The 144,179-nt window shown below is 44.6% G+C and overlaps 9 protein-coding genes across 13 annotated transcripts in view; 5 read left to right on the top strand and 4 right to left on the bottom strand.

Moving 5' to 3' along the window:
* LOC124634165 overlaps nt 1–1,071 on the bottom strand; it is a 2,124-nt gene extending 1,053 nt beyond the window's left edge. Inside the window, exon 1 of the mRNA XM_047169588.1 lies at nt 1–1,071. This exon is cut by the window's left edge and continues 1,053 nt beyond it. Within this exon, the coding sequence (XP_047025544.1) occupies nt 1–1,071 (1,071 nt within the window).
* A 34,428-nt stretch (nt 1,072–35,499) lies between these two features.
* Nucleotides 35,500–37,261, top strand: LOC124634164 (metabotropic glutamate receptor 5-like). The gene is made up of 3 exons (XM_047169587.1): nt 35,500–35,791; nt 35,984–36,889; nt 37,257–37,261. The coding sequence occupies exons 1-3, from the start codon at nt 35,500–35,502 to the stop codon at nt 37,259–37,261; spliced, it is 1,203 nt and encodes a 400-aa protein (XP_047025543.1).
* On the top strand, nt 36,950–46,646 carry LOC124633631 (glutamate receptor ionotropic, kainate 2-like). 2 transcript variants are annotated; one of them, XM_047168915.1, is made up of 17 exons: nt 36,950–37,184; nt 37,306–37,504; nt 37,660–37,967; nt 39,322–39,476; nt 39,547–39,743; nt 39,815–40,116; nt 40,185–40,427; nt 41,243–41,306; nt 42,585–42,730; nt 42,798–42,959; nt 43,430–43,629; nt 43,697–43,898; nt 44,215–44,300; nt 44,681–44,762; nt 44,833–44,881; nt 45,851–45,966; nt 46,035–46,646. In XM_047168915.1, the coding sequence occupies exons 2-17, from the start codon at nt 37,441–37,443 to the stop codon at nt 46,476–46,478; spliced, it is 2,820 nt and encodes a 939-aa protein (XP_047024871.1). In that variant the 5' UTR covers nt 36,950–37,184; nt 37,306–37,440; the 3' UTR covers nt 46,479–46,646. The 2 variants fall into 2 exon arrangements, with proteins under 2 accessions (XP_047024871.1, XP_047024870.1); XM_047168914.1 differs by having other exon boundaries at nt 36,950–37,504.
* A 102-nt stretch (nt 46,647–46,748) lies between these two features.
* On the top strand, nt 46,749–60,224 carry LOC124633632 (major facilitator superfamily domain-containing protein 6-A). The gene is made up of 8 exons (XM_047168916.1): nt 46,749–47,382; nt 51,674–52,372; nt 52,448–52,640; nt 52,974–53,141; nt 54,451–54,600; nt 54,668–54,781; nt 57,298–57,798; nt 59,588–60,224. Exons 1-8 carry the CDS (start codon nt 47,162–47,164, stop codon nt 59,693–59,695), a joined length of 2,154 nt encoding a protein of 717 aa, XP_047024872.1. The 5' UTR covers nt 46,749–47,161; the 3' UTR covers nt 59,696–60,224.
* A 4,354-nt stretch (nt 60,225–64,578) lies between these two features.
* On the bottom strand, nt 64,579–77,487 carry LOC124634066. Of its 2 annotated transcripts, none has more exons than XM_047169473.1 (5): nt 77,231–77,487; nt 67,896–68,102; nt 67,251–67,451; nt 65,280–65,455; nt 64,579–65,093 (listed from the first exon to the last, which is right to left on the bottom strand). In XM_047169473.1, exons 1-5 carry the CDS (start codon nt 77,282–77,284, stop codon nt 64,994–64,996), a joined length of 738 nt encoding a protein of 245 aa, XP_047025429.1. In that variant the 5' UTR covers nt 77,285–77,487; the 3' UTR covers nt 64,579–64,993. The 2 variants fall into 2 exon arrangements, with proteins under 2 accessions (XP_047025429.1, XP_047025430.1); XM_047169474.1 differs by having other exon boundaries at nt 64,579–64,979; nt 77,231–77,481.
* A 2,153-nt stretch (nt 77,488–79,640) lies between these two features.
* LOC124634083 lies at nt 79,641–102,552 on the bottom strand. 2 transcript variants are annotated; one of them, XM_047169498.1, is made up of 6 exons: nt 102,349–102,487; nt 86,285–86,385; nt 81,647–82,045; nt 80,596–80,667; nt 79,942–80,148; nt 79,641–79,706 (listed from the first exon to the last, which is right to left on the bottom strand). In XM_047169498.1, exons 3-5 carry the CDS (start codon nt 82,043–82,045, stop codon nt 79,945–79,947), a joined length of 675 nt encoding a protein of 224 aa, XP_047025454.1. In that variant the 5' UTR covers nt 86,285–86,385; nt 102,349–102,487; the 3' UTR covers nt 79,641–79,706; nt 79,942–79,944. The 2 variants fall into 2 exon arrangements, with proteins under 2 accessions (XP_047025454.1, XP_047025453.1); XM_047169497.1 differs by lacking the exon at nt 86,285–86,385 and having other exon boundaries at nt 102,349–102,552.
* Nucleotides 102,553–113,143: 10,591 nt separating this feature from the next.
* LOC124633972 (tetraspanin-11-like) lies at nt 113,144–121,576 on the bottom strand. Its single transcript, XM_047169364.1, has 4 exons — nt 121,139–121,576; nt 119,663–120,016; nt 114,999–116,142; nt 113,144–113,534 (listed from the first exon to the last, which is right to left on the bottom strand). The coding sequence occupies exons 1-3, from the start codon at nt 121,202–121,204 to the stop codon at nt 115,774–115,776; spliced, it is 789 nt and encodes a 262-aa protein (XP_047025320.1). The 5' UTR covers nt 121,205–121,576; the 3' UTR covers nt 113,144–113,534; nt 114,999–115,773.
* A 6,765-nt stretch (nt 121,577–128,341) lies between these two features.
* LOC124634007 lies at nt 128,342–135,584 on the top strand. Its single transcript, XM_047169401.1, has 7 exons — nt 128,342–128,493; nt 128,686–128,812; nt 132,924–133,415; nt 133,834–134,191; nt 134,269–134,406; nt 134,553–134,848; nt 135,199–135,584. The coding sequence occupies exons 1-7, from the start codon at nt 128,411–128,413 to the stop codon at nt 135,319–135,321; spliced, it is 1,617 nt and encodes a 538-aa protein (XP_047025357.1). The 5' UTR covers nt 128,342–128,410; the 3' UTR covers nt 135,322–135,584.
* A 5,804-nt stretch (nt 135,585–141,388) lies between these two features.
* Nucleotides 141,389–144,179, top strand: part of LOC124633928 (lysosomal aspartic protease) — a 5,523-nt gene continuing 2,732 nt past the window's right edge. The window contains exons 1-3 of one of the 2 annotated variants that reach the window (XM_047169308.1): nt 141,389–141,449; nt 141,702–141,787; nt 142,039–142,165. In XM_047169308.1, the coding sequence (XP_047025264.1) occupies nt 141,726–141,787; nt 142,039–142,165 (189 nt within the window). In that variant the 5' untranslated portion in view covers nt 141,389–141,449; nt 141,702–141,725. The other variant, XM_047169306.1, reaches the window with a different exon arrangement.

The following is a 144,179-nucleotide window of genomic DNA, read 5'->3' as shown; positions in this document are numbered from 1 at the left end:
CTTTCCAGTGTCCTCCACGGGCTTACCCACAGGTCTCGGCGGCCCTTCAGCCCTTCGAGAGTCGGCTGCTAGGGGTGGACGGAGGATTTCCGCAGGAAGACGCTGGGAAATTGCCTCCAGTCGAGCATTGACCATGCTCCCGCACTGGAGCATGCAGAGTCGGACAATACGTTCGACTTCCTCAACCCTTTGAGGGTTTGCCGGTTGCGCTGGGGGAGACGGTGCTACTGCGTCTGTGCTTTCGACGGACTTGTGTCGCTGGTGCTGCTCGCTCAGCAAGGCGACTTGCTGCCGCAGGTCTTCCAGGTCTCTTCGGAGACGGCCGTTCTCCTCCTGCAATTTCGTGACTTCGTCAGAGGCCGTCCTATTGAGAAGGAGGCCAATAGCCTCCTTGATGTCACCTGCGGCCTCTTTCAAGCCACGGGTGAAAGTACCTTTCAGGCTGCCAGATTTGGTAGCAACCTTCAGTACTAAGTCCACCCCGTCCAAGGCCAGTTGGCTCAGAACTAACGCCGATGGCTCACCCCCTTCTGCTGCCAGAGCAGCACGTCGCTCACGTGCGCGACTAGACATGAGCGACACTTCGTCGGCTGCGACGACCTTCCGCTGCTCCCTTTTGGCGGCGTTAAGTTCCGCTTTGGTGCTCCCTAGTGAGGTGCAACTCTCGACCCCGGGGTCCTCACTAGAGACCCCCATTTCGTAGTCTGTCCCGCTGGCCACTGAGTTCTTGGAGCGCAGGAACCTTCCATGCGCATCCCTCTGCGGCTGCGAACCAGTTGCCTTTCTCGAGGCCGCCGTTGCCGACGTCCTCTTGGGGGCTGGCAGGCCTTCCTCATCGGAGGACAAGCCTGCTGACCCAGCCTCCAGAGCAGGGTCGCGTGGGCGTTTCTCACGCGTCCTCCCGCCTCCACTTTTCTTTTTACCGCTGCCAGTAACATTATCGGCAACAGGGGCCTGGTCGCCTACCCCTGCTCGTCCATCGGTAACCAATTTAACACTCGCAGGCCCGGATACCTGCGAGCGCCGGGCGTCAGCCGGGTCGCATGACAAAACACATTCAATATCGGACATTTTCATATTACGATTTGGGTGGTTACGCACATCACTTCCCCAAGGTGATGCGGCCGTTCTTTTCGGGAGGGTATTTGGTCCTCCCGAGGCCAACGTGTGCCCCTGGTGCAAGATATACCGCCCGCTGTTCGGTGAAACTAAAAGCTACTTAAACCTATTTTGTTTTTTTTTTTTTTTTTTTTTTTGTAATTTTTTTTTTTTTTTTTTTTTTTTTTTTTTTTTTTTTTTTTTTTTTTTTCCTCAATCTACCTTATGTCTACCTTATACCTAACTTAACCTAAGCACCCCCTCGGGCACTACTGCCCCCATAGACAGCAAGTTGAGGAGCAACTTGCTGTCTTACCACCTCGGACTACGTGGCGTAGCAACACGCCACGGCGTCCCCTAGACCGCGGATTGTAAGACGCTCCGCGGCCTACACCTCCTCGCTCCCTATGTGCACTCTGCGGCTGCAGAGCGTCTATAGGGAGCCCTCGGGAGCGACTCCTCCGCTCCTGCCGAAATTAGCCACGGACAACAATCTCCTCTATCCCACCCCCCGCGAAGAGATTATTGTCCGTGCCCAGGGTGCACCGGCCCGGTGACTGCTCTTCCCCTAGGACGTATCCACAGGGACCAGCAGTTGCCGAGCACACGGGGAGGTTTTCTGGCAGGCACCCCAACCTAACCTTTTTTTTTTTTTTTTTTTTTTTTCTCGGGGGGAAATCCTCATGGACTTCCTCCGCCTGGGGAGAGGCGGAGGGGTGTGCCGGACTCTTACCGGCTAAAACCCCCCTGTGTCCTCCTTACACGTGGGCGCGGGGCCGCGGGATTCCAAATTCTTCCGCAGCCCCGCACTGGTGCTGGCCCGCCTTGCGGGCCTCGCCTCGGGCACGGGGGAGTGAGGTGTTAAACTCCCCCGTGCAACGCCTCAGAGGCGCGCGTCGACACCCGCGCGCGCCTCCGCCTCGGGTCCGTTGAATAGGGGGCGGGGACTTCCCCAAGTCCTTCGCCCCTGGACCCGTTCATGGGGGGCGGAAAAGGGCGTTGTCTGCCCTCCTCCGGCGCCCGGAGCGCCTGCTGCGGGCGGGATCGGCAGTTGAAATCTCCCTCTCCCGTTCCGCAGCTTCCTTCTGCGACATCACGTCCTCGCAGAAGGACACCACTGCGTCCCACGACTCTGCGCTGCCGACCATCTTCCGTACCACGGCCGGCAGCGACAGATCGCCTCCTACTTCATTTGTGAGGACACGGCGCTGCTCCTCCCAAGCAACACACTGAACGAACGTGTGTTGCGCCGTGTCCTCCCCGCCATGGACGCAGTGGTGGCACCGAGCGTCCGGCTCCCTGCCTATGCGACACAGGTACTTGCCGAAGCAGCCGTGCCCCGACAGCACCTGCGTCACCCTGAACGACAGGGAGCCGTGCCTTCTCCCGAGCCAACCCCAACCTAACCTTTTTTTTTTTTTTTTTTTTTTTCCTCGGGGGGAAATCCTCATGGACTTCCTCCGCCTGGGGAGAGGCGGAGGGGTGTGCCGGACTCTTACCGGCTAAAACCCCCCTGTGTCCTCCTTACACGTGGGCGCGGGGCCGCGGGAATCCAAATTCTTCCGCAGCCCCGCACTGGTGCTGGCCCGCCTTGCGGGCCTCGCCTCGGGCACGGGGGAGTGAGGTGTTAAACTCCCCCGTGCAACGCCTCAGAGGCGCGCGTCGACACCCGCGCGCGCCTCCGCCTCGGGTCCGTTGAATAGGGGGCGGGGACTTCCCCAAGTCCTTCGCCCCTGGACCCGTTCATGGGGGGCGGAAGAGGGCGTTGTCTGCCCTCCTCCGGCGCCCGGAGCGCCTGCTGCGGGCGGGATCGGCAGTTGAAATCTCCCTCTCCCGTTCCGCAGCTTCCTTCTGCGACATCACGTCCTCGCAGAAGGACACCACTGCGTCCCACGACTCTGCGCTGCCGACCATCTTCCGTACCACGGCCGGCAGCGACAGATCGCCTCCTACTTCATTTGTGAGGACACGGCGCTGCTCCTCCCAAGCAACACACTGAACGAACGTGTGTTGCGCCGTGTCCTCCCCGCCATGGACGCAGTGGTGGCACCGAGCGTCCGGCTCCCTGCCTATGCGACACAGGTACTTGCCGAAGCAGCCGTGCCCCGACAGCACCTGCGTCACCCTGAACGACAGGGAGCCGTGCCTTCTCCCGAGCCAGTCGTCGAGCACTGGCCGGATCGCCTCGACGGTGGCGAGGCCGGCGGTAGGGCGCAGAAGCCTCTGCCGCCATTCCGCCACCAAGACCTGACGGAGCTCTGCTCGGCGCTGCGCTATCTGCCGCTGCACCGGCCTCGAGTCCCGTGCCCGCTCTTCCTCGCGCCACCGATACAGCGACGCGAGTACTTTAGCCTCTAGGTCCCAGGGCGGGGATCCGGCCAGGACGCAAGCCGCCTCGTAGGAAATCGTGCGATACCCGCGGACGACTCTGACGGCCATCGCCCTCTGCGGTCTGCGCAGAATGGCTAGAGTGCTGGCCGCCAGGTCCATCGCCCACACAGGGGCCCCATATAGGGCCATGGACCGCACGATTCCCACGTACAACCGCCTACAGGCGGCGCTCGGGCCCCCCATGTTAGGAACCAACGTTGACAGCGCGCCCGCTGCACCCATCAGCTTGGGCACCAGCCGCCGGAAGTGGGGGCCGAATTCCCATCGGCTGTCGAGCACCAATCCCAGATACTTCATGGTGGACTCGACAGCTATCCGGGCTCCACCGACCACGATGTGTGATCCCGACGGCGGCGCGCGTCGGGGGCCATGAAACACCATGGCCTCCGACTTGTTGAGGGCCACCTCCAGGCCCAGGCGCCGGATGCGGTTCACCACCTGTGACACCGCAGCCGTGGCTATCAACGCTGCTTCCCTGTGCGAGCTCCCCCGGGCAGTGACAAGCGTGTCGTCCGCATAACACGTCAAGTCGGCGCCCGACGGGAGTTCGCCTCTCAGCACCCAATCGTAACCGATGTTCCACAGGAGCGGCCCCAGCACCGATCCCTGTGGAACACCGCACGTCATGAGGTGCCGACCGGCACCGTCATGTCCCCGATATGTGACGCATCTACCTTCTAGGTAGGCCCCTACTGTGCGACGGAGGTAGGGAGGCACGCGGTGATATCTCAGTGCCTCCCGAATACAGCTCCAGGGCAGGGTGTTGAACGCGTTGGAGATGTCTAAAGACACCGCCAACACCACCCCACCCTGGGACACCGTCTCCTCCGCCAGGGCTCTCACGCGCATTATGGCGTCTACGGTGGAGCGCCCGCGACGAAAACCAAACTGGTTGTCGTCCAGGTCCGGCCCCTCTCTGCACAAGTGGCTGACGAGGCGATCTGCGATGACACGCTCAAAGAGTTTGCCCGCCTCGTCGAGCAGCACTATGGGCCGGTACGCGGACGGCGAGTCCGCGGGGCGCCCCTCCTTCCTGAGCAGGACCAGCCTCCCCTCCTTCCACACACTGGGAAACTGACCCTGCTCGAGACATGCCGTGAAGAGCCCTCTCAGCTGGGGCTCTAGCTCCTTCAGAGCCAGGACGAGAGCTCGGCCAGGAACTCCGTCGGGTCCGGGCGCCGTGTTCTTAGCCCGGAGCCGCGACACGGCCGCTCTCGTCTCTGCTTGCGTCACCTCGGGGACATCGGTGCTCTCCTCTTCGGGAGAGTCTGTGGCCGAGGGTGAAGCCATCGTCGGGGGAACGTGTCCCGCTCGCTCAGGGAAGAGCGCCAATACGACCGCCCCTAGCAGCTGGGGCTGCATGCTCTGCACCAGTGGAGGCGCCCATGCACGCAGCTTGCCCCGTACCCAACGGTAGGGGCGGCCCCACGGATCCCGATCCAGGGACCCCAGCAGCTCCTCCCTGGCACGCGACTTAGAATCGCCGATGGCCAGCCACAGAGTCTCCTTGGACGCGCTGTACACCTCATACAGCGCGTCCTCCTCGGCGGAAACCCGTCGACGTCGTCTCCGGTATCGTGTGTACTGGCGGCGAGCCGCAACGCACGCGATGCGCAACTGCGCAATCTCGGCGGTCCACCAGTACACCTGGCGCCTTGCGGACTGTTGGCGGACGCGGGGCATGGACGCGTCGCAGATCTGCGTCATCGCCCCGCGAAACCGCAGCGCCACCGCTTCGACGTCGACGGGGCCGTCCGTCGCCGACTCCCAAATCCAGGACTGGACTAAGGCAGCTTCCTCGAGCAGTTCCTTGTCGATGCACTTAAGCGCCCAGCGCGGGCCGTCGTTGATCGGGGCTGTTGGATGGCGGCCGCTCGCGGTCTGGGCAGAGACGTCGAACCGGATATACCTGTGGTCCGACAGCGTCTCCACCTCCACGGCGACACGCCAGTCGCGGACTCGGCTGGCGACAGAGGGGCTAGCGAACGAGACGTCCACTATCGACCCGCCCCGCTGCCGCACGCACGTGTATTCCGAGCCCCGATTCAGGACGACCAGACCGGTCGTCACCGCCCACTCTTCCAGCACCTCGCCCCGAGGGTCAGTGACCGGAGATCCCCACGCCGATGACTTGGCGTTGAGATCCCCGAGCACCAGAACGGGGCGAGGGTGATGGCGGCCTACGACGGCGCCCAACTCGACAAGGAAACCCTCGAAGTCGGCGAGACTCTTGTTGGGGGAGAAATACGCCCCCACAATGACGATGCCGCCCGAGACCGCAGCAACCCAGCCACGGCCCCGAGACGGGTCGGTCAGAGTCCCGCCAATAATGGCCACCAAACCGTCAGCGCACCCCAGCCAGTTGTCACGGGCGGGGATGAAGTACGGCTCGGCGACCACAGCCACGTCAATCGACCACTCTGCCATGCTCTGGAGGAGAAGATCCTGAGCTCTGGCACAGTGGTTGATGTTGCCCTGGAGGAAATGGAGGTGCCCTATTATTGACACTCCATTCCCTCGGCAACGGTCCTGGGCCGGGAGTCGGCCGCGGAGCTACTGGCCTGCGGGGGTGGCGAGGTTTCCCCGGCAGGCTTAGAGCTCCTCTTCTTTTTCTTGGCCTTGCTGGCAGGCGCGCCACAGGCCCCTCCGCCCACTTTGTGTCCCGCTGGCTTCCCCACAGCCGAACACAAGCAGCAGTTTGGCGCCGCGGAACACTGGGCCGCCTTGTGGCCGGGCTGACCGCAACGATAACAGAGGTCGCTGCGGTCAATCTCGGCGGTGCATTTTGCCCGGACGTGCCCCTTCTCCAGGCACCGGAAGCACCGCAAAGCCCGGGGCTGCAGGAGTTTCACCCTCGCTGCAACCCAGCCAACCAGCAATCTGCCACTATCGGCGATCTTTTTCGCCGACGCTACAGGGCACCGAACCCAGACTACGCCGAGTCCGGTAGCGTCAACGCGTATGTCGCCGGCCCGCACCTTGTCCGGCGGACACTCTCCGCCACGAGCAACGGCCGCCGCCACCTCCTCAGAGGTCACGGAGTCGTCCAGGCCAGCAATCCGCACTTCTGCGGTTTTCATTGGCCTGGAGACCCGGACGTCCTCTGGGTTGAGGACCTCCTTCATTTTGGCGGCCAGAGCGTCCGCCTTCTCGACGCTGTCGCTCGCAGCACCAGCCACCTCAAACAGCCGCGCACCCGTGGCAGCCTGCCTGAGGGTGACGGACTGGAGGCCAAGATCTGCCAATTTTATCTTGGCCTTGGCCTCGGCAATCACCGACTGGTACGTAACGCCGCGCTCCGCAGCTCCGGGCTGGAGCGTTAGCGTAACAGCCTCAGAACGAGGCGCACGTATCGCCGGCGCATTGCGACCGCCGGTCTTTTTGGCAGTCCGTCGCGCAGGCTGCGCAACTGCGGCGCGCGCTGCTGCTGGTGCCGCGGCCTTTTTGGCGGCTTTGCGGGCCTTCTTGCGGCCCACGACTTTCGCCCAGGTCTCACCCTTGGACCCGGCAGTCGTGGGCTGAACACTCGACGGGGTTCCCTCCACGGGCTTTTCAACACCCTCCGCGGGCTTCCCCTTTTGAGGCGCAGGTCTCGGCGGCTCCTCCGTCCTCCGTTTGTCCGCCGCTAATGTCGGCCGGAGGATTGGCTCCTGCGGAAGGCGCCGAGAGATGGCCTCGATGCGAGCGTTCATCATGCTCCCGCACTGGAGCATGCAGAGCCGAACAATGCGCTCGACCTCATCGTCGGTGTGCGCGCTTGTCGGTCCCGGTGCGGGAGTGGGAGTCGCCATGGGCGGAGTGGCGACGGCGGCAGATTGTGGCTGCTGCTGCTCGCTCAGCGCAGCCACTTGCCGCCGGAGATCCTCCAGATCTCTTCGGAGGCGGCTGTTCTCCTCCTGCAACTTAGTGACCTCGTCTGAGGCCGTTCGGTTGAGGAGGTCTCCAACCGCCTCCTTGATGTCGGCGGCTGCCTCCTTGAGGGCGCGGGTGAATGTGCCCTTCAGGTTGCCGGACTGCGTGGCAACCTTCAGGACGACATCCACGCCGCCCAACACTTGTTGGCTTAACGCCACCGCCGACATCTCCCCTGAAGCCGCCAAAGCGGCACGTCGCTCGCGGGCGCGTCGGGCCATCTCTGTCACCTCATCGACCGCGACCGCCCTCCGCTGCTCTCTTTTGGCGGCGTTGAGCTCTGCTTTCGTGCTTCCTAGGGAAACACAGCTCACGCCGCCAGGGTCCTCGCTCCTGACCCCAACATCACTCTCTTCGCTGGCCGCCGGAGTAGCGGAGCGCAGAAACCGCCCCCGCGAATCCCTCGGCGGCCGCAAAGAGGCCCCCCCTCCTGTTGGTGCCGGTTTTCGGCCCCGCCGAGCTGGAGGAGGAGCAACCTGCGGCCTTCCCCACCTCGGTCACCACGACGAGCACGCCGCGGAGACCCGTAGACCGCGGACTGTACAACGGCCCGCGATCTACCCCACCTCGCTCCCTAGTCGTGCACTCTGCTGCTGCAGAGTGCAGATAGGGAGCCCTCGGGAGCGACTCCTCCGCTCCTGTCGAAATTAGCCACGGACAACAATCTCCTCTATCCCACCCCCCGCGAAGAGATTATTGTCCGTGCCCAGGGTGCACCGGCCCGGTGACTGCTCTTCCCTTAGGACGTGTCCACAGGGACCAGCAGTTGCCGAGCACACGGGGAGGTTTTCTGACAGGCACCCCAACCTAACCTAACCTAACCTAACCTTTTTTTTTTTTTTTTTTTTCCTCGGGGGGAAATCCTCATGGACTTCCTCCGCCTGGGGAGAGGCGGAGGGGTGTGCCGGACTCTTACCGGCTAAAACCCCCCTGTGTCCTCCTTACACGTGGGCGCGGGGCCGCGGGAATCCAAATTCTTCCGCAGCCCCGCACTGGTGCTGGCCCGCCTTGCGGGCCTCGCCTCGGGCACGGGGGAGTGAGGTGTTAAACTCCCCCGTGCAACGCCTCAGAGGCGCGCGTCGACACCCGCGCGCGCCTCCGCCTCGGGTCCGTTGAATAGGGGGCGGGGACTTCCCCAAGTCCTTCGCCCCTGGACCCGTTCATGGGGGGCGGAAGAGGGCGTTGTCTGCCCTCCTCCGGCGCCCGGAGCGCCTGCTGCGGGCGGGATCGGCAGTTGAAATCTCCCTCTCCCGTTCCGCAGCTTCCTTCTGCGACATCACGTCCTCGCAGAAGGACACCACTGCGTCCCACGACTCTGCGCTGCCGACCATCTTCCGTACCACGGCCGGCAGCGACAGATCGCCTCCTACTTCATTTGTGAGGACACGGCGCTGCTCCTCCCAAGCAACACACTGAACGAACGTGTGTTGCGCCGTGTCCTCCCCGCCATGGACGCAGTGGTGGCACCGAGCGTCCGGCTCCCTGCCTATGCGACACAGGTACTTGCCGAAGCAGCCGTGCCCCGACAGCACCTGCGTCACCCTGAACGACAGGGAGCCGTGCCTTCTCCCGAGCCAGTCGTCGAGCACTGGCCGGATCGCCTCGACGGTGGCGAGGCCGGCGGTAGGGCGCAGAAGCCTCTGCCGCCATTCCGCCACCAAGACCTGACGGAGCTCTGCTCGGCGCTGCGCTATCTGCCGCTGCACCGGCCTCGAGTCCCGTGCCCGCTCTTCCTCGCGCCACCGATACAGCGACGCGAGTACTTTAGCCTCTAGGTCCCAGGGCGGGGATCCGGCCAGGACGCAAGCCGCCTCGTAGGAAATCGTGCGATACCCGCGGACGACTCTGACGGCCATCGCCCTCTGCGGTCTGCGCAGAATGGCTAGAGTGCTGGCCGCCAGGTCCATCGCCCACACAGGGGCCCCATATAGGGCCATGGACCGCACGATTCCCACGTACAACCGCCTACAGGCGGCGCTCGGGCCCCCCATGTTAGGAAGCAACGTTGACAGCGCGCCCGCTGCACCCATCAGCTTGGGCACCAGCCGCCGGAAGTGGGGGCCGAATTCCCATCGGCTGTCGAGCACCAATCCCAGATACTTCATGGTGGACTCGACAGCTATCCGGGCTCCACCGACCACGATGTGTGATCCCGACGGCGGCGCGCGTCGGGGGCCATGAAACACCATGGCCTCCGACTTGTTGAGGGCCACCTCCAGGCCCAGGCGCCGGATGCGGTTCACCACCTGTGACACCGCAGCCGTGGCTATCAACGCTGCTTCCCTGTGCGAGCTCCCCCGGGCAGTGACAAGCGTGTCGTCCGCATAACACGTCAAGTCGGCGCCCGACGGGAGTTCGCCTCTCAGCACCCAATCGTAACCGATGTTCCACAGGAGCGGCCCCAGCACCGATCCCTGTGGAACACCGCACGTCATGAGGTGCCGACCGGCACCGTCATGTCCCCGATATGTGACGCATCTACCTTCTAGGTAGGCCCCTACTGTGCGACGGAGGTAGGGAGGCACGCGGTGATATCTCAGTGCCTCCCGAATACAGCTCCAGGGCAGGGTGTTGAACGCGTTGGAGATGTCTAAAGACACCGCCAACACCACCCCACCCTGGGACACCGTCTCCTCCGCCAGGGCTCTCACGCGCATTATGGCGTCTACGGTGGAGCGCCCGCGACGAAAACCAAACTGGTTGTCGTCCAGGTCCGGCCCCTCTCTGCACAAGTGGCTGACGAGGCGATCTGCGATGACACGCTCAAAGAGTTTGCCCGCCTCGTCGAGCAGCACTATGGGCCGGTACGCGGACGGCGAGTCCGCGGGGCGCCCCTCCTTCCTGAGCAGGACCAGCCTCCCCTCCTTCCACACACTGGGAAACTGACCCTGCTCGAGACATGCCGTGAAGAGCCCTCTCAGCTGGGGCTCTAGCTCCTTCAGAGCCAGGACGAGAGCTCGGCCAGGAACTCCGTCGGGTCCGGGCGCCGTGTTCTTAGCCCGGAGCCGCGACACGGCCGCTCTCGTCTCTGCTTGCGTCACCTCGGGGACATCGGTGCTCTCCTCTTCGGGAGAGTCTGTGGCCGAGGGTGAAGCCATCGTCGGGGGAACGTGTCCCGCTCGCTCAGGGAAGAGCGCCAATACGACCGCCCCTAGCAGCTGGGGCAACCTAACCTAACCTAACCTAACCTAAATAAAATACGCTTCAATCTGGGCTCTTTTACTCAAATTAAGCGGTATTTAGCTTAGGTTGAAGTACTGTTTCCTACAAGAAAAGTTATCAAAAAGTTTTGACCACTCAGTTGACCGGGGCACGATCCCCGACATAAGTTATCATTTTTTTCACGCAGTGTAACGTGTCTATTGACCGCTTCACCTAGATTTTATATTAAAAAATTTGAACCCACAGCTTTTTTGGCTGCCGACTTATCTATTCAAGTCAACTGTGACCGAAATTTTAATTTATTCTATACTTATCTATGCCCTTTTATTTAATTATTTTATTTTTTACTATTATATTTGACTGTTTCACTAAACTATTTTAAAACCTATACAATCAGCACAAAACATTATTAGATCTTTTGATCCGTTCTGATTTTACTTTTGAAACTGTTGACAGCACCTTCCAGCCCTATACACTGGACGGTGCATTGCACAAGGACGAGCACGCGACGGCAATTAGCTTCGTGAAGTATCCACAGGCTAACCAGGGCCCTTTGGACCCTTCTTCCTAGCAAGAAGAGTAGCCCTGCTAAGGTGCCCACACAGCTAGCTGCTCGGACGCCGCCATCCATCTCAAAAAATTTTCTTTTTGTCCTTCGCCAGCAAACAAAACTCGAATAATGTTTGGAATCCGAACGCCCGTTAACAGGAAGACTGCTCCTCCAGCCCAAGATGCTTCTCCTGGCATTTCTTCAAATGTGAGTCCGGCTCAGCCGACAAACACAAACGTCAGGAGGAGCATCGAGGTGTTGGAGTCCAGCCAAACCCCCTTGCCCAGCTCGGCACCTGCCGCCCCAGTGAAACCTAAAAAGATCACAACACTAAAGAGCGTGTCACCAGCTCCAGAGAAGCCCGCTGGGGCGGCAGAGGCCCCAAAACCCCCAGCCTCCGTCAGCAGGGTGCAAGAAGCCAGAAACTTGGTGACTAAGGCCAAGATTGCTCTTGGCCAAAGCCGGAACCTCCGGACCGACATCAAGGAGGATGTCACCCTGGCTATTGACACCCTCTATCGCATGGTGAGGGATGGGGAAGCGGACAAGGGGAGGGGCCTTATATCCTCAAAAAAGGAGCAGCCAGCCACTGTCGATGCGGTGCCACCGGAACGTTGCAGTCAAGAGTACTCCCAGCTGCTCTCCTCACTGGCGGACCACAGTAGGCTTGTGAAGGAGAACGCCGAAAAAATTGGAGGAACTCCAACAAAGTCTGTCCAAACACACGACAGCGTTGGACGCGACCACATACGCGGGAGTGTTGGCGGCACCAAAGCCGCTCGCAGCATCACCGCGACCAACACTACACTCGGTTGTGGTCGCCTCCAACGATAAACAAGAAACTGGCGAGCAGGTGCTGGATAAAATCCGCACTGCTATTAACGCCAAAGAAGGTGGTTACCGCATTGACAGGGTCAGGAAGGCCAAGGACAGCAAGGTCGTCATCAGCTGCAGGGACGAGGAGGAGCGGAGCAGGGTCCGGGAAAAGCTTAGGTCGGCCGGTCAACAGCTGACCGTCCAGGACGCAGCAAACCTAGACCCGCTCATTATCCTCAGGGACGTCCTCAGCTACAACACCGACGAGGACGTCACGAAAGCCCTGAGGACGCAGAACACCAAGCTCTTCGCCGACCTTGCGGCTGAGGATGACCGCGTCATAATAAAATATAGAAAAAGGGCTCGGAACCAGCTGATGTGCCACATTGTTGCGAGAGTCTCCCCCACCCTCTGGAGCAGATTGACGGGGGCGTCTGCCGTGTATATAGACATGCAGCGGATCAGGGTGGAAGACCAATCTCCCCTGGTTCAATGCTCCCTATGCTTAGGATATGGGCACGGCAGACGCCTTTGCACAGAAAAAGAAGAAGCCTGCAGCCACTGCGGTGGCCCTCACTGACGCAATTCTTGCCCAGAAGCAAAAGCCAATGCGCCCCCATCCTGTTGTAACTGCACTAGAGCCGGGCTGGAGGGAACGACGCATAATGCGTTCAGCCCGGACTGCCCGGTGAGACGCAGATGGGACGCATTGGCCAGGTCAAAAATCAGATACTGCTGAGGGCGCCGCAGTGGACACCAGGTCATACAAAGTTCTGCAGGCCAACCTTCGGAGAAAGCAGCTGGCGACCGCCGAGCTGCTTGAGGCCGCTTCACGGACGAAGGCGTCTTTCGCTCTCATCCAAGAGCCTTACGTGGGCTCTGTCCGGAGAATGCGGAGCTACCGGGGGGCGCGGATCTACCAGGCTTCGGAGGAGGGAGAGGGCACTGTAAAAGCTGCCATTGTAGTGTTCGACCACGACCTCGACGTCATACAGTGCCCAGAACTCACCACCCATAACATCGTCGTGGTGAGGATCCGGACCCAAGCCTGGGAAATCGCAGCAGCAACGGTGTACTTCGAACCGGACAAGCCCATGGACTCGTACCTGGAGCACCTCAGAGCGGTCAGGCGGAAGCTGGGAAGTCGCCACCTTCTCATCGGAGGCGACTTTGATGCGAAAAGCTCATGGTGGGGGAGCCTTACGGAGGACAGCAGGGGGGAGGAGCTATGCTCCACACTGGACGAGCTGGAGTTGCAGGTACTCGTACTAAGAGTAATGGGAGAACCTATAGATCGTGTTTATGAGGCACGTAATCTGGGTCTGATTATGGACGCGGACCTTCGTTTTGAGAAACATGTCACTGAGGCAATCCAAAATTGTTTCTACAGGCTAAAAGTGATTTACAAAGCGCGTCCCTATCTGTCTGAAGATTTGCGTATTTTACTTGTTGAGTCTTTGATTTTATCTAAGCTCAATTATGTTGATTCTGTGTATGGCCCGCGCTTACTATCCAAAACGGAACGTATGATACAGAGACTTCAAAATGCATGTGCGCGATTTTGTTTCAACATACCATTTAGAAGTCACGTTACTCCATTTTTTAATAAACGCAACTTGTTAAAAATGAATGCACGACGAAAACTGCACTTAGCCAGCTTAATGTTTAGTGTCATACATTCACGCACACCCCTATATCTGTATGATAAGCTTGAATGGACACATGGTTACACTGGCAGAGTACGAAGGAATTGTGTTCCACAACTTTCTATCCCGAGACACAGGACCGCAGCATTCAGGGGGAGTTTTCGCTATGCAGCAACAAAGTGTTGGAATAATATTCCACCCCCCATTAAAAAAGCAAAAAGCAGTGTGACTTTTAAGGTGAAATTAAAAGAATTTCTACTACTGCATCAAAAACGATATGAAAATGTCTGTATAACCTCTTCTCCCATATAACCTTTACAGGCTTCGTATGGCTGCTGTTTGTTGTGGCTTATATTGTCTTATTTTTGTCCTTTCTGCACGTGTAAAACTATAAAACACTAGGTACACTCACACTCACTGACACACACACTAATCATTATATAATAATATCTATAATATGTATTTACTAACTATTATTAATCTTGGAATAAGGAGTGAATTTTAAGACGGTATCGGTAGCAGTAGATTTTAATAATTTCGAGCGTACGACACTCGTGGGTTGCAGCTGAAAACCAGCGTCGGGTGGCCAGTACTGTTGTACAGTGTGGTCACTTGACAATATGCTGAGCTGTGACCTTGTTGGCACAATTTTTATTATTATATTTTTAAATGTTGAGCCTATTTTATTATTATTTTTTATTTATTTTTTATCTGAATTGTTTTCGGTGATACTTTTATTTTACTGTTAATTTATGTTATATACTGTGTATGTATTGTGCCAATAAAAATATTTTTCTTTCTTTCTTTCTTTCTACTCAACAGCGGCACCCTGCCCACTTTTGACACCATCCGAGGGGGCAGGAGATACTGCAGTCACGTCGACGTGACGGCATGCTCGGCGGATCTTCTCTGCCTGGTTGAAGGCTGGGAGGTAGACGAGGGACTGACGAGCTCGGACCATAACGGCATAAAATTTAGAATAAACTTGCAAAAATCTTTAGGCACAGCAATAAAATCAACTACTAGGACGTTTAATACCAAAAAAGCAAACTGGGTCCAGTTTCGTGAGAAACTGGCCCAGTTTAAAATAGAAGAAAACATAAATAAGTCAAAATTCGAAGAAATTGAAAATAGTCAAAATTTAGAAATAATCATAAACAAATATTTAGAATTAATACAAAAGTCATGTCAAGAAACTATACCGAAGAAGGAAAACTCGGAAAAAATGACCTTGCCGTGGTGGTCCCAGGAGCTCGAAAGCCTGAAGAAGGAGGTCGCCACCAGGAAGAGAAGAGTCCGCTGCGCCGCTCCAGTCCGAAGGCAGATCGTCGTCGAAGAGTACCTGCAACACAAAGAAAACTATGAAACCAAAGACATGATAGCCCAAACGAGGAGCTGGACGGAGTTCTGCACCAAGCAGGACAGGGAGGGGATGTGGGAGGGCATTTACAGGGTGATAGGGCGTACCGCAACACGGCACGAAGACGCAACTCTAATTAGAAGTGGTGTATATCTGACTCCGGCAGAATCCGCATCACACCTGGCTGAGACCTTCTATCCGCAAGACCTGGAAGAAGAGGACACTGAAGAACAAAAGGACATCCGACGTTTAGCCATGCGGGTAAACGACCCGGATCATGATGAAGAACATGACCCGCCTTTTACTCCGCATGAGCTCGTAACAGCAGTGTCCTCCTTTAACCCTAAAAAGGCGCCAGGCGCGGACGGTCTCACCGCGGACATCTGTCGCCAGGCAATTCTCCAGGACCCCGAGGCGTTCCTTGCCCTGGCCAACAAATGCCTCAGTCTGGGCCACTTCCCCAAGAAGTGGAAAGAAGCCACAATTGTGGTACTGAGGAAGCCGGGCAAGGACAACTACACAAACGCCAAATCGTATAGACCGATCGGGCTCCTGCCCGTGTTAGGAAAGGTCCTGGAGAAGATGGCAGTCTCGAGGCTCCAGTGGCACCTAGTACCGAGGCTGAGTACCCGCCAGTACGGCTTCATGCCCCAGAGGAGCACCGAGGACGCCCTCTATAATCTAGTGAACCAAATAAAGGTTGAAATAAAAAACAAAAAGTTGGTCACCATCGTCTCGCTGGATATAGAGGGCGCCTTCGACAGCGCCTGGTGGCCAGCCATAAAGGTCAGACTGGCGGAGGAAAAGTGTCCGATCAACATTAGGCGGCTACTTGACAGCTACCTTGGCGACAGATGTGTGCGACTAAGGTACGCCGGAGTCGAACATTTTAGAAACACACAAAAGGGTTGCGTCCAAGGCTCGATCAGCGGGCCGATACTGTGGAATGTCCTCCTAGATCCCCTTCTCAAGAACCTACACGACCGCGGGGTTGTGTGCCAGGCGTTCGCAGATGACGTGGTTCTGCTGTTTGCCGGGGATACTGCGCTGGAGGTGCAGCGACATGCCAATGCCGCCCTCGAATTCGTTCGGGAGTGGGGTGTCAGGAACAAACTCAAGTTCGCGCCAAACAAGACTTGCGCAATGCTGCTGACGAACAAGCTAAAGCATGACACCCCACTTCTGCGCATGGGCGGGGTCGACATTGGCATGTCTCGCGAAATTAAGATCTTGGGCCTGACTATAGACGATAAGCTGACCTTTAACACCCACGTCGCCAACGTCTGTAGGAAGGCCCTAAATATCGCGAAGCAACTCCAACGAGCTGCAAAAATAAGCTGGGGACTGCACCCCGACGTCATCCGCACAATCTATACGGCAACAGTGGAGCCCGTCATCCTATACGCCGCAGCTGCGTGGTCGCCCGCCGAAAAGATCTGTGTCCGCAAGCTACTCAATACCGTCCAGAGGGGCTTCGCACAAAAAATCTGCAAGTCCTACCGCACCGTCTCCCTAAACTCGGCCCTACTACTCGCCGGGTTACTACCCTTGGACCTGCGTGTAAAGGAAGCAGCCGGCCTATACGAGGCACGCAAGGGGTCGACCCGGCTAGTGCTGGGAGACCGGGAGGTTGAGCGGGTGGTTGGATTTGCAGAGCTACCACACCCCGCCTTGCGTATGGACCTGAACTTCAGGTGTCTAGATGACCGAAGCCTGGTAGACCAACACAACGTGCAGTCGCTCAGAATCTACACAGACGGCAGCAAGCTCCAGGGCAAAGTCGGTGCTGCGTTGTCCATATGGGACAACCAGACCGAACTGCGGAGCCGAAAACTGAGCTTGCCAGCGTACTGCACAGTCTACCAGGCTGAACTTCTGGCCATATGCAGTGCCACTAGCGAAGCCCTGAACAGCGGAGCGGAGAGCTGCGGCATATACAGCGACTCACGGGCGGCCTTGCAGACTGTGACCAATCCCGGGTCTATGCACTCCCTCGCAATCGAGGCGCGCCGAAACCTCAGCGTGGCCTTGACCCGTGGCAAAGCTGTGACCTTGTTCTGGATCAAGGCCCACGCCGGCATCGATGGCAACGAGCGCGCCGACGAGCTAGCAAAAGAAGCAGCACTCTCGAGCCGGAGGAAGCCTGACTATGACCGGTGCCCGGTCTCATTCGTCAGGAGTGAACTTCGTGGAGACTCTCTTGACGAATGGAACCGGAGATATAAAACGGGTGAGACGGCCTCCGTCACGAGAGTGTTCTTCCCGGACGCGAGGGAGGCATATCGTCTGGTGCGAAAAATACAACCGCAGGGAATCTTAACTAACATCTTTACAGGCCATGGGGGGTTCTCCCAATATCTGCACCGCTTCAAGTGTCGGGAGAGCCCGTCATGCGTCTGCGACCCTGCGGTTGAGGAATCCGTCCAGCACATTCTATTTCAGTGCCCCATATTCGAAAGAAAACGTTTTGACCTCGCCCAAAGACTCGAAACAGATGTGGCAGCCAGTAGAGCCTTCGAGCTCATCGCAAATAAAAAATTAAGAGGCGATTTCCTTATGTTTGCTGAACAAATTTGTAAAATTGTCGTGGACAGAAACGCTTTGGATTAATCCGGAGCGTCTTTGTCCACAGCAAAGAAAATCAAAAATCAAAAAGACAAACAAAGTCTCTGATTCCGTCAGAGGAAACTTGAGCGGTACCCACGATGGCGGGTGCAATTTTTTTTTTTTAAAAAAAAAAAAAACCTAACCTAACCTAACCTAACCGTGGTCTCTCACTATCGGTCTCATCTCAAAGCTCAAAGTCGCTCAACGAGCTATGGAGAGGGCTATGCTCGGTGTTTCTCTACGTGATCGAATCCGAAATGAGGAGATCCGTAGACGAACTAAAGTCACCGCAGTGGCGGATTTACCAATAGGCCAAGTAGGCCAGTGCCTAGAGCGGCAGATTTAGAGGGGCGGCAAATTTTGCGAATTTTTTTACAGTTTTTTTTTATAATTATACGAGTACACAATCCATATATAAATAAACGATTAATAAACTCACTGTAATATATGCTTAGGTTTATGTGATCATGAATTTTAAAATATTCCAATAGCGTTTCAATAAAAATAAATTGAAAAATCCGCTCGCTTCGCTCGCGGTTTCTTCATCTTTTCTGGTTTATTCTGCGCTCTTTGAGTCCAATCTAACAAAAAGTTAAAGCACCGAAGTAGCAAAAACAACTGACGCTCTACGCTGACGATTTCTAAGCTGTTCAGGAGGTGGAGGACTTTTGTGTCCCAAATAATTTCGCTTTTGTGTCCTCAAAACTCAACAAATTAAATATTAAAATTCCTCCAAAACAGGAAATATGGTCTATAGTGCAAGCTTACTCACCAACAGAGCAGTCATCTACTTTAGAAATCGATGCATTTTACTCAACTCTCAACATCGCCCTAAAAAAGTACACATACAAACACTGCATAGTAATGGGAGATTTCAATGCTCAGATTGGAAGTCCACGAAATGGAGAAGATATTGTACTTGGCCCTTACATCAGAGGGAAAAGAACAAGGAACGGACAAAAACTAATAGAAATGGCGATGGGAAATAACATGAGGATAATGAACAGCCTATTCAAGAAAAGAACTTCAAAAAGATGGACTTGGGAATCGCCTGGTGGCAGTTTCAAAAACGAAATTGATTACATCTTAACAAATAGACCAAAATTAATTGACGACTGCGGCACCATTTATCTAAATTTTAATAGCGACCACCGAGTCCTCAGAGCACGTCTGAGCAGGTCAATGGGCACTATTAAAAGTCGACCCTTCAAAGTCAGAAGACCAACACCAAATAACAAACAAATGTTAAACACCATCAAAGACAAACTGAAATTAGTGACAGAATCATCCTTTGAGGGTATAAATACTCAGCAGAAGTACAACATACTACATGAAATATTGACATTGAGACCAGAACCTGATACTAAATATAATACGAAGGATAAGAAAAACTTGTCAGAGAAAGTAATTACACTCCTAGAAGCAAGATCAAAACTGTTAAATACTACAAAGAAAACAAAAATTATCAGAAACAAAATAAGCGAAATAAGTAAAGAAATCAAAAACCAAATAAGAAAAGACAGAGAACGCACTAGGCGTGAAACTTTTGAAAAATACATAAGCAAAACCGGAGGTATTAAAAAGCTCTAAAAACTTTAAAAGAAAAGAAAAACTGGATACCCAATATGAAAGACCGACTTTCGAAAACGAAAACAAAAAGATATGATATACTGTCAATAGCAACTACATTCTACGAAAACCTTTACTCCAGCAAGAACCAAATAGTAAACACCGACTTAAATAACACCGACGCGGTTCCACCTATACTAATAGAAGAAATATACAAGGCAATAGAAACACAGAAGAAGGATAAAGCTCCCGGCCCTGATAATATCAGCAACGAATTACTTACAGATTGTAAAAACGAGCTAGTACCACTACTTAAACACATTTTCAACGACATATTGCACACCGAGGAAATTCCTGCACAGTGGACTACATCAACAATAATCCTACTCCATAAAAAGGGGGACAAAGGAGAAATTAACAACTACAGACCAATAAGCCTAATGTCGAACATTACAAAATTTTTGCAAAAATTGTCCTAAGGCGAATAACCAAAACTCTTGATGAAAACCAGCCCAAGGAACAGGCTGGCTTCCGGTCAGGCTATTCAACATTGGACCATATACTAACGGTAAGACAACTTTTTGAAAAAGCCAAAGAATTTAAAGTGCCCTTCTACTGTTGCTTCATCGATTTCAACAAGGCATTTGACTCAATAGAACACAACAGTATCTGGCAATGTCTGAAGAAACAAGAAGTCGACCAGAAATACATTAGGATTTTAAAAAAACCATATACACTAACAGTACAGCAAGAATAAAACTAGAGAAACAAGGGAAACAAATAAACATAAACAGAGGCGTACGCCAGGGAGATCCACTGTCACCTAAATTATTCACAGCTGTACTGGAAGATATCTTTCGGAGACTGGAATGGGACCACTACGGACTTAACATAAATGGCGAAAATCTTACACACTTGAGGTTCGCTGATGACATAATAATACTGGCAAGGAGCAAAGACCAACTACAATACATGATCACTGATCTGGATAGAGAAAGCCGCAAGGTAGGTCTGACGATGAACACTTCAAAAACCAAAGCAAAACAAACGCATTGGAAGACAATATTCTTTTAAACGGCGAACCAGTAGAGTTTGTAAAAGAATACACTTACTTGGGCCAACAAATCTCGGTCACTGATATAATGACAAAAGAAATCGACACAAGGATTGGAAATGCATGAAAACGCTACTGGGGGTTTAAGGAAATAATGAAGAATACAGAAATCAAAACGTACGTGAAAACAAAACTGTATAACACTTGTATACTCCCAGTCTTGACATATGGCTGCGAGACATGGGCTCTCACCAAAGCGCAATATAAGAAACTTGAAACGTGTCAGACGGCAATGCAAAGAAGCATGCTAAATTTAAGAAAATCTGATAGAATAAGAAACACCACTATCCGAAGGCGCATGAAAATTGAGAATGTCACAACTAGAATAAGGAAACTAAAGTGGAAATGGTCCGGCCACATAGTCAGAGGCAATGACAAGTGGAACAAAAACATAATATCTTGGTACCCTAGGGACAAGAAAAGAAATCGAGGAAGACAGTACCGAAGATGGGATGACGAAATTAAAAGCATAGCAGGGAATATATGGACTAGAAGAGCCCAATACAGAGCAGAGTGGAAGGAAATGGAGGAGGCCTTTGCCAAAGTTGGGCAAACAGACCTGGGTCGTTGGTGTCATCAACTCGTCAGAGTTGTTAGATTAAGATTGTATACTGTAAACAAGGTCTGAATAAAGGCTATTTTTATTTTTATTTTATTTAATATATGCTTAGGTTTATGTGATCATGAATTTTAAAATATTCCAATAGCGTTTCAATAAAAATAAATTGAAAAATCCGCTCGCTTCGCTCGCGGTTTCTTCATCTTTTCTGGTTTATTCTGCGCTCTTTGAGTCCAATCTAACAAAAAGTTAAAGCACCGAAGTAGCAAAAACAACTGACGCTCTACGCTGACGATTTCTAAGCTGTTCAGGAGGTGGAGGACTTTTGTGTCCCAAATAATTTCGCTTTTGTGTCCTCAAAACTCAAAAAATTTGGCGCTCGCTACGCTCGCGACTTTTTCACTTTAGGCCGGTTTTATAAACTCGTTTTGGTACTTTACTGTTCTAAATCTTAAAAATTTTGCGCTCGCTGCGTTCGCGGCTTTTTTACTTGACACTGGTTTCTATAAAACTAGTTAGCGCTTTATAACTTTGCAGTGGTATGACTCCGGTTTCTTTATGTTAAACCTAGCAAAAAGCACCATGAATGATTTCTACACAATGTTTAAGTACTTCAATTACAATTTTAGTCCGTGATTATATTGTGTCGTTTTTTTGGGGGGGTGCCACCCGATGGGTGCGCCTCTGATATAGTACCTACCCGAACGAATGAACCGATTTTAATTTAGTATTTTTTTTGTATTACAGGTGTTTTACGGGCGAGTTTTATGAAAATCAATTGAGCCGTTTAAAAGTTACAGAGGTTTTACGCTTTAAAGTCGCTGTCAGATAAACTTGTTAGGTCAACATTAAACTCTTCGGTATATAGCGGGTTGCAAAAATAATCTAGTAACTGACAGAAATATCATTAAGTTCACAATCATTAGGGGCGGCAAAAATTGAATGGCCTACTAGCGGCAAATTTGTAAATCCGCCACTGAGTCACCGATATAGCCCACCGGATTAGCAAGTTGAAGTGGCAATGGGCTGGCCATATTGCTCGCAGAGCGGATTGCCGTTGGGGTCGTAAAGTGCTGGAGTGGAGACCACGGACTAGCAAGCGCAGCATAGGACGTCCACTAACAAGGTGGACAGACGACCTTATAAAGGTCGCCGGAAGACGCTGGATGCAGGTCACCCCCAACAGGTATCTGTGGAGATCTAAGGGGGAGGCCTATGTTCAACAGTGGACGTCCTATGCCCGAGATGATGAAATATCAAACCACTTAAATAATCAGCCTCATGATTTGGATTAATTATAAAGGACTTCGGCCTTAAAAATTTACTAGTTTTTGCATTTTAAAGTTAAGGAAAGTCATTAAAAATATAACAAAAAATATTATTAAAAAACAAAAATTTTACAACAAATCTTATATGATGCCCACCGATATCGGGCACAGGGTCCAAGGTACCGGTGGTTAGGGTCCCAGAGACATGATGACATTATGGACCATGTGATTAATTCGGGCATTATAAATAATGCCCGAGCATTATGAATAATGTCTAGCTTTATCGGGCCAAATGATTAATAACTATCTTAACTTCATTATTTATCACATTGCACGGGCATTATTATATTGCTACATGACAGTTGGGCAATTTGATAAAAAAGCTATATTTTACGCGGTGATATTTTCATTTGACTTTTATTAAGAGAAGATGTTAATTATGCCAAATAATAAGTCTAACCTCCCCACTCAGAGACATTTAATGATTACTTTACAAATCCTTCACTAAAGAATGGCTTAAGTAACCATTAAATGTCTCTGAGTGGGGAGGTAATTGCTTAAACTTTAGTTTATTTTGTTTTGTAATAATAAGTAATTTATATATATTTTATTTCTATAACAAATAAAATGTCTTGACTTAGCGCACGAGGTTGTCGCCATGTGGGATGTCGACACGGCTGTTATTGTGCCGATTGTCATTACGACCAATGGTCTAAAAGCCAAGAGCCTCGACCAACACCTCAGGAGGCTTTCGTTGGGCGGCTGGATCAAGGGATTGATTCACAAGGCAGTACTCCTTGATACGGCGCGTATTGTGAGGAGGTTTCTGTCTCTGGGACCCTAACCACCGGTACCTTGGACCCTGTGCCCGATATCGGTGGGCATCATATAAGATTTGTTGTAAAATTTTTGTTTTTTAATAATATTTTTTGTTATATTTTTAATGACTTTCCTTAACTTTAAAATGCAAAAACTAGTAAATTTTTAAGGCCGAAGTCCTTCATAATTAATCCAAATCATGAGGCTGATTATTTAAGTGGTTTGATATTTCATCATCTCGGGCATAGGACGTCCACTGCTGAACATAGGCCTCCCCCTTAGATCTCCACAGATACCTGTTGGGGGTGACCTGCATCCAGCGTCTTCCGGCGACCTTTATAAGGTCGTCTGTCCACCTTGTTAGTGGACGTCCTATGCTGCGCTTGCTAGCCCGTGGTCTCCACTCCAGCACTTTACGACCCCAACGGCCATCCGCTCTGCGAGCAATATGGCCAGCCCATTGCCACTTCAACTTGCTAATCCGGTGGGCTATCGGTGACTTTAGTTCGTCTACGGATCTCCTCATTTCGGATTCGATCACGTAGAGAAACACCGAGCATAGCCCTCTCCATAGCTCGTTGAGCGACTTTGAGCTTTGAGATGAGGCCGATAGTGAGAGACCACGTTTCGGTGCCGTAAGTCATCACTAGCACACATTGGTTGAAGACTTTCGTCTTGAGGCACATACCTCATGTCGGACGAAAAGACATTGCGTAGTTTCCCGAACTCTGTCCATCCGAGTTGGATTCGGCGGTTGACCTCTTTCTCGAAGTTGGACCTGCCTAATTGGGCTCTTGTCCTAGCATAGCGTTTGATACTTAGTTTATTTTAAATTAAATGGCAATAACCATAAAAAAAATTGAAATTAGATATGTTTGTATTACTTTGCCCAAAAGGTCACGGGCAATATGTATAGTGCCCGGTCAATTTGATTATTTAAATAATTATTATCAAATAGCACTCTCATATTGGGCATTTTTCATAATGACTGGGCATTATGTATACTGCCCAATTTATCACTTGGTCCATAACATATACATGTTATAATACCCAGACCACGGCCAACAAGCATGCTCATCACACACAAATGTCGACCGAACCGGGAATCGAACCCGGGACCTCAGGTTCGGTCTTAAAATACAATTATGTTTGTTCATATCTCGCCTCATATTCAGCATTCTTTAATATGAAAGGGCATAATTATTAATATCTACCATACAAAAAATTTTCGATGTCAATAAATTAGAAATTATTTCAAAAAATTAAGAAAAACTAAAACATTCAATAAATCAAACAAAACAAATAAACTGTCAAGAACTAAAAAGAATATAAGAATATAAAAACTAAAATTAAATAATACTAGACGTTTACAAAATGTTAACAAAAACAAAATGTTAATTAAAACAATTCTACATGTCAAAAACAAAAACAAAATAAAATGTTACGTTTATTTGAATTAAGTATAGCAATTATATAACATCAATTAACATCGTCGTATATTAACATACATATAGTGGGGAAGCCTCAGATCAAAGAAATAAGAAGCACTGTTATCCCGTGTGAAGCCGGGCGGGTCGCTAGTTTATAATAAGGCTGTCCGCCCACGTGCGATATCGGTGACCGATTTTTTGTGGAAGAAAAATAGAGCACACTGATAGAAAATCCAAGTCACAATGGCCTACAAAACATCGGCCCTATTTATTTGTCCTACAAAAGCCTGACGTGGGCGGGCGGGCAGCCTCAAGCATATGTACCTATAGGTACACAAATAAAAAATAACCATAAGAAATCTGATAAACATTATTTGTATAATAATGGGGTTATAAGTGGATAGCTAAAATATTTTAACAAAAAAAAATATTTTCTTCTTTTTAGAGCGTTTAAATAAAGGTTTTTTTTTAAATATTGAAGTGCATTCATATTTGACTAAGTTCATAACTGAACACACACACAAGCGAACTGAGGATGGCGCGACGTGCGCGGCGCTCGCGGCAGAGCGGAGCGGCATGCGCGCTTTGGCGGCGGCGTGCGTGCTGGCGCTGGCGGCGCGGCTGGCGCTGGCGGGCGGGCGGCGCGCCGTGGTGCCGGGCGGCGTGCGCTTCGGCGCGCTGTTCGCGGTGCACGGCGCGCCGGCGGCGGCGGGCGCGGCGTGCGGCCCGGTGCGCGAGCACTACGGCATCCAGCGCGTGGAGGCGACGCTGCTGGCGCTGCGGAGCATCAACGCGGACGCGGCGCTGCTGCCGCGCCTGCAGCTGGGCGCCGAGCTGCGCGACTCGTGCTGGGCACCCGCCACTGCGCTGCGCCAGACGATCCACCTGCTCCGCGAGGCCATCGCGCCGCCCGACGCGCCCGCCGCGCCCTCCGCTTGCTCTCCGGTCAGTAGCGCCTGCAGGAACACATCACAATGCAGGCCTGTGGACAAGGTATAACCGTCCGTCTCAGCTGTAATGCTTCCTCACGTTGCAGGACAGGAAGGGTACTGAAATCTGTTTCCTGAACTACATCTATCGTGTGGCCATACGTTTCCAAAACGTTATGACTTTTCCTGATAGGTACTTATTTTTAACTTAACTAATGTTATTAAGCAATTACTGTTTTAATAATATTTTTTTTATTTATTCAGATAACTGAGATCCATGCAGTAGTTAGGTACACAAACAATATAATGAATATAATTATAATTAATACACAATAGTAAGCAGGGACTTAGTCCTCTGCACTAATTTCCACATAAGCGGGCAGTCGTGTCTACTGGTATACTTAGCACTCAAGATGCTGTGGCGACTTCCACGCAACCGACTGATGAAGGATGCGGTCTTCTTACGCCATATTACTGCAAAGCCATCTGTGTGCGCAACAGCAAACAATGCTGATGCGCTACAGAAACGTGGAAGCCGCAACAGCGCCCTGAACGCGTTATTAAATTGGACCCGCAGAGCATTGTATGTTCTCCGAGTATAGTTAGCCCACAGAGCTCCCGTGTACAGTGATGTACAATAAGTACGCTTTAAATAATGTAATTTTAACTGCGTCTGTACAACGGGACAATCTGCGGGCCAACATATTCGCCCGAACTGACAATGATCTGCGTTCCCTCTCCATATCAGCATCATCTTTTAAATCATCGGTGACCCAATTTCCAAGGTATTTAAATTGGTACACTCTATAGTCTGTTTTTTAATCTCGTAGACTAAACTGACATTACGAGTGTTGTCAGTTTATTGCAAATTCTTAAATAGTGATGTGGCACGACCGAAAATTTGCGTAAATAAAATCAAGTACCTATCGTTTTTTTACAATAAGTCATCCTGAAATAATGGGCTTATTCTTGATGATTACGCATGGCGTTGCGTGGTCAGATATCCCTGGCAGTTTTTAGCACGTCGTGCAGCCGTGTGTACGTACGTGAATTGTAAATATAAAACTTTGAATGAATATTAAATTCGTCTATTATAGATAAAAAGTTACGATTCACAAACCGGTATCGTAAGTACAACACTGCACCAAAGAGCTAGCAACATTATTTGTAAGTTTGACATTTTGCAAGTGTCAATTTAGTCTACGAGATTAAAAAACAGACTATAGATACCTAACGCTTCACCGTTCAGATGTCAGGTTGTACTGGTGGACTATATAACACATTAGCGATCGCATGCGACTTCGTACGCGGAGAGCCGTTATTATTTGCACAGATTTTTTAATTATAAGTCATAAAAGGAAGAAATAAAAATAATAAATAAGTATCTAGGCAAATTTTCAATCAATGGATTATTAACTCATTCTCCCCTATTTTCAATCAATGGTAGCACCGAAGTAACAAAAAATTAAACCGACTTCCAAAAACACTAAAAAGCAAAAAAATAAAATAATTTTAGGTGCATCGGCCTAGAAGTCGGTGTCTAATGGATGTTACTAAGTTAATTTTGCCACCGACTTCTAGGCCGATGCACCTAAAATTATTTTTTTTTTTGCTTTTTAGTGTTTTTGGAAGTCGGTTTAATTTTTTTTGTAAAAAAGTTTTTTATTTACAGCTTTTTAGTGATACGAATAGTTGTCACTATCCATATAAGTGGAAAGTTCTTATCAATACAAAGAATATAAGCCCAAATACGAGGTATTTTGCGCTAAGTCGTGTCAGAAGTATAGAAGGTATAGTTTAGTCAGATTTGGATGCCAACAAGTTACTTAATCGACCACACGACGGCAGCGCGTTGGCAGAAATAACGAGGTAAAGAAATCTTCCTTCCAATACTTAAACGTCGGTAAACATTTCCATTTAGGATATCCTTAAACTGTTTTTCGTCTTCACTGTCAAATCTGCTTTATTACCCATCTCAGCTTAAAGTTCTTGTCACCACGAATAAAATAAACCCAAACATTATGTAGCTGCTATCAACCATTAAAGAGCCCTAAACTGTACTGCACCTGCATCACTGACCTTGCTGTGGCAGCCATAACCCATCTCAGCTTAAAGTTCTTGTCACCACGAATAAAATAAACCCAAACATTATGTAGCTGCTATCAACCATTAAGGAGTTCCCTAAACTGTACTGCACCTGCATCACTGACCTTGCTGTGGCAGCCATAACCCATCTCAGCTTAAAGTTCTTGTCACCACGAATAAAATAAACCCAAACATTATGTAGCTGCTATCAACCATTAAGGAGTTCCCTAAACTGTACTGCACCTGCATCACTGACCTTGCTGTGGCAGCCATAACCCATCTCAGCTTAAAGTTCTTGTCACCACGAATAAAATAAGCCCAAACATTATGTAGCTGCTATCAACCATTAAGGAGTTCCCTAAACTGTACTGCACCTGCATCACTGACCTTGCTGTGGCAGCCATAACCCATCTCAGCTTAAAGTTCTTGTCACCACGAATAAAATAAACCCAAACATTATGTAGCTGCTATCAACCATTAAGGAGTTCCCTAAACTGTACTGCATCTGCATCTCGGACCTTGCAGTGGCAGTCATTACTCATTTCGGTGTAAAGATCTTGTCAACACTAATAAAATAAGCCCAAACACGAGGTAGTTAAGATGTGCCGTTTAGGAGTTCCCTCGATCCTCTGTCGTCTCCATCATCAGATCTGCCCTAAACCTCCACAGTATTGTAGTCTCATCAGATAAACACATAAATATAAAGTTTGTACCCCATGTTTGCCTACAATTTTCAAGAGATGCCCTCGATTTCTCAGGGTTTCCACCATCAGATCCTGATCTGATGACAATGGGACCAAATGACAAGCATACCCTTTCAAATAAAAAAAGAATTTTTGACATCGGTCCAGGCGTCTTTGAGAAATCAAGTAACAAACATTAAAAAAAAAAAAAAAATACAGCCGAATTGAGAACCTCCTCCTTTTTTTTGAAGTCGGTTGAAAAACAACTGGCGGGCGTTCGCTTTAGTCACAGTTAATTTTATTTGTGCTTTACTGAGTTTGATGTGAGATTCCTGAAAAAGATTCACATTACGGTGATTTTTTACAAGCTGTTTCTTTAGGCACTTCTATCAAAACTCAAAAATTTTCGCGCTTTCTACGCTCGCAGCTTCTTCACTTCACAGTAGGTAGTTTTTTGTTACAAGTTTTATATTAATGTGTCCCAAAATCTTAAAATGTTCGGGCTCGCTTCACCCGCGCAAAATAAGTTTGCAGTGATCTGTCACAGGTTACAGGCTCTCAATAGGTAAACAAGGGACGCTGGTGGAGTGCCCAGCATGGGCAACGCAGCGCCGTGACCTTGCGGAGGTGGTGGATGCTGCGGGTAATTTTTCGCTGCCGGCCGTCGTGTCCTGCATGATCGGCAGCGAAGAAGGGTGTAACGCCGCTGCTCCTATTGCGAGGATGTGATGGTTGCAAAGGAGACGGCGGAAAGCAAGAGGGAAGCTATTACCACTCTACCCGCCTGCAGTAGACGTAGTGGGCGTCGCAGGGAGGCCGATCTCTGGCCACTATAGGGCGCGGCTTGCGGGTGACAGACGAGGGGCCTCGAGACGGTGGCGTGGTGTCGCACGCGCCTCTCTTAGTTGTGTTCACGGTGGCCGCTGGGTGACGGCCACAGAGGGTGACGGGGCCCGCCTTCAAACATCCGGCGGGCCAATACCTGCCGGGGGTGCGGAAGAATTTTCTCCGACTTTAACCGAGCACCACATGAGGTGGGGAATCCAGGAGTGTTATATCGTAAAACATAATTTAAAAAAATTAGTCAAATATCTTTAAAAACGCGTTTTTAGCTTTACAAGATAGGTCCGTGATTTGACCCCGGGCGCCACCCGATGCTGCGCCGCCACTGATTCGTTATTTATTATTATCTACTGATCTTTGTGTTTGTTGTTTACGGAGAGGTAATGAAAAATCTTCCTTTCGTGATTTATGTTAAGAAAACTAAATGCAAATAATAATATAAAAAGTGTAGGTATTTCCCAGAACACACGAATATAATGTTCAAAAATCACTCCCCACTTTAAGTTTACATTACAGAGTTACAGTAATACATTAAGTTCCATCAGGGTCCATCAGGCAGGTTCCAGTGATTGATAAGCATGTGCATATACCAAACTTCAGCTTTCTAGTGCAAACGGTCATTGAGATTAACCGCGACCACACGGATGGAGACTATACGGGCTCCTATAGTTGTATACAGAACCCTAAAAATTAATAATTGAAAAGTGTTTCACCGTGTAGTCGCCAAGAGTGAGGTGACAGACAGCGAGAGCGCTCAGCGCCTCAGCCGGCATGCTTGCGGCTGTCAGCACTCGAGCACGTCGCCTGTCACGCGCCCTCACGGCTCGTCACGAGACGCGCGCTGTAGTGTGCGCTCTGTTGCAGCCGCCGCCGCGCAGGCGGGCGGAGGCGCGGCCGGCGGACGACGCGCCGCTGCTGGCCGTGCTGGGCCCGGGCGCCAGCGCCGCCGCCGTGCAGGTGCAGAACTTGCTGCAGCTGTTCTCCATTCCGCAGGTACCTGCCTACAATCAAATGCTGCGGTAAATCTAATGATTCCCACCTAATCACAACATTCCGCTATTAAATAAAAACACCTATCTAAACAAAATTATACATATTTATAACTAGCTTCTGCCAGCGGTTTCACCCGCATCCCGTGGGAACTTCTTCCCGTACCGGGATAAAAAGTAGCCTATAGCCTTCCTCGATAAATGGGCTATCTAACACTGAAAGAAATTTTCAAATCGGACCAGTAGTTCCTGAGATTAGCGCGTTCAAACAAACAAACAAACTCTTCAGCTTTATATATTAGTATAGATTACTTGTAGCGTTAGGCTAACAAATTAGAGCGGTTCACCGCCGTATGGTATGTCATTTTTGCTCATTTTTCCATAATCCGTGGTACTTATTGACCGCTTCACGTAGTTACAAGGTGCCGGGCTGTGCAGGTGTCGTACTCGGCGACGGCACGCGAGCTGTCGGACCGGGCGCGCTTCGCGACGTTCTTCCGCGTGGTGCCGTCCGACCGGCACCAGGCGCGCCTGCTGGTGGCGCTGCTGCGCGCGCACAACTGGACCTACGTGCACGCGCTGCACACGGACGGTGCGTGCGCGCGCTCGCGGCTCGCTGCGTCGCGCCTCCCGTGCCAGCCAGCTCGTCCTCTGCGCAGAGAGCTACGGCCAGAGCGGCATGGCGGCCTTCCGCGAGGAGGCGGCGCGCGGCGGCGTGTGCGTGGCGCGCGAGGAGGCGCTGCGGGCGGCGCCGGCACGGGCCGCGGTGCTGGCGGCGCTGGCGCGGCTGGCGCGCGGGCCGCGCGTGGCCGTGTGCTGGTGCGAGGGCCGCACGGCGCGCGCGCTGCTGGCGGGGCTGGCGGCGCGCCCGGCGCTGCGGCTGCGGCTGCTGGCCAGCGACGGCTGGGCGGACCGGCGCGACGTGGTGGCGGGGCTGGAGGAGGCGGCTCGGGGCGCGCTCACACTGCGCATCCGCTCGCCCTACCTGAAGGAGTTCGACGCGCACTACCTCGCGCTCAAACCTCACAACAACTCCAGGAATCCCTGGTTTAAGGTGGCCTTATGATGTATTTTGGTTTTTGTTGCATTTACAATTATATTAAAATAATTAAGTATATAATAGGTAATCCGTCAGAGAACCAAGGTCATCGACATAGCCCACCGAATCAGCAAGCTGAAGTGGCAGTGGGCTGGCCATATTAGCCGAAGAACCGATAACCGTTGGGGTAAACGAGTTCTAAAGTGGAGACCACGCCTCGGCAAACGTAGTGTAGGACGTCCTCAGGCACGGTGGAGTGATGACTTGCGCAAGACGGCTGGCAGGAGCTGGATGCGAGAAGCTGAAAATCGATCTCAGTGGCGTGCACTTGGAGAGGCCTATGTCCAGCAGTGGACTGCGATAGGCTGATGATGATGAATTAAGTATATAATTATTATCTTGTATGTCTCTACCCGACCACGGGACTACAGAGTCCCGGATTTTTGGAAGGCGAACGTGGGGCCGAAGCCAACACTCTGAAGCCCTTTTGAGACAACTTTAATGAAATGGCGACACAAAACCGACGATTATCCCTGTATATGTTACAGCGAAAGTAATATCTATATCTGGATAATATATATGTATGTAAAGAAAATAGGTTTTAATTTAGTTTATTTTTTTCTTTTTATTTGACGTGCTTACACGATGGTTTTTGAATGTCATAATTTGGCATTGGGTTTTGACTTGAGATTTTTATTTAAGAAAATGTGATTAAAAAATTGTAAAGGGCTTATTACACTTGACTGAATTCAGTCGACTAAATTCAGTCGTCTAATTAGGTTTCTAAATTCGTTTGTTGCCCGTGGTACTACCAATAGTACTACCAGTAGTACGTACCACGGGCAAATTTTTCTTCCCGTAGTACTACCAAGCGGTCTGGTAGTACCACAGGCAAGAAAAAACTGCCCGTGGTACTACTGTCAATATTTTAGTTTTTTTTCAACCCTTTTGTTGTCACAGTTGATATTGTCATCCTAGAAAGAGAATTGAAATATATTTATTTTTTAATGTGGATGTATTTTGGTACTATTTCCTAAATAGATCTGGTAGTTGTGAAATTTTTCATTGCTCAAAATCGACAAGAGTCAAAAACACTTAGTTTTTTTTTTCACAAATCAGAATTGAATACCTTGATCTCGTGGGATTTACTTGATGTATTTTATGCTATCCTGGTACTTGGTCAGCATTTCCGTCTGGACATTGGAATACTCAGGTAAGTTATGCTGTCTTGGTACACGGGGAGAGCAGTTGCATCGAAATTCCGAGATTGGTAGGTTTACTAAAACTAAGTGTTTTTGACTCTTGTCGATTTTGAGCAATGAAAAATTTCACAACTACCAGACCTATTTACGAAACAGTACCAAAATATATCCACATTAAAAAAACATATATTTCAATTCTCTTTCTAGGATGTCAATATCAACTGTGACAACAAAAGGGTTGAAAAAAAACTAAAATATTGACAGTAGTACCACGGGTAGTTTTTTCTTGCCTGTGGTACTACCAGACTGCTTGGTTGTACTACGGGAAGAAAAATTTGCCCGTGATACTACTGGTAGTACTATTGGTAGTACCACGGCCAACAAACGTCTAAATTATTTAATGAAATCTACCTTCCTAAATGCTATTACATTTGACTGAATTTAGTGATTCTTTATTCAAGGGATTTTTGTACACAATAAGCGACGATGTCAATCCCATCGTACTTCTATAAACATATGGACTTACTTCCTAAACTAATAAGAAACCTAAATAACACAAAAAAGGAAAATGGGCAATTCCGGTCCAAATGTCCACCACGAACGAGACGTATATGGCTAGATAGCCCATTAAATATAGAACATTTTTTGTTATGAAAGTAAAAAAAAATATAATGCCAGAAAAAAGTTATAGCAAAATCAAATAAAACATTTTATAGATTTTTTCAATTTCATTTTTTCAATTACTTTTCGTGATGTTTGATTTTCATACTTCTGTAACTTCTGACAAATAGAATTGTTCATTATTAGAGAGAAGACACCACCAGTTACATCGAACTTTCTTAGATCCAGGAACCGCTGAGTATATTCAAGCACTTCTGGCGCCTCTATTGGTTAGTGATTCGTACATCCATCGGGCAAAAAAATATGGGCTGTTTATATGTAAATGTGTCTTACTCATCTTAGTTTTAGATAAAATGCGGAAATGGAAGTGGAATAAAATAAAAAATAATAATGATAACATAAAAAACTACCGAAAATGAAGAATACATTTTTGGCTATAACTTTTTTTTGGCATTGTTTTTTTTTACTTTCTTAGTAAAAGTTACTCTAAATTAAGTGGACTATTTAATTATATAGGTCTCGTTCGTGGTGGACATTTGGACCAAACTTCATACATTCTTGCCCAATCTCCTTTGTATGTATCAAAAAAAAAATTGTTCGCCGGCCTGGGGACTAATAGAAACGTACCCAAGGACAATCCCCGGTTCTGTGCTAAACTATTGCTAAATCTTCTTCTTCTTATAAATAAAAATGAATTGTTGTTCGTTAGTCTGACTAAAACTCGAGAATGGCTGGACCGATGTAGCTTATTTTGGTTTTAAAATGTTTGTAGAGGTCTAGGGAAGGGTTAAACGATACGAAGTTCGCGGGATCAGCTAGTCTTCTATATAAATAAAAATGAATTGTTGTTCGTTAGTCTGATTAAAACTCGAGAACGGCTGGGCCGATTGAGCTGATTTTGGTTTTAAAATGTTTGTCGTAGTGCAGGGTAGGTCTAAACGGTGAGCAAATAAAGAAAAAAAAATTAAAAAGTATTGTGTCGTGTGTTTGTGACTTACTAAATATGCCAATAATTAGGCGGTACGAAGTTCGCCGGGTCAGCTAGTATGGAATAAAACTACTAGGGCTATTGGGATGGGATGCTAACGGGCTGGGGATGGGGATAACTTTGGGAACTGTGGCACCTGCCGATAACAATTTTTGCACACGTAAAACTGGCAGGTGGAGACTCGCCAGCTCACTTACTGGGCCCCTGGGAATCAGTCACTGAATAGCAACATGAGGGTAACAGGTACATGAGCGGCTGAAGGGTGAGGATACCTCGGCGGACTTTAAACGCAGATCACGCGCTTCCTGTGGGTCCAGCATCACCGGCCCACTCGCCACTTACCACGAGGCACCTACCCTCTGAGCAGGGCTACTAACCGTGCTCTAGCGACTCCACTAATTATTATATTAATTTATTAAAATATTATTTAATTATATTAAAATATTCTCAGGAGTTTTGGGAGCAGAAGTTCCATTGCTCGCTTTCTGCGGCTGCGCCGGCGGGAACTCCACGCTGCACAGGTTCAGCCTTGCCTTGTCAATTCTATAATTTATTTTGTCGAGTAGGTTTATGTGTATGCATGAGAGCAGAGTACATGCCATATGTATGACTCTATTAATTATCCGAGTATGAAGGTGCGGAGACATAGCTTATTATGGCAAAGCTCACGATGAAAATCCATTCTTTAGCGACGAATGAAAGCCAACTGCATGCGGCAGAGATAACAATGTTAAGAAGAATAACTTTTATTGGAACTTAATTACTATTAAAATAATAAAGGGGAAATATTAAAACTTAGTATCAAACAATTCATCCGCATCGCTGTCAGCGGGGATCGTGCCCAAAAGACTGGCTGCATTGCCACGCTGGATGGCAATGCCTCTTCTCCTTAATCCTTAATAATTTGGCCGAAGTATAGGCCAGCCTTTTGGTCACGAGTGGACTCCACTAATCACTTACTGATTTCTCGAAAGAGTCTGGGCACTTGGGCCCCATGGTCCCAAGGTTTCAACCCCAAACGGCTCAAAAATGCAATTGCCGGTGAGGTTTACATATTTGTGCCGTTTGAGGTTTTCCGCGGCTGCAGCAGCTGCACCGACACAGCTCGCGGTACTGGGAAGGTGGGAAGGTGCAAGGGTGGCGACGCAAGTTGCGTCCCACACCAAAGACCTTCCCATCTTCCAAGGCATTATTAAAAAGAATGTGAGGTGTTACGCAAATAGATACAGTAAGGAATGAGAATATTAGAATAAGTTACCCGAAAAGCTATTTGGACACCGGCTATCACGGCACGAGATGCGGAGGAATGTGGATCATGTTGTGAGAAAAGAATGTCATGAAAGTGGATGGATATAGTGGTTCCTTCCTTCTTCCTCCCTGTTCCCAATTTTATCAGAGTCGTCTCGTCAAAGTCGTCATGGCTACACGCTACACAGTCACCACAGTCACGGTTTTTTGAGAAAACTCTGACGCACTAGGTATGGAGTCCCTGGCGACCAACTACACGCAGGAGCCGAAGCTGGCGCTGGTGGTGCGCGGCGTGTACTCGCTGGCGCACGCGCTGCACAGCATGCGGCGAGCGGCGTGCGGCGAGCGGCCCGCACGCGGCCTGTGCGCCGCCATGCTGCCCTTCAACGTGTCGCGCTACCGGCAGCACTTGGCGCGCGTGCGGTTCCGCGCGCCCGACGGCGGCCGCGTCGCCTTCGACGACAACGGCGACCCGCCGCCCGAGTCAGTAGCCGCCCCCCACCCCTAACCCCGCGCGCCACCGCCCCCGCTCACCCCGCTCGTGTTCCGCAGGCTGAGCGAGTACGACGTGATGAGCTTCGAGCGCGCGGGCGCCGGCTGGCGCTACGTGCGCGTGGGGCGCTGGCGCCACGGGGAGCTGCAGCTGCGCGGGGGCGCGGACGCGGCGTACCGGCGCGCGCGCGGCGTGCCGGCGGCGTGCTCGGCGCCGTGCGGCGCGGGGCAGTGGGCGCGCGCGGGGGAGGGGCGCGCGCGCTGCTGCTGGACGTGCGAATCGTGCGCGCCGCTCGCCGTCACCGTGCCGCCACCGACGCCCGGCTGCCGGCTGTGTCCGACGGGGCACCGGCCCGACCAAGATCGCACCAGTAAGAGTCTTGTACCTACAGAGCTTTCAGAATAGCATTGATTAGTCGAAAACCAGGATAGCATAACAATACTCAAGTATCGACGCTTTTGTTCAAAGTGCACGGACAGCATATAATACAGGGAGTAAATTCCTCGGGACTCGGGACGCTAACTTAAGATTTCTGTGTCCAGACATGTATGTGTTAGTGCAGGATGTTTGCCGTCGGAGGTGGAGTGGGGCGGCGGGGGCCGCGGGCCGCGCACCGTAGCCGCTGTGGCAGGCGTCTCCGGGCTGGCCGCGGTCGCCACGTGTGCGGTGACGTTCTGGCGCTACCGAGCGACGCCGGTCGTCAAGTCGGCGTCCCGCGAGCTGTGCGCGTTGCTGCTGTGCGCGGCGGCGGTGTGCCACGGCGCGGCGCTCGCTGCGGTCATGCGCCCAGCTCCGCTGCCGTGCGCACTGGTGCGTCTGGCGGCTCCTGCTCTCGCAGGCGTGTACGCGGCTGTGCTGGCGAGGACAGTGCGAGTGGCCCGGCTGGTGGCGGCCTGCGAGCGGCGGCCAGCATCTCGGCCGCGACTGCTGTCGTCGCGCGCACAGGTGTGCGCCTGGATAGCACTAAGCGCGCCGGGTGCATGCACCGCGGTGTGGAGCGCGGTGCACTGGCCGGCCTCACCGCGCCTGCTGCACCCGGGGCGCGCGCGCTCCGTGCTCGCGTGCGGCGGTGAGCACGCTGTGGCGCAACTGTCGCCGTTGGTGCCGGCGCTGGTGCTGCTGGCCACGTGCGTGGTGCTGGCTGTGCACACGCGCCACCTGCCGCACAACTTGAACGAGACTCGGTTCGTGGGCGCGGCAGCGTACGCGACGTGCGTCATGTGGGTGGCGTTCGTGCCGCTGTACGCGGCGAGCGCGGCGCGCACGGCCACGCTGTGCGCGTGCGTGTCGCTGTCGGCGGGCGCGTGCGTGGCGCTGGCGCTGGGCCCGCGCGCCTGGGTGTGCGCGTGCCGGCCGGCGCGCAACACGCGCGCGCACTTCCTCACCGCCACCTCCATCCGCTGCCACGTGGGCAAGTACCGCGCGGCGCGGGGGTCGGAGCGCAGGGAGGCGCGGCGCGACGCGGCCTGCCAGACGGCGGCGGCGCGCGGGGCGGGGCGGACGTGCGCGGCGGCGGGCGCGTGCGCGCGGGTGGTGCGCACCACGCACGCCGACGCCACCGACGTGCTGATCGTGCTGCTGCAGCACCAGCACGCGCTGCCCGACGCGCTCGCACACGAGGCCCCAGACCTCCAGCTCGAATGACCCGTACTCGGGGTGCCCGAAAGTTCAATGATATTGAAGCACCTAGTAAACACGAGCCCTTACTTAGAAAGTTCAATGTACGCAGTTGATCATCTCACTTACGCGATAGCTATCTCACGGTACAACTACTTTTAGATTTCTGTGAACTTGTGCATTTTATACAAAAGCTTGAATACGAGCATTTTATGCAGACTAGGTAATATTATGTATGTAGAGTTATTTATTTCATGAAACCGTCAGGCTAGTCAGCTAGCGTCGCGACGCGTAAACTATGATGCGTGCTTACAAAAATAACCCGTGAACCGGGTCAGCGTCGCGGCGCGCCAGTGCGAGCACGCGCGTCCCCGGGCGCGCTCACGTGCTCCGTGCGACACCATGCTGCCGGGCCGGGCGCTGCTGCTGCTGCTGGCGACTGCCGCCGCACAGGACCTGATCATCGGTCAGTTGTTGTCTGTTGCCGGTGCATGCCCGCACCTCAACACATGACTCTCCACCTCCACCAACGAAATACCAAAACCAAACAGGCAACCTACGTGTTGTTGTTGTCAAAACAACAATAGGTGTGTGGTTTGTGAAGACGCGTGGTGTGCGCAGGCGTGGTGGAGCAGCCGGCGCGCGCGCTGCAGCTGGCGGCGGCGAGCGAGGCGGCGCGGGTGGGGGGAGGCGGCGTGCGCGTGGCGGCGCTGGAGCCGGGCGAGGCGCTGGCGCCGCCGGGCGCGGCGTGCGCGCAGGCGGGCGCGGGCGCGGGCGCGGCGCTGGCGGGCGGCGGCGCGCGCGCGCTGCGGCTGGCGGCGGCGGGCGCGGCGCGCGCGGCGCTGCCGCTGTTGCTGGTGGACGCGGCGCCCGCCGACGCCGCCTGGGAGGCGCTCGAGCTCTACCCGCATCCGCAAGTGCTGGCGCAGGTGCTTTTTGACTCCTTCTTTGTTTTTTGGCCAAATGTATACAGTTTTCGACGGCGAAAAAAATTTAGGTAAGTTCTTATATTTATCTTGAACATATTTCTAAGAACCCTGTTAATTTCAAAACATGTTTTCGAAAAGTTTTCTCGATACAAAAAAAAATTAAACTTATCTACCTCTAAAATGATCTTCTAACAAAAATATCTGTATTACTTATTAAGGTATTGATAAAATTAATAAAATGTTTCGCAATCAACTCTTAAATACCCCGTAAAATAATTTAATTTATATTTGACTGCATGTTTAGAATAAATAGTGGGTAGGTACTTAAATAAAAATATTATTATTTAAAAAAATATACTTTATTCAATAGTTTTACAAATGACCTTATATTAAATCTAATTAATTTAAAAAAATATTATATATGTATGTCTCTTCTTGACCTCGGGACTACAGAGTCCCGGATTTTTGGGAGGCGAACGTGGGGCCGCCGAAGCCAACACGCTGAAGCCCTTTTGAGACAACTTTAATGAAATGGTGACACAAAACCGACGATTATCCCTGTATACACTATGGAAATGTACCCAAGGACAATCTCCGGTTCTGTGCTAAACTATTGCTAACTATGGATGAAAACTACTTGGGTGGGCTATTGTGATGGGATGCTAATGGACTAGGAATGGGGAAACTACGGGAACTATGGCACCTGCCCATGACAATGTATTAAATACATGTAAAAATGGCAGGTGGAGACTCGGCACCTCACTTACTGGGCCCCCGGGAATCAGTCACTGAATAGCAACATGAGGGTAACAGGTACATGAGCGGCTGAAGGGTGAGGATACCTCGGCGGACTTTAAACGGATCACGCGCTCCCTGTGGGTCCAGCAACACCGGCCCACTCGCCACTTACCACGAGGCACCTACCCTCCGAGCGGGCTGCTAACCCTGCTCTAGCGACTCCCCTCTGACCGGCCGATGAAGGCAAGCCAAGAGGGGGGAGACCTATCCCCCGTCACGCTTCGGGGTCGCTACTCCCCGTCATCCGCCTCAGATGCCCTGCGGGGCTTATTATTATATTATTACTTATAAGTACTATATAACACTACTTATTTAAAATTGTATGGAACTCTAAAGTCTGTTTGAATCTATTGTTTTCTTATGTACTTATGTGTTATTTGTACGTGAGTGTTTGGTTCCTGAATAAAATAAAACAAAGTGTGACAGCTGATAGTTATATTCAACTCTCAGATTGATGAATAGGTACCTAGTTCACATCAATCTTGACTGTAACATTTTTTTTGTATTAAGGAGTATAGTAGTAAAGTGTAACTCGGAGACAATGTGGTGTGCGCAGGCGTGCGCGGAGCTGTGCGAGGCGAAGGGCTGGACGCGCGCCGTGCTGCTGCACTGTGGCGACGCGCGCGCCGCCGCCCTGCTCACCGCGCGCGCGCGCCCGCTCGCGCTGCTGGCGCGCCGCCTGCCGCCCGCCGCCGACGACGCGCTGCTGCGGTGCGTGTACCCCGCTCCGAGCGCGCCACCCCGCTACACCCCTCTCATGCCAAGTCCATGCGCTTCACAGGAACCTACTGCTCGTCTTGAAGAAGTCTGGCCTGACCAACTTCATCGTATGGTGCGATGCGGCGTGCGCCGTGCGCGTGCTGGACGCGGCGCAGCGCGTGGGGCTGCTGGCGGAGCGCCACTCCTACATCGTGCTGTCGCTGGACCTGCACACGCAGCCGCTGCACGACTACAGCCACGGCGGCGCCAACGTCACCGGTGAGCAGACCAGCGCCGCCCCGCGCCCCTCGCCCCTCACCCCGCGTCGCCTCACGCCCCTACCTCCGCAGGGTTACGTCTGTTCGACCCCGAGGCGCCCGAAGTGGTGGAGGTTATGGAGCAATGGCGCAAGATGTACGCGGAGCGACTCGGAGTCGCGGCCGACGACGAAGGCGACGGGGACTCCCCGGAAGCAGAAGAAGCGGCGGCCATAGCAGCCGCGCCGCCGACCGCCTTGCTGCTGGCGCACCTGGGCACCGAGCTGGTGGCGGAGGCGTGGCGCCGGCTGCAGCTGCCACCGGCCGCGCCCGCCGACTGCGCGATGGGCTCGGGCGCGTTCCACGCGGACACGCTGCTCAACTACCTGCGATCGGCAAGTAGACAGCTAGAGGCGAGGGGCCGCGCTCGGGTTAATGGCGCGGCTGACGGCGCTGTGCGCAGGAGGAGTGGAGCAGCGAGGACGGCGCCGGGCGGCTGGTGGGCGGCGCCGTGGCGTGGGAGGTGGACGGCGCGCGGCGCGAGGTGCAGCTGCAGGTGGTGGAGCTGGCGCGCGGCGGGCGGCTGGCGCGCGCGGGGCTGTGGGCGCCGCGCGCCGGCCTGTCCTGGCAGCGCCGCGACCCGCCCGCCTCCGACCCGCCGCCCGACTCCATGACCAACCGCACCTTCACCGTGCTCATTGCCAAGGTGCGTCGACATCGTAACGACTCAACTGTACTTACATGTGATAAAAGTCCCGACCACAACTAAAACGTAATAGTCAATACTGGGCACGCTTTGACGTCTAGGACCTTTCAGAAAGTACCCGGTTTAAATACATAAAACAGCATAAAACTGACTGTTCATACAATGGCAGAGTTTGATTTATTTATTAGCGGTGAACCAATTCAAAAAAATATTTATTCCCGTTGAACTCCATAGAAAAAATGAAAAGAAATCTTGTTGAATCCGAATATAATGTACACGTGAATCCATTTATTATGATTCCGCCTACCTATATTGACCAACCGTTTACTGTGACGTAATACACTACGAAGTTTGGTTTTCTTATGAAATTCTTTATTAAAAAGTCGGATAAGTAGGTACATGACTTCGTCTTTAGTGACATTTCGCTTATTGTAACATCTATATAATCTGCATCCTACCTTTAACAATAAACGGGAGAGTCATGCGATATCCGACGACGCGCGACGTGTTTTATTCAGAGAAAACTGTACAAACATGTGTACTCATTGCATATTATTTCTATTTTATCTCTCTTATGTTTTTGCCTGGTAATAAATACATTTGTAGAAGTGCAGTGCATGCTGGCAAAATGAAGAGATTTTTTATTTTTCTACGAAATGCTTTGTATGAGTAACGTCCGCTTAGTACCTACGAAGTCCCTTCGATATCACTTTAAACGGCGCGGCGTAAAACGTAATAATAATGCACTCTCTACTGATGCGATGCGATGGGAATAGCTGAATAGCAAATGGGATCCATGAGTGAGTCTGTTTCAGAGCGACCCGTACGTGATGATGCAAGAGTCTACCGAGCGCCTCACTGGGAATGATCGCTACGAAGGTAAACCGACTGCAATCACTGACCATCCTCATCCGTCCTATTCGTGGATATCATCATCATGCCATGATCAGGTCTTGTCTCATTATAACGGACAAAACAAAATGAAATCCGCATGTATAAGTATAACCAAAGTTATAACCTGTACCTAATGGGACATTTCACGTGAAGCGGACAAGGAAAATTGTTAATATATCATTAATTTGTATTTGACACAAGAAAGAAACAAACAAGAAAAAACGTTTTTGGAGCAGTAGAAAAGTTTTATTATTTGCGAAACGTGACTGGGGCTATTAGTCACGTTTCGCAAATAATAAAACTTTTCTACTGCTCCAAAAACGTTTTTTCTTGTTTCTTTCATGTTTCTTCGAAACATGTTATATAGCAATGTCGTATAACATGTTATGTTACATAGTCTGCACCCACCTTTATGTAGTTATATTTTTATATTATATTAATAAAACTTATTTCATATCATTAAATGAGGTTAAATATACGCTAAAACGATATAGAATATTAATAAAGTTGCAATATCTCGCAAACTGCTCAACCTTGCAAGTGCTACATATGACGCCCCTTGCGACGCGGGTGTATATTATTCAACGTACCGCCTAAACTAATAGAGATCCCATTTTAAATTTTCTAGTGTACTTTCATTATCGTTTAAGCTATATTTTGAAAAATTTTTTTTTTTTTTTAATTGGTCGAAGTGACTGTAATTCTGGTTTGAAAAGTTTACTTCCGGTTTTGGCCATCAATTTTTTTTTAATTTTTGAAGTTTTTTTTACTGTCGAAAAGAACAGTATATTTTTAATATGTATCGCTATGTAAAATATTTTTTAGTAGATTTGTTATATTCGAAAAATTACTTTCGAAAAATTGTAGTACCAATCAACGACAATTCTTTTGAAACCTATAACTTGGTAAATATACACTATACAAAAAAAATATTTTGCGTACACATTCATACCTACTAGAAGTACAAATGGGCCGAATGTGGTCGATTTTCAGAACCTCACTTTTTTTTCCTTGTCCGCTTCACGTGAAATGTCCCTAATGGTAGATTATGGTGTAAATAAATAAACAATCGCTATCACATTTAATGAAACTGACTTAAAAAAACTGTTAACCCAAAAATAATTAATTACAATTTTTTTTTTTTTTCTTTTTTTATCCAATGGCTTATTTAAAGATACTTATGGTGTTTTGCATGATACGCGTGTATGTTTTGAAGCCGGCGAAATGTAATACTTAGATATGCATGGTTGTGACTTGTGTCAGGGTTCTGCATCGAGCTGATCGACCAGCTGGCGAGGCTGCTGCAGTTCAACTACACGTTCGTGCAGCAGGAGGACGGCGACTACGGCAGCAAGGACAACGTGACGGGCAAGTGGTCCGGCATGCTGGGCCGCCTCATGGAGGACAAGGTCCGCCCACCCCTCCCCGTCGCCCCGCCACCCCGCCAACCGCCTCACTGAGCCTCTGTGTGTGCAGAACATCGACTTCGCAGTGACGGACCTGACCATCACGGCGGAGCGCGAGCAAGCGGTCGACTTCACAACGCCCTTCATGAACCTCGGCATCAGCATACTGTTCCGCACGCCGAAGCAGCCCGAGCCCAAGATATTCGCCTTCCTGCTGCCTTTCTCAAACGGCGTAACACCATTATAAAATTCATTAATTCCTTAGCAACATATCGGAGCCAATTTGGCCGGCATTCATCGTCATCAATTTTACAAGGAGCGAATGGCTATTTGACCTCCTCAACCCAGTTACCTGTACAACAAAATACCTCTAGGTAAGACTGGTTGTCAGACTCACTGGTTTCTGATTACCCGTAACGACTGCTAATGATGTCCAATGACAGCCGGGACCTACAGTTTATCGTACTCTCCGAAACACGGTCATTGTATCCAAGATATACTTAGAAAGAACATATTATAACCTTTGAAAACTTGCATTGCTACTTGCCTGACGTGGAATCGAACCCATAGAGGTTGGTTCTTTACCCACTGGGCCACCACGACTTTATTTTTGGCAACCACGGCAACAATTTGGCCGGCATTATTCTGTACAAAATAATAGCAAGCAATGGGTATATCAGAGCTCAACGACTGGACCGTCAGGTGTGGCTGTGCCTGGGCTTCGCGTACTTGGGGACTTCGTTGCTACTGTACGTGGTGGGCAGGCTTAGCCACGAGGAGTGGCAGAACCCGTACCCCTGCATCGAGGAGCCTCCCGCGCTCGAGAACCAGTTCACGCTAGCGAACGCGCTGTGGTTCAACCTGGGCGCCGTGCTGCTGCAGGGCTCCGAGATCGCGCCCGTGTGAGTACCCGCGGTCACGCGACCCTGTGTGAGACTGTGCTCGCGCTCACCGGCCGCGCTGTTGCAGGGCGTACAGCACGCGCGCCGTGGCCAGCGTGTGGTGGCTGTTCGCGCTCGTCATCACCAGCTCGTACACCGCCAACCTGGCCACGCTGCTAGCCAAGAAGTCCTCGGACCAGGTGATCACCAACGTACAGGAGCTGGCCGACAACCAGCTCGGCATCGACTACGGCGCTAAGCACGGCGGCTCCACCTACACATTCTTTAAGGTGCGTGATACCACAGCGACACCAGCCTGTATTACTTGCCTATAGACTATAGTGACAGTCAATGTTAGAATTTATTTATAAAAAACAAACATTAAAAATTTTGTGTCATTTAAAGTACAAAGCACTTTATTCAAACCAAGAGCGCCTACAATTTCGAGTTGCCGTTGATTTCTCTGCCATTGGTTTCCATTATCAGACAATGACCTGATGACAATGGGACCAAACGACAACTATCTATTTCATATAATGAAAGATTTTATCTTTTTCGATCATGTCATAAAAGAGACATTGCAGATGGTGTATGTTATGCTTGCAGCACTCGCAGAGCGAGCTGTACCAGCGGATGTTCGAGCACATGCGCACGCGCAAGATGCCCGCCTCCAACGTCGAAGGCATTGCCAAGTAACGCACCTTAACGTATTTATTTATTTATTTAGGACAACCAACAAATCTTACACTAGTTACAATGAGTGTTATTACGAAATTTTCAATCTTATGCTAAGTGTAGACTTAATTATAGGTTGCCACAGCATGCATGTATTATTGAGTTTGAGCGTCCGACATTCAGGAGCAGCTAAAAACGTTGCAATCGACTTGCGTAGTGTACCCTCAGATGAAGCTTATTGTACTGGCTTTAACAGCCGCGACACGCGACCTTGTGCCACACTATGGCACACACAGGAAACACGGTTCCTCGTTTGCTCCGATATTCATGATCAGTTATTGGTTCCGTGCAAACACTTATCGACACATATGTGTTGTAACTGTTGCCATGGTTACAGAGTGGAGAGCGGCAAGTACGCGTTCTTGATGGAGTCCACTTCTATCGACTACTTGACCGAGCGGAACTGCGGCGTCACGAAGGTAAGCGGCACCGCCATCACCCGCTCACTCAGCCACTCACGCACTCTCACCCGCCCCGTATGCTCCGCAGGTGGGCTCGCTACTGGACAGCAAAGGCTACGGCATCGCGATGAAGAAGAGTAAGATTCTCCTTAAATTGTTCAAAAGATAAACGTCAAAGGCATAAGAAACTGGCAAATAACGTAGCTTTCTATTGGTAAAATAACTTGCGAATCGGTTTAGTAGGGAAAGTGTGTTGTTTAGTATGTAGGTGAACAATGTACATAATAATAATAATAAACAACTGTGCGTACCATGCGTTTTTATATAATACATACAACGTGTGTCGGAAACCGTCAGCAAACTGGTTTCGCGTTGCGACTGTGACCGTACTTATTTAACTATAAGTTGACAAAGTTTTTGCACTGAATAAAATTCATTCGTGTACTTATATTAACCAGTATAAGAAGTCGTGGTGGCCTAGTGGGTAAAGAACCAACCTCTCAAGTATGAGGGCGCGGGTTCGATTCCAGGTCAGGCAAGTACCAATGCAACTTTTCCAAGTTTGTATGTAGGTACTTTCTAACTGTATCTTAGACACCAATGACTGTGTTTCGGATGGCACGTTAAACTGTATGAACAATGAACATCCTTGACAGTCGTTACGGGTAGTCAGAAGCCAGTAAGTCTGACACCAGTCTAACCAAGGAGTATTGGGTTTCCCGGGTAACTCGGTTGAGGAGGTCAGATAGGCAGTCGCTTCTTGTAAAGCACTGGTACTCAGCTCAATCCGGTTAGACTGGAAGCCGACCCCGACATAGTAGGGAACAAGGCTCGGAGGATGATGACTTATAATAACCAGTATATCAACGTAGGTTATTTAATGTGATCAGGAACGACACTCTGTATATTCTTTGAAACCCGCCCATTTTTTGGAAGACCAAAAATTATATACAGATGTCTCAAAAACCTTGAAGCCCTTGTTAGTTCACTCGTAAATCATGGAGTTGTTCACAGCCGCCGCGTACGTATTTGACCTAGAAGGCGCCTGACTACCTGCCTCCGGGCATGCTTCCTTCCTCCGTGGTACTGACCTAGCTGTGTTGCAGACTCGCCGTTCCGCCAGGCCATGAACCTGGGCCTGCTGAACCTGCAGGAGGCGGGCACACTGCGCGAGATGCAGCACACGTGGTGGAAAGAGAAGCACGGTGGCGGCGCCTGCAAGGTCAGTCCCGACAGTCCCCCCCTCACACACCTTCCCAGGAGCCAGTGCTAATGTTGTTGTGTGTGTAGGTGGACGAGGAGCACGAGAGCGAGGAGCTCAACATGTCCAACTTCCTGGGGCTGTGGCTGGTGCTGGTGGTGGGCAGCGCGCTGGGCATCGTGCTGTCGTGCTGCGACCTGGCGTGGGCAGCGGCGCGGCGCGCGCGCGCCTCCGGCCGCCGCTTCCACACGCACTTCTGGGAGGAGCTACGCTTCGTGTTCCGCTTCGAGCAGTCCGTGAAGCCGCTGCAGGGCCCGCTCAGCGGGACGCCCAGCTCCTCGGCACACTCCGAGGCGGCGGAGGCCGAGGCGGAGGCGGAGGCCGAGGCCGAGCCTGAGGAGACGCCGGAGCCGCGCGCGCGCTCGGGCTCGGGCGCGGCGGGCGCCCGCCGGCGCCGCTCGTCCATGCACGCGGCCAGCCTGCGCCTGGCGCGGCACACCAACAGGGACTCGGCCACGCCGGCGCGCCGCTGACGCCTGCCGCAGCACGGGGCTGCCCGGCTTTGTGCTTCGCTAGTTCGACTGGTTGAATATGTTGAGTGGGTGCTGTCGGCAGCCACTACGAATTGCTTTGGATTAGTTTGTAAATATAATGTATTCTGTTAGTTTGTAACGATACATTACATGGTTGATGCGAGTCTACATGGTGTAAGTGTTTGAAATTGGAAACAACCCTACTGTGTTACACTAATCGGTCGGTCGTTAAACCCTCAGTTCACAGCTGCCACACCTGAGCTTATAGTGTAACGACCAGTCTTACCTGCGGGGAGTACCTACTGGCTTGAGGCTGACCTGAGACAGGTAGTCAGTCCACCGAAAACACTGCTACTGAGCTGTTCCGGTTACATGTAATGGAAGCCGGCCCTAACATAGTTGGGAAGGAATAGGCCAGGCAGGCATGCTCTAGAAGTCAGATAAAAAAAGATAAAGCTTGTAGTGCCTATTACATTGGAGAAGTACCTAAATACTCTAAGAATTATGGTAAATTCGCGCGGAATTATAGCAGGTAGACCAGGTAGCTATCTAGCTATAACTAGAGGTAAGACTATTAAGTAATCTGTGCTATAACATAATAATGTATTAGGTGGGGAAGTACTCATGCTTCATGAATATTAGCTACGTAAAATCCATTTGGGATCTAGAGGAACGTTAGGATTATGAGGCGGAATGAGTCGTATATCTGGGTCGGAGCGGGATATCGAGTGGCGCAGCGCGGCGCGCAGGCGGGAGCGCGTGCGCGGCGGCATCGAGCGGCGGCCGGCGGCGCCCGGCTCAGTCCGCCGCCCGCCATGGAGCCGCCCGCCGCGCCCGCCGCGCCCGCTCCGCCCGCGCGCCCGCTCGTGCACCCCGACGAGTACGGCGAGGTCGACACCTCCAGGTGCGCCCGTGCCGAGCCAAGCTCACGCTACTGCTCATTTCATTGCTCGCTTTCTGGATACCAATCATTTTACACCGACCTTATCTTTGTGCTTTAGGATTGTCCTTCAATTTCAACCCATCGGCCATAAAGTAGGTACTCATGCCATATACACGTAGACGTAACTACATAAAAGCAGGGACACCCTGTCCTGGCAGTGTGCGTCCGCGGTCCGAGCTCATCCAATGCGACCAACTCGTGCAATGGAGACCACTTCATGTTCTGAACTATTTATCCAATCGTAGGAACGTAGTAGGAATCTCAGGAGACCTTGCAATCAGTTACAGCTAGTAATACTTTAGAGTTCATAGGAATGAATATGATTAGGAAAACCTGTGTTCCAAATATTTACCGCGGGAGCCACCCAATCAAACTACGTAATTGTTAGTCGAATAACTGACGAGATCTTAAAACTTACATTCCAAAAGGCCGCGCCCTCCTTCTTTAAATACGATTTATCTTAATGACATCTCCACACGCCCACTGATGGTTGTTGGCTGCTCTCAGGGAAGCTGCCTGTAATTGTCGATGTAGATAACTGCCAACCAATCGATATAAAACTCAGAGTGTGGAATGAAAACGAGATGTCGATAGGTAGGTATGTCAAATTGTACACGAATCCAGCTTTATATGAGAAGAACACAGTCGTGAAGCAGACGCGACACATTCGCTCGCGGGGAATATAGGAACTATATCGATGATGGAAGTTATAAATCCAGCTTTATATGAGAAGAACACAGTCGTGAAGCAGACGCGACACATTCGCTCGCGGGGAATATAGGAACTATATCGATGATGGAAGTTATAAATCCAGCTTTATATGAGAAGAACACAGTCGTGAAGCAGACGCGACACATTCGCTCGCGGGGAATATAGGAACTATATCGATGATGGAAGTTATAAATCCAGCTTTATATGAGAAGAACACAGTCGTGAAGCAGACGCGACACATTCGCTCGCGGGGAATATAGGAACTATATCGATGATGGAAGTTATAAATCGGCCAGCTCGATTCTTAGTAATTTGGTCTCATTTTACCCTTTACGTGCGGATTATCTAAAAGTCGTTTTTAAATATTCAGGAATACCTTGACGCGTAATCGTATTTATCTTTTTTAGTTTATTGTTAGTTTGGTTAAGGTACATAGTTACTGTAAATAAACAAAAAAACGGCCAAGTGCGAGTCAGACTCGCGCACGAAGGGTTCCGTACCATTATTTAAAAAAAACACGTTTGTTGTATGGGAGCCCCCCTAAATATTTATTTTATTTTAGTCATCATCTGTAACAATTTCAACTCTCTAACTATCACGGTTCATGAGATACAGCCTAGTGACAGACAGAGGGACAGACGGACGGACGGACGTACAGAGGAGCGAAAACAATAGGGTCCCGTTTTATCCTTTGGGTACGGAACCCTAAAAATCATCCTACAAGACAATTAATAATAATTGTATTCTTAAAAAGAACTAATACCTACTTACCGATACCTACCTAATTGAAGTTATTACTGAACAAATTGCTGCAACAAATATTGTAACAAATATTGCTGTTGCCAACTTCGGCAACGCCTAAGAACGTCTTTATTGTCTCTTAAATGTTAGAGCCTGCCTGGCTCCTGTCTGTGCAAATGTTTCCATATCAGTATGTCGCATCCTCACACTCGTGAACTTCACTTTACTTACTCGGGAACTACTTCTCGAACACGAAGAAACTATAGTATTTAACCCTATCTTAAAAACCAGAAGCAGGTTTGTTTAACGTGGAAATAACAAGAAGTGCTTCGTTTTAACATGAAAACCAACTAAGATTAATCAAGAACGCGGCAAAATCGCATCCCGTCAAACTATAACATGTCTTGTCACAATGACGTTCGAAAAAAGAATCCTCCAAGCATACATGCACGACTGAATGGCAAGGTGTCTATGGTCGCTCGTCTCTGCTGCCCTCTTTGTAACTTCTAGCAGCTAACACCTGTTTAATAAATGGGCTAGCACTGCAATAACTTTTCAAATCAGGCTAACAGGGGCCCGATTCTCCTAAGTTAATTATGTTAAAATCGAATAGAAATTAAATTGCAATATTATCGCAATAGCAGTTTTAACCATATCGACCATTCTGCTACTATATAATATGAGACCAATCGTATTCCGACGACATTCGATTGGTTTGCGATTGGTCTGCTATTTTACAATCATATTGCAATCGTAAATTATTTGCAGACAAATTGATTCATTATTGAATGACAGAAAAGGATAGAAACGTTTATTTTAAAGAAAAAAATTCCACATACGCTTCAATCGTAATTGAGTCGGGATTGGATCTCAATCGAACGTGAATCGTATGTCGCTTGAGTAAAATTAGGAGAATTGGGCCCCTGTTCTTCAGAGTAGCGCGTTGAAGCAAACAGTAATGTTTCTTAAGGACAAACAATAAGTCATTCTATGAGTCACAGAGATGGAAGATGACATCAAAGCACACGCAGGTCGAGATGGGATGTAGGCGACTCAACACCGTCAGAAGTAGAAGAGTATGGACAAGGCCTACCTCTAAAATTGAAAAATGTTGATATTGATGAGTCGGTGTGGCAATAGCGCCTACTATACAGGGTGGCCCATCCATAGGCGTCCAAAAGAAAAATTTAGAAGCTCTAGGCTATGGGGTATCTGAATCACCCCCATGTATGTTCAGCGATTTTTTGTACTTTAGGAGCTAGAATTATTATTATTTTTTTCCGTAATTTTCATTTAACATTGTTTTTTCTATTTTACCTTTCTTCCCTAACGTTTACAGATGTTTTTTTTTGTGTAATTAATCATCATGATAGTTAATCGTTAAAAATGCATTAATTGGCCTCAAGACCAGTTCCAGGAGAAAAACCACTATGAAGGTCTGATTTTTATGAATGATATTTGGAAAATGCTTAGAAACCTTTGGCACTCCTTATTAATTTTTTTTTAAGCTCTTAACATTTTTGGCTACTGAACTCCAACAGTAATTTTGAACTTCAGATAAAATTTTATGTAAGTTCTAGAATGTTTAGCCAAACTGCTTTTTTTCAGGTGTTAGCTACTATCATGATGATTAATTGCATAAAAAAACGTTAAGAAAGAAAGATAAAATAGAAAAAACAATGTTGAAATGAAAATTACGGAAAATAAATAAAAATAATTCTAGCTCCTAAAGTACAAAAAAATCGGTAAAAAAACTTTTAAGTTAAACGGTTTTATCTTGTGTGCACTGAAAACTAGAAAATAAAAAAAAACTGTTACTTACCTTAAACCTACGTAGGTGGTCCCGGTCATATTAGACTAAAATAAAAACGTGGGGCCCTCTGAAATCCTACCTGAAAGCATATCTTTATACTTTGGTAGATCGTGAGCTCGGCGTTCGCTGGTGAAGCCGCTACGGCTGATTATTGATTGTCAAAATCTCCAGTTACGATTATAGTAAGTCGATGCAATCCACACCTATTATACCTCTAGAAGAAAGTATTACAGCAATAGTTAGGTAATAGGCCCCACGTTTTTATTTTAGTCTAATATGACCGGGACCACCTACGTAGGTTTAAGGTAAGTAACAGTTTTTTTTTTATTTTCTAGTTTTCAGTGCACACAAGATAAAACCGTTTAACTTAAAAGTTTTTTTACCGATTTTTTATTTTCTAGTTTTTGGTATTTAATGAAAATACCGAATATTCCTCATTCTATATATGGGTCAGCAGCGGTGAGGGAGTGCCAAACTCTTACTGACTAAAAAACCGTTGTGTTTCGTCGTAGGCCTTTTACATACCAAGACCACAGTAACTCTTTCGAACAATCCCCCAGCCCAGGCAGGCCTTGGCCTTGTTGGGCCCCGCTGGGGTTGCTGACAGTATTCTACTTGACTAGCCCTTTCATTTGATACCCATATTGAGGGGGTTGTGGAAAAAATATGTAATCCGCCATTTTGTACCGGCGGCCATCTTGGATTTACAATGTTATTGATATTACTATATTGTATTGTCATCGGAATTCAAGGTGTGTACCAAATTTCAGATCAATCTGACAACAGGAAGATACTTAAATTTGAATTACTAAATTTGACCCAAGAAAGAATAAAACAAACAGGGTGAGCTAAATAAAACCGTTTAAAAATCGCTGAACATACATGGGGGTGATTCCGATACCCCATAGCATAGAGCTTCTAAATTTTTCTTTTGGACGCCTATGGATGGTCCACCCTGTATATACCTACGTATGTACACGTCCGCAGATACCCAGCGCCGAAGGATGCGACGCACAAGGTGCGCGGGCGCAGCGATGTGCTGGAGCTGGTGTGCGGCGCGGGCGCCGTGGACCCCGAGCTGCTCACTGTCAAGACGTTCTACTTCTTCTTCTACTCAGCGTTCGGCTCGCTGTTCCCGCTGATGGGCGTGTACTTCAAGCAGATGGGCATGAATGCAGGCCAGTGCGGGCTGCTCATCGGCACGCGCCCCTTCGTGGAGTTCCTCTCGGCACCGTTCTGGGGCGGCCTCGCCGACCGCTGGCAGAAAGGGCGCACGCTGCTGCTGGCGTCGCTGGGCGCGTGGATCGTGTTCACGCTGCCGCTGAGCTGGGTGCAGCCGGGCGCGGTGTCCTGCGTGCATCCGCTGAACGCGAGCGCGTACAACCTGACGGAGCCGCGCTACGACGAGGACTGGCCCAGCAGCACCACGCGCGCCTTCCGGGGCCCGCCGGGCGCCGGCCGCGAGGGCTCGCCGCTGCCCGTCAGCGACGCGCTCAACTACGACCCCAAGGCCAACGGCGACTGGGTGACGCCGCTGCACTCCTTCATCGTGTACCGCACGCCCGACATCCAGAAGACGTTCTTCCTGCTGCTGCTGCTCGTGGTCATCGGGGAGTTCTTCAGCGCGCCGGCCATCACGCTCGCCGACTCCGCCGTCATCACGCTGCTGGGCGAGGACGCCGACAGGTGATCGACGCAGCGCCCGGCACCGTCCACTGGGATGGCGTTACATATGTACATGTTTCGGTGTATTGGCGGCAGGTACGGGCACCAGCGCATGTTCGGCTCGCTGGGCTGGGGGCTGGCCATGTTCTTCGTGGGCATCGCGCTGGACCACAGCACGGCGTTCAGCTCGCACCCGTGCGGCGGCCCGCAACGCTTCGAGAAGAACTACACCATCTGCTTCGCGACCTTCTCCGTGCTCATGGGAGCCGCCCTCATTACTGCCACTCAGGTTTGCTTCATAATATCAAAACGTACAAAATTTCTTTAGGTAATTCATATAATTTTATTGTAACTACCTTCTAGGTTTTGTGCCTAGTGCACATTCCAATGTCTCTGTGGGGACGGATTGACGGTCGGATCAGTATTTTGTAAGGTGTCAGGCATGGTACCTCGCTATTGGCCAGTGTGGTAGGTAACATTTTCTTGGTCAATTTCTCAAAACCATCGATGGAGGATAGAAAGGCCGATAAACTTACCAGACTATTATAGATTTATTTTGAAATAGTATATAGAAGTTAAATGTGTGACTAGCTATAACTGTGTTGTAAATGTCGGGGCACAGATCCGGTTCAAGTACGAGTTCACGGCGGCGGAGCCGGTGGCGCCGGCCGCGCCCGCCGAGCCCACGCACGAGGAGAAGCTGCAGCAGCAGCTGGCCGAGCAGCTGCAGCTGCCGGGGCTGGACACCAGCGCGCCCGCGCCGCGCCAGCCCGTGCTCGAACAGGCCAAGGTACAAGCGCACCTACACCTACTATTCCTATCATCATCATTCATCATCAGCCTATCGCAGTCCACTGGACATAGGCCTCTCCAAGTGCACGCCACTGAGATCGATTTTCGGCTTCCTATACTATTCCTATGCTTTACATCTATTAAAACATCATCTGCCCAACTTTTACCTAAATTGAGGGTTCTTTGATAAAAAATACGAGCACACTTTATAATTATATAGCACTCATTTCTTTATTATTTAGCAAAAACTAAAATTTACAGATTTTAATGAAATTTTTGTTGCTGCATTCTCTTAACTAACTTCTGAATTCTTGGTTCAGTACTACTCAAAACTAAACGCATGTCGGCAGTGGCATCCAACAGATTTCTATGCTTGTTTTTAAAAATCAGAAGCTTCGAAAACCCACGTACGTATTTAAATAGCTTTAACTAAATTCTTAATTTACAAACTAAACATTGCGTTTACAAAACGTAAGTACTTACTGTCATACTTATGCATTCAGTTTCCAAATTTTTTTTCGGATTCAAACCAAACATTACGTAAAATGTGGCCCAAACGTACTTTACTTTTTGTTTGTTGACAAATTCAAAAACAAAGGCACACAGTTTTTTAATGCGCGAGCGAAGCGAGCGCGAAATTTTCATTATTTTTTAAGACTCAAAGCCAAAATTACGTAAAATGTAGCCCAAACATATTTTTTTTTCTGTTAGGCAAGTAAGATGGACAAGTAAGATGGATCTTTTATACGTCCATGCGAAAACCCCTGTTCGCAAAGATAAGTCGTTAAAAATAAAGTTAAATTAGCAACGTCGCGAAGCAATGCTTCGCGGACCACTTGGAATGCCTCCAGGGGCCACCAGTGGTCCGCGGACCACCGGTTAAGAACCACTGGTCTAAACGGATGTAGTTAAGTACCGGTGTTTTACAAGGAGCTACTGCCTATCTGACCTTCTCAAACCTGTTAACCGGCCATCCCAATACCTTTAGGTGAGACTGGTTGTTACTGGCTTCTAAATGTCCGTAATCTGTATAGATGATAACGTAATTTATACATATATAACTTCCAAAGATTTTCAAATGACAGCCGGCACCTACAGCTTCTGGTGCCTTCTGAAACACAGAAGAACTAGATGGTGACCCATCGACGGACCGACCGTGCCAAGTGTTGCTTAACCTTAGGATCGATCGATGCGCAGACTATAAACTGCAGATATTGACTTATTAGTTATTAGTTCATTCATACCATATGTACAGCTAGGTAATGAATACAGCATTCGGCATCTGTAGCGCGGTGTGATGTGCGCAGGTGTTCGCGCAGACGACGCGCGAGATGCCGGAGTGGGTGACGGTGCTGCGCCAGTTCCAGAACGTGAAGGCGGCCTCGTTCCTGTTCGTGGCCTGGTTCATGGGCTTCGGCATCGGCCTCATCTTCACCTTCCTGTTCTGGCACCTGCAGGTACGTGCCGCGGCCTCAGGAGTGAGCCTGCCGAGGAGCTCGTGTCTCACTGCTGAACCTGTTCCAGGATATCGGTGGATCCCCGACGCTGTTCGGAGTGGCGTCCGTCATCAACCACATCTCGGAAATATTCGCCTACTTCTTCAGCTTTAAGCTTATCACACAGATGGGACACGTAAAGGTAAAGATATGATAATAATATTGTGTAAGGACATCAGTCTCGAACATTTTGTACACAATAATAAAAGTGCCAGAAAAAAAATTCGTTATTTCCCGTAACATCTGGATAGAGATTATTTAACGGTACTTTTTAAAGTCACGTAGCAGGCCGTCTTTAATCGAAACCCAAATTTTTTGCAATACAAAACCTATTTAGAAATGGATCGAGAGTCAGCGACTGCTAACTTTCGTTATTTTAGAATGGCTGGATGTGTACCTTACACTGAACAGTAGGTATGAACGATAGACTACTAAGAAGTTTGAAAGCCTGTATAGAATAATTTATTTATTATTATCTTGTATGTCTCTACCAGACCTCGGGACTATAGAGTCCCGGATTTTTGGGAGGCGAACGTGGGGCCGCCGAAGCCAACACGCTGAAGCCCTTTTGAGACAACTTTAATGAAATGGTGACACAAAACCGACGATTATCCCTGTATACACTATAGAAATGTACCCAAGGACAATCTCCGGTTCTGTGCTAAACTATTGCTAACTATGGATGGAAACTACTTGGGCTATTGTGATGGGATGCTAGTGGACTAGGAAAGGGGAAACTACGGGAACTATGGCACCTGCCGATAACAATGTAATAAATAAACGTAAAAATGGCAGGTGGAGACTCGCCAACTCACTTACTGGGCCCCCGGGAATCAGTCGCTAAATCGCAACAAGGGGGCAACAGGTACATGAGCGGCTGAAGGGTGAGGATACCTCGGCGGACTTTGAACGCAGATCACGTGCTCCCTGTGGGTCCAGCATCACCGGCCCACTCGCCACTTACCACGAGGCACCTACCCTCCGAGCGGGCTGCTAACCCTACTCTAGCGACTCCACTCTGACCGGCCGATGAAGGCAAGCCAAGAGGCGGGAGACCTATCCCCCATCATGCTTCACTCCGGCAAGCCGGAGATGGGGGACAGTATACTCTCCCCTCAGTATAATTATTATTATTATTCTTTATTGTACACAAAAACATTTAAAAGACACACACAACACAGAGAAGACATGTACAAAGGCGAGCTTAACCCAGAACTGGGTTCTCTAACAGCAAACCTTAGAGCGATAGAGAGATGCGATAGGGAAGAGAAAATTTAAAGTGCACAACATTAAACAAAACAAAGATGAAACTACATAACATAAAATATATACCTATAAATAAAACAAAAATATAATAAATAAATAAATACATACATACAAATAAGGTCATGTTGACAGGAAATGTTCTTTAATTCGCCTCTTGAAGACATCTAACGATGTGCTGTCACGTATACTGTGAGGCAGAGTGTTCCAAAGCCTTACAGCGCGAACAGTGAAGGATCCATCATAACGGCTCGAAGTATGAGGAGGGATACGGAGTAAAAGAGATGAAGAGGAGCAACAGGGTTTGCCTCTAGGAACAAGGAACTCAAAGCGTTCCCTAAGATAATTTGGAGCGTTGGGATTGTGAAGAAGAGAGAAGAGAAAAGACAGAATATGAGCATCTCGACGCTGCCGAATTGGCAGCCACTTCAGCTGGCTCCGGAATTCAGACACATGGTCGTATTTCCGGAAGGCCAAAAATGAAGCGGATGCACAGATTCTGCAGACGCTCGAGTTTGTTAAGAAGTTCCTCAGTCGCATCAAGGAAACAGACATCAGCATAATCTAAAAGAGGGAGAAGAAGCGACTGAGCGAGAGTAATTTTTGTTGAAAAAGGCAGGAACTTCTGGAGACGTTTGAGTGACTGAAACGAGCAAAAAACTCTTCTGCTTACTTCTGCAACGTGTGAACCCCAGGATAAATGACAGTCCATAATTACCCCCAAGTTCTTGACCGTAGAAGAGTATGGGATGGCAACGCTATCATATGAAACCGGTGGTGGAGAAGACAGCTTATTGAGGAAATATCTGCCACCAATAATGAGATACAATGTATAAAAAAGACGATTATGATTATAAAAATATATAAAAAGATAGATAGATATATTATATATAAAAACATGAGGATGATGATGATGATTATATACAATGTATAAAAAAAAACAACTCAATATTTTTTTCACTGTCGTATCCTATCATACCTAGTCCTAGGCGCTATAATGAACTGGCTACACCTAGTTGTAACCGAAGATAAGAGAATGAAAATAAATTTAGCCAGATGTGGCCGGTCCTGGTCCGGTCCGGCTTGGAGATTTAGGGTCAATTCCCACTGAAAGAGCAGCGGCCGGCAGCGGCCGGCAGCGGCCGTAATTGCAAGGGATTGAGCGCGAGCGCGGCGGGCCGCGCGGCGCCGCGCGGCGCCGCACCGCGCCGCGCTCTTACATTTTCCGTGCTCTTACGGCCGCTGCCGGCCGCTGCTCTTTCAGTGGGAATTGACCCTTAGCGTATCATGTGCATACACGTAGGCGAAAGGGTGCAGTTTCGAGAACATTTTAGTTTGCTAAAACGAATATAAACCATAAGATAGAAGTGCGGTACACAAGCACATCGGTGGCAGGTGCTGTGCCTGGGGCTGGCCGGCAACGTGCTGCGCTTCCTGTACATCGCGTGGCTGAGCGACCCCTGGTGGGTGCTGCCCTTCGAGTTCGTGCAGGGCGTGACGCACGCCGCCGTGTGGGCCGCGTGCTGCTCGTACATCGCGCACGGCGCGCCGCCGCGGCTGCGCTCGTCGGCGCAGGGCGTGCTGCAGGGCCTGCACCACGGCCTGGGCCGCGGCTGCGGCGCCGTGCTGGGCGGCGCGGCCGTGGCGCGCTGGGGCACCACGCGCACCTTCGCGGGCTACGGGCTGCTGTGCACCGTGGTGCTGGCCGCCTTCGCCTTCATCAACTTCCGCGGCGGCGCTGAGGCGGCGCCGGGCGCGCCGGACGAGGAGGCGCGCGCCGTGGCGGAGGCGGGCGTGCTGGCGCCGCACGGCGTGCCCTCCAACCCGCTGCCGCGCGCGCTGTCCTCCACGCGCCTGGCCGACCTGGCGCACCACGACTCCTACGGCGCCACGCAGGTACTATGACGTACCACTCAAATCACTATTTGCAGACACTCTTGAATTCTCTGCTGATGATTTCCAGTCTGACAAAAATTGTATTGACGCTATTTTTTCTTCCTTACCTTTTCTTAACCCTGTTGAGTTTGGCTTGCAGCATAGTTGGGCGCATGCAGTTACATTTTACATGGGGCGACTGCCTGTTTGATCTCCCCTCGATCCAGTTACCTGGGCAACCGGATACCTCTTAGCAAAACTTTCTACATACTTATATGTATTAATTTTCGGTGTCCCGCAGGGCAGTGTCCTTGGTCCGACGCTCTTTTTAATATACATCAATAACCTACTTAATCTAAGCAGCGCCGGAGGGAGGTTACTGTCTTATGCGGATGACACTGCCATTGTTTTTACTGCTAAGACCTGGGATAAAGTTAAGTTAAAGGCTGAAAGGGGGCTAGCCTGTATTTGTCAATGGCTGTGTAATAATCTCCTTACGCTTAATACACAAAAAACTAATTACATATGCTTTGCTTCATACTTAAATTCACAACCCTCATCTGACTTCGAAATTAAAATTCATTCCTGCGGAGCCCCATTGTCCAACGCCTGTCAGTGCCCTATTATTCGGAAAGTTAGCTGTGTCAAATACCTCGGAATCATTGTAGACCAAAGGTTAAGTTGGTATCCACACCTAGAATTAACTATAGGGAGGTTGAGGAAGCTCATATGGGTTTTCAAATCACTGAGGTACATTATGAGTACCGAACTATTAAATAAAATATATATTGCATTGGCTCAATCCGCAATAATATATTGTATCTCCGTATGGGGAGGAGCAGCTAAATCATATTTTATAGATCTAGAACGAGCGCAAAGGTCCCTGATTAAAGTTATGTACTGTAAGCCCTTCAGGTTTTCTACTGAATCCTTATATGCAATTTCTAAGCTGCTCTCCGTTAGGAAACTTTATGTTTTACATATGACACTAAGTTATCACAAAACGTTACCTTTTGATAAAGCCAAACTTAAAAAAAGACGGCACGATATTGTAGCCCCTACATACACTGCACGCACAGTATTCGCTACTCGGCAATATATAGCTCAAGCTCCTCATGTGTATAATAAAATAAATCGTACACTTAACATTTACCCCATGCAACTGTATGAGTGTAGGAAAACTGTGATCGAGTGGCTCTTTACTCTTAATTATGTGGATGTGGAAGACATATTGGTTAGGATTGTTTGAATTTAAAAAGTAATATCTTTACACTTATGTATATAGAATACAATCGGTAGGTACATATGAGAATATAGCACAGAGACGCGCGTCCGCACACACACACACACAAACACACACATACACACACACACACACATACTCACACACTCATAACACACACACACACGAACTCTCAGATAATGCTTATCTCTGCTCGCAGATCTCTTTTGTATTTTTATGTCATTGTTATTTCTATTTCCTTTATTTAAAAGTAAAGTTTAGTTAGTAAGTTTAAATATATAAAAGATTCAAGCTAAGCTCATTTGATAGTGTATATAAATCTAACTTGCTGTTTTACTTTGGAAGAGCGAGGCTATCCCAACACAGGTATCTTTTGATTACTTTCTGGGAAGCCCCAACAATTTACTTGTAAATGATTTATTGAAATAAAAAACTTTTTTTTTTTTTTTATAGATTCAGATTTTTATACTTTCTGCCAGTACCTACCGACTACTAAAACAGAGGAACACGGGTCCACGATTCGTTGTAAAGTGGATTGGTGTAGTAGTCGCGTATAATGTGTTGCAGAGCTACAGTGGCGCGGACTCGCTGGGCGTGCCGGGGGGGGCGCCGGCGCCGCGGCCTAGCAACCCCTTCCTGGCGGAGGCGGCGCCCGCCGCGCCCGCCTACAGATAAGCGACCCCGGCTCACGCGCTCTACTCTGTCTTGCGTACAAAATGTTCCACGAGTAGGCAAAACGTTCCAGTATTCGTTAGGCAGTAATATATTATATATGTGCGAGGTCACTGCGCTCGTGACGTCCCACTATTAGTCGTGTCGTGCAAGGCGGCTGTCGCTTCTGTTGCCGCGCGCTGATGCTATCTCCTAGTTAAGTCAGAGTGTATCATATTGAGATATATCTGTGTTTAAGTATATGATAGATCGCGATGTCATATCATGGTGTGATGTAGTAGAGGCGGGAGGCAGAGCGGGGCGGACGCACCCTCACTTCTGATCTAATATTTTGTTGATAATATAACAAATAGATATTCTTATTACTATAGCTATATGTATACATAACGTTTGTTGTAAAGATGTATCGTGGGGATCGCCCGCGCCTGCACCAGTTATATATTTTTGCACAGTCCCTAGCGGGAACCCGCGTCACGGTGCGGACACTTTCAATTTCATGTGTAATATGAACGAATAAATGTTGAACTATTCATTATAGTGTATTATTATTTATTCACATAAGTGCTACAACAAAGTTAGCTTTATAATTACAATTTTCAAATACCTTTCCTCGTAGCAAGCAATCTCAAACAGATACTAAACCTACTTGCCAATATGTCACTTAAGCTACGGCAGTTGAGCGAGTTAGCAGTGTTAGCACAATGCGCAGAATCACTGCTGCTGATGCGAGCGTCGCGTCGTCGTCACGTGCCTTATTGTTTGTTTGTGATGTGACCAGACCCACACGGCCGGATCTACGTAAGTAAGAGCTTTTGGAGCTTACGCTAGGGGAGCCCGGAACGACAAAATCGACAAAAAATCTCAAATAAAAAAATCTAATCACAAGAAAAACAATAGGTCAGCCCTGGGTAAAAAATAACACAATAAAAATACAAGTTGAAATTAAAAGTTCATGATCGGCCTCTACCCTGAAAGGGTATTTATTTTTCCTAATCCTTTAAAAATTCCCGCAAATTCAGCATTTGTTATCCTTCATAAGTCCTAGCACAGATTACTTACTATAATAGTTAATAGGTACGTAAGTCGATTCGCTCATTTTTACCAACCAGACTACGAGTAACGTTAGATGCACTGAAGCACAGTTTAATATATCTGTTACTGTAAAAACCCGAAATATGGTAAGTATTTATTATAAACGTAGGATTTTTGCGGAGTATTACTATTCGAATTCAGTAAATGCAGCCCCGGATCTAGGGGGGGGCAAGCCGGGGCCTGTGCCCCGGGCGGCAAATTCAGGGGGCGGCAAAATCAGGCGGCTGCCAAATTCACACTTCACAGACCAATGGATAACGTGTTGTAGGTTCAGAGTAGTAGATAGATGGATAACTCATCATTTATTTAACTTTGACCACGGAATAAATAATAGCACAAGTACAGCAATTTCGTGGCCATATCAACTTGACCGATAGATACCCTGCACGGCGAAGTTTTAGGAAACTATTAAAAATTATTTGCGATCATCTATGAGCCAGGAACGCTTATCGCATATATTTATTTTTATTTTAAATCCTACATCACAGATTACTGTAATGGTTAGGTACTTACAGCGCCATCTTAACCTATGGTGCAGGGTGTGCGCATGACCCGGGCGCCTTGCTCGGTCTCAGGGGCGCCACGGAACGCCCCACCACCAGGAAATTTCGATGAAATTACATTTCGATACTGACAAGCAAAGTTTCTAAAAAAGTCGCCTTCGCTTTGTTTGATTGATCATTTTGATTATTTTTTACTTTTAACATCCTCCAACTAAGTGAAAAAATTCTTGCTCGCTACGCTCGCAGCTAAATGACAACGCGGCTGCTTTTCTGATTGTTTATTATTTTTATTGACTCGGTCGTCGGTCATTGATTCAGTCTCTAATCACGTTTTCTTTTTATTTGTACATAATTCCCAGTTTAATTTGTGAGTCTTCAAACAAATAATTTAAAAAAATTCGCGCTCGCTACGCTCGCGGCTACTTGTTGCTATACGATGTCCTTTATCAGGTACTTTTGTGTCGCGGGCTCAAAAAATTTCGCGCTCGCTTCGCTCGCTCAATATTATACATGCATTGCCTCAATGACTTCATAAGTCAAGGCCACACTGCCTTAACTTTTATAAGTCAAATGCAGTAGCAGCGTAAGCGGGGGGCGGAGGGGGCGGTCCGCCCCGGGTACCACATCTCGGGGGGTGCCATCTTGGTCGACACATATCTGCATGACCAGGATGGCGCGGGCAGAAGGGACAAGTCACATTCTTATCTGCGAAGCTTAGGTTCACTACCATTTACTGTTTCATTTTATTTATATTCAAATTTTAAACAAAACTACGACAGAGCATGCGCGAGACATCGAGGCGGTCACCCCTCTCAGTCCGACTGTCACCCCTCTCTTATATGTTTGCTTTATCTGATTACTTAAATTAATTCCTCAAAGTTAGAAAAAAAAATCCGCTCGCTTCGCTCGCGATTCTTTCTTAATTTCTATTTTGTTCTGCCCTTGCTTTTTGAGTACTCAATCTAACAAAAATTTAAAGCACCGAAGTAGCAAAAACAACTGACGCTCCCTTCAGTCACGGTTTCTTTTTATTTGTGCTTAATTCAGAGTTAAATTACAGTTCTCAAAAGTAACAATTAAAAAAAATCACTTTACAGTGGTTATTTTTAAGTTGTTTAGGCGCTATTTGTAAGCGGAGGTTGAGGACTTTCACTATACAGTGCTTTTTATCAAACTTGTTTGGGTACTTTTGTGTTAACAAACTCAAAAATTTCGCACTCGCTATGTTCGCGGATTCATTTACCGTTTTTTTTTTTTTTTAAATTGGGATCTTTTGTGTCCTACATCTCGAACATTTCTGGGGCTCACTGTAGGTTTTTTTTACTACGTGATTATGTTCTGTCGTTTTTTTGGGGAGGTGGGGGATGCTCGATAAGTAGTCCGTCCCGGGTGCCACCCGATGCTACGCCGCCACTGGTCAAATGTAGTAAAAAATTAATATTTATGGAGTCCTCAAAAACCAAAAAGTTTGCTTGCTGTTTGTTACAGCGCTTTTTTAAACTAATTAACTTTTTGTGTCCCAAATTAAAAAATTTGCGCGCTCGCTTCGCTCGCGCTGCTTTTTACAATTGCATCGTTCTGTCTCGACTTTCATAACTTAAAGAGCCTACAATGAATTGGACACATTTTTTAAAGTCCTTTACCTACCAAATAGTGCACTTCATTCGAACGTTCTTACTTATATTCCTTGTAACTACTCTAAGTACTTCAATACATAGGTGGCGCTTGGGTGATGATTGCAGCCAGGCGCTACATGAGCTAGAGACGGCCCTGCCTGCCTACATATTGATAGCTAAAATTATATGGATGATAAAGGTGAAAATAAACATAAGTAGGTAGGCGGGGCGGCATTTTGCAGATTTTGCCCCGCCTAAAAAAAATTGAAGATCCGGGGAAATGAAATGAAATGAAATGAAATGAAATGAAATGAAATGAAATGAAATGAAATGAAATGAAATGAATGAAGTCAAAAACTAACACAAAATTCTAACTACCTATTTAAATGATTTTTATTTCGAAGTTGTATTAATAAAAGTTTTGGGGATGTAGATGTGGATGTAAAACCTAGCTTGTACTGAATTCGAATAGTAATAGTCCGAATAGGTCTGACGACCTCGATGGCGCAATGATCACCATGCCGGACTGCCGGACCTGAGGTCCCGGGTTCGATTCCCGGTTCGGTCGACATTTGTGTGATGAGCATGCTTGTTGGCCGTGGTCTGGGTGTTACAATATGTATTTATAAATATGTATATATGTATTTTACCGTGTATGAAAAGGTGTCTCGACATTATTTGATATTGATATTGATATTTGAAAAAATCGTAACTTTATTACATTTACCAACTCATGTCGGTAAATCTTAGGTTTTACTGGAAAATCTTAGGATTTACCGTAGTTCGGGTTTTTACAGTATCATATCCACATCTTTACCGTGACTGACGCTCAGACACCCCAAACCATTTATTTTAGTCACACTTAGGTAAAAAAATTGTATTGAACACAATATAAGCAACCAAATTATTATTCGTTTCATTATTTTTATCCTTGTCTGTAGATTTTTAGTAATAGAGAGAAATAATTAGGTAAATTTGTAAAAGCTGAGTACACGCGGAGCTGAGCACGGCCTGACGGCCCTGATGTTCAGATGTCCTTGTCGGGACTATTGTAGTATTATTTGAATAAAGATTTTATTTTATGTCAGAAAGTGGTTCAACTGATTCTGCTTATTATTCTGATTCTGATCGGCATTTAACGTTACACGTTGTATAATGTTCTTAACTTAAACTTAAATAAAATAGGTACTCATTGATCCTAAATAAGTAAGACTAGACATACCTACTTATGTTACATTTTCCATAATAAGTACTTAGATCATTCATTACAATCAAGGATTTAAAATAATGATTATCTTATTACATAAATGATACCTAGGTGCCTACTCCCTAACTCTTAAAGTAAATGATGGAACAAAAATTATATTTAGAGAACCCGCACACTGCAGGCTTTTAGTCGGCCGATAGTTCGATTAAGCTCATAAATTAGTATAAATAAGCACATAACTGTTACTGTTACAGCTTTTTTATCGTCCTACAGCTGGGCACAGGCCTCCTCTCACACGGAGAAGGATTGAGCACTAATCACCACGCTTGCTCAATGCGAGTTGGTGATTTCAGACTATAAAGTCCAGGTCCTTTTTATCAGCCACTGGTGTCCAAGATATACTTAGAAAGTAGGTACATACAAACTTAGAGAAGTTGTATTGGTACTTGCCTGAACTGGAATCGAACCCACACCCTCATACTCGAGAGGTTGGTTCTTTACCCACTAGGCTACCACGACTTACACATAACAGAGATCAGGTATTTGGCCGGTATCAGACTGAAACCTTGAATTGAATTCACGATTTTTTTCTCACCATCGCATCGGGCCAGCTGTCGGTTTACTCTGCAGTATGCGAGTACTCTTATACTTATCAATTATAAAAACAAGTGAACACAAGTTCTAGTAAGTATTGGTAATGTCTCTTGAGCTTGTTACTTGTGGCTCGCACGCGCCGACGCTGATGCGCCGCACCAGGCGCCCCCGGGCAGCACGCGGCGTCAGTGCGTCAGGCGCGCGACGGGCTCAGCACGACGATGCGCCCGTTCCTGTAGGTGGTCCGCGGCATCTTCTGGTAGTCGTAGCCCGCACTGCAGACAAACACTCAACAGCTGTCGATTTGTGCCTTTTTCACATTTTTCTCCTTATAGTATATCTTGATAACGTAGGTAACGCAGCAGGCGGCGACGCGGCGCGCCCACCCACTGCAAGTACACAACAGCGGCCGTGGCGGCCTCATCAGCTCCACACGACTCGCGAACACGCCTGCTAGCCGCGACTAACGCGTGAGAACAAATACATCTTCATCTACCTGTTACAGTTCATCTGAAGACGGCTGAACCGATTAAGGTGAAAGTCATGGAGGTAGATTGTAATTTCTGCGTACTGACCTGTCGTAGGAGGGCGGGCGCGGATGCAGCGGCACGAGCGAGGCGGAGCGCGCGCGAGTCGCTGGGGCCCGCGCCGCCAGCAGCGCCAGCAGCGCCGCCAGCGGCTGCAGCAGCGCCAGCAGCGCGCCCAGCGCCAGCGCCACGTACGCGTTGCGCGGCGCGTCCTCCTGCGCCTCCTGCACACGCGCCGGCTCACTTTACTAACGTGACTAGCTACTGCCCTGCCAGTTCATTTTGAAGGGGCTACCAACAAGTATGCCTGATCATTCATCTACATACTGATTAACGCGCACGCCATGCTCTAAGAAAACGCGCTGCCCGTAGCACCAATCTACTTATTTGTGAAACAAGTGCAATGTGCCACAAGGCAGCATTTTAGGACCATTGCTCTTTCTTCTACATATCAACGACTTGCCGATAATAAATCAGAATAAATGCGTGTTCTTTGCAGATGACATTTCACTTATAATTAATGATGAGAACAAAAATGAATGGCATGAAAACAAAATAAATTGTGTTTACGCGTAAACATTTCAAAAACAAAATATATTAATTTTTGCAACTACAAGATGACAAATAAAAAAAATAACATTATTTTACGGGATATTAAAATTGACGAAGTTGACAATACGACATTTTTAGGCTTAGTAATAGACAAAAATTGAACTGGAAGAAACTTATTGAGAATTTATGCAACAGGCTAAACAGCTTTGCATTTGCACTAAGAAAAACGTAAACGTAGGAAGAAATGCAGCATTGTAAGCGTCTCATGGATAAGTCGCATCTGTGGACACGGACAGTAACAGGGCCTTTATTGTCCAAAAAAAGTGCGTAAGAGCGGTCTTCAGTATTGGCACAGATTACTGTAATAGTTACTACGTAACAGATAAATCACTCCATACAAAAAAGTCCATACCTACTGTTATAAGCACCTACAAGTTCCCCAACTACCTACAAATTCCTAGCTGTACTGTATAAAATGAACTTTAAAAGCTCGAGCGCTTGATTGGTATTCCGATGCGATAGCGCACAGGGGCCCGATTCTCCTAATTTTACTTAGCAACATACGATTCACATTCGACTACGATCCAATCCCGACTCGATTACTATTGAAACGTATGTGGCATTTCGCTATTTTTTCTTTGAAATAAACGTTTTTATCCTTTTCTGTCATTCAATAATGAATCATGAAATGATTAACTATTGCAATATGATTGTAGAGCAAACTACCGTATAGACCAAAATCACCAAAATAGCAGACCAATCGCAAACCAATCAAATGTCGTTGGAATACGATTGGTCTTATATTAGTAGCAGAATGCCCGATATGGTTAAAACTGCTATTGCGATCATATTGCGATTCGATTTCTATTCGATTTTGACATTATTAACTTAGGAGAATCGGGCCCCAGTTCAGTGACCGCAACCGTGCCCTGGCCGTGCTTAGGGTTGCTTCTTACTATTTAATATTTAAGTAGGAAAACAAGCTTACGCTTAATTTAAGATAGCCTTTTTAAAACTGAGTTTTTAAATAAAATGTAATATTAAGAATATTTTTTTATGCGTCGTGGTGGCCTAGTGAGTAAAGGACCATCCTCTCAAGTATGAGGGCGCGGGTTCGATCCCAGGTCAGGCAAGAACCAATGCAACTTTTCTAAGTTTGTATGTACTTTCTAAGTATATCTTAGACACCAGTCTAACCAAGGGGTATCGGGTTGCCCGGGTAACTGGGTTGAGGAGGTCAGGCAGGGCAGTCGCTTCTTGTAAAGCACTGGTCCTCAGCTGAATCCGGTGAGACTGGAAGCCGACCCCAACATAGTTGGGAATGAGCTGAATATGAGGCGAGATATGAAGCAACATAATTGCATTTTAAGACTTATAATTGTAACCATATTTCAAGCAAATAAATGATGTCTAATTCTAAATTCAAATAGTAAAAACATGCGGTGTTGTTAAGCAGAGTGAGGTGACCTGCAGCAGCTCGTCGATGCGGTCGGGCAGCGGGTGCCAGCGCGCCAGGTAGCGCAGCAGCGGCCGCACGTGGTCGCCCAGCGCCAGCGCCTCGGCCATCTGCTGCGCGGCGGGCGAGCGCAGCCACGCCGCCACCTGCGCCGCCAGCCACGCGCCGAACACCAGCTCGCCCGCCACCAGCAGCGCCATCGCCGCCGCGTACTGCGCACCCAACACATTGCCTGTACATTACTCATCGCCCTAGTGGCCTAGTGTGTCAACAACCAACCTCTCAAGTACGAGTGCGTGGGTTCCATTCCAGGTCAAGCAAGTACCAAAGCAACTTTTCTATGTTTGCATGTAGGTACTTTCTAAATATATCTTGAACACCAATGACTGTGATACAGATGGAACTTTAAACTGTAGGTCCCGGCTGTCGAAGAACATCCTTGGCAGTCGTTACGGGTAGTCAGAAGCCAGTAAGTCTGACACCAGTAACCGTTGCGTTCGCAACTGGGTTGTGGTTAGATAGGCAGTTGCTTTTTGTAAAACACTGGTAAGTACTCAGTAGACTGGAAGCCGACCCCAATGCGGTTGTGAAAAAGCTCGGGAGAGATGAGATCAGTGACAACAGCAGAGGTAAGAAGTAGGCAAGGAATGTCTAACCGCATAGAGCATGAGGCGGCGCGCGCGAGCCTCGGCGTTGAGCGCGGCGGCCGCGAGGTGCGGCAGCAGCAGCAACGTGGCGCCGCCCGCTGCCAGCGTGGCCGCCGCCGCGCGGTACTCGCGCGGGAACAGCTCGCGCACCACCACGTACGTGCTGGGGTCCCACTTCAGCCGCGCCGCCGTCGCCAGCGCTGCGCCGCCGTACACCTGCCCTCACCCGCACCACAATACAACCTATTGTTTACACCTATCTACAACTTACAGCGGTACTTAATGCTAAACAATGGCCTTGCTCAAAATAAACATTGAAAAGTTCCTTGAGTTCCTTCCACGGGCCCGATTCTGCAAAGTTAATACCTAATGACAAAATCGACTAAAAATTGAATCGCAATAGCAGTTTTAACCTTAGCGGGTATTCTGCTACTAATAGTCCCCAGGCCGGCGAACAAATTTTTTTTTGATACATATACATTTAAGACTTTGTGAGTGCCTTCCTTACGATGAGTCCGACAAACTTTTCGAATGCGCGGTGCCGCTGCGTTTTTTAATGCTTGACTCCTGAAATTGTCGATATGACGTCACTATGGCTCTTTGTACATACACGTTTCATCTTTTGAGATTCGTTTAATAAAGTTAACTAGAGAATGGTGGTCAACTTGTCCGATAAAGATCGTGCTGCGTTTGGAGTGTCCACCATCCTGAAAATGTCGATATGACGTCACTATGACTCTTCGTACATACCTGTTTCATTTTTTGAGATTCGTTTAACAAAGTTAACTAGAAAATTGTGGTAAGCTTGTCCGACAAAGATCATGCTGCATATGGAGTGTCCACCGTCCGGAAAATATAGATATATTTTAAGATTTGGTATAAAGTACTGACAATTGGTGTGAAGTATGTTAATAGTAAATGTTGCATTTAGAAAGTCGTTTCGAATGATATATGTATCATTACTACAGGAGAGATTTATTAACTTGAAAACACCTATCGATAAAATAATCTTATATAAGCTCTAGCTTCTGAAATACTAACAATTCGCCGAAGTTTTTTAATATGAAATGTTGCATTTAAAAACGTCTTTTGAATGATGTATAACTCATTACTAGAGATGGGATTTATTTAATTGAAAACATCTATCAATAATTATAATTTTAAATAAGCTCTAGCTTCTAAACAACTAACAATTTGTCGGAAGTATGTTAACACGAAATGTTTCATTTGGAAAGGTTTTTCAAATAATATATAATTTGTTACTAAAGAAGTAATGGATTCGCTTGACAGAACCTACCGATAATATATTCTTAGAAAAGCTCTAGCTTTTAAAGTACTAACAATTTGTCGGAGTTATGCTAATACAACCTTGCGCTTAAAAAGATCTTTTGATTGAAATATGGCTCATAACTTCAAGTGAGATGTTATTCCTTAACACAATGTAAAGTATCAATAATATGCCTTAGGTCAGTTATGTCTTCCAAAATACTAAGAATCGGTAAGTGGTATGTTAAGACGGAATATAGCGCTTAAAAAGGTCTTTCGATTGACATATGGTTCATACCTAGAGGTGGGACATTATTCCCTAACATAGTAAAACCTATCGATAATACGCCTTATTTGGGCTATTTCTTCTAAAATACTAAGAATTGATAAGTGGTATGTTGAGACAAAATGTTGCACTTAAAAAGACCTTTTGATTGATATATAGTCCATTAATAGATGTGGGATATTATTCCTTAACATAATATAAACTATTAACGTACGCAAGCACAATAATAATAAGAAAGCCAAATAATAGTATGCGTTTATAGACCACCAGCATCAAACTTTTCTTTATTTCTCGTTCATATGGAGGATATTCTCTCAAAAATTATTATTCAACATAGATCTTCTCACTGAATCATCTGATAAATGTAACCTTTTAGCGTTATTTAATTCATTTAATCTTAATTATTTATTTAATGATCCCACTAGAATTACGGCTACTTCTAGTACCTGTATTGATAATATATTTACTAATAACAGTAATATCGAACATTCTTCCTTAATATCTGGTGTACGGTCGGACCACAAAGGTCAGCTTGTTAGTTTTAAAACTAATAAAATAAATTCATTAAATAAGATAATTACTTTTAGACCATTGAACAAAAAAACTTGCAAAAATTTCAAGATAATACTTCGGATAAATTAAATTCTATTAACATGGACTGTAAAGAACCAAATAAACTATTTATACATTTATTTAATACACTCTGCCAGGAACTTAATAAGTCATGTCCGAAAAAAACTGTTAAAATCACTCACAAATTTAAATTCAGTGAATGGTCTACTAAAGGGATTAGGATAAGCAGGGATGTCCTATATCACTTGTACCACGAAAGGTCATTGACTTCTGATCCAACTTTTCATGACTATGTAAGGAACTACTCGAAGATATTTAAAAGGGTATGTATTTTGGCAAAGTCGAAATCAATTAGTAATAAAATAGCCAAATCAGACAATAAAATTAAAACGGTCTGGAATATTATAAATGTTGAAACCGGCCAAACTAAAATGGGGGATGCTGACCCGCGGTTAGTTATTGATAATGCTGTTATCTCAGATAAGGTAGAGGTTGCCAATGCTTTTGACACCTTTTTTTCAAACATTCCCGTAGAGGTTACCAAGTCCCTTAATTCATCTTCAATATTAGCTGAGACGTTACTTCGACAGAACTTCAGTAGAAATATACCTGTACTGGGATTCTATAAAACTCGATCAACAACTCGCATTTCACTTCGATTCGTAATGTCATTTCATACTTTAGGGGAGGTAGGGGAGGGATGGGCACTTTTTCACAATTTATTGCATAAAAAATCAGATTTTACAGATCATTATCAACTTTTATTGCCATTTCTTATATTCGGCTAGATATAATGAAAGAGCTTTCCTAAAAATTACAATCAGTTTCAACATTACGAGATATTTAAACGGTTTTATTTAGCTCACCCCGTTTGTTTTATTATTTATTCTTGGATCAAATTTAGTAATTCAAATTTCACCCTCTTCCTGTCAACCGATTGGTCTGAAATTTTGTATACACCTTTAATTAAATCCAATATGGCCGCCGGCACAAAATGGCACAGCCCCCTCAATATGGGTATCAAATGAAAGGGCTACACAAGTAGAATACTGTCAGCAACCCCAGCGGGGCGCAACAGGGCCAAGGCCTGCCTGCACGTCGATTCTATAAAATTCGAACAACAACTCGCATTTCACTTCGCTATTCACTCTCACTTCGCATTCGATTCAGAACGACCTTGATTTTGCATTCTGTAAACATCACCTAATCACTTGCGAAGTGAAGTGAGCTCGACATCGACCAATGCTGTGCTAGTGACTTCCCCACTCGACAAAATGTCAACCGAGATTAATCAGTTTTTAATTTTATCAGTTTTGACACAGAATTTTAGCTAAATATGATGTTTTAGTTATAATTTGTTATTGTAAGGAATTTGAGGCAGCTTTTAAGTATAAAATAAACAGAAATCTCTAAATTCGTGCTGTGAATATAATCTATGCTTACCCTACGAAAAAAAATGACAATCTATATATGCTCACATAGTCATCATCGCGAGTTAATAAAGGTAAACTACGAATTCTAGCAGATTGTTGACGCTTTTCTAAATTATCTAAAGCATGAGCTTCTTCTAATAAAGATTTAAGCAAAAACATTCTAGCCATCGTTAAATGTAGGCACTTAATCACTTTAAAACACTTAGAACTTTATTTAAACACTATTTTAAATATAATAGTCTCTAGATCAAGTTGGCAACGGTACCTGAAACAAGATTCTATAAAGGATTTTTCGCGCAGATTTATAACCTCACAAATTTTCACTGACGAAGAAAAGCCTCCCTACCTTAAAGAGCATTGGACACTTTTGACTTAGTTTATGAAAAAAAAATCGGTAAAAAAACTTTTAAGTTAAACGGTTTTATCTTATGTGCACTGAAAACTAGAAAATAAAAAATAGTTACTTACCTGTCAACCTACGTAGGTGGTCCCGGTCATATTAGACTAAAATAAAAACGTGGGGCCCATTAACTATTGCTGTAGTACTCTCTTCTAAAGGTATAATAGGTGTGGATTGCATCGACTTACTATAATTGTAACTGGAGATTTTGACAATCAATAATTAATAATAGAAAATACACATACCTTTCATTAGTTTTCTCTTTATAACGATCCGAAACCGCAACAAAATATTTAAGTACTTTTACGAGTGTTTGTTCTTGACAACTCACAGAAATGACAGATAGTCTATGGATGAACACCGTTACCAGTCGGTAACGTAAACTACCCAATTAAAAAAAAACAAAACTATGATCAGAAATCAGAATAAAAGGACCCCCCTTTTATTCTGATTTGATCATGTCTCCCAACTGCCCATCTCTCCCCTACCTCCCCTATAGATAGACAGATTTTGACAAATCTGTCAAAATCTCGACTTTGATTTAGTTCAACTTGTCAACACGCTCGATAGTGAAGCGCTAGTGTAGTTTGACAATGTCAATCACGAAACTTTAAGGTAGAATTCCGTGGGTCGCGATTGTCGCAGCCGCGCGCGACAAAAGTCAACCTATGAAAATGTATGGCACCGCTGCCGAGGGCTGCGACAGTCGCGCGCGGACGACGAATTTCGTGAGCCGCTCGCGGCCGTACGCTTCTCAACATGGTCTAGCGCTTAATAACATCTATAGAATTTTAGTAAAACCAGAATTAAATTTTTGACAATGCCGCGAGCAGCTTACGAAATTCGTCGGCCGCGCGCGACTGTCACGGGCCTCGACAACGGTGCCATACATTTTCAAAGGTTGACTATTGTCGCGTCCACGGAATTCTACCTTTAGATCGAAGTCGAAGTGAGAGTGATGTCGAAGTGAGTTGTGATATTTTATAGAATCGACATGCTGACTTCCAATTTCAATATGTCTCTGATTACACGATCAAAAGAGCATTCAAGTCTTTAAATCTAAAAAAGACTGAGGACTTATGGGGCTTTTCTGTCACAGTCATTAATTCCATTATTGAGAGTGTTGCCCCAATACTTAGTGAAATTTTTAACCTTTGCATTGACAACGGTATCTTCCCTGATTTGATGAAACTCAGCAAAATTGTTCCTATCTTTAAATCAGGCTGTAAGAAAAACCCTTCCAACTACAGACCTATTTCAATCCTTCCAGCCTTTAGCAAAATCTTCGAAAGGATCATGCTCGATCAGATGTTAAGACATTTTAATTTAAACAACATATTTCATGACCGTCAGTACGGCTTTACAAAGGGTAGGTCTACCACTGACGCAAATCTTAAACGCCTGGGAAGATTCGCGGGATGCTGTGGGCATTTTCTGCGACCTTTCTAAGGCGTTCGATTGCGTTGACCATGACACTCTCATTTGTAAGCTGAACCACTACGGAATTCGTGGTAAAGCTCTCGCGCTCGTCCTTTCTTATCTGTCAAATAGACAGCAAATAGTGGACGTAAGTGGCTCAACTTCATCTGGGTCATTAGTAAAAATGGGCGTGCCGCAGGGCTCAATTTTAGGTCCCTTTTTATTCTTAGCTTATATAAATGATCTCCCGTATATGATGTCTGTGATCTCTGATATTATTTTATTTGCTGATGACACTTCCCTTGTCTTCAAAATTAACAGAAAGGAATCTAGTCCTATAGACGTAAACGATAGCTGGGTTACTCTGAGCAAGTGGTTTGCCGCGAATAACTTGCTTCTTAATTCTTCCAAAACGAAATGCATTAAATTCTCTTTACCTAATGTAACACCAGTAGGGCTCAATATCGTTCTGGACGATAATAAATTAGATGTTATTAGTCAAACCGTCTTCCTGGGCATAACCATTGACACTAAATTGCAATGGGGTGCCCACATCTCAGGACTGTCAAAGAGGCTGAGTTCCGCAGCTTATGCAGTCAGAAAAATAAGACAGATTACTGACGTTGCTACTGCTAGGCTCGTGTATTTCGCTTACTTCCATTGTATTATGTCCTATGGTATTTTACTGTGGGGGGCAGCGGCAGATGTAAACTCAATCTTCGTTCTCCAGAAAAGGGCAGTTTAAAGAAGAACACTTTAAAGTCCACCCTAATTAAAAAAGCTTATTATAAAATTCAAGACTTTGTTGACGATAAAGATATTATATGGCGATAACTCATCTCTCCATGTGTGGCTTCCCTGGCAATTAAACGACTTTTTCTTCTCCCTTTGCATTGTATAGATTTACAGTTTAACACTTTAACTTTCTTGCATTGTATAATTCTGTGAGCTTACCATTGTTATTAGGGCATGCAATTTCGGTAAAATAAAAATTACCGGTAAAAATTCGGTAATTAAAATATTTTTACCGGTAAAACGGTAATTTTTGTATTTTTTTTTTAATGTGATATTATATCAATAAGATTGGGTATTCTAAAAGCAAAAAATAATTAAAAATACAAGGTATAAGGTGGTAAACATTTTTTGTGACGTGGGCCGTAACAAAAAACATGTCAGTACCATCCGTACGTGATGTCGCCGACAAAATGCAAGAGAAACGGCTGCGATGGTTCGGCCATGTAAAAAGGAGACCACCTGAATACATCGCCAATGTTGTATCTTAATATACGGAAACGGTGGTGGTTGAGTGTCCTAATGAATGACAAGAATATCTACGAACTCGAAGAGGAAGATGTCCTGGATAGATTGAAGTGGAAGAAGAAGATACGGAAAGCGGACCCCGTCACAAGACGGGATAAACGCTAAGAATTACCGTGAAAAAATGGACATTTCGAACAATCCCGCAACCCCAGCAGGCCTTAGCCCTGCGCGTGGAACAACTCGGGCCGCCGACACGGGTCTGTTGTTTATGCAGACGGAGGAACGATGAGCCACCCGAACTCACCGTCCACAGACCGACGCCTACGGTGGCCGGGAGTCGTCTCTCGACACTCGGCGCCCGTGGTGTCTTCCTGGTCCACTACAGCGGCTGGGATGAGAGGTGCGAACTCGCAGGCGCTAAACCGTCTCCTCGAGCATGACTGCTTCGCAGAAGGAGCCGAGGGCTTCCCATTCCCTCTCGCTCCGGACCATGACTTGAACCAGGGCCGGACGCGAGAGGTCGCCGCTGCCTATTGGCTCGACGACGAGACGGCGGTACCCTTCCCAGGCCGTGCACACCTAGACTGTGTGCTCCACCGTGTCCTCAGAGCTGTCCGCATGGTAGTGCAGTAAAAGCCTTTGCTCAATAAGGTCATAGAGTAGGTAAAATAAGCATAACCTACATTTTTACCTAATAGGAGCTGACAGCTATGAGGATATTCAGAATAACCGAATGAATAAAATTTGTTTAGATATTATAAATTAAGATGAGAATGAAGATTTGTATCTAACCTAGAGTAGTTATGGAGCCACATAAGTTTACTTTCCTAAAAAACAGCAATTTTAACACTCTTACAATATGTAATGTATGCAATATTACATTATGTTCAGGCCACATAATGAAGATTTGACGTTAAATGAACAATTGCTATATATTATCACAAAAACGTATAAACCGGTAAATTACCGGTTACATATTATTTTTACCGGTAAATTAAAAATCGCGAAAATGGGCGGTTTTACCGGTAAAACCGAAACCGGTAAACCGGTATTGCATGCCCTAATTGTTATGTAATAGACTGTTTGTACTGTGACTATATTACTTTTTAAAAAGAGTGTCTATGGAGTTTCTTGCCGGCTCTTCTCCATGAGACCAACTTTTTGGAACCGTGCAACTAATGTGACGTTTCATAGGTGCCTGCAAAGGCCTATGTGAAATAAAAAGATTTTGATTTTGATTTTGATTTTGACGTCTTAGTCAGGCTACTTTTTCTAAAATAGTAATTAAAATTGGTAAGTAGTATGCCAATTTAATATACTTAAATAATGCACGTGAATATTTAAGTTAGAAATTGACAAAAAGAATAAACTTCTTCCAATTGTAATATTTTTTTCTCATTTTCTTGTCGAACTGACTATTTGCCTCACTACATTTGTCGGACAAGTCGATATTTGCAATAAGAATAGTATTATCTATCATTGTTGTATTTGACCGACATGTATGTATGGGGAGACACAGTGACGTCATATCGACATGTTTCGGATGGTGGACACTCCAAACGCAGCATGATCTTTATCGGACAAGTTGACCACAATTTTCTAGTTAACTTTATTAAACAAACCTCAAAAAATGAAACGTGTATGTACGAAGAGTCGTAGTGACGTCATACCGACATTTTCAGGATGGTGGACACTCCAAACGCAGCACGATCTTTATCGGACAAGTTGACCACCATTCTCTAGTTAACTTTATTAAACGAATCTCAAAAAATGAAACGTGTATGTACGAAGAGCCATAGTGACGTCATATCGACAATTTCAGGAGTCAAGCATTAAAAAACGCAGCGGCACCAAAATTTGCGCATTCGAAAAGTTTGTCGGACTCATCGTAAGGAAGACACTCACAAAGTCTTAAATGTATATGTATCAAAAAAAATTTGTTCGCCGGCCTGGGGACTATAATACATATAAGACCAATCTTATTCTAATTCTAAAGATTCTTATTCTTCTTCTTCTTATTCAACGTCATTTCACTGGTTTGCGACTGGTCTGCCATTTGGTTCATATACCTACGGTACCTAGTTTGCTCTACAATCATATCGCAATCGTAAATCATTTACAGACAATATGATTCATTATTGAATCACAGAAAAGGATAAGAACATTTATTTCAAGAAAAAACATCGGAATGCCAGATACGCTTCAATCGTACTTAGATCTCAGTAGAATGTGAATCGTATGTCGCTTAGGTAAAATTAGCAGAATCGAGTCCTGTATATAAAAAATCCAAAACATAAAAAATATAATCTCAGCCGCTACCAAAAATGAGTCACTCTCACATAATCATCAGCAATATCTACCAAATGTATGCCGTCTACGCGTGTACACATACGAGTGCAAAACACATTATACCGCGCTTCAACTTTGTTTCGCGGTTTGGTCAACATAAGCGATATATTTATAAAACAGTTTCTTAACAAACAACAAACATGTACAACAAAACCAATATGGTAGTGCTTGACTCAGTAATGAAAGACATACATAATATACCTTACATACACGTTTTTCACGAAACGGGTTAATAAAAATATATTGATTATTTTTTCGAGCCGAGCATACCTACTTTAAAGATGGTCATAATATTGTCCAGAGCAGAACAATCAAGGGAAAGAAGTGTAGGCACGTATGATGCGAGGCAGGTACTCACCGTGAGCAGCAGGTTGACGTGCGCCAGCAGCGCTGGGGCCGCGCGGCAGCACATGCTCGGGGCTGGCCGCGTGCCGGTGTGTTCGTGCCGTGCGCCGCGCCAGGCGGAGTGTCAGCGATAGCGCGATAGCGGCGACATCACCGTATGCACGCTGTTATCAGGTCGCTATCTCCGCAGGTGGGTCGCCAGCAAGGCTTATCTCGCTGTGCCTGCGCCGTGAGCCCGCGCTGTGCCCGATGTTGTGAATCACACAACACTGTATCAGTTGATTACATATTCTGGCATCGCATCAATAAAGAACTCTTTTCCTCTTGCCTGGAATGATATAGAATTAATTTTAGGAATTATTAATTTCATCATCAATGCCATTTACCTAATAATGATGAACAGAAGTATAACACGCAGACAGGTATTTAACCTCTTTGTTCACATAGACCCAGTCATAGCTACTTTGAAGTTCCGCCTACCGTAATCTTCTGGCAAGAATATTAGTTCAACCCTCAGAGATTAGCAAATTAGGAAAGAACAAAGAGATTTTATACATATACTTTCTTTTTATGGACTTACTTATATGTTCAATGTCCTTGGGGAAGAAAATATATGTACTTAGGTACCTACCATGTTGCAATGCAATACCTAACTATAGAATAAGCTGTTCATTTTCTAGGTTATACAAAAAAGGTAAACGACGAATGTTCAGATGAACGACGTTAAATGTTGTGCTTGCTGCTAGCCAGTGTCCTGCGGGTAATACGTCATTTAATTACACAGTGAGGGTTGCAGTTATGTTAAAATTAGACTTCGTAGTCTTGAATCGTTGGGAGGCCATGTGGGCTAAAGGATAGATACGAAGAATAAAGGATTTACTACGGAAATGGTACAATAAATAGCTTCAATAAATTTATTCCTCTAACCAAATATTCCTTCCTTTCAATGATTTATAATAGCTTAAAGTGCTTTCTCCTTTGTCCAATTTTCCCCACTGTCCTTTTTGTTCGAGAATTATAACAAAAGACAATAAAAATAAAAAAGTTTTTTTTTATATACACAATCGAAATATCTGGATGAAATGAAACGCAATCGCATACAAAAATATCACTTTATTGCTTTAATAGTTAATAATGATGGAACAAGAACCCCATGCCGCCGAGCCCCGGCGCAACCACCCGCCAACGGTGGGCCCCGCGACGGTGGGCCCCGAGGCTGTGGGGCCCGCGGCTCGCATGCCGTGGCCCTGGGGACGCTGGTGTGCGTATCGCTGCTTATTGTCTAGTTACGGAGTGAGCTTCAACTAGAGGTACATGAATATTGTCTGCAACAGTGAACGAGTCGTACTAACTATCTTACGCTATTTTGGCACCCCGTATACTCGGACACAAACTTCATTTGTTTTACTCTTGTATAGTTTATCTCAAATCACAGAAAAACAATATCACAACATTTGAACATAAAACAACAGATCGAATGAGATTTGAAGGTGTTACAACAATAGTGTCAGCAAGGCAGCGACTCGCAGCAGTAGCAGTGGTCGCCGGCTACTCGCCACATACAACAATATTCATCGAACATTATAGGAAAGACATAGTCTCCTCAGTCTAACGTTGTACGGAACAATAAAGATTGAACATGTAATATTAGCGTCGGTAGCACCACGTCTCTCGATAAGTTCACTACAAGGCAAGAAGTTACTACTCAAATTACTAGAACTTTTATAAAATTTAACATTACCTACATCATATTATATAACTACGCACCGTCTCGTTTAAATGTATAATAACTACGTACAAATATATAGGAATACGTGGAACAATAACAAGGTGGAACTCGCAGCTCGCGTCTGATCCGGCGCGCGCACTTCTCGTCAAACGTAAAGTTAGCCATGCGACGCCTCGCACTCTCGCTAACAGCCAACTTCGGCTTTGACGAGAACTGCATTGCAATTATAGCTCTCACTCGTACATACTTATATCTTAACATTACACTTTACTAGACACTACCTACGTACTACGTAATATGGCAGTCTGTATTCGTTAATCAGTTTTATAGAAAACAATTAGAAAACTATAAGATATGGGCAGACCTTTACAAGTGGAAGGCTTGTCTTATCGACTCTACAAGATAATCGCATTATTCTTGATTAATTCCATAATTATGTTGATATGGTCAACAGGACACCCTCATCGGCAGGCGGGGGGCAGTAGGCGGCAGCTGGGCAGGGCTCCCGCTGCAGTCCTCCCCACGCTGTCGGCTACAGGTCAGTATGCAGGATGAGCAGCGCGGCGGCGGGCGCGGAGGGCGCGGGGTGGCGCGACGCGCGCGCTCGCAGCTGCGCGTGCACGGCGTCCCACGCGGCGTCGCGCCCGGGGGCGGCGCGCGCCCGCCGCGTGCCCGTCCGCGCCCGCCGCCGCGCCCGCGCGCGCGTCCCGCTGCCCCGTGCCGCCGCCGTCGGCGACGCGCCGCCAACGCCGGTCTGGTCCTGTAAGCAACGAAATGCCTCTTAAGTATGAACATTCTGTGTTCTGTATCTTATAGTCAAACGGGCTGAACTTCCGATTGATAAGAGCAGATCGCAACAAAACGTCACCCAGCCATTTTTATGCTAGAGATAGAATATTGGCGTAAACCCCGTACAAGATCTTTAGTACTTAAGTAAATCACCAGACAGATTAATAGAAATTCGCAATAACAACGCATTTACACGAAGAACTGACCTGCTAGAAAATCTTATCGAGTATGGTGTACATGCGGAGGTTGGCCTTCTTGCGCCAGCCCGGAGGCGGGCGCTCGGCGTCGTTGCAGTCGCTGTCGTCGTCGGCGGCGGCCACGGCGCACACGCCGCTGTCCTTCTCGGCGGGCGCTGCCAGGGCGCCGGCGCCCGCTCGTCGCGCCAGCCGCCGCGCCATTACAAATGCCGCTATCTGCAACATCAGCACATAGCTTATTGAGAAGACATGCCGAAACGATCCAAAGGGCCATGAAACGAATCGCCTTCCCCTAGCCATTAGCGATATAATAATTTTTACTTACGCGCAAATTTTTACCTAAAGAATATTTCACAGATATCGTATTCTAAATTAAGGCAGTGATCGACGAGTATGTAGTATACTAATATTAAATGGCTGATGAGTTTGTTTGTTTGCTTAAACATGCTAATCTCAAGAATTTGACAACCCCGACGGCGCAATGGTCACCATGCATGCCAAACTGCCGAACCTAATTTTATCGAGTAAGGCTATGAGGCTACTCTGCCGCAGTAAGTATATGTAGAGCAGTGACCACGGGACGCGGGTGATGCGGTGACAGAACGTGATTAGGTGGTCGGTACGATGAGCGAGCAAGCAAACACACAAGGCCTGGGAGCTCACCTGCAGCAGCATGGCCAGCACGCCGAACACCACGATCACGAACACGTTGTTGGGCGCCTCGCGCTCCACTTCCTGCAACACACGCCGCCGCGTTACTCAGCTCATTTTATACTATTTATTCAATTAGTATGCACTATTACACAGGCAGACAGCTATGTGCGGTAGCCTCCTTCTGTGAGGACATCATGTTACAGAAGGAAGCGACGGAGCGCATGCGGGAGAACGACCCTCTCGCGGTGCCGCTCCGTAGACGAAGAAGGGGCGGAAGACGGCGATCACAAGGATCAACCCCTGCGCTCCGGGCATTATAAGGCGCCCCTTCCCCACTGGGGGAGGTATGAGGAAGAGAGGTATGAGGCCTGCCGTAAAGCGGGCAATCGCCGGTGGGGGACTGGACGCCATAGATTCCCAGACCCCCTCCACTCAGGCGAGGTCGGAGTGCCGTTGGGCATTTTTGGTGGGTATACCGGAAACGTCTTTGCTGGGGAGCCCCACATACCCCTCTCCCGTCCCCCGACGGGAGGGGGATGCGTAACAGCATGTTTAGCCCAGCGATAACAAATAAAAGTTAGACAGGTATGTAATGGAAGGGACACGACGACGCTTACTTCCTTCAAAGCTGTTGAAAGAAGACCCAGTAAAGATTTTAGGAATTGATAATGTCATCTTTACTGCCAGTGGGCAAAGCTAAGCATGAAAATGTCTGTGTCATAATATATGTCATAATACATACATACTGTATATTATAACAGTCTAGCTTGATAAGGTACACATAAAAAATCAGCAAATGATAAGTTCACGCCTCAAATCTAATAAAATAACGACATTTTATAGAATTTCAGTGATAGTATGTAGTGCTGGCCATACACGCTACGGTCTACCGGAGAGGTAAACTGTGCAAATACCTGCGCAGGTCAACCGAACAATAGTAGCGTTCAAAAAACTGCACAGGTCTATTCCCACACACATTCCGGTCCACCTGCACAGGTGGACCTCTTCGGTAGACCGTAGCGTGTATGGTAGCGTATAAGGTGTAGAGGCGGGCGCGTACCTCGATCATGTCGTAGAGCGGACGCGCGACGTCGCGGTAGCGCTCGACGGCGAGCAGGGCCGGCTTGAGGTCGTGCAGCAGGTCCATGCCGCGGCGCGCCAGCTCGGCCTGCGGCGCCGAGCGCCACCACGCCGCCAGCGACGCGCACATCCACGCGCCGTAGCCCACCTCGCTGAGCGCCAGGCACGCCACGCCCGCCGCGTACACGTGCAGGCACGCGCGCGCGCTGCGCTGCGCCGCCACGCCCAGGTACACCAGCGCCGCCAGCCACAGCCCCGCCGCGAACACGTACGCGCACGACACGCGGTACTGCGCGCCGCACAGGAACCGGAACCACGTGTACGTGCTGGGGTCCCACGCCAGCCGCGCCGCCGTCGCCAGCAGCGCACCGCTGTACATCTGCAACATACACACCGATCTAAGGTCTGGCTCACGTACCATACCTGTCACGCTGGAAGAGGTATCTAATTATTACGATTTACATATTATGTAGTTATATTGTAGGCCTAGGTGTATGCGTGGAGTAGGTAGTTCTATCAAGAAGCTACCTACTGCAAGTCAAGTGGACAAAGGCCTCCCCATGTGGAGGGGGCTAGCCCGTAGTCACCGTGGGTTCAGTCTTTGACGCTGCGCATGCGTGTTGGTGAACGCAGTGTGGAATATATTTAGCTTTGGAGATGCAAGAGAGATATTCAATGCCTTGCTTGAAGATGTAACCTCAATCATATTTGGGTATTATACAACGTTATTTTTTGTTTGTGCGAAACCTGAATATAGTTTGTTCAGAATCAGTAACTGAATCGATTCCAATAGTTTTTACACCATGTTATATTTTTTCCCAAAATTATCTAAAAAACTTTGAATGTTGGACACCACAAATAAGTATTTATTCTCGCACAACAAAGGTCACGGCGAGTTCATAGCGGGCGCGAGCGCACAGTGCTATCGCGTTGCGCGGCATGTGCGTTTTGTGGTGATTATGTATTTTTACGGACAGTCCCGTAACTTAACAAGCTTATAACTTTGTGATTTTTCATGATACGGTTTTGAAATTTCGTACATAGATTCTTTACATAAAAATACTAGATAGGTGTATCAGGTTTCGCATAAACAAAAAATAACGTTGTATAATCCGTTCAATTGAACTAAGAAACCTAAAGACGATAAACAAATCAATCGATAAAGAAGTGGTGTGTGCAGAGGGCAGGAGGGGGCAGGAGAGGGCAGCAGTCACAACATAATGTGCAGATAGCAGCTGACCCTGCGGCGGCGCCGATACCGACGCGACGTCCACCGCACCGAGCGCTCGCATCACTCAATAGTTGCTCTATCGCCGCATCACAACGCGTTCACTGTGCCTGTGCGCGAGCGCATCAACGGACCAGGTGTTCGCCCGCACTGTGGCGCTTTGTCTGTAATATAACATAAGCTGTACTTATGATAACGTATGACCTCTGAGATGACACATCATGATATTACAATGTCTCTCTTCATATCCATAAAGTAGATGAACACATTGTCAATCATTCATTAGTAATGTGAGTGGCTTATTGTTGGAGACAGAAGTTTTCAGTCAGGCATTCAGCGTACAGCAATACATCTAGACACACGGCAGTGTGTCCGCCAAGTTCGAGCAAAAAAAAGCGACACACCGGCCGTGGGTTATATTTAGGGCTTTCAAATACCGGATTTTTTCAATACCGGTATTAAAAATTTCAATACCGTGATCACGTGATCACGGTATTGTCGGTCATGCAAATATTGCAATACTCCAGATATTAAAAGTCGTCGCTCCTTTATGCGTCTTCGAAGTGCCTTTGCAAGATTTTGGCTTAAGTCATTAGCTTGACCATCTAACTTCGTCAACATACATTTTAGCGCAATATCCGCTTTTAGTAAATTGGCATCCCGTTTACAAGTTCCTAATACAGTTACTTTTACTACAGAAAGGCTGTTGTAAATATTTTTTTAAATATTGTCAAATCGAATTCGTCTAATTCGAAATCGGAGTTTAATTTTAGATCGATTAAAACTTTAAAAACACAATCCTTTAGTTTCAAGCGTCCAATCATAGCCCTGACACTATGACTAAAAATGAGATTGACTTCATCATGACGAACAAGAAGCACATAGAAACGTCTCCGTGATCAATAGGTTTAATACCGGTAGCGATTACCGACTTGTCCGAGGCTCTCTAAATATCAACTTCAAGGCCGAACGTTTCCGTCTGAAGGCCAAGCTCCGACCAACACTGCTCCAAACCATTTCAGGATCTGAAACGTTCCAGTCAAATTTAGAGAACCGATTTGCCGCCGTGGAAACCACAACAGACGTTAACCAGAACCACGAATATGTGGTTCGGATCCTCAGGGAGGAAGGTTCGAGATTCTGTAACATGCAGCGTAAGGGCAAGAAATCAAAGCTTTCGGAAGAGACATTAGGGTTAATGAAGAAACGACGTGAAAACCCGCCTGTCACTTCGTCAGCTAAGCGGGCTCTAAACCAAGAGATCAACAAGCACGTACGACGCGACCTCCAGTGCTCCAATACTCTTGACATTGAAAGAGCAATTGGACGACTGAATCGGGGGTCAAAAGTGTTCGTACAATCTCTTGGAAGAAGCCACTTGACGAAGCTGACCACAACAAGTGGAGAAGTCGTTTCTTCGGTGCCGGCAGTCCTTTCGGAAGTGGAAAACTTCTATGGCCGGTTATACGCATCGCATGCATCTCGACCTGATCCCGGAAATGAGGATTCTAGAGCCACATTAACACGCCATTTCACCGAAGACCTGCCAGAAGTTAGCAGTGGCGAAATCGAGATCGCTCTGAGATAGCTCAAAAATGGAAAAGCCCCTGGCGAGGATGGCATTACAACAGAGCTATTAAAAGCAGGAGGTAAGCCCGCACTGGGGGAGCTCCAGAAGCTTTTTAACGCCGTCCTGTTTGAAGGGAGAACTCCAGAGACGTGGAGTAGGACTGTTGTCGTCCTGTTCTTCAACTTCAACTGTGTCTAGCATTTGTGGACTATGAGAAGGCCTTTGACTCGGTTGAAATCTACTCTGTTCTGGAGTCCCTGCAGTGTTGCCAAGTAGATTGCCGATACATCCTAGTGATGAGATGTCTCTTTACTACTGACTAACAAAACAATAACGTCGTTTGGCTCGCTCGACCGATTAAGAAACCAGTTGTTTAAGAAAGGTTGTTTAAGAGGAGGTATGCTGGAGATAAGTTTTTTTTTTTTTTTTTTTTATTTATTTATCTACATACATTTACCATTACAGGTTACCCCAATGCGATAAATGCGCCTTAATTACATATAAATTATTTATACTAAAATCTATCTATTTATCTACCATCTATAACTAATAATAAATAATGCATTTCTTGTGAATTCACTCGCAGAACAATAAAATAGGTCCGTTTCACTCGCTATGAGATTGAGCATGCGGATTGCACGCGTCAGCGGCGCCTCCCTTAACAGGTTAGTCCGAGCGCGCGGCACCACTAGCAGCGGCGGCCGCCGCCGGCGCCACACGTACCTGTCCGGCACACACAGACCCAACTGGCCGAGAACGACTGCATTATGCACCTTGCCTCTGAATACTTGAAATATATATGAGGTCAGTGCCAGATCTCTCCTCACCCTTAACTCGTTGTATCCCACCATACCCAGAATAAATAGGGTGGGATACATCAACGGGTAAAAGGGATATACTCCATAGTACCGCATATATAAATATCTAATAAATTTATTTTGAACCTTCTCCAGCATGAGACTATATTTAGCTTCATGTGGGGCCCAGATGACTGCATTACACTCTAACTGGCTCCTCACCAATGCATTATATAGTGCTATAATGGCTTTCACATTTGTGAATCCTCGGACCGTACGAAGTACAAACCCCAAATTTCTATAAGCCTTTTTACAGCTACGTATGATGTGGTCACGAAAAGTCAGACTGGTGTTAAATTCTACTCCTAAATCCTTGACTACTGCGACCCGTTCCAAAGGCAGCCCGTCAATGTAGTAGGTATGTAAGATGGGCTTGTGTGCGCGGGAAAAAGTGATGGTCACACACTTTGAGCTATTGAATTGTAGTAGGTTATCCTTGCTCCAGCTCACCACCCTATCAATGTCATCCTGTAGCCTGACACAGTCATCCTTGCTTTTAACCGTGAGGGACAATTTGAGGTCGTCAGCGAACAACAGACAATACGCGTCTTGAACTACTTCTGGCAGGTCGTTCACCACCAGAAGGAAGCATAAAGGGCCAAGATTACTCCCTTGACTTACCCCAGACCTCGTGAAATATGGATCCGACACGTGACCCGCATATTCTACATATTGTTGCCGATCCCTCAAATAACTGGCAAAAAAGTGGAGAGTGTGTGGGGTAAAACCAACACCTGCTAATTTCCTAAGCAACATGTCTTTGTCGACTAAATCAAATGCTTTTCGAAAGTCAAAGTACGCAGAATCAGTTTGTTCCCCACTATCCACCGTCGGCACCAGATGGGTCATATGGCAGAGCAAATTACTGGTGGTGCTTCTTCCCGGTCGAAATCCATGCTGCGCATCTGATAGATGTGCTCTAACCTGAAGGTAAACGCTCCTATGTATAGCCGTTTCCAATACCTTTGCCGGCGTCGATAATGCTGCCACTGGTCTGTACCCATCTACAGACCCTGCGAACCCCGCCTTCGGAACTGGGACAACGCGGGTCACTCTCCACCTCTCTGGAAAGACAGCAGCTTTAATGCATTGGTTAAATATGTGGAGCAGTGGCTTGGATAACGCTACTCGACAGTCCTGAAATATGTAAGGTGGAATGCCGTCAGGCCCTGCGGACCGCTTCGGTTTAAGCTCTTTTAGTGCCCGACACACGTCTACCAATTGTAATTGGTCCAAGTGCACTCGCGCCGCTCCATTTCGACTACCTGCGCTAGCTATGGCTGAGTCCACATCCAACTCCGGTCGCTCCTCCCTATATACCGAATAAAAATACTTCGCAAACTCTTCTACAGACTGCTGATTGGATAATGCCACTCCACCTTTCAAGATCACTTGTGGAGTTCTTCTACCTCTCTTGGACTTGACGTAACTCCAAAAAGATTTCGGATCACTCAACATTTGACCCTGAACGCGGTTCCTATAGTGTTCCTGTGCCACTTCTAACTTATTTTTTATGTTGGTTCTACACCTAGCAAAAGCTTCGTAATCGACCCTCGACCCGGTTGCCTTGTACTTTTTATGCAAAAAAGCCTTCAACCTTATGTCGCTTAATACACAAGTGTGAAGTGTGAGAATAATATCTAGACACACGGCAGTGTTTCCGCCAAGTTCGAGCAAAAAAAGCGACACACCGGCCGTGGGTTATATTACACGAACCATTTCGGGCCAAATTCGACCCCCCTGTAACTCAAAATCTATTTTATTTACGCATATCAAATTTCTAGTATCTATTGAGACCCCCTCACTTATCTAAAATACAAAATTTCATTAATATACCTATTGTAGGTCTTGAGATATTGACGTCAGAAAATCGCTATTTTTACTATACACTCACTGACTGACTGATTCACTGACTCACTCATCAAAAACCTAGACCACTTCCAATGGTCGTATTGACTTGAAATTTGGCATGAAGGTAGGTCTTTATGTCAAGGTAAAGGGAAAAATCTGAAAATGGCCAAGTGTGAGTCGGTTTCAAAATAATGAAGGTGTTTTATACCCGGTGTAAATTTATACCCTTAAGGAACTAAAACGAACTAAATTTATCTATATTTATATAATATATCTTCGAATGGTTTGTATTTAGTTAGAAGTAAAATAGTGTAGTTAGAAGTAAAATAAAAATCTGAAAACGGCCAAGTGTGAATCACTTTCGAAAATAACGAATGTGTAACTTTGATCCACGAACATAATATATGATAACATGTCATGTCAGTCAGTTGGTAAATCTAGTCCATTTAGTTAATCTAGTTCATTTCTTTGTAAGAAACATAGTGCATATTAAAAAATCTAAAAGATAGTATAAATGAGACATTCCTTTAACTAACTTCATCATAAGAAAAAAATAAAATAAACAACCTTACAAAAATAAATGAAATCCCACCCAAAACAAAAATGTGAAAGACTGCCAAGTTCGATAATATGGGAATGCTTCGCCTATAAAAGAAGTGAGATCTGAATAAGTACCAAGTTCCATACACATACCTCAGTTAAAAATAGTTACTTTTTAATGATGTTACTTGGCAAGTTTTAATAGAAAATTAAATACTTGATTCATTGCGTTTAGTAGGTTTATAACAAGGTGTATGAAAACTTTCCAAGTAACATCATTAAAAAGTAACTATTTTTAACTGAGGTATGTGTATGGAACTTGGTACTTATTCAGATCTCACTTCTTTTATAGGCGAAGCATTCCCATATTATCGAACTTGGCAGTCTTTCACATTTTTGTTTTGGGTGGGTTACGAATACATCTTACGAGTACGTAGTTATTTATCTTATTTAATACAACTTCCTGCTACTTATTACAACAAACCACAATAATTAAAATTATAAAAAGATTGTAATACCGTAATCACGGTATTGGCTCGTCAATACCGGTATTGAAAAAAGACCAAAATATATCCGTGATCACGGTATTACGGGATCCCGTAATACCGGTATTGAAAGCCCTAGTTATATTACACGAACCATTTCGGGCCCCCTATAACTCAAAATCTATTTTATTTACGCATATCAAATTTCTGGTATCTGTTGAGACCCCCTCACTTATCTAAACAAAATTAAAATTTCATTAATATACATTAATGAAATGTTGTATTCTATATAAATGAAATTAATGAAATTTTGTATTTCTGACGTCAATATCTCAAGACCTGCAATAGATACCTATTGTAGGTCTTGAGATATTTGACGTCAGAAAATCGCTATTTTTACTATACACTCACTGACTGACTGACTGACTCACTCATCAAAAACCTAGACCACTTCCAATGGTCGTATTGACTTGAAATTTGGCATGGAGGTAGGTCTTTATGTCAAGGTAAAGGAAAAAATCTGAAAATGGCCAAGTGTGAGTCAGTTTCAAAATAATGAAGGTGTAAATTTATACCCCTAATATATTTATAAATAAAACGAACTTTTATCTATATCTATATATATAATAAATCTGTAAAAAAACTGTGTCTGTACATTGAATATATTAAAAAAAGGCTTATGTTTAACTGATCACCAGAAATAGTAACAAATAGCAGACAAAAATAGTAAATGATCACCAAAATGAAACTCGCATTTTAATGTAAAATGATAACCAAAGTTTTAACACTTTGCTATCCCATTTAAGTGAAATTACTCCAAAATAAATCATGCGCAAGCCAAAAATAGTAAATGATCACCAAAATTAAACCACCATTTTAAGTAAAATGATAACCAAAGTTTTTACATTCTGCTATCCTATTTAAGCAAAATGAGTCCAAATAAATCATTGTTATCCCAAAAGTAGTAAATGATCACCAAAAGTAGTGAATGATCATCAAAATTATACCAGCGTTTTAATATAAAATGATAATCAAAGTTTTTACATCTTGCTATCCTGTTTAAGTAAACTGACTCCAAGAAAATAAGTTCGGCCTGATACAATAAATGTAATAACATTATGGGGACCCTTTTCCTGCACTAGGGTGGAAAATTGTCTATTGCATGCCTCTAAACAGTGCGATAAGAGTGTGTTTTCGAGGGAGTGTATTGAGAAACACATTCTTCTTCTTCTTTCTCCTGCCCTGTTCCCAATTTTACTTGGGGTCGGCGCAATATGTCATTTTCTTCCATTTTCCCCTGTCACTCGTCATACTGACACTCACGCATGCATTGCAAGCCGGATACATAACTTAATATGGCATCATAATACTTTATTTGATAATAAGCCTACATTTTATGGCAATCACAGTGACTTATTTAGGCAAAAATAATACATTAATTTGGTCGTCAAGAGTTGGTGATCATTTACTAAATTTGGTGGTCGAATACAATTTAACGTGAAGTCGTGACTAAAATAGCTGGTACTATTACATTTTTAGACTTTATTTTTCTGGTGTTCAGTAGATTTTTCTGGTTGCAAAACTAAGGGTATCAAAGCATTTTATGGTGGTCATTATATTTGTTCCCTTAAAAAAATAATAATTGGATGGGGTTTAGAAACAGTAATGGAGCACAAATCCAAAAAAAAAATCTGTCTGTTTGTCTGTATGTCTGTTTGTTTGTACACGCTAATCTTCCGAACTACTGAACGGATTTCAATGATTTTTTCTTTGTTGTATCAGTATTAAGCCTGGTCAACATATAGGCTTTAATTTATCTTCGAAACTTGAAGACCTGATGCAGAACTCCAACAGACCAACAAAACTATAAGAGATACAAAAATGGTGCCATGGCAAAAATTGACTCATGTGATGAGCATTTTCAGCTGAGATAATAAATTTTAAGATCTGGAACACCTGATGTGGAACCCCAAGAGCCCAACTTCTCTGTACCATATACAGGTATGACGTTTTAGCAAAAGTTGTTCTATTTGATAAGCACTTTCTATTGACTTATACAAATTGAAGATCTAAAACACCTGATGTAGAACTCCAGGGGCCCAGCTAGACTATAGCATATAGAAGTATGACGTTTTAGCAAAAGTTGTTCAATCTGATAAGCACTCTCTGTTGACTTATAAAAATTGAAGATGTAAAACACCTGATGTGGAACTCCAGGAGCCCAGCTAGACTATAGCATTTGAAGATATGACGTTTTAGGAAAAGTTGTTCAATCTGATAAGCACTCTCTATTGACGTATAAACATCGAAGATCTGGAACACCTGATGTGGAACTTCAAGAGCAATACTACACTTGAAATGTATAGAAATTAATGTTATGAAATAGGTATGGTGAAATAGTTCCTAAAATAATGGACACGTATTTTTCTTTTCTCTCTCTCACAAACAAATAATAACGAAGATACAACAACGATTGAATTTCGTGTTAAGTCACTGCTTAGTACAAATTTTACATACCTAGACGTGGCGTCACGAGCCCCCACTCTCCGAGTTTGTTGCGTTATATCTCATTATTATTTTATATGTCTCTTCCAGACCTCGGGACTACAGAGTTCCGATTTTTTGGGAGGCAAACGTGGGGCCGAAGCCAACACTCTGAAGCCCTTTTGAGACAACTTTAATGAAATGGTGACATAAAAACCGACGATTATCCCTTTATACACTATAGAAATGAACCCAAGGACAATCCCCGGTGGACGTCGTTAAAAAAAAGACAATCCCCGGTTCTGTGCTAAACTATTGCTAACTATGGAGGAAAACTACTTGGGCTATTGTGATGGGATGTTAGTGGATGTCAATGTATTAGGCATGTAAAAATGGCAGGTGGAGACTCGCCACCTCACTTACTGGGCCCCCGGGAACCAGTCACTGAATAGCAACAAGAGGGCAACAGGGACATGAGCGGCTCAAGGGTGAGGATACCTCGGCGGACTTTAAACGCAGATTACGCGCTCCCTGTGCTTACCATGAAGCACCTACCCTCCGATCAGGGCTACTAATCCTGCTCTAGCGACTCCACACTGGACGGCCAAGCCAAGCCAGAGGCGTGAGACCTACCCCCGTCATGGTTCACTCCGACCGGCCGGAGATGGGGGACAGTATACTCTCCCTGGAGAACTCAGTATACATATATAGCCCCGCGGGGTCGCTACTCCCCGTCATCAGCCTCAGATGTCCTGCGGTGCCTATATCTCATTATTATTGTCGTTATTATCTCAAGAGCCTTTGTCCTAATTATTTTAGGGTCGGTATTTTAGTCACGATGCAACTGAGTACCAATGTTTTACAAGGAGCGACTCCCTATCTGACCTCCACAACCCGGTTACCCGCTCAACCCAACACCCCTTGGTAAAACTGGGCAGACTTACTGGCTTCTGACTACCCATAACGACTCCCAAGAATGTTCAAAGACAGCCGGAACCTACAGTTTAACATCCCCTCCAAATAACGGTCATTGGTATCCAAAATATACGTAGAAAGTACATACGAACTTAGAAAAGTTGCATTGGCAGGCACTTGCCAGACCTGGAATCAAAGACGCACGCTCATACTTGAGAGATTGGTTCTCTACCCACTAAACCACCACGACTTCCACTAAGTCACCACGACTTTGTCATCTATTTAATGTTTTTTTACGTAATAATACGTGTAATATTTTTGCCACACACAACTTAAATGCGGACTAATTAGAATCACTACTTTTATCCCTATGGTCACGTCTATTGCGCTTCAGTTCTCAGCGTTTTGTTTAGTTTGCTGTCCTTTTGCCGTTAAAGTACAAAAATTAAATATATGGAACGTTTCTAATGGTTATGAGTATTCCGTTGTTTTCAAGTCAACGGGCCCTTAAAATTCAATATCAGACTATTCAGATCTTTGATTTTGCTGACCCCGTAGTCGCTGGCATAAGGGACAGGATCCGCGTACGAAGTTGCGGGCAGAAGCTAGTTTATATGATATATATTTGAATGGTCGTACCGATCTGAAATTCGTTACAAAGGTTTGTATTTAGTCAAAGTAAAGTAAAAATCTGAAAACGGCCAAGTGTGAGTCACTTTCGAAAATAACGAATATGTAAGTTTGATCCACGAACATAATATATGATAACATGACATGTCAGTCAGTTGGTAAATCTAGTCCATTTAGTTAATCTAGTTCATTTCTTTGTAAGAAGCATAGTGCATATTCCAAAATCTGAAAGATAGTATAAATGAGACATTTCCTTAACTTACTTAATCATAAGAAAAAAAATAAAAATAAACAACCTTACAAAAATAAATGAAATCCCACCCAAAACAAAAATGTAAAAGGCTGCCAAGTTCGATAATATGGGAATGCTTCGCCTATAAAAGAAGTGAGATCTGAATAAGTACCAAGTTCCATACACATACCTCAGTTAAAAATAGTTATGTACTTTTTAATGATGTTACTTGGCAAGTTTTAATAGAAAATTATATACTTGATTCATTGCGTTTAGTAGGTTTATAACAAGGTGTGTGAAAACTTGCCAAGTAACATCATTAAAAAGTACATAACTATTTTTAACTGAGGTATGTGTATGGAACTTGGTACTTATTCAGATCTCACTTTTTTATAGGCAAAGCATTCCCATATTATCGAACTTGGCAGCCTTTTACATTTTTGTTTTGGGTGGGATTGTTTGTACACAAGATCCTTAACTTTGTAACAATATAATAATTTAATGTGTTAGCTAAGTAATTAATTATCTGTTTATGAATTATACCTACAATAATTTGAAATAGAAAACATCAAAAACAATTTTGTAGGTAGTTCCTGATATATGCGCATTAAACCCGTTTTCATTGCATTTATTTATACCGCTGCTTTGGAAAATGACGCGGGATCCCGAAAGACCAAGATCTCGGCCGGTATTGTATAAGTTGTAGGACAATACAATTGTTGCGTGTGCCGTTGCCGCCGCAGTTCCCCGCGAATTCGCCCAATTCGTGCCGGAGCCGAGGTCGCGGCCGCTCGATAGGCGCCTGACGTCACGGCGCTCGGGCTTGACGCGACCGATTGTGCTTACAGTGCACTTTATACGCCAATAGGAACGCCGCTAACTTACAGTCAAGGCCGCGCCAACTTTTCTTAGTATTTGTCTAAATACTGACGGATCCTCGACTCCTGAGGCACGATTCTGCTAATTTTACTTAAGCGACATACGATTCACATCCGACTGAGATCCAATCACGACTCAATTACGATTGAAGCGTAAGTATGTGGCATTCCGCTATTGTTTTCTTTGAAATAAACGTTTGATCCTTTTCTGTCATTTAATAATGAATCACTTTGTCTGCACATGATTTACGATTCCAATATGATTGTAGAGCAAACTACCGTAGGTATAGACCAAAATCTCCAAAATAGCAGACCAATTGCAAACCAATCGAATGTCGGTGGAATACGATTGGTCTTATATTAGTAGCAGAATGCCCGATAATATGGTTAAAACTGCTATTGCGATTCAATTTCTATTCAATTTTGACCTTATTAACTTAGCAGAATCGGGCCCCTGCTGGATTTCATTTGTGACCGTCAAACACAGTAGAAGAGACAAATAATATTGAAGCTGTTTTGAGTTCGCGTTGTGTGAAGCAGTTTTTCGTTTCGTTACTTGCAGAAGACATAGAAAAAAATAAGCGTAAGAAATTAAAACGCAAACGACAGTCAAGTGGGTTGACCCACTTTGGGTAAATAGAAATTTAGTTGGAGAATACGTGACATTGGTACCCCAATTAAAACAAAATAATACCTACTAAATTCAATGAGCATTTTCGGATGGATATTGCAAAGTTTTACAAGATTGAGGACCTATTACGACCCATTTCATTGCAACTTGTCGACAAGGAGTTGAGAACCATACGTGTGCAGCGCTGTTCCGCCCCATTCAGCGTCGAACGCGGCGGAACAGCGCTGAATGTGGCAGATCAGCGCTGATCTCCATCTAAAGCACTCGCATGATAAAAACACATTTGTTCTCATTTTATACTAGTTTGCCGCGAAAGCTGAATAAACGCGGAAAGCTGAATGGATGCGTACGCGTCTCCATACAAAATCGTTGTTTTCTATGGACATAAGCTGAATAGAGCTGAATAAGTGTGAGTAGTCCCTTATCGCGTGTTTTTACTTTCAGAGTCAAAAACTGAATGCTATGCTTTTATAGAGATCTCTGCAAGTGTCTGACTCATAAAACAGTTGATTGAGCGGAGCGTCCGCGCTGAGTGGTACCGACGTTATCGCGAATCAGCAGCTGTTGCCTTTATATTTGCATGTTTAGGAAACGTCGCGAAACTAGATGAAATTGTGGTAATGATTGTTGCACTGGGTGTCTGCGTGACGCGGGGTCGGGGCGCGGCGGCACGTGGCTGCACTGGGTCAGGGTCAGCGGGAAGCGCGGGTCGACGACCGCCGCTCCTCCGCGCGGCCCTGCCTGCTCGGCCGCTCCGTCTTACACTTGACATCCACACCAATTGTACTCTCCACATCAATTTATGTCCACACCTCCAATGTATGTTGTATGTATCGTGTCCTTTTGATCGTTTTCTTAGGGATATCATTTGTAAATGGCAGTTTAGTCTTTAATGTGCATTGTGCAAAAAGCAATAAGTACTGATAAAGAAAATATGGCTATTACTTGCGACTTGCGGCACCTCTCGCAATTGCCAAAACAAGCTGGTTTTATTACACGTAAGTATGTATTTATGTAAGTAGGTAAGTATACTTAACACCCTTCGGGGACCGGCGATGGCTAGTGCACGCAATGTCAATGTTTATGTAAAGAACAGCGTCGCTGAGTAAAGTCAAGTTGGGTGCTAAGCAGTTGGCGGCTGCGGCGGAGCGTGGGCGCACGACGCGGCGCGCTGACACATCGCGCCGCGGACGACGACCTCACCATCTGAGCATTACAATTTGCACAAAAAACTAGAGAGGCGCAATCACGCACAAAATGTTTTGTTGTATAAAACATCCTTACAAATTATTCCCCTAAAAACAAAATAAACCATACTTATACCTGCTTAAATATTCTTAAATATTTCATTTTCGATATTCAAGAGGAAAAATGTGATGACATGATAGATTAGCAACTTAATTATAATGACCATAGTAGGACGACAAACACTACATGACTCTTCATCTCAAAACAAGAGTAGGAATTCGATGACTCAATCTTCAGCATGCTTGTGACGTCATTACGGTAAAGCAACTTCTATACGATATGAATTATGATGATGACTCCACAAATAAAAACAAACCAACTGCGTCGATTTACTTTCAGTGTGTCAAAATGTAGGTATTTATGTGTGCAATCAAGAATAATAATGAGTATAGATTTATCAAATTAAGACAAAAAGGGGTCCTAGTCCACTGCGGAACCCTGAATACAACCCCAAGTTGAGATTCTCTTTTTTGGCAATCGGTTGAATAGGGCGCTAAGAAATATACGCGCTCAAGGGCCCGAGATCGCTAGAGGCGGCTCTGGGGCCCGATTCTCCTAAGTTAATAATGTCAAAATCGAATAGAAATCGGATTGCAATAACAGTTTTAACCATATCGGGCATTCTGCTACTAATATAAGACCAATCGTATTCCAACGACATTTGATTGGTTTGCGGTTGGTCTGCTATTTTGGTAATTTTGGGGCTATACGGTAGTTTGCTCTACAATCATATTGCAATAGTTAATCACTTGTAGACAAAATGATTCATTATTGAATGACAGAAAAGGATAAAAAAGTTTATTTCAAAGAAAAAATAGCGGAATGCCACATACGTTTCAATCGTAATCGAGTCGGGATTGGATCGCAGTCGAACGTGAATCGTATGTTGCTTAAGTAAAATTAGGAGAATCGGGCCCCAGGTCGCATGCATGAAACACTTTTTATTTCGGATCAAATCATAGTCAGTAGGTAAATGTAAGTACCAAATGAAACATTTTTAACATACAATAATGTATTATTAAGATTGTAGCATTGTAGTAAATTATCTACCAGTCCAGCAAGAAGACTAACGACGCAACTCTTCAAACGGAAATGTTCTGAATGGATTTTATTTAAAGACATTATTGGAGCAGGCCATGCGTACAGGCGTGTGTGACCGCCGCCGACGTCAACACTTGACCAGGCCGGTCGCCACTCCAGGCCGCATGCATTTAACCAGAGGAGCGATGTTACTCATAGCTGTTAGTCGGAAACTAACAACGTCATCAGAGAACATGCCTGATCACATGGGTCGACAGTCACAAAGCAATGTCCCACTGAGTGATTCCTACATATATTCGTGAACATTGACCTAGCTGGCAGGTGATAGCTGTCATCCAGAGCACTGAACTACGCACCATCAATGTGCTATAAAACGGAACATGAGGTGCAGTTGATGCAGATGCCAGTATGCCGAGCGACGTCATCACGAGTCTGCGGTTGCCTCGGTTTTTTTATCTGACTACACTATAGTGTTTCTTCAATGAATATTCCATATTTCGTAGACTGTTTAATGTGGTGTAATTGCAAGTGCAAGTGGTGTCGGCGAGCGCACGTGTCTCGCGGACACTGCAGCAGCCCGCTGCACGTGCGGCCAGTGCGTCACGGTGCACGGCCACGGTCGGACCCTTCCAACACTCTTTAAAAAGCATCCTCTGACCAATGTTAAACAAGGAGATTATAGGAAGCTTTAAATTATAACAAAATGAATTCTCCCAACAAATCTTTCAATGATCTTAAATAAATAAATAAATCTTAAAGGATTCTAATCTTATGCTGACTTACGCATTAAGTACTCGTACGTAAAACTTACCTACTACAAAAAGCGTCTAACCAATCCTCACCCATTGATGTCGACTGGGAGCATGGCGAGGAGACAGGAAACAAACAAATACCTACAAGAGGCTACAATAAAACAAAGGAGGCGAGATAACACAAAGCGTACTATCTGTGACTCAGCTGAGAGAGAACGTCACGCATGCGGCGCGCTTGACGCAGCCGCGGCCGGAGGAGTTAGCGTCAACTACATTTGCACACAATTGTGTGAAACCTTCACTGAAATGTGTTAATACAGAAGTGGGTCAAGTTCCCGAGCCTCTAAATGATAAGTCAATCTATGAAGTGCAATACCGTGTAGCATGTTGTCACAAGCGAGACATAATGACATTGCACTGCTACAGGAGGACAAAGAGCGCGTCACGCAAAGGTTACTTGCCCCGCGTGAGATCATCCTTGTCATGACTTGAGCCTGTTTGTGTTCGTTACAGATGCTACCATTTTTACGTACATTGTTCATTTGGCTAAACTGTAAGGCTTCATTTCATCACGTGTTGATTGGAGCCACCACACGACAAACCGACGCTAAAATCTATTCATATTCTGTACCTAATCTATGTATTTAATGGGTGATCCTTTCTCACGTGAAGCCCAGAAAAAGCCTGATCTAACTGCAAACGCTTAACAAGTCACAAAACGGTGGAATAAATTGTGGAGCTCGTACAGCAGTAGCCTTGCAGAGCACAAGCTACTCAATAGGCTGTAACTTGTTGGCAGAGCATTGAGAGGCAGCAGCGAAGGGAAAGCTCGTGTGTGGCGAGCACCAGTTCACGTATCGGCATTCCGAGAAGTCGGGCCGCGCCGATTGGAATCCCACCGCGCAGCCATTGCCTATGCGAGCGTCCACCTGCGCTAGCCGATACTGCCATAACAGTTACGAATGCCGATGTCATCACGTAACTAACACACATAATATAATCATGTCATCTCGCGCTCTAACGATGGATATCTAGTCATGTTTAACATGTCAAATAAAGGAAATTGATGATTGTATTGGCGACCAGGCAGGATTATTAGATATTGTAAGTTAATAACAGAGGAGTCAAGAGAGAGAGCCTAACATGTTTCGATTTTGAAGCGAAAAAAAAATTCTTCCACTCTTGGCAACCAGGTTTAAATTGCTGTCTACATACATGTATGTTTGTACAAATAACAAATTCTTTGGAACGATATTACTCAACTTTACTAAGTTTAAGTATTTATGAGTACCCAAGCACGACTTGACGAGTACAATATTAGAGATAGATTGTAGTCAAAGCTGCCTAATTTATTGGGTATCAATTAAGTCGTCCTAAAATATTTAGCTTATTACAGCGCGCAATGGCCAAAAAACTAAAAACGGAATCTAATCGACGAAATAGCTTCGTCACATCACAGCATCATAAGATTATCTATCTGTCTTTAGTGACGTTTTTTGTACCAGCCGATAGCAGGTTTGTGTTGTTTTTATATCAGGTCAGGAGCCCGAGGCGTCGCCGCGTCGGCGCGGGGCGGGGGGGCGCAGCGCGCTAACTGTTCGGACAAACACGCTGACGGCTGATCAAGGCCGTCTAATTGATGTAAGAGCAGTATTCAAACATGTGAGATTCCCGCGAACAAGATTTAAGTAACAGGCGGTGGAGGGGCGGCGGGGTCGCCCGTGACTCTGTGACCCCGCTGTATATTGTAGTGGGCCCCGCTATCGCGCGGTGTCGCTGCTGCAATCACTCGTCTGCTGCTTGCTCAGCATTTTAGCGTCACGTGGGTGGACACGCACTATTATAAAAACAATGTGCAATGTTTATTTTTTAATAGATAATGAGTAGGTACGTATATTCGTGAATCAGTCAGTCGGTAGTGAATGCTGGTAGGATGACAGCCGTATTGTCCAATTCACTATGAGGTACTGTCTTAACGATTCCTAAAAATCTAATCATCATCCTCCGAGCCTTTTTCCCAAACTACGTATGTTGAGGTCGGCTTCCAGTCTAACCGGATGTAGCTGAGTACCAGTGCCTTACAAGGAGCGACTGCCCTATCTGACCGTCTCAACCCAGTTACCAGGGCAACCCAATACCCCTTGGTTAGACTTGCGCCCTCATACTCGAGAGGTTGGTTCTTTGCCCACTAGGCCACCACGACTTCTAAAAATCTAATCGCAGGTTTAAAAATCTGGTGAATGGTGGGTAACCATTGACTGGGAAATTGATATAAAAAAATGGGTTTTTGGCATTTTACCTAATTGAACATTCGGTGTGCAATCTGAATATATCATCATCATCTCAGCCATCATAGGACGTCCACTGCTGAACATAGGCCTCCCCTTTTGATCTCCACAGATTCCTGTTGGAAGCGACCTGCATCCAGCGTCTTCCGGACGTCCTACGCTGCGCTTACTAGTCCGTGGTCTCGACTCACAACTTTCGAAGTGTAACAAAGTCATCAAAAATTACTTTGAGGTACATATATTATAACCGCGATCGATGAGATCACGCCTCATATCGAATGGTAACTTAGGTAAAACGTCAAAAAAACATTTTATATTTGAATTTCCCGTTACCTTTAATGAAGTAATTTAAACAAAGATATCAGAATGAGCCCGTACTGCTGGGTCTGCTGGTGCGGTCGAGAGGTCCCCGTCAGGCGGTCAGTACTGTTGTGTTACAGGCTGTTGGCTGTGGCTGTTTGTTCTAACCAACATTCGCTATATAGTGTGTGACTTGTGGGGGGCGGTGGCTGCCCTGAGGCTGCAGTCCGCCTCGCACACTAGTCGCATCGTGCGGAATGTGTCCGACTGTCATGTATCAACACCGTGACTAATACAAAAACCCAGTGCGCGATCGATTCACAATATTTTACTTGAATTATGTACGATACAGGTAAACAAGTTGCGGTTTTCCTTGACCTTCCGTAGTGAGAACATTGTAAATGGATGGATTGTTAACGCAATTCGTATTGTGTCCTAAGGACTAGCTACAGGTATATCATTGACACGATGCTCTCCGGGTGAGGTCTTGTACAAGTATTTATAGATCGTTTGCGCATCTATAGATTTGCGTTCAGACCATAGAGGGAGTACGAGATTGTTTGCCCGACTGCGCCACGCAAAGGACGGCAATAGTTTGTTGGGCCTCGGAGAGCACATGAAGCCGATGGTCTTATACCTAACTTTTGCCGACAGGACCCACCTGAGATGTCCTTCAGGAGTTTGTGAGTAAGGGAAGTGTGCGCCACAATATCTATCATATTGTGCACAAAAAAAAACAATCAAACTAAACAAACTGAACAAAATGAAATATTGAAATGTTTTTCTGTTTGGTTGAATACGCTTATCAGGAGGTTCCTACGCATACGTATAAACCATGTATCAAGAAAGGCTGTGTTATGGATTATTTTTAAACGCCTAAGCAAAGCATTTCCCTCGGGACGCGGAAGAAACCGCAAGTCTATCTAATAAGGTGGGCATTCAAAATCTGAACTTCCTATTCAGTCAAGGAAAACGTAGATAACACGTAGAGAAGTTAACAAGTACAAATAGATTTAAGATTACCTGGTAATGCTGCCAGCCTCTTGGGCTCGCTCCCAGTTGACAGCGATGGGGACGAATTTTTTGACGCGTTTTAGTTGTTTGTTTTACTAGGATAGTTTTTGATTTTTATTGTAAATATGTAGATTACCTACTAGATGTTTAAAGTCTTTGAGTAGGTATATAACGAGCAGACAACGGCTGTGCGCTCAACACACTAACTCAGACTAGAACAACCACCTGTAGGAGCGTGGACACACGAGGTGCGGGGATCGATACTGTCCAAACACTGACTTGCAGTGCAAAGACCATTTCACAAGACCAATGAAGTGGAAATGTCCGACAGTGTTGGGCGCAGAAAGCGCATCGCCCGGAGCTGCCTCGCCGCGGGGTCTTGCTGGCGCGTCAGTAGAGGCTGCAGCCCACTAGCCTCTCCAGATCGTTATCGCGCTCCGCCCGACGACCATCTTCAATGTGAACACTAGGCGCCCCACAGCACAGCTGAAGTGCTTACACTTACAAATAAGTTAAGGTACCATTTGTGTCATCGATCAATAGCTTTCTCAGGAATTAGTATTGTCAGGGGTAATTAAGTATGACCTTATTATTTTTAAACTCCACGATATCACGATGTATGATACATATCACACGATAGGGTTGGAACGAAAAAAATCACGCCCCACGTCAGGGGGGTACTTTAGACGTAATAAAACAGTATTTTCCTTTTTTTTGCACTTTGTTGGCGTGATTGACAATGTACATATTGGAATCAGCTCTGTAGTGCTAGCGGACGGACTGTCGCCCGGCCACCGCCCGGACGGACAGACATGGTGAAACTATAAGCTCTACTACGGAACCCTAAAAGGGTTATCTTTATGAAAATCATCCTCATTGCGAGAGTCATGAGACATTCCGCGATGTGCTGAATCGTGTTGAATTTGAGACGGTACCTCTAGTTTCCGAGATGTGTGATGACTAGTTTAGTCGGAAACACTAAATTCAGTATAATTAGGTCTTATTTTAATATACATTTCTGTGTAGGTAATGGTAATCCCAATTATAGGTAGCAGTGACCTACGCTTACCTAGTCATTTGTTTACCTCCATGATAAATTGGTGTATTCATGTGCATACAATAAAAATATTTTCGTTATTTCTTTGAACTGAGTTGGTAATATTATGTTTTGAATATAATATTATAATATTTTGAAGCTAAGATAAGGAATGTTTAACATGAAACAGTCTCCTCGCTAGGCATAACGAGTGGACGCAGTTAAACAATAAGTTTATTGAAAAGCTCGGGTACGCGTACGCCCTGCCTGCAACCGAGCGCATTTTTTGTGCATGCACGGGGCGCGCAGTGCACGTTGCATCGGCGAGGGTAGCGGGGGCCCAGGGTGCGGGGGGCGGGAGGGGGGAGAGCATTGTTTACGTGCTGCATTCCTCATGCGCGTGTTACAGGACACCAACGTTTAAGTATATGGTAAAGACCGTATCCTTAGGTGCTCGCTCTAGAGATCATTTCAAATTGATATTTCAATATGAATTAGGTACCTACATACCAAAGTTCATATTGAAATTGGATTAAGTGTCACAAACTAACAAAATTATTGAAACCTGGAATGAAAGTAGAATTTCAAAGAATGTTGGTTATTTCTACTGAGGATAGACTGTACTTAACGATATATAATCCTGCAGGCGCAAGCAACGTACTTGATCAGATCGTGTTTTGAAGTGGGTAAAGGAATACTAACCGCGAAGGCGATGTTGATGAAGATGAATATCTTATCAGCGGTGCAGATCCCCCTGGCGCAGGCCATGGTGCAGGGCGGCGTGTGGTCACAGAGGCTGGCGAGTCCTGGCGAGACACACAGAGAGCAGTGTCGCGTGCGCGGGGAGCATGCCGGGTGTGCAGCGCGCGCGTGCTCGCGTGTGCTCGCGGTCGCGCCTCGTAAGGCACTGCCGCGCGGCCCGCGCCCGAGTCCGCCCGACCCGCCGCCGCACAGTGGATCCAAATTGAAAAATAGTGGACATAGGCAACAAAGTTCCAATATCGATTCGATATTTTTTTATGTGATTCTTCATGATATTCCAGACAACTTTTACTCTTGTGAAATTTCTTCTAAAGTTGATCGTTTGTCTGAAAAAAAATAAATTAGATTTTTTTGTATGGAGCGAATCACGTTTATTTTTTTTTCTTCAATTGTACGGATATGTTAGGTCTGTGGCGTGAGTATATGATACCTAGGGTCATTCTCTATCCAAGAAAAAATATATCAGCTCCGGCCATCTGCAGCCGCGCGAGTAATCATTCGGTAAAAAAATAATATTTTCTATAACGTTTTTTGCCTTTTAAGATCAATTCAAAGTATATTTTCTGTCTCACTTGGCTGTTTTCACCTTATTTTTGGTTAAATATATAGTTTTAATGGCACATAGGTACTCACAACTAGTAATTCTAGCAGAGGTTTTGTTATTATTGCATGTTATCGGTGGCACCTGGATTGTGATTGATGACTCATTTGTTTGTGCGCTCGTCTAAGCGCATAACTAATTAGTCATCGAAAAATGCTCGTCTCTGATTGGCTGTATTTTTTTTACTACCTGCTGTCATGTTAATATGTTCACTACTTGAGTAATTAACACTGACTATAAATACAAAGTGAAATACTTTTATTTTAATATTTACATTAGAACTATGGCTGGATTTTGTATCAACCTAGATCTTTTTGTGAAATTAAGAAGTGGTGGTGATCTGAAAAATTATATGTTTCTATATGAAAGTATAATTTCTGTTTTGAATACCACAGTTTCTGAAGAAGACAAAAACCTAATCAAGGAGTTCTGTCGACGTTTTTTAATAAGTCTAAATAAAAAGTGGATAGAGTCGAGTAGAAGCCAAAAAACTTTTATGAATCGTATAAAATAATAATCGCAATTGGTTGGAAAAAAATATCAACTGGCCTGTTTGTGACAGTGTTGACCTGAGAAGTGAGTTGGGCTTTTCGGACACAGACTTATCTGAGCCAGTGGATGTGAATTCCCATGTTCCTAATCTTGCGGTATGTACTACGGAAGCGGGAACATCTACAGAAAAGGAGCACAGAAAACCGTTCGAAGAATTAAGTAATAAGCAAAAAAAAAAGACGTTCTACTTCCATAGTAGAAGAAAATTCAGAGGAAGAGTTGCAGCACTGGTACTTAACAAAAGAAAACAACGGCAAAACGAATCTGGCAAAAGTAGTCGAATACCTTTCCAGTAATCCAGAAACGCTATCCCAAGTACACGAGCGACTATTCAAAAAGCAGAGCCTAAGTACCGTCTCTGAAGATAAGTGCTTAGCTCTTTATACCTCACTTGCGCTCTCGAGATGGAAGTACTTAGCTCTTCGAAAATTTCTGAAAGAAGAAAACTGTGCTGCCTTTCCATCTTATCCAAAGCTAGTAAATGCCAAGAAAAGATGTTATCCACCACAAGAGAGTATGGAGATTACCGAAAATTGCAAGCGCTATTGGACCACACTGTGGAGAGGATTTTACTAGATGTGAATTCTGTTGATAGGTCTCAAAATGAAGAATTCAGTTGACCTGGAAATGGGGGCTTGATGGTTCTTCGTCGCAGAGTAACTATAAACAGAAAACGTCAAACACAGCCACAGGGTTCGGTGATTCATCAGTAGTCATGATAAGCATCGTCCTACATAAGGACATATCCTACATAAGGCCTAAAATAACGAAACAGGTTCATGGTGAGTTGTTGCCTGAAGCAATTCAGTTGTTACAGACTACCGAGCCTCCCTGTGATAGCGAGATTATGGAGGAAGAAGAATGCCTCCTAGCAGAGTCCGAAAATTTGCCGGACCTACTTCTGGAATAAGAAATAAAGTGATCTGGCTCTGGACTGTTCCCACAAAAGCCCATCGGAGCTGGTATGACAAACAGCCCTTTTCAGGGCTACAATAATTTCACAATTTTCTTTCGATCATACGTACGATAACTTATACTATACGCTAGATTATGTAGATAATGATTATCAACGTCTTGCCCATAAAAACTCAAACTATTTCACCTATATTTGACAAATAATATTTATTTTACAGGTAGCAGGTAGTAAAAAAAATTATAGCCAATCAGAGACGAGCATTTTTCGATGACTAATTAGTTATGCGCTTAGACGAGCGCACAAACAAATGAGTCATCAATCACAATCCAGGTGCCACCGATAACATGCAATAATAACAAAACCTCTGCTAGAATTACTAGTTGTGAGTACCTATATGCCATTAAAACTATATATTTAACCAAAAATAAGGTGAAAACAGCCAAGTGAGACAGAAAATATACTTTGAATTGATCTTAAAAGGCAAAAAACGTCATAGAAAATATTATTTTTTTACCGAATGATTACTCGCGCGGCTGCAGATGGCCGGCGCTGATATATTTTTTCTTGGATAGAGAATGACCCTAGGTATCATATACTCACGCCACAGACCTAACATATTCGTACAATTGAAGAAAAAAAAATAAACGTGATTCGCTCCATACAAAAAAATCTAATTTATTTTTTTTTCAGACAAACGATCAACTTTAGAAGAAATTTCACAAGAGTAAAAGTTGTCTGGAATATCATGAAGAATCACATAAAAAAATATCGAATCGATATTGGAACTTTGTTGCCTATGTCCACTATTTTTCAATTTGGATCCACTGTGCGCCGCCGCCGGGCGCGCCCGTCCATACAGCGCCGATCATTGTCAACCGCTCCTCATGCCACCTTCTTCTACTGCTTATTGCAATGACACTATAGAATTCCAGTAGGAAGCCAATTTGATACTTAATGCAAACACATTCTGTAATTCGAATTTGTTGCACAAACGAGAGTAGGAAGTACCTACCTAGGTGCATACTTATTATTTGCTTACCTATGTAAGATATTTAGCATTCAAAGTCAATGATGTCTTGATAGACGTAATTAACTAAGTAATCATAATTGAATGATGAATTCCTTACATAAGTTGAGCGTGCGACTAGCTAGCACGCACCCCTGCGCTGCGCAGGTGTGCTCCCGTGGCTCCGCGCGTCACGCTCGCGACCCCTGCGAGTGCTCATACACAAATTAGGCCAAACGTAGGTACGCCCTTGACCTTGTTACAGTGTTATTTACTTTAAGGATTCACAAAAATCTAGCCGGGGGTCAAAGCTCATATCGACTGTAAGCAAGCAATACCTCCTATCTGACATTTTTGTTTCAAAAAACCAAAAAACTTGTATCTACCATAAACTACCTTTAGATTCAAAATAAAAACAAAAAACTTTATTAATCAATACTATGCTTAGAAAAAGAAAACTTGGATTTTCAGTATCTCATTATACCTTCCTCGGAATAAGGATTTTATTAAGTTTTATTGTTCCCCTTTAAAATCCACCCGGAGTCAGATAGGAGGTATTGCTTGCTTGCAGTCGATATAAACATTCTGAATATTTAGCGGGTAGAACGTAAAAATAATTACATATTTTACTTTAGACTTTAGGTATATTATCTCTATCGACTAAGGAATGATTTATATTAGGCCGGGCCGTTTCCGGGCTTTTACGAAATTCTAAGGGATGATGCACTGTGTAATATAAACTGCTTCATACAAAATGTATGTAACGCACGCACCGGACACGGCCCGGCCTAATATAAATCATCCCTTAACAACCGCTTTTCAGATTATAAATTCTAGGGCCCGATTCTCCTAAGTTAAAAATGTCAAAATTGAATAGAAATTGAATCGCAATAGCAGTTTTAACCTTAGCGGGCATTCTGCTACTAATATAGGTACGACCAATCGCATTCCAACGAACGACCTTCGATTGGTCTGCCCTTTGGTCTATAGGGTAGTCTGCTCCACAATCATTTTGCAATCGTAAATCATTGGCAAAGAAAAAATTACGGAAAGCCACATATGCTTCAATCGTAATTGAGTCGGGATTGGATCTCAGTCGGATATGAATCGTAGAAGAGTGCCCCTGAATTTAATAACGTATATAGGTATTTAAGGTTTATTTTCAGTAAATGTGAGTGTTGCGTAGCCGGAAAAAAGTAGCCCTATCTCTTCCCCATTTCATAAATATCTACTGACTGTGAAATAAATATCGGTCCAGTGTTTCCCGAGATACCGTTCTAACAAACCAACAAAGTCTTCAGCTTTATAAATAAGAAGATTAGCTGTTTTGAAGCGGCTTCAGCCGCGTCCCGGGAACTTCTGCCCACACCCGGATATCATAGCCTACGTTGCTCATCGGGGATGGTGTAGCTCCTAGCTTCTTAATAGCAACAGATTTTTTTCAAATTGGTTCAGTAGTTTCTAAGCCTGTAGGGTGGGCACAAATACAAATAAAATGGTTCCTCTTTATTATACTTTAGGGTGGGTACAAATACAAATAAAATGGTTCCTCTTTATTATACTTGTATAGGTAGATTGTTAGGCATAAATCGTGCGCACTGCGTAAAGAGATTTCAAATAAATAAATAGTAATAGCACAGTATAAAGAACATACAGTAGGACGACGCCTTTGATCTTGTGTAAAATGCCGACATCGTCTAGACAGTAACGCATAGGTCAGGGTTGTCACAAGTAAACAATATTTGTGAAATTATTTATTTAGTGCAGACCAACATCGATAGCAGTATTATAAATAAATACATTATAAATGACGTCATTTTCACTAATGTGTGTATATTATACCCTACATTTTTATTTGAAGTGATAAAATTACCAAGTTACAAAACTTAATCATTATTGACGGTGTAACTTGCTGCTTGCTAAGGAACAATTCAAATAAACACAAATCAACATTGCCTAGGGATATTTCATTTTTATCTTATTATATGAAATTCTGTAAATATTTTGTTAAAACAATTATATATGAAATGGAAGTTTATATTATGGTTTATACTTGCAATACCGGTACATAAAAAGAGAAGCATCAAAAAATTTTAATTTTTTTTTTTTGTGATTTTATTTTTGGGTGTAATTTTTACTTTGTACATAATGGATTTTATGTATTAAATTATGAAATTTAAAGTCATAAAATAACAAAAAAAAGGAATTAATAATCAGTATTTCCCCTAACATGTAATATCCCTAGACACATAATTGACATCCATATCAAATTATAAGAAAATGACGTCCGCCATCTTGGATTTCAAAAAGGATGGCTTTTTCGTAATCAGCACCCCAATTTAACTCAAAATTGACACCCATATCAAATTGTAAGAAAATGACGTCCGCCATCTTGGATTTCAAAAAGGCTGACTTTTTCGTAACAAGCACTTCAATTAAACTCAAAACTGACATCCATTTCTTATTATAAAAATTACGTCCAGCATCTCGAAATTCACCCTTAGTAAATAATAAAAATAAAAAGTTCACCATCTTGACACAGATACGAAACATACAAACACTTTCACATTTATAATATTTACAGGATTTCCAAACAGATGCCCAGTGCGATATCCTAATATAAAATATTTTTTTAACATGACTTGCAATCACTCACAGCACACGTCGCATTCACCATTTTAAATTACCAAAAAAAATTATTATAAAAAAGAAACACGCGTTAGCCCTGAATGATAGATCCCAAACTACTAATATCATTTTGTTCGTAGTTTGGGAGCGGCCTACCCGCGTCTCGCCCCTCACACCCCGCACGATTGCCCTGTCTAGACGTCTTCGTCGGACGACTGTATGATTTTTAGACTGTGGTAATAGTAAGAGAACGTATGCAACATCACCGGCAGCAGCGCGTTGTGACTGTTGTGAGACAGGCCCGCCGCGCCTGCTGTGTAGCGGAGTGCGGCGTGCGGCAGTGTTTACACGTGGCCGGCGATACCGCGCCCGCCAGCGCACGCCTGCATGTTATTTATTATGGAACTGATTAAAACTGCTCGCTAATACTATTTCACAAGTACCTACCCGTACAGTGTATCTACACAGGGTGTGATCACATTTCTCTTGGGGCGTCGAGCTTGTTGGATTACATGCACAGAACAAAACAGTGGTGTATTCATTCAAGTCTTCAAACTCATATTAATTAGATATCCTGAATTAATTACTATTTTACTGAGTGATGTAGGAAATATGACTTCTCTACAATTAGTGACCTATCGGTATTTCATCATAAAAATGTTCCGTATTCACTAGTTTCTGCTAATTTGAATCGCTTTATAAATATAAGCTAGTTCGTAGTACCGATGTCATACACCAATATAAAATATAATTTATGACTAAGTAAATAACTTACAAGGGTGAAATGAAATGAAATCGTTTATTTTGCAAGTTGGACATTACATCACTTTTACACGTCATTTTAAGAACGCTGGGGTTGGAATTTCCTAACTGACTGATCCCTGAGAAGAAACGCCGAAACAAACTCACCTATCACCTGCCTCAAGTAAGAAAATGTTATAGCTCGAGGTTTGTAGGTGTTGAGAAAGTTATTTCACTTTATATTGGTTTCATCCCCATTTAAAATATAAATGGTGTTTAAACTATTAGTTAACCGAAGTGCAATAACACGTAACACGATATACCATTAATATTAAAAAATAGCGATTCTATTAGTCCGTCATGTAGGTTTCTTTTTATTAAAAAATTCGTATAAGTATAATGCATTCAAGACGTGAATGCCGTGAATGGTATCTATAGGTATGTACCTACCTACTGAAAAGTGACGTAACACACACAACATTCAATTGTGGCTTCGTTGTTATTTGTTTGGTGCGAGAAAAGAAAAACTATTATTTAAGGGTTATACGCACTAATTACTTTTTTCATTGACTATGGCTATCCGCGTAAGATGCAGGTAATGTGGTGCGTTCGTGAGCCTGATCCTCACTCGGTCACGCGGCGCATCATGCCTGCTCGCGATGTTGTGATTGGACTAGCTGTGCACATCCCACTCACCACTTTAAGGCTAGTGTTCTTCTAGGAGTCTTCAACTGCACAATCGAGGTAAAAAAATGGGGTTAGTACCGGAGGAACCTTATCTCCGAGATTAATGTCACGTAATTCCGTTCCGGTAACGGGAACCTACTACGGTACTAACGTCAAAAGTTCTTACGTCCAACGAGGACTTAACGGACGGCCTCTGATTTTAACAGGCATTTTAATTACTTTTCAAACATAAAAATTAAGTTATAATGACGAAACTATAACAGGTAGGTAGACATAATTATGGTGTCGAGTAGGTTTACCTTCTAATGGGTTCATTTTACGACATCGCATTAGAAAAACACCTCAAAAATGTATCAGTGTTCTCCGTCAATATTATATTACGCCTAACCTTTCTGTTGAATCATTCTGTGTATTAAAAAAACCGGCCAAGTGCGAGTAGAACTCGCGCACGAAGAGTTCCGTACCTACTATTATTTCAAGCGGCTCCACTGGCATTCCGTGGGAGCCTCAGCACGAACCCATATAAAAAGTTATCAGCCTATAGCCTTCCTCGATATATGGGCTATCAAATACTGAAAGAATTTTTTTCAAATCGGACCAGTACCTAGTTCCTGAGATTAGCGCGTTCAAACAAATAATACATTCCATATTCTGTGAATATTTCAAGCATCTACCTACCTGTAGCCGTTATCGATATCGAGCAAAAAAATTCTTTGTTGTATTGGGGATTGGGGAGCCCCCCAAAATATTTAACTATTTTATTCTAGTTTTCAGTATTTGTTGTTATAGCGGCAACAGAAATTTATTTGAATAAATCTTTATTTCAAGTAACATATAGACTCAATGGGTTAGTAACAATGTTTACTTAAATCTATGTTAATAAAGCACAAATTATCCGTCCGTCAATCACCGAGCCGTATCTCATGAACCGTGATAGTTAGAGAGTTGAAATTCTCACAGATGATGTAGGTATTTCTGTTGCCGCTATAACAACAAATACTGAAAACTATAATAAAATAAATATTTTGGGGGGCTACACAACAAACGTATTTTGTTTGCTCATTTTCTAAATACCTCTAATGGTGCGGAACCCTTCGTGCGCGATTCCGACTCACACTTGGCCTGTTTTTTAATATCAGATTAACATGGGCAAATAAATTATAACTACGTACATAATATGTATCAATGGATTCAATATAATTTCAATTTCGTTTAACGTCTAAGTTCCGATAAGGTACGCTACGCGATGACCATTAATAAAGCACAGAGCACACTACGAAAGTGGCTGTGGCTGATGTGTCAGAAATGATCATGGTTAATTTTATTGTAAGCAGGTCGCGTGCTCCAAAGTCAGTTCACCGGATCGTCTGGTCATCTTCCAGCCCGCTGATGGTAACAAAACTGTGATAGTAACTAGCCCTCCGCGTAGGCTACGTACTACATACATGCGCTTACCTGCTGTTCAATTCCAGTAAAATAGTCTCATGGTTTTTTCCAGCGGACAACCTAGATATAGCATTTTTATGAAACATCCGTGTGCACGTTTCAGGTAAGTAGGTATCTACTATCTATGACAACATTCAAGAAATAGGGAAGCATACATAGTACCTACCATACAAAAGAAGTTTAGTTGAAATTGCATCATCGTTTGATTGCCTTCAATCGGTGATCATTGGCGGTACTTGTTGATCGTGGAAGAGGGCAGAGCGGCGTCGCGGGGCGGGGCGCCGCTGCACACGGAGCGCCTCGTTGTCCCCAATTACGAGCTCTTAACATACCAATGAACGACAATTACTTACAGAATGAGTGGGCGACCTACGCCAGGACACGGACTTGGCGAAGGAATACCGCGCCTCGAATACCTTGGAATTATAGTAGTAGCACCTCAGCATAATCTATATATAAGAGTCAGTCGGTATGTTTGTTTGCTTGAACGCACTAATCTCAGGAACTACCTACTGGCCCGGTTTGAAATATTCTAAAATTAAATCAGCGTTACTAATTACTTATAGCCCATTTATCGAAAAAGGCTACTTTTTATCTGACTGCGCGAATCGCCATGTAGTTCCCACCCCACGAGATGTGGCAATCTGGGGCCCGATTCTCCTAATTTTACTTAAGCGGCATACGATTCACGTTCGACTCGATTCGACTGAGATCCAATCCCGACTCGATTACGATTGAAGCGTATGTGGCATTCCGCTATTTTTTCTTTGAAATAAACGTTTTTATCCTTTTCTGTCATTCAATAATGAATCATTTTGTCTGCAAATGATTTACGATTGCAATATGATTGTAGAGCAAACTACCGTATAGACCAAAATCACCAAAACAGCAGACCAATCGCACACCAATCAAATGTCAATCGAATACGATTGATCTTTTATTAGTAGCAGAATGCCCGATATGGTTAAAACTGCTATTGCGATTCGATTTCTATTAGATTTTGACATTATTAACTTAGGAGAATCGGGGCCCTGATGAGGTAAGCTAGTACTTAATAGTAAGAATATCTCATCGTATGGGCACCATGTACCTACTAAATACTTCAACTGTAAGTAAATGAAACTGGGTATTTTTATAGTTGTTGTCTTGCCACTATAATAGGTAGGTATGTGCTGTGGTTCATGCCATACTTAATGGCGTCTCGGAATATGACATAATATATGGCGGCGAAGGTGTATATGTCATCGGAAAATAACAAGATACGTAAGTTTATCAATTTACTAGGAAGTTTATAAACTTTCGTAAGATTCTAAACGGGAGATAAATTTTAATATTTTACGTCCACATTTTCGTAAATTGATAAACTTACGAGCCAGAAACCAAACGCTACGCGCGATCTAATTGGTTGGCTGTCACGTGTCACTTCTCCTTCTTAAGCATTGCCACTATGAACATTGACCAATCAGAGAGCAGTGTGTTATTTTACGTATTTCAAAGATCGTATATTTAAGAGTTTCTGTGATTGGTCGAACCATATAAAATCTTACGAATGGATATTCGTTAGTTTATAAATTTACCGTATGACGTTGGAAATTGATAAATTTACGAAAATGTGGACGTAAAATATTACAATTTATCTCCCGTTTAGAATCTTACGAAAGTTTATAAACTTCTTAGTAAATTGATAAACTTACGGATCTTATTATTTTCCGGTGACATATACAAACACCAGTCCCTACATCACAGTTTACAAATGCTGGTCAAGTGCGAGTCGGACTCGCGCACGGAGGTTTCGTAGTATTACTGACATATCTATAAAATCACGCTTCTTAAATGAGAATCCCTTAAATTGATTGATGTTATACTAGTTTTCAGTATTTTTACTACTTATTTTTATAGTTATAGTAATGTGATTTCGACATTTTTACTTTCACGGTTCATGAGAGCCAGACAGACAGCGAAGTTTTAAAAATAGGGTCCCGTTTTAACCTCTAGGTACGGTACTCCTATAAAAAACTAGGCTTAAATGTGAAACCCTTGCATACCGCGACGACTCTGCCGCCGTGCCGCCCGAGGCGCCCCACAGCCGCCGCTCAAGAGGAGCTCGCGCTCGATGAGTTGGTGTCGCACACGAGCACGAATTCAATAAAACAGCATGTACACAATGACACATTTATTAAGTTTTATTTGTTACAGGACGTGTTCAGTAAGGTTTGCGCGACGCCGCAGCACCACGCGGCGGCTGCGGTGCGGCCGTCAGCTCTACTCTCAGAGGCAGTGCCAGCCAGGCACGCTATACAACTGTGAACTGTCCGGGCAAGAGTTAACACTTACTATTACTTACTTACAAAATCAATTATAATATCAAATCTCAAAACAATTAGCAGTCTTAAAATATCATTAAAGTAAATACATTCTTCCACCGAGCAAATGACGTTTGGCCAATGATGTCTGCACAGTGGCAAAAGTTCAAAAGGCCACACAAACAAGTCGTACAACCATCGGCTGTAGCGAGTTCTCGTATTACTTATATCATTAGTCGGTGATAACTAGGGCATGCAATACCGGTTTACCGGTTTCGGTTTTACCGGTAAAACCGCCCATTTTCGCGATCTTTAATTTACCGGTAAAAATAATGTGTAACCGGTAAATTACCGGTTTTTACGTTTTTGTGATATCTAATATATAGCAATTGTTCATTTAACGTCAAATCTTCATTATGTAGCCTGAACATAATGTAATTTTGAATACATTAGGTACATTATTGTAAGAGTGTTAAAGTTGCTGTTTTTTAGGAAAGTAAACTTATGTGGCTCCTTAACTATAGGTTAGATACAAATCTTCATTCTCATCTTAATTTATAATATCTAAACAAATTTTATTCATTCGGTTATTCTGATTTTCCTCATAGCTGTCAGCTCATATAAGCTAAAATATAGATTATGCTTATTTTACTTACTCTATGACCTTATTGAGCAAGTGCTTTTACTTCACTACCATGCGGATAGCACTGAGGACACGGTGGAGCACACAGTCTAGGTGTGCACTGCCTGGGAAGGGTACCGCCGTGTCGTCGTCGAGCCAATAGGCAGCGGCGACCTCTCGCGTCCGGCCCTGGTTCAAGTCATGGTCCGGAGCGAGAGGGAATGGGAAGCCGTCGCCTCCTTCTGCGAAGCAGTCATGCTCGATAAGGAGACGGTGGAGCGCCTGCGAGTTCGCACCTCTCATCCCAGCCGCTGTAGTGGACCAGGAAGACACCACGGGCGCAGAGTGTCGAGAGACGACTCCCGGCCACTGCAGGCGTCGGTCTGTGGACGGCGAGTTCGGGTGGCTCGTCGTTCCTCCGTCTGCATAGACAACAGACCCGTGACGGCGGCCCGAGTTGTTCCACGCGCAGGGCCAAGGCCTGCCGGGGCTGCGGGATTGTTCGAAAGAGTTACCGCGACCCTGGTCCATAAAATGCCTACGATTTACCATAAAAGAGGGCTTTTACTTCACGGTAATTCTTAGCGTTTATCCCGTCTTGTGACGGAGTCCGCTTTCCGTATCTTCTTCTTCCACTTCAATCTATCCAGGACATCTTCCTCTTCGAGTTCGTAGATTTTCAAGTCATTCATTACGACACTCGACCACCACCGTTTCGGCCTGCCTCTGCGCCTTTGACCGGGTATATTGAGATTGAGTACACAACATTGGCGATGTATTCAGGTGGTTTCCTTTTCACATGGCCGAACCATCGCAGCCGTTTCTCTTGCATTTTGTCGACGACATCGCGTACGGATGGTACTGACATGTCTGTTTGTTACGGCCCACGTCACAAAAAATGTTTACCACCTTACACCTTGTATTTTTAATTATTTTTTGCTGCTTTACTACCCAATCTTATTGATATAATATCACATTTTTTTTAATACAAAAATTACCGTTTTACCGGTTTACCGGTAAAAATATTTTAATTACCGAATTTTTACCGGTAATTTTTATTTTACCGAAATTGCATGCCCTAGTGATAACTATACTTAATAAATCATAAAATTGATTACAAAAAATATATGTACCAATGTTTAATTAAGTAATGTGTATGTATTCATTTCATAAATTATGTTTATAGACTCGTTGAAAAAAATACAACAACTTATAATTACAAAATATTTGTACTGGTTACAACTTAAGTACTAATGAAAAAAAATCAGTCTCAACATAAAGTCTAACAGTCTTGAGTAAATGGCAGTGACAGAGATCAAATGTGAGTATTTGTACGATTGTCTTATAGTAAAGAGAGCTGCTAGTGAAGGCACAGATGCGCTGCAGACCAGTCTGCAGTCTGTCGGGGTCTCGACGCACACACCAACCAAACATTGTTAACATTATGAAATACCTAATTAGCATTTAGTCGAGTAACGAGCCGACGTTGGGAGACAAGTGAGTGGTGACCGTGTGGCCGCCCCTACTGTCCGGTACACGCCGACTGTGTCGCCAAACGCTCCTCAGGTTAAATAAATACACCACAAACAACGAACACAACTTACATCTAACACACATTTGGTTAAGCTCTACAGGTACAAACTAGATTATTTATTTCCCATGAATAGTGTGTGCCAGACGGATATAGTCATTTGTATCCTGGTTAACGGCAAAGACTTGATACAAAATGCGCGGATGGAAACCAAGTGCTCACCGATGTCACCTCTGGAACACAAGAGTACATTCGTCCGACACGCACTTCTTTTCTTGGGCTTATCTTCTTAAATTCCGTTTGCGACGACGCATCGGGCACATCGACGCAGCCTAAGCCTTGTAGGAGACACGCGGGTGCGCGCGCAGCCACAGCGCGGCCGCCAGCGGCAGCGCGGCCGCGTGCAGCGCCAGCAGCGCGCCGCCCAGCGCCAGCGGCACGCGCGCCAGCCGCGCCAGCGCCGCCAGCACCCGCGCGCCGCACGCCGCGCCGTGCAGCCCCGCGCCGCCGCCGCTGGCCGCCGCCACGCGCCGCGCCGCCTCGCACGCGGCGCCCGGCGCGGCGCAGCACGAGGCGGGCACGGGGTAGAAGGCGGGCGGCGCCGCCACGGACAGGTCGAGCGCGCCGCCCGCGCCGCCCTGCGCACGCGCCCACGCCGAGTGCTGCCAGTCGCGCGGGCCCGCCGAACCGCAGCACTGCAGCTGAACACGGATATGTACTTTATGCACAGCGCACTGCGCCGCCTAGCCGAACTATAACATTTTTCACATCATAAGTACTGTTTATTAAATGAAATGAAATGAAAATTAATAAAATATGTACCTAGGTAACTAATATTTGCACGCCGAAATTAAAGGCAGAATAAGGGTTGATTTATATTAGGCCGGGACGTGGCCGGGGCGTGCCATGTCCGTGGCTCGAACGGGGCACAGACGTGAAACGTTACATACATTTTTAACCGACTGCCCAAAAAGGAGGAGGTTATCAATTCGGTCGGTATATATATATTTTTTTCTATGTATGTATGTAAACTCAATACTCAATAACAACAAGGAAGGCCAACTTGAACACTTTATAAAGATCAATGAATCCGAAGTTGTAGAAACAATAAAAAAGCTTAAAATAGAAAAAAGCCCAGGCCCCGACAACATTACTTATGAAGCAATAAAAGAAGCTCAGTTAATTCTGGCCGCACCGCTGGCCAAACTGTTCAACTTGATACCCGAACACTCTGTTACACCCACTCAATGGTCGGAAGCAAACATCATATTGTTATACAAAAAAGGAGACCCCAAAAATATTGGCAATTACAGACCAATCAGCCTATTACCCAGTCTCTACAAACTGTTCTCAACAATCATTAACAAAAGAATAAGCACAACACTAGAAATAAAACAACCTGTTGAGCAAGCGGGCTTCAGGAAAGGATTCTCAACCACTGATCACATCCACACAATGGAGTTAATCATAGAAAAGTACAAAGAACAACAGAGGACTTTATACATAAGCTTTATTGACTATCAAAAAGCTTTTGACTCCGTTTCATATAACAGCATATGGGAAAGCTTGGCAGAGCAAGGTGTTGAAGAGGTATACATCAAAGCTATCCAGAGTATATACAAAAATACTAAAGGAAGGATCAAACTCGAGTCCACCGGTCCCTGTTTCCCCATAAAAAGGGGAGTGAGACAGGGTGCCCCCTCTCCCCAATACTATTCATCTCAATTCTAGAAAACATCATTGGCAAGTTGGACTGGTGCAGACTAGGTATCTATATAAGAGGTGAGCATCTGAGCCATCTTAGATTTGCAGACGACCTAGTACTCCTATCAGAGTCGGCTGGCCAGATGCAACGCATGATTGAGTCTCTGCACCATGCCAGCGCCAAGGTGGATCTGGAGATGAATCTAACTAAAACCAAGATAATGACCAACACGAGCTGGAAAAAACACATAACGATCAATGGAGAACCTTTACAACATGTCAAAAAGTATACATATTTGGGTAAAATGTTAAGTTTTGACAAAAACAACGACATACTAGAAATAGAAAGAAGAGTAAATCAAATCAACATGGAATAAACATTGGAGTCAAAAAGAAATTTTCAAGAGTAATATGCCGACAGACATCAAAACAAAAGTTATGAATTCAAGTCTCTTGCCATGCCTAACGTACGGATGTCAGATGTGGAAGTTGTCTTCTAAAGCCATAAATAAAATTTGAACCTGTCAAAGGGGGCTAGAGAGGAGCATGCTTAACATACGGAAGATAGATAAGGTAAGACACAAAAAGATAAGAAAAACCACCAAAGCGATCGACGCCGTAACGTTTGCACTAAAACAAAAATGGAAATGGGCCGGTCATGTCGCAACATGCACAGACCAAAGATGGACTGCGAAAGTAACTTCGTGGAACGGCCCAACGGGGAAAACAAGCCGAGGTAGACCACTAATCAGATGGGAAGATGACATCAGAAGGACAGCTGGTCCAAACTGGAGAGATACAGCCCAAGATAGAGACCCATGGGCATCTTTGGAGGAGGCCTATACCCAATCAGGGGTTCTTGCGGACTAAACTATGTTACATATAATACTTACATTTATATTTTTTTTATTTGTTTCTTAATTATTCACATAGGTTAATAACTAAAAACTTTGTAAAAGCGAGAAATAAAAGGCTTATTTATTATTTATTTATTTATGTATGTACATCGATTACGCCGAGGTTTATAGACCGATTTACGTGATTCTTTTTTGTTCGACGCGGAATAGCTGCCAGTTGGTCCCATAGTCACCAGGTCAGGATCTGATGATGGAAACCCTGAGAAATCGAGGGCAACCTTCGAAAATTGTAGGCATACATAGGATAATAACTTAACACTCAGGTGTTTGCCTGGTAGCACTATTCAACTGTGAGGGTTTGGAGCTGACCTGATGATGGAGACCAGAGAAGGTCGAGGGAACTCGAAAACTGAATATGTAAAATACCTCGTATTTGGGCTTACCTATATTCTTTGTATTGATGAGAACTTTCCACTTATATGGATACTGACAACTCTTCGTATCACTGAAAAGCTGTAAATAAAAAACTTTTTTAGAAAAAAAATTAAACCGACTTCCAAAAACGCTAAAAAGCAAAAAAAAACTAATTTTAGGTGCATCGGCCTAGAAGTCGGTGGCAAAATTAAAAAAAAAAAACGGTGGTAAAATTAAATTAGTAACATGCATTAGACACCGACTTCTAGGCCGATGCACCTAAAATTAGTTTTTTTTTGCTTTTTAGTGTTTTTGGAAGTCGGATTAATTTTTTTGTAAAAAAGTTTTTTATGTATGAAATAAAAGCCCGGAAGCGGCCCGGCTGTGGCCCGTCCGGGCCACAAACGGCGCTCGTCATACAAAATGTATGTAACGTTACACGTCCGTGCCCCGTTCGAGCCACGTACCCGGCACGCCCCGGACACGGCCCGGCCTAATATAAATCAACCCTAAGAGAACCATTGTCAACAATTTACCAACCTTCTGTACCTTATTTGAGCAAATAAATGATTTTGATTTATAATAAAATAAAAATATGTTTGTATAATACAACTACAACCTAAGTACAACTTTTTTTGTGGGGTTTCATCAAATGATTCCTCCCGCTGTGGGTGATGGACCCTTAGTGACTAAACCCCATCATGTTTCTTCTCTTTTTTGAATAATCCGGAAGGCTTTGGCCCTGGTGGCCCTCACTGAGCTTTTCTGACTTCCTTCTACATCAATGTTATTAAAAATGTTTGACATTGATAAAAGCAATAGACAGAATGACCGTGAATTGATATGCCGACTATGCCGAGCGGCATTCCACTGATCGCAACGGCAACTGGCAGTCGGCTGGCGGCGGGCGGGTAAACAATTTTGGTACTGCCGTATATGTACTAAGCCTTGAGTGAGTCTCAAGTTCTTTAGACCAACAGTTCGGAAGGCTAGTTGTACATTCTGAAACCCAGAGATGCGCTTTGACTTTGGTACGACGCGACGATGAGGACAAGGTGCAACGCAGATGATGCACTTTTGTGCGGCAGTCTTTGGCACACTACTCTAAAGTTAAAGCTTCATTAAATCTATTGCTGTCTTTTATCTTGTTGACAAAGAATGAGTCAGCAATAGATTTAAAGAAGCTTTAACTTTAATGTAGCTTTGTGCAAGTGACGGTATGACAGACAGTCAAAGACAGACATACCCCCTGTTGTATGACGTCAAGCAGCTGCGTGCGCGAGGGCAGCACGCCGTACTCGTGGCGCACGGTGTGGTCCAGCGCGTCGAGCAGCGCGCGGCGCAGCTGCGGGCGGTGCGCCGCGCCCCACCACGCCGCCGCCGCCTCCGCCACGCCCGTCAGCGCCAGCAGGCAGAAGGCGGCTGCCAGCAGCGGCGCCGAGCCGCGCGCCGCGCCGCACAGCGCCGCCAGCGCGCCCAGCGCCAGCACGCCGCCCCACGCGGCGCCCGCCAGCAGCCCCGCGCGCGCCGCCGGGCTCTCCGCGCCCTGCCCGTCCCACAGCGCCCACGCTGCGAAGCCGCACGCGCAGCTGCCCACGCACTGCAACCAATGCAACTCCACAAGCTGTTTCCCACCACTTTACAGTTATATCAGTGCTGTGCGCTGTACACTACAGTTAAATGAATCATCTGCATACTGTACAATGATGCTTAAATATACACATAGTCTGTACACTTCATTATCAGTTGTTGCTGATGTTTTTCCCTATTAGCTTGTCTTCATGGGGAAGATGCACAGGTAGACTGAACTACTGGTATCAGTCATAACCAAGTGACACCACCAAATTAGTAGACGCTTTGTGTACTCCCCACCCAGAAATAAAATTAAGCATTTTTCTCATTTCGTTTTAAAAATATGTGCACAATGATCGAGACTATAAAAAAATATATAGCTACTTTATAAAAAACATATATGTACATATTACGCTGGTCAACAAATTATTATTTTTTTTCGCTTGCACGTCGGGATTTAGAGATATACCCCTCTTAAAGTACCAAAAACGTGTTTTTAATGAAATTTGATGTAATTTTTTGGGGACAGCAGAATTTTCTAGTAAGTAGTTTTCTAGTCCATTTTGATTTATATTTTTGTGAGTTTTCTTTCTCAATATATACGCGTTTTTGGTACTTTAGGAGGGGTATATATATAAATCCCGACTTGCTAGTGCAACTTTATGTTCTGGACTTCGATTATGTATCAAATATTCTATATGAAATGATATATTTCACCTTTGCACCAAAAATGCTGTTGACCAGTGTTATTTATTTACTTTCTTGATTGAAAGTTTGTTGGAATCGAATAGGCTCTTGAACTAATGAACCGATTTGATAATTACTTCAGTGTTAGGAAGCTCTACTGCCGCACTGAGCGTGGGCTAAATTTTATTAGGGTGCGGGAGTTTCCTCGGGGAGAGGATGAAACCGCGACGAACAGCTAGTAATAAATACTATTGCTCTGCGATCCGAAATCCTTTACCAGAGACGTTCGTTATTCGTATATAGTAAACATCTCAAAATCAGACAGTTTGAGTTTTGAGCATCGCGTCGACCTCTAAGCGATAGGGATTCAAGGACTGTTTTTTATAAATTAGCGAAATACAAATGATTGTACTAAAAAGGAACAGTTGATAATAAGTTAATATGGGTTTATTCTGATTCTTACCAAAAATATGATATTAAAAAGTATTAGCAGGCATTTCATTAACGAGTAGCACCGAGACATACTCATGTCTCTGGTTTATATTAAGAAGATTCTAACACAACTATTCACTATTTAAAAGAAAATACTTTCGTTCCTTGGTTTCCTTAAGTTAACATTAAATTAAATATTACTACACAATTAGAATATTCAGGTATTTATTTTGAAAAATACACCTCTAACAAATCAAAGTTCAATGCCTTACAATTTGACAGAGACAACCACAGATTAAACTATTTGTATTTTAGCAAGGAGGTAGCAAAGCTAGATAAAAATGTAGACAATTAACCACTGCCCAAAGCTTTCCAAAGTTTAAAAAAAAAAACATTATTCTTCTTATTTTCTACTCTTTCTACTTAACCATTATTCTTATTGACGAGAAAATTCCACTCATGCGGATTATTCCGGATTGGTAGCAGGGGAATACCAGTCTGTCGCAACTCCATAGAAAAAATTCAATGTATGAAACGGGGCTAAATTTTAATGGCGACTATATTTGTCTCGCTTACTTCCTGTGTCGTCTCTCTCTCACTGTCACTGTCATCCATCTTGTACTAGGTTATTCTCTTTGCTGTCATCGAACTGTTGTTATCAGCGGTACCGGTTATTATATAAAGCGAAGTGAATGCAATTACCATTTCTTGGTCTCCAAAGGTGTCTAAAACCATTATTTCTTTGGTGTTTGTGGAAGTTTGTGGTGCCAGGACGATTTATTACGAAGTATGGCGTACAGGAAATGTGAAATTTGTGGATTGAGGTCGGAGCGCAAAGATGGCAAAAAACGCTTCTTTATGGCCAGATTTCCACTAGATGAATTGCGGTAAGTTAAAATTTCGTAATTTAACAGAGTTATGTTTCCATTTTCAGTCTTAAAACTTATTTTTTAGTTTAACAAATAAGTTGTTAAAAGTTTGAATCGGGGAAATAGCGTTGGGACTAGGGCTGCCATCTCGAATTTCGCCAAACCCGGACAAACATGAAAAAAACCCGGACATTTGGCGTAAATCGCATTTTTTCCCCGAACGAGTACGATTGTTTTTAAACAAAAAATACCTAATCTGTAATCCATTTACTACACTGGACAGCAAATAAACCGAGCCACCCGCTACTTTGGAATTCTAATCCGATTTTCTCAAAAACTATAATACATACAAATATCAAAATTATACTTGCAGAAAGTACGTTTTATGAGGATTAAAACAAATGGAAACAAATTGGGATTGATCAATTCATTAAGCGTATATTAATCAATTTATCAAGAAGAGTCATTTTACAGCCGCGAAAACCATTGGCAATCACCCAGTGAAAACAAAAATTTTGACAGAAAACAAAGGAAAAAATGAAAAATTATTTTTGTTCAGCATTGAGTGTTTCCTCCCCTTGCTCGAATAGCTGCTAGCTTCCTCGTATTGATAGATCTAACAAGTCTGACGATGAAATCTTGTGGGATTGCATCCCACTCCTCTTCGATAGCGATTTTCAGCTCTGGAAGCCTTATTGGAGCAGGTACTTTGGCACGACCCCGACGTTTCAGTTCATCCCATAAGTGCTCTATCAGATTCAAGTCCGTGCTACAAGCTGGCCACACCATTGTTCGAATGCCGACATCGTGTAGATACTGGGTTACCACATGGGCAACATGAGACCGTGCATTATCACGCATGAATTCATGTCCAGACTGATACAACCTGAGTAAGGTACCACATGGTATGCGAGGACTCCAGGGATGTAGCGATGAGAAGTCAATCCACTTAAACTGCGCTGAGGCGACGATTTAATACAACACAAAGTTGGATATAACGATTGTCTGCTGCTAATGTAGCCCTAGGTCTGCCCATACCTGGGCTGCAATCGAATGCTGCAGTCTCCAAGTATCGTCTGTAAACTCTTTACACCGAAAATCTGCTGATTGGAAGTCGTCAAGTGACTTCACGTTGCCCAAGGTCTGCTCGAAGTAGTGTTACAGCTTGAGCTGCTTCCTGTGTGGTCGTATCCATTATTTACCAATAAACGAGCACAAAAATACACGCGTCTAAGCAAACGACGGATAAAAACTAAAGAAATGTGAAGAAATATGGAATTTCTCTCACTATAGAATAAAATAATGCTAAGCGCAAACCCTAATCAAAACAGAGAAAATTGATAGCATTGTGTTTGCTGCTTGATAACATTGTGAATTGATGGTCCTTTTAATTAAATTTACAGTCATTTTAATCCTTAAGAAATGCTCTTTCTATAGGTATATTTTTGATATTTGTAAGTTTTAAACTTTTTGAGAAAATCGGATTAGAGTGCCATAGTAGCGGGTGGCTCGGTTTGTTTGCTGTCCAGTGTATTAACATATACTTAAATTCAATGAGGTGCTTCCTTACATGAAAAGCGTCCGGGTTTTCCCCGGACTCTTCTTGAAACCCCGCCCGGACGGCCTCCAAACAAGGACAAATCTGGGGAAACCCGGACGGATGGCAGCCCTAGTTGGGACACAGTATACTAATCATTGTCGATATTTTTGCTTTCAGATGTAAAGAATGGGTGAAAATGGCAGGAAACGAGGATCTAGTTTATGTGCCCATTGAAAAACTCCATGAATTAAAATTTATCTGTGGAAAGCATTTTAAAGATAATGATTTTAATAAAAAAAGGACACAGCTCAAAAAATCTGCTATTCCGTCAATAAATCTTTCTTCTATGCCACTTTCGGACGCCATTCTGTCAGCATTTCCTTATTACCTCTTCAAAGAACAGCAATCTTTACAAGAAGGTTAGTAGTGTAATAATAAATTTATCATATACTAGCCGTTGCCCGCGGCTTTGCCTGCATGAAAATTATAGCCTATGGATTATTGTGATGTATAATCTGTTTTTGCGTGAAATAGTAACAAAAGTCCATACATCCTCATATACTTTTGCATTTATACACATATACGCATTATACATATTTATACACATTTGTTTCCTCAAGATGTTTTCCTTCACCTATTACAACTACCATTGTATCTATATGTTCAACGCAAGACAGCTATATTATAATGTTAATTTTTGTAAATGACATTTAAATATTGCAATCAATTATTATTATTATTTTTTTTACAATTTTATTTGATTGATTTGATTGTATCTGAATGCTGAAATTTTATTTTTACAGATGAACCCTCAACATCTTCTGTTTCTGCACAAGTAGAAATTAGTACATTTGAAACAAATACATACCACAAGCAAAGCCAAGGTGAGCCTTTATTTCTTTATGGAGTTACTTCTAATATTACTAAAACTAATTCAACTAATTAAAACATCTATGGTTAGTAAAAGCTAAAATTGTCTCTTTACAGACGAACCCTCAACATCTACATCTACTGCACAAGTACAAGCTACTACAGTTGATAATCAAATTGTTTATGAAGATGATGTTCCACCAGTGGAATATACCGTAAAGATTATGACAAGTGAACAAGACATTTGTATGAAAGGTATGTGGTAACTTACAATCATAAAGGTATCTAGACTAAAAGTAATGTAATAAATATAAATAAAAATATTAATTTACTGTATGAAAGTTGGTGGTCTTTTTAATTTCCCAGAGAGCGTAGGTGAATCTAGATTATTTTGATCAAATGTATTTGTTTTTTATTACTTGCAGTATAATCCTACATTATAACTTCTATTGTCACTAAAATGCCGAAATTGTCTCTTTACAGATGAACCTTCAACATCTACTTCTACTGCACAAGTACAAGCTACTACAGTTGATAATCAAATTGTTTATGAAGATGATGTTCCACCAGTGGAATATACCGTAAACATTATGACAAGTGAACAAGACATTTGTATGAAAGGTATGTGGTAACTTACAATCATAAAGGTATCTAGACTAAAAGTAATGTAATAAATATAAATAATAATATTAATTTACTGTATGAAAGTCGGTGGTCTTTTTAATTTCCCAGAGAGCGTAGGTGAATCTAGATTAATTTGATTGAATGTATTTCTTTTTATTACTTGCAGTATAATCCTACCTTATAACTTCTATTGCCACTAAATTCTGAAATTGTCTTTTTACAGATGAACCCTCAACATCTTCTGTCCGAAAAAGGCGCAAAAGGACAAATAAAATGAGTAATGAAAATCTGTCTCCACGAAAGAAGAAACTTATGAAGAGGGTTGAACTTTTGAAATCAAAAATTAGAAAAGTTCAAGAAAAAGTAAAAATGTTTGATAACATTCAATCAAAAACGCTAAAGACAATGATGTTTTCGGCAATAAAAAATCAAAATCGCTCTTCTCAGGGCAAACGATGGTCCGATAATGAAAAAGCCCTAGCCATAGCCATGTACAAGAAATCGCCAAAGTTATATCGGTATTTAAGGCATTTGTTACCATTACCTAGTCCAAGGACTTTACAAAATGTCCTTAGTAAAATGCCCATGAATCCTGGATTCAATAAATCAATAATTGATCACCTTAAAAGAAAGGTCAAGGAATTATCTTGTAAAGATAAAACTTGCGTCATTTTATTTGATGAGATGTCTCTAAAGAAGAGGCTCATTTTTAATACTGCTTACGACAAAGTTGAGGGTTTTCAAGATTTAGGAGAACACGGTCGATCGGGAGAGTTAGCCGACAAGGCTTTAGTCTTTTTACTACAAGGTGTGCACAAAAAAATCAAGCAGCCACTTGCACACTACTTTGTGAAAGGTACAATATCATCAGATAAATTGGTAGCTATTATAAAAAATACCATCAAAATGGTTTCTGAAATCGGTTTTAGAGTAATCGCAACTGTCTGTGATCAAGGCCCGACTAACGTTGGTGCTTTAAATTTACTGAAAAAGTTTTCTGGGCAGCGTTCTGACAGTAACTTTTATATAGTGGAAAATGAAAAAGTTTATATACTATATGATGTTCCTCATTTATTCAAATCCATCAGGAACAACTTCTTTGAAGGGGGTGTATTGGTTTTGGATGGAATGAAAGCTAAATGGTCACATTTAGTGGAATTACAGGAAAGAAATAACAAAACACTTCATTTCAAAAAAATCACACCGTTGCACGTAAATCCCAAGTTTCGCGCTAAAATGAAGGTGAAACTGGCCGCGCAAATACTCAGCAATGATGTATCTGCTATTTTGAAATTATTTGCGGAAACATTTGATAATGATGTAAAAGATGTTGATGGAACTAAGAAACGTGATGCTGTTTTACAAACCGCCAATGTAATTCAGCAGTTAGATACCTTGTTTGATGTTACTAACGGGCCAGCCTCAAAAAAAGATGTAAAGAAAGGCTTACGCGTAAATATATCTAAAAACAGCGTTCATCACAAATTATGGCCAGAGTTAAAAAAAAAAGTCAAAACATTGCACTTCCTAAAATCTGACAGTCAATTAAGATTAAGAAACGTCCGGTGTGTAAATGGGTACTATACGACTTTATGTTCTTTACAAGACATTTGGAACTATGTAGAGTCAATTGGGTTTAAATTCCTCAATCTGCGACAACTCAACCAAGACACTTTGGAGAATCTTTTTGGGTTGATTAGGCAGCATTCTCCAACTAATCAAAATCCGACATGCCACCATTTTACCGCAGCCCTCAAAACCAGTGTACTAACTAAACTTAGTACTCCTATAAGGGGAGCTAATTGTGACCCTGATGATAACCAACTGATGTTGGATTTTCATGATTTAGTATTTAAACATACAGAATCTGAAGATTTTACTAATGTAGATCATTCTTATCCAGTTTCTAAAGATAAAGATGATTTTGTATATGATGATAGTAATAATCCTATTTTTTTACATTTGCCTGATATTGAAACTGATGTTGAAGATATTTTTTTTGAACATTTTGACAAACAACCTGTTGTTTATGTTAGTGGTTACCTAGCCTCTGTACTGATTAAAAGAACTAACTGTTTAAAATGTTGCGGCAGTGTAAGAACGTTGGAGCCAGGAAATGACAAAACTTATGACTATATAGCACTTAAAGAGTGGTGGAAGGACAAGCTTTCTCTTACTTATCCGACTCTGAATCTATGTAATACTGTAAATTTATGTGTATCCGTATTTGAACGTGATGTGAAACACTTGCTGTATAACAATGATATAGTTAAATATTGTTGTGTGATGATGCATAAAGACGTTGATTCGACATGGATGTGCGAGGAGCACAGTGGCATATTCATGGACACTTTGTTAACCAAATTGTCAGTTTTATTAATAAGAAACGAATGTAAAAAGATAAATATGGCAATTACTGAAAGGGAGCAATCAAATGCGAACATAAATAAAATTGCTCAATTAACGAGTACAGCTAAGTAATAGTTGTAGGATTTCAGTTGCATTTGATTGCTCCCTTTCAGTAATTGCCATATTTATCTTTTCGAGGGTACAGTAGCCTTATTCGCAGCCAAGTTTGAATAAATTATATTTGATTAAAAACATTTTGTGTCAATCCTTTATTTTGTTCAATGTAACATTTACTTTTGATCAAGTAAAATATTTATTAGTACTTGTTTATTTTATTTTAAACTAGATTGACCGTCGTGAAACCGTCAATGACAGCGGCATAGTCATTGGCGGTTTCGCGACGGCAATAAATAAATTTCCTTTCTGTCGATGGGTTTGTAGGTAAGTAGAGTTCCTGCAAACTGCCCAACACTATGGTTCTAAGTAGGAGATTATCGATATCTAGAGTTCCTGCAAACTGCACAACACTATGGTTTTAACTTTATGTTGGTAGCACTGTTATGCACTATTGATAAGGTTGTTAAGTTGGCTATTCTAGGTTAGCCTTATTTTGACGGTTCATAAGTTTATTTCTATCTATGGAAGTCCCGTCTCTTCTTACGTAGTATTGTATACTCTTTGGGGAATACAATCTATGAAATATTTTTGATTCATTTTGGTGAAACATTTTATTTTGAGTGAGTAATTCAATAGTTTTACAAAATGATCTTATTAAAGAAATGAATAAATCTTATTAATGATCTATGAAATTAAATAGTGATGTGAATTAATATTGTTATTTATTTATTCCATTACAAAAATTGCTTAATTTAGACATATATAATTATTAATTAATAATATACGTAGGTACATATTTCAAGATTTGTCTATGGGGAGCATCAAAATCCATAAACATTTTAAGGGACTGCTTCACAACGTCGAACAGCCCGGACCGAATGTTCGCTGCTTTGTTTGACAGCGATCGGAATGTTTCCCTCGAAAACATAAATAAATGGCCACCGTTGTTATTACGTTCTTCCTATTTGTACGATTTTATGTTTGTAAAATGGACGCCGACTGTATTGAACACCAAAGGTAAATAAGATGTTTGATGAACCAGAAAGGGATTCACGTGAGCTAATTTCGCAATGCAATTTCTAAAATTGAAAAAGGATTATTGACAGGAAGTTTCGCGCCACTGGGGTAGGACAACTTCGTGGTTGTGTAGTATTCCGCCGACCGCGACGCCTTTCAGTAATGTTATCAATGAAAGGACGCTATTTACAGGGATCAACTTTTGTCCCGAAGAGAAAAACGGTGGAGTATGAATTCCCAAAGACTGGAAGAAATAGTGGCGGAGCTGATGAAGCCCATCAGCGACGTCCGCCGGAGCTTCGACACGGACCTCAGCGCGGTGAGTCCTCACACCTCCATGCGCCGGTGCATTGCGTTGTCTGGCTGCACCACACGTAGTTGTTCATTGCAACCATTGATTCACTGACCTTCGTCATTCCATTAGAGATTGCTATTATGTTAACTATCGACACGCGCCTAAACCATGCATAGCTATAGCTCATGCATCATTTTTAGTGATTTGTCAAGACAATATATTCACTTTCAATAATTGTAATATTCTATCAAGTATCTATCATCTCATAGGTAACAACCAATGGGCTATAGATGCTGAGCACTGAAATGGTCAAAGCTGTTTACAAACAAACAAGAGAAACATTTTTTGGTAGAAAGCTTGTGTTGATGTGACTGCACTACATGTGTACACTTGTTGGAACCCAGGATGACAATTTAGTGAGGGAATAAGACTGGCACACACATGCAGCCTGCATTACTGTGTGGAGGTTACATAAGAAAGTTCAATACAAGCGATACTTGAGTTAGTGACGTCAAGCTGTGATCTCCACTGTCACTTACAAGATGGATGGGGCATAGTTGGGTGAAACATTCATGTAAATAGTCATTTGTTGCAATTTTTGTTAGATATGAGCAATAAAATACTTTCCTTATCAAATTATTGAATTTTTACGTGAAATCTTGAAGCTGTCTTTGTGAGGGAACTACCCATAACATCTGAGATTGATGATGTATTGCTAATAGTAAAAAATAATGTATAAACTGTACTGGAATCAGTTATATTGCTATCAGGCTGTGTAAACAGCAGCAGCCAACCAGGCCAGTGAAGCCGTCCTTGACCCAGTCTGTCTGTATGTACTCTCTGCTTGCCTCTCCTGCACATGTCAATTTGATAAAGGTTTTCACAAAAAAACACTCAACATACCGTAGTCACGAAACATGTACATTAGTTTAGTTTGTTTGCAAATGATTGTTGCTATTTTGTCTGTTACAGACAGTCTGTAGTATTGACAAACACAAGAAATTTGTAATAATTGTTTAAATCTGATTAAAAAATTGGTTAATAATAATAATAATAAGCCCCGCAGGGCATCTGAGGCGGATGACGGGGAGTAGCGACCCCGCGGGGCTATATATCCGAGTGCTCCAGGGAGAGTATACTGTCCCCCATCTCCGGCCTGCCGGAGTGAAGCATGACGGGGGATAGGTCTCCCGCCTCTTGGCTTGCCTTCATCGGCCGGTCAGAGTGGAGTCGCTAGAGCAAGGTTAGTCCTGCTCGGAGGGTAGGTGCCTCGTGGTAAGTGGCGAGTGGGCCGGTGATGCTGGACCCACAGGGAGCGCGTGATCTGCGTTTAAAGTCCGCCGAGGTATCCTCACCCTTCTCAGCCGCTCATGTCCCTGTTGCCCTCTTGTTGCTTTTCAGTGACTGATTCCCGGGGGCCCAGTAAGTGAGTTGGCGAGTCTCCACCTGCCATTTTAACATGTATTTAATACATTGTCATCGGCAGGTGCCATAGTTCCCGTAGTTTCCCCATTCCTAGTCCATTAGCATCCCATCACAATAGCCCAAGTAGTTTTCATCCATAGTTAGCAATAGTTTAGCACAGAACCGGGGATTGTCCTTGGGTACATTTCTATAGTGTATACGGGGATAATCGTCGGTTTTGTGTCGCCATTTCATTAAAGTTGTCTCAAAAGGGCTTCAGCGTGTTGGCTTCGGCCCCACGTTCGCCTTCCAAAAATCCGGGACTCTGTAGTCCCGTGGTCGGTCAGAGACATACAAGATAATAATAATAATAAATCATTTATTTCGGATTCATCCTAAAATTACATCCATATTTGTTAGTAAAATTACAAGCTTATAAACTAGTGTTAGTAACTACTAATACCTAAAACATTTAAATCACAATAAATAATGAACTGGCAGGTTCGGTTGGACAGCTAGACGATTGCATGCAACCGTATCCAGCGTGCCAGTATCGGAGAGTCCCACCGATCCACCAGCGCGCGCAGAATGCTGTTGGGACTGTCGCGCGTGCGGCGCATGATAGAAGCGCACCGCTTGCGCATAATGGCAGCAAAGCCGTCTGTGCCAGCCGCCGCAAACATCGCGGAGGCGCTGCAGTGGCGCGGCAGCCCCATCAGCACCCGGAACGCGTTATTGTATTGAACGCGCAGATCGCTGTACGTCCGCTGCGTATAGTTAACCCACAGGGTACAGGTGTAAAAGGACTGACAGTATGCTTTAAAAAGCGCAACTTTGACAGTCCCTGTGCACCGTGAAAACCTGCGGGCCAACATGTTACAACGGACGGACAGCGCTCTGCGCTCCCTTTCAATATCCTCACTGTCCTTAAGATCCTCGGTGACCCAGTGGCCCAAATACTTAAATTTTTCAACTTTATTTAGAGCTGTTCCACTTAGAGTGAACTTCGGAACGAATGTGTATCGCTTGTTGTCCGGTCTGAAAATCATTATTTCACTCTTTTTTGCGTTATATTTGAGCCCATGAGCCACCGCATAGGACTCACAAATTTTTAGGAGCTTTCGTAAGGCACCAATCGATGGACTCAGCAGCACCATATCGTCTGCGTAGCTGATGTTATTCACGCATACTCCATCTATATGACACCCTATGCCGGTGCTGAAGTTGAGGGTTATGTTAAGGGTTAGTGTAAGTAGACATTATTTTTTTTTGGCAAAGTCAAATGTTTTTTTTTTGAATAGTACTTTGCAGGTTCTTTTGAAAATTCCTTCAATAGCACATTGCACAGTTCATCCCGCCAAGAATGGCAAGAAACTATATGGCAACTTTTTCCATAAACAATATTGTACATACACGTAGACTCAGCTACAATGGCAATGAGATGCTTCACTAAAAATGCAATGGTAGCCACATTTATAGAGATTAATGAGTGCCATAAATCTCTATTGTCAACATGGTCTCAATTTATTATAACACATTTTTTTTAATTAGGGTTCCTTTGATAAAGTTTTTGAAGAACTGTAGTTCATCAAAAATATTTGGTAGAAGAGAAAGGGATTGGCAAGCATTATTTCTACACTAACTTTGCATTAAACACAACAAGACTGAACAAAAATGTGTTCCTTTCTCTCTGCACTAAAATCAACGTCATTACATTTGGCATGTTGCCTCCAATCGCCTGCCACATTATCCTAGGTAGAACATCCACATGAGAGACAAAGTGGATTAATTTCTTATATGTTTACAATTTTACTATTGTATCTCAACCAAAGGCTCTGTTCTCACTTCTTTGCACAACCAGATTAAAACTTTCTTGGGAAGTCATTTTTCAAAATGGCCTAGAAGGTAGTTTCTGAGACAACTGTGTTCAATCAAACAAGAAACTTGAGCATAATATTAGTACAGATTAGTAATAGACCAGACATCAAAATATTAATGCAATTGCACTTCTGACAATGTATTTTTTTCCATTGGTATTAATAAAAAATATTGTAGGTCTAAGGTGATGCCGGAAAGTTTATAAAAAGGCCTATGAATCCGTGCCGCTTACGTGACTCTTGAAGGTGCTGGAATTGTATAAAATTTATGCAACTCTACGAAGCTTCTTGACTTGTATGGCCCATACATGAATTCAAGGGGGTGCCTTGCACAGTGTGAGGCAATGGATGACAGCTCTGTCCAGGGTGTGAACACATTCGTGGGACCTGTCACCTAATAGAGATAGAGCTAGTATAATCCAGGGCGATATTCTGAGTCTGCTGTGGTTTTGTCTAGCCCTTAGGTTTTTTTTTAGATTTATTTATTTGCATAAAATGTAGGTAATTATACAATTAGGTGTTACAATTTTATTTGACCTGTGTGCATTCTGCCTAAATGGTATGCAAAAATATGGCTTATGGTATAGAAAACTATAATCTAGGCATTATTCTGAGCATCCGCTGAAGGTATTACGTGAGCCTAAGTATGTCGATATTATTTATAGTCATTTATAACATCGTGTTAACGCATCTATATTCTATAAATATAGAATTTGGATTTGCTTATATGTTACTGTGAAGTGTAAGCTAGGCCAGGTATATTATTACTGCAAAGCTACATGTATAGCACAATCTAGAATGGACATGTGGAATAAGTTGAGCAGCGACGCTGACGGTGCGGTGGTATGTGGCAGTTGCTGGAGGAGTACCTGACGGAGGCGGGGCTGCGCGCGCTGGACGCGGGCGAGGACGCCAGCGCCGCGGACGCCGTGGCGCCCAACTTCGCAGAGCTGGCGCTGCTGCTGCAGCAGTCCGCCAACATCTACGGGCGCAAGGTGGACTTCCTGTACCAGCACGTGCTGGACGTGAGCGAGGCGCTGCAGGCCAGCGCCGCCGAGGCGCGCGCGGCTGACGCGGCCGAGGCCGAGGCGGGCGCGGCCGACTCGGGCCCGCGCCGCCGCCGCCGCCCCAGCTCGTGGCTGAGCGGCGAGCTGCAGCACATCGAGCTGACGATGAGCGCCACGGCGCGGCGCGACGCGGCGCCGGCGCGGCCGCCGCCCACGCTGCCGCGCCTCTACATCGACCTGGAGCCGCGCGTCATCACGGACGCCGACGCGCCGCTGCACGACTACGACGGCGAGCCCATCGGCCTGCTCAGCGACTTCCAAGTCGCGTGGCGCCTGCACGTTCGTATTGCTCACTATACTTAACCAACAACTAGCTCAAATACCGCACAGCATTTTCATATAAAGTGTTTTTTTTTTAATTGAAACGTTTCTTAAGTTAATTTATTTGTTCAGTCTGAGCTGCAAGTTTAACTTTTGTTATGCTTCCACTTTCAATTGGGACGGGCGCCCCTAGTCGGCTTACGGTCTCTCTAGTCAAGCCGGATGCAACTGAGCACCAATTTTTTGCGCCTTAGGCAGGCGTTTTCTGACCTCAACCCGTCAAATCACAATTTAACTTTCCTTCCAAAAAAAGAGGGAATTCGTTATGAGACGATAATGGATGAGGCATCCATAGGGTGGAGGTCGGGGTTGTATCGAACGAGTGTCGCGGCTAGGTGGTAGCGTGTACTAACGCGATGTTACGGTGTGGCGGCAGAGGGGGCTGCTGGTGGACGAGCTGGAGCACGGCGCCGAGCAGCCGCGCGCGCTGCGCCCCATCTCGCTGCTGCAGCTGCAGGCCGCGCTCGACGCCGCCGCGCCCGCCGCGCCCGACGCGCCCGGCCCGCCGCAGCGCGCCAGCACGCCGCTGCCGCCCGGCGCCACGCTCGACTGCACTGCCGACTGCACCGCCGACTGCGCAGCTGACTCCGCGGCCGACTCTGCCATCGCTGACGTGTCCGGCTCGCTGGTCGACCTGACGCCGCAGCACCCGCCCAGGAGAGGGAAGAAGAGGCGAAGCGAAGCCCACATCGATGATATAGTGGAAGGAAGCGTGAGGATCACCATAGGAGAAGGTGCGTGCGGACTTCATTATATTTCTTTCCATTGGAAGCTTTTGCAAAATAAGTTGCATGTATTTCGTACATTACAGAGTTGCGGCAAAGATTGATGGTGATAGAGGAGTTTAGCGTTCCCTCTAAATGGATAAAAAAAGTTGTCGGGAAACGAAAGAGCGATATCCTGAGCGAGCGACGGCGTCTTCGCGAACAGGATCCGGATTCACGCGCAGGTGAGCAATATTGTTATTAAAAGATGTAACTAAACTTTCAATTAGTGCTTTAGGAATAGTTTTTTGCTCGTCAAGTAAAAATCAATCATAGCGAGCGAGCAGCAAAACCAAAATATGTCGAAGTACGACGCGGGGTCGGTCCACAGAGTTCCCGGGGTGGAGCGGCGCGGAGGCGGCGGCGGCCACGGCGGAGGCGCGGGCGGACAGCGACGACGACGGGTTCTTCGAGCAGAGCTCGGTGGGGTCGGACGCGTCGGGCGAGGCGGCGGGCTGGCGCGCGCGGGCGCGGGCGGCGGGCGCGCGCGCGCTGGACGTGCGCGCGCTGGGCGGCGCCGTGCTGGCGGCGCTGCGCCCGCGCGCGCGCCCCTTCCGCGCGCTGCTGCGCGACGCCGCCGCCGCGCCCGCCGACGTGTCGCGCCTCTTCCTCGCCACGCTCTTCCTGGTAACTACAGCCTCGTTGCCTCCTCCCGCATCACTCGACAAAATTGAAATTCATTCCGCAAAAAAAGTTATTGCTAGTTGAAACTCTTTTTGTTTTGTGATCATATTTTATTTATTTAGTTATTGGTTTGCCAACAGAAACTATACAGTTGCATTAGTTGACAGTATAGGTAGGTGAAATGAAGGATCCCAATTATAGGTGACCACATCATTCACACATAATCAAAACAAACTAAAACTATACAGTGTTACTAAAATATAATAAAAAAAAAAACAGAGATAAAATCATTCAAATAATTAAACTCTATTTTGAATCAAAAGACAAATAGAAACGTAAGATATGTTGTGCAGGCAAACGCGGGCAACGTGGAAGTGTTGCCGGGGCCGCCGCTGTCGCTGGACAGCTTCTCGCTGCGCCTGGTGTCGGCCGAGCCGCGCCTGGCGGCCGCCGACGTGGCTGAGCTGGCGTGCTGAGCCGGCGCTGGCTGCGCGAGCCCGGCACTCACACACTTCACGCTCATTTGTCTAAAGAACTCTGCGAAGCATCGAGATGTTCTGCCCAATACAAAAATGAAACCCGGCTCGTACGCGGCAGTGACGCATGCGGCCGCGGTGCCCGATTCTCCTAATTTTACTTAAGCAACATACGATTCACGTTCGACTCGATTCGACTGAGATCCAATCCCGACTCGATTACGATTGAAACGTATGTGGCATTCCGCTATTTTTTCTTTGAAATAAACGTTTTTATCCTTTTCTGTCATTCAATAATGAATCATTTTGTCTGCAAATGATCAACTATTGCACACCAATCAAATGTCAATCGAATACAGTCTTTTATTAGTAGCAGAATGCCCGATATGGTTAAAACTGCTATTGCGATCATATTGCGATTCGATTTCTATTCGATTTTGACATTATTAACTTAGGAGAATCGGGCCCCTGGACAGTGGGCAACCGCGACGGTCTGCCGCCGGCTGGTCAGCAGACTGGTGTCTCCTGGACAGTGGGCAGCCGCGACGGTCTGCCGCCGGCTGGTCAGCAGACTGGTGTCTCCTGGACAGTGGGCAGCCGCGACGGTCTGCCGCCGGCTGGTCAGCAGACTGGTGTCTCCTGGACAGTGGGCAGCCGCGACGGTCTGCCGCCGGCTGGTCAGCAGACTGGTGTCTCCTGGACAGTGGGCAGCCGCGACGGTCTGCCGCCGGCTGGTCAGCAGACTGGTGTCTCCTGGACAGTGGGCAGCCGCGACGGTCTGCCGCCGGCTGGTCAGCAGACTGGTGTCTCCTGGACAGTGGGCAGCCGCGACGGTCTGCCGCCGGCTGGTCAGCAGACTGGTGTCTCCTGGACAGTGGGCAGCCGCGACGGTCTGCCGCACATTCAATTCATGTTATTTTGTATTCGTCCGAGATAAGTTTGAATTACTTTTGACAAACGTATTTCCTTTGCCGTGCCAGCTCGGTGTGCTTAGACCAAGACATTTATTTTTATATATGTATTTACTTATTTTGGTCTTTAACTTTGATATTAATTATTATAGCAATTCAATAATTTTATAATAATTTTGTACACTTCAATCATGGCCCCAAAAATATTATTATCTAATTTTATTATATCACTTAGCACGAATACCTGATTTGACTTAATCTATGCATCGTGTAACGTTGAATGCGCTAAACCTGAAAATATGTAGTTTGATCGGAACTATGAGCAGAATCAATTAAACCACTTTCAAACATAGGTTACATTTTTCAAAAAGCTTTTACATAATATTTGCCTTGACTATTTATTAATATGTCAATAAGCCATCACGTCGCGTCACCGCGTCTTTACAGACGCAAGAAATAATCAAAATTGCCAGTAGAACTCGCGTATTTACAGTGTGTACATAGCCAAAACGCATTCATAGGAAACTGCTCGCTGATATTTTGTAATGCTGTTTTTTAATTTGTGATTTCAAAGTATACACGAATTTTGCGTACTGCTCGCGAATAATTCGTAGCTTAGACGTGCACATGCATCTTTCCAATTTATACACGGTCAAATTTAACTATACAAAATTAATATTAGGTATAGCATTAAATAAAAATGGCATTTGAATCTGAGTTTGTAAAAATCAACTTGTTTAAAAAATATACAAAAAAAAATTAAAGATTGTATTATTTAGATGCTCGACGCTTTATTAATTGTGGTTGACTTAGTAATTTAGAAGGCAACATACATTTTTGGGGGCGAATAATGATAAAAAGAAGCCTGTTGAATTAGCACCCTTTATATATTAATAATGCTCGTTACTTCATTAGAATAGATACACAGATACGATTATCAGTATAATAGAAAGAGAGGTCAAGAAATCAAAATGGCGAGCATGCAACTGCTCGCAAATAGATTGGAATCGTAAAGTTTTTCGCGCCTATTCCAATGTATACACGATTAGTTTGCATGCGGACTAGCACTGTATATTATGGAACAAAGCAAGGTACTTTGGCCACTACAAAATATATGCGAGTATTTGCGTAGGTAGGTACTGCTGCTGTATACATCGGAAGACTTTGTATAAAAAGTGAATTCCAATCTATTCGCGACTAGTTTTACACGCTTGCGTACTAGCCATGTACATACTGTAAATACGCGTAGAACTCAGTAATTTAATTACTCTTTGCTCTTAGAATCTGCTCAATTACATTTAAAATCGTTTTTGATGGTTGAGGTTTTGTGCATTTAATGTAAGGAGTGTATTTTTTTTGTAAATATAGACGTTAAGCTAATGCACGATGGTGTAAGTAAATATGAGTACAATAAGGAGGCAGTCGTGACGGCCGCGTGTCGGCCGCGTGTCGGCGCCGACTGACGTGACGCTGCCCGCGCCGCCACACATAGTATTATTGTAGATCTCGGTTTGTTCATAATACCTGTAAATAACTACATTTAATGAAGACCCGTGTAAATAAGAGAACTTTTTTTTATAATAAAACATATATTTTGTATAAGTTAAATATTAATGTAATATAATTATCATAATGATGTCTATTGTTATTAATATTTTTGTGGTATCTTGTCAAATACAGTGTTTGACTTCTAGCCGCAATAGTTATTTTCACATCATCCTCCGAGCCTTTTTCCCAATCATGTTGGGGTCGGCTTCCAGTCTAACCGGATTCAGCTGAGTACCAGTGCTTTACAAGAAGCGACTGCCTATCTGACCTCCTCAACCCAGTTACCCGGGCAACCCGATACCCCTTGGTTAGACTGGTGTCAGACTTACTGGCTTCTGACTACCCGTAACGACTGCCAAGGTTGTTCAATGACAGCCGGGACCTACAGTTTAACGTGCCATCCGAAACACAGTCAGTGGTGTCTAAGATATACTTAGAAAGTACATACAAACTTAGAAAAGTTGCATTGGTACTTGCCTGACCTGGGATCGAACCCGCGCCCTCATACTTGAGAGGTTGGTCCTTTACCCACTAGGCCACCACGACTTCCCCACACGACGATTTTCACATATGTATTATAATCTATACTAATATTATAAAGCTGAAGAGTTTATTTGTTTGAACGCGCTAATCTCAGGAACTACTGGTCAGATTTGAAAAATTCTTTCAGTGTTAGATAGCCCATTTATCGAGGAAGGCAATAGGCTTTTTATCCGGGTTCGTGCAGAGGTTTCCACGGGATGCGGGTGACACCGCTGGCAGAAGCTAGTACGTTTATATAGGGATATACATTATTAACAAATTATGAATATTATCTACCAACCTTTCTTTTAAATAATGCAAAATAATGTTGATATATAAAACCCCATGTAAGGATGTTCGAAGGATTCGGATATTGATTCGGGCGAGATTACACCGCGTGCCGCTGTTAGCACGCGGTGGCACACTACACATTTGACGCTTCTTGTGAACTTTTACCTTTTTATTACAAATTATTTTATGCTAATACTGGCTACTACTATAAAAACTATTTGAATCAATGAAGTCAGATACTATATTGTAACTGTTTTCTGTCATCCACATTTTAGGACAAATGTTTCGAACTTTGAAACAAAATTATGCCGTCCTTGTAGATTGTTGCTAGTAACTCTCCAAGTGAAATGGATCTCCCTTACTGTAAACTGTACATTGTAGAATAACGTAATCATTAATCGTATGGATGTATTCATAGTCAAATTGGATAGTTAGGCTTGGAGCATTTGGACTGCAGTGTCGAAACTGGCAATGTTGCCAACATGTAGAGTTATGTTGCGGTTTATAAAAATATAACGCTTATGGTATGTGATGGAATAATACTTAAAGTATTAATACCACTACACTTCATAGCCCAGACGAGACCTGTTCCATGACGTGCAGTGGACAATTTAATGTATGATTATATTTTATTATATTTCCTAGAGTTTCCCGTTTTTCACATACGTACCTGGTTTAAAAATCGATGGTGGTATCCATATCAGCGATATGGAATATCCATATGATATTATTAGCCGGGAGCGTCTCGTATTCGCCTTGTATTGCGAGGGAAGCTTGTAAGTAGATTATCTATTATCGTAATACACAATACTAAAATATCGTAGATATGTTTAATCGTCACAGAGGCTATAACTTGTGGTCCGCTTGTATTAGCTGAGTGTCGGCCGCCGCTCGGGAGGCAACTCACCTCTCCCGGGGCTCAACTCTGCTCAACTCGGCATTCGGCTACTAATTTAAGACCTTGTATTCCAATGACATTCGATTGGTTTGCGATTGGTCTGCCATTTGGTCTATACGGTAGTTTGCTCTTCAATCATATTGCAATCGTAAATACAGAAAAGGATATAACCGTTTATTTATCGTATTCCGACCTGCAAACTAAGAAAAAATCTTAGCCCAAGGCGTCGATAAGATTTTACCGAGAGATGTCGCTGTTTAGATAAATGCTTACTCAGATGGAGTACAGGGGCCCGATTCTCCTAATTTTACTTAAGCGACATACGATTCACATTCGACTGAGATCCAATCCCGACTCAATTACGATTGAAGCGTATGTGGCACTCCGCTATATTTTCTTTGAAATAAACGTTTTTATCCTTTTCTGTCATTCAATAATGAATCATTTTGTCTGCAAATGATTTACGATTGCAATATGATTGTAGAGCAAACTACCGTATAGAATAGACCAAAATAGCAGACCAATCGAATGTCGTTGGAATACGATTGATCTATTAGTAGCAGAATGCCCGATATGGTTAAAACTGCTATTGCGATTCAATTTCTATTCGATTTTGACATTATTAACTTAGGAGAATCGGACCCCTGTTCTGTATTGAATGATCAGAGCTATGTGCATAATTTTTATCCAGCGTGGGATGCTATCTACTACACAAATACTATGTAATATGGTGATTTTTTAAATGTGGTGCATGTAAATTGGGAAAAGTAATGAATGGAGAGATGTGACAGAGGACTTGTTTTATAATTGAAGTGATGGTGAATATATTCAAAATAGGTAATTTTTGTAGTCCCTTTTTATGTAAAAAGTAATAGGTATACATTTATATATAAGACCTACATTGAATATGTATTTTCTTTTAGATGATGATTTATGTGTCGTAGGTAATGTATTTACCTTTGCTCAATGTATGGTAAAAGGACGAGCGAGCTGTCGTGTAGTGGCGCGTCACTCCGCCTGCTGGTCGTAGCACACGGAAGCGGAAGGCTGGTGCCTTGTGGTGGCGCGGCGCAGTGCTCTACGCCTTACTTTACATGTTAGGTTTAATTCGCAGCCATCAATAGCGACCGGCATAGTCACTTGATATACATATACTAATAATTAAAAATCCAATTGTTATTTGGCTAACAAATAAAAATAATTGTTATTTTATCAATGGTTTTATTTTCCATACGAGATAATGATTGCACATTTATATACTCGACTGCTTCCGTAAAAATTAACTTGTAAGAAGTTCTAAGGAATTACTATTAGCAACTTTCGAAGGGATTTTACATTTACAAAATCTAAATTATGTAAGGTAGTATACCTACTAGGGCATGCATTATCGGTAAAATAAAAATTACCGGTAAAAAATCGGTAAATAAAATATTTTTACCGGTAAGGCATATCGGGCATTCTGCTACTAATAGATCAATCGTATTCCAACGACATTCGATTGGTCTGCTATTTTGGTCTATTCTATACGGTAGTTTGCTCTACAATCATATTGCAATCGTAAATCATTTGCAGACAAAATGATTCATTATTGAATGACAGAAAAGGATAAAAACGTTTATTTCAAAGAAAAAATAGCGGAGTGCCACATACGTTTCAATCGTAATCGAGTCGTGATTGGATCGCAGTCGAATGTGAATCGTATGTCGCTTAAGTAAAATTAGGAGAATCGGGCCCCTGACCTTCACCTGCGCAGAAGTGATTTATTGGTTTATTGCCTTAAGTGTACAGTGCGCAACAAAGCGATCCCCACTCTTCCGCCGAGAGCTCATTATCCGTGCCGATAACTATACACACAACACAACCTTAACATGCAAATAAATATTTTGAGTTTGAATTGTTTTTTAGTGAATTCATATTGGCGACTGGGAAGTGGCAACACTGGAGCTGTCTGATTCTGAGTGAGAATTTTATATTTTATCTATCCACAACACAATAAATTCCGCATTCGCGTCAAAACGCGCCGGTGAATAATTGAATTATATTGTCGTTGCGGACGATTAAATACTAAACTTAGATTTCATTTTATCAGTTCTTGTTCTCTCCGCAACAGGAGAAACACCGCAAAACTAGCTGCGGTATGTAAGGTGATAGAGAATATACGATAATTGCATTATTAAAAGTTCATTGTTTATTTTTGTTTCACAACGCAGAGTCGTGCGTGACTTGCAAGAAAAATGGGAAAATTGATGATATTGTGCCTGGCACTCGCGGCCACTTGTGTGTCCGGCTTTCTAAGGTATGTAAGCGAGCCAATTATACAATTCCTAGTGTTAATTTAATGCTGATCCCACTATGTTATCACAATTATCAGGGAGCACGACCCATGTTAGTTACTTCTTCAAATTTAAGATCAATAGGTGTTTAATGATACCTTCTGGCTGGCCATAAACAAAAACAATTTATGATAAATTTCCGTGAAAATCAATTACAGAGGGTTGTGCTAACGTTAGTATGTTACTATGACAAGAATTATATTTTTCTTTATAGAGTGCCCCTGTATCGCATGAAAACAGTGCGCAGACACTTTCAGGAGGTTGGCACTGACCTGCAGGTGGTGAGGATCAAGTATGCGGTGTCTGGGCCCGCACCCGAGCCACTCTCCAACTATCTTGATGTATGTACTTCACATCACACTAACACGTATATAAGTAGTCTGCTACAATTGATATGGTAGACTTTATATTATAGCAGTTTAGTGGTGTTGCCTCCCAGCAGTGAATGTTTTTCTTGATGAACCTATTTGTGAAAACCCTATGAAAATCTGCACAGTAGTTTTTGAGTTTAATTTGATAATGTGTTTGAAATTATCTGTATTGTAATAATAGGTCTTGTTTGTGTAGTTGTTTTTTAAGCTGTTCGTAACCAATGCAGATAATGTATTTGTTGAATTTATTATATCAAATGAGGGTAGTTACCTTCCATTGACTAAAAATAGATAACATAAATATTTTGCTTATAATCACAGCTACTCCAAGAATTACTTATCTCCTACTGATAGCATATAATGAGAAAAACAGTAATTTAATATTTGTAACAAAAAATTGTCAAGATTGAAATTTTATTATATAGTTGCAGACAACAAAAGCACAATATACATTATTATAGTAATATGTTAAAGCGGTGTTGTTTAAAAGCAAGTTGTGATAACCCCACAGGCAGAGCCGCCTTATCTCCCCAGCAGGCGATAATATTGTATGTCGGGACACAAACAAACATCATCACTGTTACACACTATGTTGTGGCATTAATTGTTAGCAGCAGTTCACTGAAAACATAACGTGAGCTGCACTGTAATACTACAATGTAGTGATTGACATGCTTAGGCACTTATTCTTATGAAAAGAACATGGAAAACAAGCAATGTTATGATACGCTTGATTAAGTTATTTATTATTAATCATACTCATACTGGATATATACTTATAATTAGTTGATATTGTTGACTTTGCGTAGAGCATGAGGAAAATGCTGTGTTACAATAAACCCACTGGCCACTACATGATACATCTGCATGACGCGACAGGTTTGACACGCAAATACGTTATGTGGTGTATGACTATGCTGGCTCTAGGAATACTAACAAGCATTTACATGTTGTTAGCTGTACCTGAACGTCTTGAGCCGCCACGCAGTACGCGATCACTTGTTTTGCTTGACATGATCATATTATAAATTGGGTGCTAATTAAACAGGCTTCTTTTTAATATCATTATTCGCCCCCAAAAATGTATGTTGCCTTCTAAATTACTAAGTCAGCCACAATTAACGATCATCTAAATAATACTATCTTAGCCACTAGTTCTAAGTAAACCACTCTAAATACAACTCAGCATGATAGTTATTTTTTAGCATCTAAAGGACAATGGGCGGTCCCGGTCCAAATGTCCACCACGAACGAGACCTATATGGCTAGATAGCCCGTTAAATGTAGAACATTTTTTGTTATGAAAGTAAAAAAAAATATAATGCCAGAAAAAAGTTATAGCAAAATCAAATACAACATTTTACAGATTTTTTCAATTTCATTTTTTCAATTACTTTTCGTGATGTTCGATTTTCGTACTTTCTGTAACTTCTGACAAAATAGAATTGTTCATTATTAAAAAGAAGACACCACCAGTTACCGCTGGAACCAGGAACCGCTGAGTATATTCAAGCACTTCTGGCGCCTCAATTGGTTAGCGATTCGTACATCCATCGGGCAAAAATATGGGCTGTTTATATGCAAACGTGTCTTACTCATCTTAGTTTTAGATAAAGTGCGGAAATGGAAGTGGAATAAAATAAAAAATTATAATGATAACATACAAAAACTACCGAAAACTAAGAATACATTTTTGGCTATAACTTTTTTTTGGCATTGTTTTTTTTTTACTTTCTTAGTAAAAGTTACTCTAAATTAAGTGAACTATTTGATTATATAGGTCTCTTTCGTGGTGGACATTTGGACCAGACTTCATACATTCTTGCCCAATCTCCTTTGTAGCATGCATTCTAACAGTAAACTTCTAAAATACTATTAAATGACATCATAAAATATTTTAACTCAGTGTGTTTAAAATGTAAGCAAGCAACATACAGCAAGCATGGCTTCTGTCACGGCTCCGGCGCTGCGGGGTTCCGGCGGT

The sequence above is a fragment of the Helicoverpa zea genome, chromosome 10 (assembly GCF_022581195.2).
Source record: "Helicoverpa zea isolate HzStark_Cry1AcR chromosome 10, ilHelZeax1.1, whole genome shotgun sequence".
Taxonomy (NCBI): domain Eukaryota; kingdom Metazoa; phylum Arthropoda; class Insecta; order Lepidoptera; family Noctuidae; genus Helicoverpa; species Helicoverpa zea.
This window is presented reverse-complemented; position numbering and strand designations above follow the sequence as displayed.

Bases quoted from the DNA above. Each gene is read 5' to 3' on its own strand.
- LOC124633632 (XM_047168916.1), top strand. From the start codon at position 47,162: ATGAGGCGGAATGAGTCGTATATCTGGGTCGGAGCGGGATATCGAGTG. The intron at 53,142-54,450 runs GTACAAGCGCAC...TGATGTGCGCAG, and splicing joins CCGTGCTCGAACAGGCCAAG to GTGTTCGCGCAGACGACGCG. The intron at 54,601-54,667 runs GTACGTGCCGCG...AACCTGTTCCAG, and splicing joins TCCTGTTCTGGCACCTGCAG to GATATCGGTGGATCCCCGAC.
- LOC124634007 (XM_047169401.1), top strand. From the start codon at position 128,411: ATGGCCACCGTTGTTATTACGTTCTTCCTATTTGTACGATTTTATGTT. The intron at 128,813-132,923 runs GTGAGTCCTCAC...GGTATGTGGCAG, and splicing joins TCGACACGGACCTCAGCGCG to TTGCTGGAGGAGTACCTGAC. The intron at 134,192-134,268 runs GTGCGTGCGGAC...CGTACATTACAG, and splicing joins GAGGATCACCATAGGAGAAG to AGTTGCGGCAAAGATTGATG.
- LOC124634066 (XM_047169473.1), bottom strand. From the start codon at position 77,284: ATGTGCTGCCGCGCGGCCCCAGCGCTGCTGGCGCACGTCAACCTGCTG. The intron at 67,452-67,895 runs GTTAGACATTCC...TTGGGTGCGCAG, and splicing joins GCCGCCTCATGCTCTATGCG to TACGCGGCGGCGATGGCGCT. The intron at 65,456-67,250 runs GTCACCTCACTC...GCGCGTGTGCAG, and splicing joins GCATCGACGAGCTGCTGCAG to GAGGCGCAGGAGGACGCGCC.
- LOC124633972 (XM_047169364.1), bottom strand. From the start codon at position 121,204: ATGAGTATGTCTCGGTGCTACTCGTTAATGAAATGCCTGCTAATACTT. The intron at 120,017-121,138 runs GTAAGAATCAGA...CATTGGTTGCAG, and splicing joins TTTTTAATATCATATTTTTG to TGCGTGGGCAGCTGCGCGTG. The intron at 116,143-119,662 runs GTATGTCTGTCT...ATCCGTGTTCAG, and splicing joins TTGACGTCATACAACAGGGG to CTGCAGTGCTGCGGTTCGGC.
- LOC124634083 (XM_047169497.1), bottom strand. From the start codon at position 102,414: ATGGCCTGCGCCAGGGGGATCTGCACCGCTGATAAGATATTCATCTTC. The intron at 82,046-102,348 runs GTTAGTATTCCT...TGTATGTTGCAG, and splicing joins TCATCAACATCGCCTTCGCG to ATGTACAGCGGTGCGCTGCT. The intron at 80,149-80,595 runs GTGAGCTCCCAG...CTGATGTTGCAG, and splicing joins TGCTGGCCATGCTGCTGCAG to ATAGCGGCATTTGTAATGGC.
- LOC124634164 (XM_047169587.1), top strand. From the start codon at position 35,500: ATGAGCTTCGAGCGCGCGGGCGCCGGCTGGCGCTACGTGCGCGTGGGG. The intron at 35,792-35,983 runs GTAAGAGTCTTG...GTGTTAGTGCAG, and splicing joins GCCCGACCAAGATCGCACCA to GATGTTTGCCGTCGGAGGTG.
- LOC124633631 (XM_047168915.1), top strand. From the start codon at position 37,441: ATGCTGCCGGGCCGGGCGCTGCTGCTGCTGCTGGCGACTGCCGCCGCA. The intron at 40,117-40,184 runs GCAAGTAGACAG...CGCTGTGCGCAG, and splicing joins TGCTCAACTACCTGCGATCG to GAGGAGTGGAGCAGCGAGGA. The intron at 40,428-41,242 runs GTGCGTCGACAT...AGTCTGTTTCAG, and splicing joins TCACCGTGCTCATTGCCAAG to AGCGACCCGTACGTGATGAT.